General features: G+C 37.5%; 1 protein-coding gene across 2 annotated transcripts; it reads left to right on the top strand.

Annotated features, from left to right (window-relative positions):
- Positions 1 to 30,282: 30,282 nt before the first annotated feature.
- PTPN3 (protein tyrosine phosphatase non-receptor type 3) lies at positions 30,283 to 120,595 on the top strand. 2 transcript variants are annotated; one of them, XM_053959324.1, is made up of 26 exons: positions 30,283 to 30,420; positions 41,737 to 41,844; positions 41,999 to 42,041; positions 43,104 to 43,182; positions 44,554 to 44,598; positions 45,494 to 45,546; positions 54,368 to 54,488; positions 58,310 to 58,397; positions 63,099 to 63,187; positions 68,442 to 68,505; positions 73,619 to 73,791; positions 78,597 to 78,731; positions 80,237 to 80,413; positions 89,652 to 89,675; positions 91,419 to 91,617; positions 92,610 to 92,687; positions 93,676 to 93,732; positions 98,299 to 98,455; positions 100,140 to 100,306; positions 102,795 to 102,885; positions 103,132 to 103,193; positions 104,039 to 104,185; positions 106,290 to 106,418; positions 112,347 to 112,492; positions 113,108 to 113,243; positions 117,108 to 120,595. In XM_053959324.1, the coding sequence occupies exons 1-26, from the start codon at positions 30,283 to 30,285 to the stop codon at positions 117,183 to 117,185; spliced, it is 2,784 nt and encodes a 927-aa protein (XP_053815299.1). In that variant the 3' UTR covers positions 117,186 to 120,595. The 2 variants fall into 2 exon arrangements, with proteins under 2 accessions (XP_053815299.1, XP_053815291.1); XM_053959316.1 differs by having other exon boundaries at positions 41,984 to 42,041.
- The last annotated feature ends 23,584 nt before the right edge of the window (positions 120,596 to 144,179 follow it).

The raw sequence follows: 144,179 nt of genomic DNA, 5'->3' as shown, positions 1-144,179 counted from the left end.
ACGAGATTGCTCGGCCATTGAGGTACTCTGCTTCAGTTAATTAGCGCTGCAGAAAGGCTCAGCTAATTAGCATGGGCGTAGAGTTGCCCTGACACAGTTACTCCGCTCGCAGGACCTGAGCTGAGCTGAGGTACCTGAGCTGATCCCTCGGCACGGCGGGGAGCGGGGACGCGAGGGAAGCAGGAGGCGCCACACGCATCCCCACGCCTTGGCCAGCTCGCCACGCCTCGCCGGCGGTCAGACCTGCCCTCCTCCCGCGGCCGGAGGCGATCGGGCGGGCTGTGCCACCAACTGCGGGCTGCGGTGACACTTCGCACCTCCTGTGCCGGCGCCGTTCTTCCCCAGGCGATGGCACGAGGGACACGCGGTTCCTCGTCCCCTGGCAGGGTCCGCCAGCCGGCGGTGTGGCAAGCTCGTGGCAGCCTCTGGAGCCAGCCACTAGAGCTCCTCGTGCCGCGCTGCCAGCGGGCACAGCCCGGGAGGAGCCGTGGGCAGGGAGGGACCCGGGCGGCACCGCGGCCACCACGGCCGTGCGGGAGCAGGTGGCGGCGGGGCAGTCCTCGCCAGGGCTGCTGCGGGGCGGGAAGGGCGGCGAGGGAACAGCTCCAGCGCCGACATCCGCGGTGACCCCGCTCCCGTTCCCCCTGCGGAAACGGCGGAGAGCGCCGAAGGGCTTCGAGCGGAGCCGAGGCGGAGAGCAGCGGCGGGGCGGGCGGGGACCTGGGCCGGGCCCGTCCGCTCGCTCCCTCCGCTAGGGGGCGGGCGCGGGCGGCGGGCGCTGCTCAGCGCCCCGCCCCGCCCCGCCCCGCCCTGCCCGCCCAGCCCAGGCGCAGGAGCCGGAGCCGGCGGCGGGAGCGGGATCGGCTCCGCGGTCCCGCGCTCCGCACCTGCTCTCCTCGCTCCGCACGGTGGCGGCGGCCGCGACGGCCGTGACGGCCTTCTGCGCCCCCTGGGGCAGCGGGGCGGCGGCGGCGGCGGCGCGGGGCGGCGCGGCAGGTACCGGGCGAGGCGGCGGGAGCGGCGCGGGGCGCGGGGAAAGTTGGCGCCGCCGGGGCGCCTCCGGGAGGCGGGGGCGGCGGTGCCGCCGGGGCCGCCCCCGCGTCTCCCTCCTCCTCCTCCTCGTCCTGCACCTCGGCGGGGCGGCGGAGTGCCCGGACGGGCGGCTGGCCCCGCGCCGGTGCTTGGCTGTCCGCTGGCCCCGCGGGAGAGCGGGGGCGAGCGCTGCTCCCGGCGGCTGGCGCAGGGGAAAGCGAGCGGGAAGGTGCGCGGCCGTGCCGGGCTGGGTGTCAGCCCGTCGCCCGCCGAGCCGTGCCGTGCCCTCGGGGGGCGGCGCTGCTCCGCTCCGCGTTGTCCCTCCGTTTTCTGTTCCACTCCGCGCCTTGTGTGTTTAGCACCGGCCACCGAGGGAGGGCACGGGGAAGGTCCCGTCCCGTTCCCGGGCTTCCCTGCGGTCGCCTTTGCTGCCTGTTAATATAGGGAGAGTTTGGCTTCTTCTCTATTCCCGTTTTTTTTTTTTTTCCCCAAATCGTTGGCAGAGCACCCGACTTCGGAGTATTCTCGAGCCCCGAGTGCCTCGGGCGTGTTTAGGAGAGAGAGGAGCGCTGCGGGCGCAGAGCAGCCCTGCCCGTGCCCCCGCCCGGATCGGTCTGCCGCGGGATCAGAATCCCAAAGCCTGGAGATACAGTACTGCAGACTAGTTAGCGGCAGCTGCCCCACCACAAAGGCTGCCGGTGCTCCACAGCGATTACTTTTCAGCGTTTTGGGTGCTGACTTGCCTTGTGGAGATACAAAAATACCCAGTATATCTAAGATATATATATATAATATATCCATAGATGTCAAGTGTGACAACTATTTGCCTCATTGCCTCATTTGCCTGTTTGCCTCAGATGCAACAGCAGTAAAATAGGATACTTCTTTTAATACAGAATTCTCATTCATGTTGCAGCACTTCTTGTTTCCTCTCTTGAATGAACTTATCCGAAGTAAATAGTCAGTCTCTCCTTCTGTTGCTCCTTGCTTTCCTCTCTTTCAAAGATACAGTTGGGATTTTTTGGTCTTCCCTGCTAGGATGGTCACTTCCCTTGTGGCACTCTTCAGCCTATCACAAATTGCTACTGCTCTAATACCTATGTAATAGAAAGCAGAACAAGTTAGTTCTTTAATGCTATTAAATATTAGTACTGCTACTCTGTTAGTCACAAACTGTCTTTATAGTGGAAATACATCTATTACTGAAGTATTAATTTTGCACAGCATTGCATTGAAGGATTATTTATAAAAAGCGAATGTAGATGTGTAGAATATTTACTTAGCTTTGGAGGGCAGTTGCACTTTCCCTTTTTTAAAAACAAAATTTTTCTGAAACTAGTTGTACAAGAAGCAAGTTATCCCTATTACCTGAGTGGGTTTGGTCATAAGGGAAACAGTCAACAAACAGAACTGTAGGGAAGAAGAGTCTCCTCAGTTACCATATCTAGAAAGGCTTGCTTGCCAGTGCAATACAAATGCTAAATTTTTATGATGGTGATGTTCTCTGGCATTGTCCTGTGGCAAAAATATCTTAATAGGTTGGTGACAAATACCTAATACATTTTTGTTTTCTAGTTCATAAGAAAAAAATGTAATACTCCACATAGTTCTAAGTACACTTAACAGAACAGCTCATTTGAAGGACCAACTTGTGATGATAAGATTAACTTTGTTTCATTAAACACTCTAGTATTGCTGGCAGTGGATTCCTGGAAGAACTCTTAACACTTGTCATCTCTCTCTCTGACTTAATAAGCACTTCTAATGTTTCCATATCAACTTTTTGCATATTCTAAGATGGGGACAGTTCATTATTTTAGGACATAAATTTGGGTAATATCACAGTGACATGTTGTACTTTACAATACTTAACTCTTTACCTTCATGTTTCCAAAATACTTTCAATACAAAGTAAGATGCTGATAAATAAATATAATTGATATGCTATTAAATTGCAAAGCTCTATAACTGCATCTCAATTCATCATTGGTGTAATATACTTAAAGCAGTAGACAGAAGCAATAGAAAAGTAGTAATAAAAAAGCTAGTGGTAGTATCATTATGTTCTTGAAGATGAAGATTATCTTGATTGTCTTCTATGTTCATGACTTACCATGTGATAAATCATGTTTTCATCCAGTCCAGGAGTCTAAAATATCAGCTGATTTCTAAAGATCTTGGGTGGACTGTTTTTTTAGTAGTCAGTATTACAGCAGAGACAGTTGTGCACGGTTTTCTAAGCTGTGACCTACTTTTTACACTGATGGGTAAATGATAGCTTTACATAGGCAATGAAAGAGTAACCTTACATAGGTATAACACCAAAAGTCTTATGCACAGAAGTCATTAATGTTAAATTCTCCAAGGTGGACTAAATACCAGTACAGTGAGCAGTTCTTCTGTTTTGTCATTTCATTCAAAAATAATATTTGCCATGCTGGCATCTATGCATAGGGGTATTTGTTCATTAAAACTCAACCAGTTAAAAGTAAAGTGTAGTTAAGTGGTGATGAGGACCACGGTTACCAATCTCTTTGTTCTAAATGTGGTAAATGTTAGTTGTTAGTTTTATAGAAGGCTTGTGGTGTGGGTTTGGTTTTAGTTGTTGGGTTTTGTTTGTTTGCTTGTTTTTTGACTGAGAAACACATTCCCTAAACTTCATAGCTGTGAACTTGAGAATTGATTTTTGTCAGAGGCAAGACTCTGTGCTCATCTATTGAAAAGTTTGTACGGAAAATGAGAGAGCAACATTTTTCAGTTGTTTTCCCAAAGTCACAGCTTTGAGTATATTAAGCAAAAAATACTTATTTTGCTTCCTCCTTGTATTTGTTGGTGTTTGTAGCATTGGTTTCTCTTCTGGCTACCTATGTGTAGCAGTACAGTGTACATTTTGTTCTATGGTGTTGAGTGCATGATGTTAGTCAGCAAGGGAGATTTGGCACAACACTGAGAAGCCATACCTCTGGCATTTTAGCCCTGATGGAGGCATCCCATACCTTGGGCTGGAGCATGGGATAGTTCACTTGAATATGAATCAATCAAGTAAGTCTGAACTGGAGTTGTCTCTTAAGAGAGAGACAGAGTTTAGGCAACTTAATCCAGGCAAGGGAAGTGCCAGAATCAACTAGAAATGCTCTGCCTGCAGTTTTGTCTTGGAGTTGAGAGGCTTTTCATGATCTGTAGTGTTTTCCTGTTCTTGAAGCCCAGAAGTCAGAAGGTGTATATGGACTTTCCTCATGACAAGTGGGAATTTATGGGAGGTAAGTTAGTCTGTCAAGGTGTTTACCAAGGAGAAAGAGCAGGCACACAAGCAGTTGGAATGGAGTAACAGATGTGCTGCAAGTTTCATCCTGACATACCTTGAGATAATTGATTCTAATCTCCCCATACCCTGAGATACCATTGCCTTCAATCAGCATGTACTGAACCTCACTGAGTAGTTCTAATTTCTATTATTAGCATTGTAATATGAAACTTAGTCACGTGCCCGCTATGGGACTTTGTGTTCCTTCTCTTTCTTCTTTTCATATCCTGGCATTCATGAAATGCTACAAAATCAGATACTATAGAAAACACTGTCTAATAGATTGCTTTATAAAACTTTTTTTTGGTCCTAATTTTTCTTCCTATTGTCAAACTGCTTTCACAATCTTGAAGAGCCTTCTCCCTGCAGAAAACACTGTTACTTTGTATGTAATTTGGTTGCTTGAGTTGTGCTGAAATCTGGTCCATGCTGAACTCTGGTCATGCTTGTCTGCTAGATTTTGGTTTAGATTTCCAAACATTACACATGAGTAATGGTAACAAAGGTTTCCCATCTTCTGGGTCAGAAGGAATCAAGAGAGACTTGAAAACCTTGTAGGTTCTTGGAGCACTGCTGTACTGTTGTTCACCTGGTGAGTCTCACGTGCTCTTGGCTTACAAGTTAGAGATGTCCAAGCGAAATATGGACTCTGGGCATACATTTGGAATCAGATTATCCATCTGGTACTCCTCAGGAAGATGCAAGGTAATTTTTAATCAGTTTCCAGAAAAAACTTGAAAAAGATACAAGCAGAACTGTATCTACCTCTTCACTGGTCTTGGAGTTCCTCTGGCTTTGTCTGTCACACTTCTGTGTTTTGAGAGCCTACTTGTCTCACATTGTCTTACTATCCCTTCTCAGCATGTGTCTCCATCCAATAACAATACTTCTCCTTTTAAGAGATGTAGTTCTTCTGTCCAAGAACTATCACCACTGATTTAACAGGAGAGCATATCACTGTATAAGGGATGTGGTGGACCTCTGTAGGCTCTAGGTCCCTAAGTCTGTACCAGCACATTATCCTAATGGCCTCTGAAATGAAAGTCATTAGGAGTGGTCTTGTCTGATGTATCTCTCTGACTAAGTTCTCTCTGTTAAACGTCTGCAAATGTCTCTTCAATATGAAGATTACAGAACATTAGACAAGTAATGCAGTTTTACAAAAAAAACCCCAGAAATCCTAGAAGCAGTGAAGCTTGTGCATGCTATGAACATATGTTAATCTGTTATATTTGCTGTAATTTCATCAGTTTCCTCTCTTGGCAAGTTTAGGTTTGATACAAGCACAGCAACATATGTTAGGGGGAGAGAGAGTGTCCTAAGCTTTGAATTATGACTAAAAACACTGCTGAGAAAACTGTGTTTTTCAGAATTTGGAGTTGAGAGGAACTCTTCAAGATAAGTGATCACAATTCTTTTTTTGGCAGGAGGAATATTAGGCTTTCTGAAAGGTGTTGCTTTGCCAAAAATGAAGTGGGTTCTTTTCCCTGCATCACAAAGTCGAAATACAGCCAAGCTTGCTTGTATTGACCAGTTCAGTGAGTATGTTTCAAGAGGCAAGGTAGTAACCCTTGTCACAGCTTCCTTTCTATCATCTTTGTCAACAGCCAGCTTTTATCTTACTAATTCAAGCTAGTGGCTAGTGCACTCTGAAATTGGTTAGGTAATTGTTCTCAATCAATACTGTGTTACTAGGGTAGTAACTTACCAGCCACAGGTTCAGTCACTAGTTCTGTTTTTGGAACTCCCTCACTAATATTAAGTGATGTTGCTCATAGAAATTCATAAAAAGGGAAGCAAAAGCCAGTCCTCAATTTAAACCTGTACATGTGTGCTATCTTAGTGAGAGGTAAAGTTTTACAAGGAGTTCAAGAGTTTTTTAATAATTCCAGGTGAAAATAAAATCAGTGTGTTTTGAAGTTCTCTGCAAGAAGAAGAAAAGTGGTTGTAAAGAAAGTGATTCCAACTCTTTGTTCTTCTATTGCAATGTAATATAAAACTAATTGTGTACTCTTTCTTTCAGTTCACATAACCTTTCAAACAAGCTAAAATATTTAATTTCAGATGTTAAGGTGGACAATACAAAATATGCTTCACTTCTCTGTTTTCTGAAGAAGTGATGGTAAAGTCTGTGTGAAATCATAAAATGCTTCAGCCTTCATAGCTGGCAAATACAGTTGTAGTGTTTTGGTGGTAGCTCTAATTTTGGTGATTCTGACAGGTGCCAGTAGTACTAAACCAAGGCTTGTGCCTCAACAATATGGTTTATAGGTTAAATTAAACATGCATGTGCACAAAGTAAAGCTACCTTTTAAGATTTTTTATAGCAAGATGCAAAAAGCCCCTTTTCAAGTAATTTATTATTTATTCTGAACCAGATTTTTTTCTTTTCTTAGCCTGAGCAAGACTTTAAAAAATAGTTCTAGAGAAGGAGCAGCTGTGAGCAGCTGAAATCAATGGTGAAGTATTTCACTGCTAAGTCAAATGCTGTTTTATTTGCACTTTGAAGTATGAAAGTAGTTATGATCTGACGTCTTGTTCATTGATTTCCTGCTATCCTCTCCCTCCACCCCCAGAGAGATTTTAATTTGGTGCGTGCAGTGTTATGGAAAGCCAGTGGTTCATAACACCAAGCTGTGTGATGAGTAACCATGGCTATTTCCCTAGCAAGTTATGTGATACAGTTACGCTCTCTGGAATGACGCATTTTTATGAATCAAAGCTGGGAGCCGGAGCTGTGACTTGTATACATGTGGGATTTCATACGGTACTCTTGTTCTTGTGTTGTTTGCCTACTTTTCTGTGACTGTGGATCCTCTTGTTCAACATGAGGCGTTCCCCAGGGATTGGCCCAAGTATGCTGAGGTCTGATCTCTGCAGTTTCACTCAGTTTTGGTGTTTTTTTCTTTTAAACTTAAGGGTTTTATGCCATGTATGTTCAGTAGTATTCTGTTTCTACATCTATGTCAGTCTAAATGCTTTTCATACTTTTTTGATTTGGGTTTTTTTTTTTTTTTTGCATATTCTTACAGAGATGGGGAAGGACTATGCTTCTGGAACTACAGTGGTGTAGATAGAGGCACAGCTTTTGATTGAGGCAAATGTGAATGTGTACCTGAAGTTAAGAACTTAGAAGTATTTTTTTTTGCCATGGTTTCAATGCTAATGGTTTGGAAGAAGGTATCTTCTTGACTGTGTTACCGATATTCTAACTAGCACATTAAGAGCCTGTAGTTAAAGCAGATTGTACTTTGGTCAAGTTGAAGATCAGCTAGCACATGTTAAAGTACAGCTTGCCTTATCTTTACATTGTTCTTTCAGAATATGTGAGTCCATATCTACTGTAGGAAAGAAAGGCATTTTTGAACAACCTAGTGAGCACAAGTTGTCCTTATTGGGTTTCAGAGGTTGTTGTAGGATTTTGCACATGCTTCTAGCCATATATATATATATATATATATATATATATATATATAATATGTATATCTGTATATCCGTAAAGATTTGTTAAAGCACTTTGGAAACTTGTTTAAAAACACTTGTCTAACATCCTGGCCTACTGAGTGCATTAAGTTCATAGTTATGATATAGTTCAAACTTTTATGATGTGCCTGGCTTCTTATTTTTGGATTCAGTGTGTCAGTGGATTGTGTTAATTATCAAAAGACTTTAAGAGGATAAAATTATTGAATTCTGATTGTTTCCTCTTTCACATAGAGTTGCCTGGACTACTGCTGTTTGAGTAAGGTTTCCACCCTTTCCTGTGCCTAACTCAATTTTAAGTCTTGATTCTCTCCATTTGTGAATCCGTGCAGTTGTTGATTAGAACAGTCCTTCTATTAATAATAGTGTAAACCTGGTTGCCATTTTAGTGTCTGTTCTGCCCATTGCCATTTCCATCTGTGACATTCTCAGATGCCTAAAAAAGATGTCACAATTTTCACTTGATGGAAACTCATTGGTGCACTTGACTTTGGGTAGTGTGGTAAGCACTACAACAGGGTAGAGCATAAGGCACTCTAAAAATTGTCTTTTGCATTATTCTATTAATTAGTTTGAAATGAGATCATGCCTTCTGAGAATATTTTTACAGAAAGACCTTACTGTTTTAATGTTCATAAATGTTTTAATGATCAACCTTACTGTTTTAATGATCAACCTATCTTCACAGCATGATTTTGTAAGTGTAGTTTATTTTGTGTGGTACCTGAAAATGTTGCTAAGAATTTAGCCATGCATGACTACTTAGTTAAAAAACTTAAGTTTTCCATGTATTTAATAAAACAATTTAAAAAATGCAACAGTAGAACAAGACAGCATAGTCTGCTTGGAGAAGTATGCAGCATTTGATGGCTGTTTCATAGAATGTTGCAAACCAGTGATAAAAATCCAATACTTGTTTATAACCTAGAATTGTGGAGAACAGCTTGGGGTGGAATCAATGCTTTTTGGTTTACTCCAAAAGTATAGTCAATTTGAGATATCCCTGGGAAAATTCAGATGAGCAAATATTAGGCAACTCCTAATTTGTGAAAATACTTGTGGTACTGTGCTTTGTGTATATAAAATTAACAGCTTTTAGTAAAACTGCACATAGGTGTAGGGTTTTATATTTGCAGCCATGATGGAGGTTTTTCCTTCTTCTTGCTTTCAGATTTGTTCGACTTTAGCAACACAGTTTTTCTTTAAAGTAGTTGCCAGAAAGTTTAATAAATGGAGGAAATTTCTGTGGGACCACACTATTCAGGGAGCACTGTTGCAACAAGCACTACTGATATGACAAGAAACCAAAAATCCCTGACATATCTTAGAACTCCCCAGGATACTCTTGTAGTAAAGCAGCTGTCCTAATTGTAACTTTCTGTTCATTAAATTCAATGCTTTTTAAATTTATTCTCCAGCTTTGGTTGGTGTGCTTCCTATTAATATTGTAAATGCACATCTGGAGAAAAGGTACCTATCTTAAGGAAGCTGGTGATTTGGCACTTGGCAGCTGATAAGGTTCCAGGATTAAGGGAAGCACAGTGGCTCTTGATAACTAGGAAATGATTCAATGTTTGATAGTGGGAAAAGCTGTGGGTTGTGTGTTTTGTGGTTTTCGGGGTTTTTTGCCTTATATCTTTTTTGAACAGATAGCCCTTTATTATTTTTCAGATAAATATTTAATCTTTCAATTCATTCATGTGATACGTGGTGCCTTTGACCAGAGGTACCAAATAACTGATGTATCATGTTAAGTGTCCTGTTACTGTTCAGTGACAGAACCTGGACTGGCCAACAGCATTCTGCTTCTTGCCAGTGCTCGGCGTATATCAGGTAGCATCTCCCTGGAATGAATCAGGAATATTGTACTTTTGTTGGAGCAGGTTGCATTGGGTTGCAGCCTCACAGTTATTTCTCCTTGTCACTATGAACAGAAGAACACAATTACACAGTTGTTTAAAACCAGCGGTAAACTGGTAAACCTGTTTATTTCATGTTAATATATATTGGCTTTAGGTCCTGAGATAGCAGGACATTTGATTTTACTGTGAGTATCATTCATCTAACTATACTTAGTTTCTAAACAAATTTATGTGACTTTCAAGCCATCAAAGATCTCGTGGTAATCAAACAACGATGCAGTGGAATATGAAGTTGGGCATATTCAGAATTAGGAAAATTTTCTTCACCAAGTGAAGCTGCAAGCTTTGGAACAGCCTGTCCAGGGAAGTGGTGGAGTCACCGTCCCTGGGGATATTTAAAATGCATGTAGGCACTTAGGGCCATGGATTAGTGGTGTCAGTGCTAGGTTAATGGCTGGACTTGATGATCCTAGAGATCTTTTCCAGCCTAAATGATTCTGGTAAAGGTAATGGATCACTAGAATAGCTTCTTCTTATTTGTGTTGACTTCTTGATTCTGAAAACACAATATAAATAGTTTCTTCAAACAACCCTCCATCTTCTTGAAGCAAAAGGATTGCAGAGGAGTTGTGATTGTTTTATACAGGAAACCAGTCTTTCTCATGACATGTTCCCCAGTTTCTTTAGCTTATAAAAGAGGGCTCTAAACCTTTATTAAAAGAAGTTTTGAAGGATAATATGCTCTGAAAATACCATTTTCAGAGATTAATTAGTGTGGTTTTAAAAGCAACCCTCTAGAATCTGTTGTATTGGGGTCTAAAGTTAGCTCTGTTACTTGTTAACCAGTGCCTGCTACATTGGACTGACTTGGAGTAGTGTCGTGTTGTGTACTATGGTCATCCTTGTTTGGTTTTGCTTTTTTTTTTTTTTTTTTAAGGATTACCCAGGAAGTAAATCTTTCCCAGTATAAAACAACTGGCTTAAAAGTTCTCTTTTGGGTGTCAAAGTAATTAGCCAAAGACAATTACAAGCTGTGTTAACTGGTTATGAAGGAAAGAAATCTTCATGTTGCTTAGTCTCACAAGTGTCCAGCGCTGTATCTTTATTATCACCTCATTTACCAAAAGCAAAAGTAGATTTTTTTTTGGGCCATGTTTGTCCCTCTGCCTTCTGTCCCCTCGACATTTATGAACACATTAATCATTAATGTAACCACCAAACATGGTCTATCTCCTCCATTGCTTATCATCATACAATCATCGAATGGTTTGGGTTGGAAGGGACCTTAAAGATCATCAAGTTCCAACGTCTGTGTTGTGCGCAAGGACACCTTCCACTAGAATGGGTTGCTCAAATCCCCATCCAACCTGGCCTTGAACACTTTGATGGATGAGGCATCCACTGCCTCACCACCCCCACAGGAAAGAATTTTGTCCTAATACCTGATCTGAACCTACTTTCTCCTAGTTTGAAGGCATTCCCCCTTTTACTGTCACTATGCTCGTGTAAAAGATTTCCCCTCCTTTTGTAGTCCCCCTTTAGAGACAAGAAGGATTGGTGTATTTAATTAAGTAAAATTACTTCTAAGGTCAAGATACTATTCTTATCCTTATAACTTTTTTTACAAAAGTAGATAGGAGGCCTAATGTTGTAGAAGCTCTGAAGGAAGTGTTGCTGTAGGAGTCACCTCAGTTGTGTAGATGGTCACAGCACTGCAGGACTCCTGTGTCTATCAGTGGTCCTCAGCTGCCACGTGCCAGCACCCAGAGCTGTGAAATGGCCTCTCTTGCTTAGAGACGGCTCACAGCGTTCCTTGAAGCATGCTTGCTTTTCTTTTCTGGCAGTGTGGAGAAAAACTGGCTTTACAACCATCTGCATGTTATAAGGCAAAGTTGAACTTTTAACATAGGTAATAAAAAAGCCTGTTTTACTGGATTGATTAGAGGCAACTTCAAGGCAATCAGCAAATGTGCCTCTTGCCAGCAGATAAGGTTAGACAGCATGAGGAGCCTGGCTTTGTTAATGAACTTTTCCATTCATCGAGATCCCTTTTGGCAGTTGATGTGTAACAAGTAAACGAGGTGCAAGTTTGTGTTTCTTCATTGTGCTTAACTCTGATGTGCTGTCAGGTGACCTGAAGCAGCATTGGGTCAAATAAACACTCCACTCCTGAGTTTTGCCGTTTAAAAAGCATGCTGGTTATCCATCTCTGCACCTGTAATGTTCGATCCTCTTGGTTTCAACACATTTTAGATGTATAATGTCTTACAGACCTCAAGCTGTGAACTATATGGAGAGGTTGCTGCCTGCCCTAGGGCTGGGGCTGCTGTGAGAGGCTCTGCCGATGTCTGTATTGCTCTGCCCGCAGGGCAGAGGGGAGCAGCTGTTTGTGTTCAGTCACTACCTGCACTGGTGCTCTCTCCATCCTCTGTCTGATGGCTGGGCAAGACTGGCAGTATGGAGGAATGTGTGGGACTCACAGAGGCCTGGGATCTGCGAGAAGAGGGGAAGGGCTCAGGCTTGGAGAGTTGGCAGCTTGGAACCCTATTAGAGTAGTAGTAGTGCATGCTCAGAGCATCTGGGAATGCCTGTGTGACTCTCTTAGGATAGTGGATGGTGCCAGAGGTACTCACTAAAAGGGATCACTGATATATTACCAAATTATTTAATAATAAATACAGGACTTGACCAGTTACATCTCTTATAAATCTGTAGTTACTTGAAATAAATATTCCGCACACATCATATTCTATTACTCTGCTTTCATTTGTGAGGCGCTTATGTTTACTGTTTTTTTAATTTTTTGGTGATTTTTTTTAAAATGTCTAAAGATGTCTGTATATAAGGGGGAAAACAGTATTTGCTTAGAGAACTATTTAACTCTGGGAATAGCTTATGCAGAGAAGTATTGAAGTCTTCCTTACTGGAAGTATTCAAGGTTTGACCTGATGGGACCTTGGAAAATCTATTTTAAAGCCCTACTTTCAAGAACAGTTAGATCAGATGATCTCCAGAGGTCCCTTTCAACCTAGATTTTTCTATGAGTCTGTGATCTAGGTCATATATAGCCATGTTTTTCTAAAATATTTGTGGTAGCATAATGAAAATTACATTAATCTTGTTAAAATAAAGGATATTTTTTTCTGTTGAAAATAAATGTGTGAAATTAGTCCACCAGTGCAATACCATTGCCAGTATACAATGATAAACTTACTAAAAGAATTTGCATTGTTGTTCTATATTAGAAAAATAGCTATAATGTTGGTACTCAGTTATTTTTACTTAAATGAGAGCAGAAAGAGCTCTTAGTGAGGTTGCATCCTGTAAGGAGTTTGCTTGACACACACCATGCTGCTTGAGTAGTGTTTAACAACCTAGTTTCAAACCTAATCAGAAAGCATTTGACTGTTAGTAGCAAATACTTCCCCTCCCCCTTTATTATTGGTTATATATGTAAATGATGAATACCTGAATGAAGATTTTATGGCTGATGGCATGTTCTCTATGTATGTATATGAAAATAACATATATGTTGATGTGTTTGTTGCAGAACAAATTGAGCATGTTAAGACAAGCTTATAAATGGTGGAGCTATATTTGTTTCAAAACACTTTGAAGTAGACAAATCCTGTTTGTAATTGGTTTCTGGGCATTTTTGTTGGCGGATTTTTTTTTATTTTTTTTTTTTTAATTTGTTTGTCTGTTTTCCAAATTGGCCAGTTGTAGTGGTTGGCCTTCCTGGTGTGTTTTTTGTTTTGTCCCAGTAATTCATTGTAGAAATTGTTACAAAGTCAATGTAATCTATTGGCATTCCCTGTATGACATTTCAAATTAGCCTTTCAAATTTTGCCAAGGTAATTCTGATGTCTAGTGGTTCAGGAAATAATCCTGAGCTCTGTGGTGATGTCTGTGCATATACTATGTAAAATTTCTACAGTGCTGCAGAAGAGGAAAAAATTTAGACCTGGCTTTCAGAGAGGAATTTAAGGATCTCTTACTGGAGATAACAAAATCCTGTAAGCTACTTCATGGGAAAGTATACTTAAATATTCAAAACCTTTTATGTTAACTTGTGACTGATTTGCATGTAAGATTAGGTGCAGGGACTACTTGGTTTAGTTATGACTTTGCTTGAGTACATTTAGCAAGTTTTATATATGCTTAACTTTGCAATAGAAGAGGACTACATATATATATAGATATACTTTACAAGTCTGTTTTAAAATGACTCATCAGGTTATTTTTAAAATTTTTTGGTTTCTTTTCATTAACCTAGTAAAAGTATTTCAAGCAGGGATAAAAACGGTTACAAGGTCAGCATTTCTCTAAATGAAAACTTTGTATTCTTTTTACCTGGTGTTGCTAATGATTTATTATTTTCTTTGTTGCTTGTTTAAATTATTTGCTGTCTTTATTTTCTTTGCATTTAGATCAGCCCTACTTTTTTTGTTTTCCTGGCACCTAACCACTTTAGGACCTGCTGTTGAAGTGGGCAGAACGGTGTTTGCATTGTGCTTGCCTTGGAGAAGAGATGTTTGATGTAGAAATTTCTTATTCTTCCACGACTCCTTAGCATAATTGCAGCCATCACAGACCGTGTTCGAATAGCACTGCTCCAGGCACTGGTGTGCTGTCACCCTTCTCTGGATAGCTACATTTATAATTAACTATTGTTTGCACAATTAAAAATATTATCATTTATGTGACAGCTCCCCTTGACAGGGCAGGGAAGGGGGGGAGAAAATCTTCGAACGGATTAGTCCTAGAACAGAGGAACTGGTGGTTTTGAACGCCTGCTGTCAGCATGAGCCCGCTCTCCCGGGGCAGGCAGCGCACAGACTTTCCCTGGAGTTTGTTCCGGGCGAGAGGGCAGCGTTAGCTCAGCTCGCAGGTGCTCTGGAAACACTCCCACCTCCGGGCGGGCTTTGGGAGCCTCCTGCCCGGCCCTGTTAATGAGTAGCTCGGACCTCCGTGTTCCCAGCGTCGGGCGGCTTGACGGTGTCGCCGCGGCAGAGTGGGCAGGGTGTGCTGGGCTGGGGACTGCGGCCACGCTTCTGGGGGCGGCAGTGGGCCCAGCACAGCCAGGCTTCTCTTCCAGGCTCAGTTTTCAAGCCTCTTTTGGAGGTTTGCGTGGCTGAAAACCGGAGGAAAGTAGCCATCTAAATCTGCATTTTTGAATTTTTCTAATCCTTTCTTTGCTGCATTTGTAATGGGAGATGTGTTACTGAATTTTGTAGGTTTGATAACACTTTGTAGTAGCCGAACTTCTAAATTTGCTCTCCAAGTGTTTGATTAATTGATCAAAACAGTTTTGGGTTTTTTTTCTGAAGCAAATAACAGTATGATTCCTCTGATTCCACCTACACAAGTAAGAATGCACATTTCTTTCTTACAAGCTTAGTACACTACAGTACTGGTCTAATTTTGTACATCTTTGACAATGTTGCCAGTTTTCTTCTTCATAGTTTAATATTGGTCATCGAGCAAAAGGATCTTGGAGATAGGAAGGTGATAGTTTGCTAAACTGTTGCATACTGAAAGCTTGAGGTAGAAGAAAGTAATTAGCACAGTCTGTGATGATGATTGTAACAATACCACCGGAAAGAGTTGTCATCCTTGTTCTTCCGAGGTTTTAATTTCCCTCTTCTCCTGGAGATATTAATAAAGTGGAGCTGGAGAGTTGGTCTCGAAGCAGTAAAAGTAAATGACAGCAAAATATTTTATACTGTGGCAGGTCAATCCTCTATCTGTGAAAAAAGATGTTAAGACCTCTATTTAAGTGTAGTAGTACATGTCTGGCACAGAAGTTAAGGTGTGTATGTGGTCACTGTTAGCTGTCTGTACATGAATAATTTGAGTCATGTTGGAGAAAAAGGTGACAAATTCAGTAGTAAGAATACCAGATAGTTGAATGAGATGCATCTGACTCCTCACCCAGCTGTGCAGGTGACATTTCTTGAGACTGGCTGGGACTAAGAAGTGCTTTTAAGGAAGCACTTCAGACTCAGCATGAAATCACACTATCTAACATTTATGAAGGGAAACCCACAAAAGATACTGAAACTTCAATGGACTTTTACAAAACCAAGCAACCATGACCTCCCAAAGAAACCCCAAAAAAAAAAAAAAAAAAAAAGCCTCAAACACCATATTTTATTTCACAATAATCAATGGTCTAACTTCTCTCCTGTTGTTTTTTCTTTTTTTTTTTTAATGATGGTAGTAGGAATTTGTACAACTCCTAAATACATGTTTTTCTTTGTTGCCTGGCACTGATCTAGTTCTTCAGGAGCAAACTTCATTCATTTTTTTAAAGATGCCAGGTAATTCCTCTTCACTATCTTATCTAATTTCTTTTTCTTCCAGCCTCTGCATGGTTGTCATACCCATGTTACCATTTGCTTTGTTCCATCCCATTATGCTTTTATTCATCCAGTACTTGTTTTTATGTCTGATCTTCTGCTTATTCTACTTGAAACCCCCTATATTCTTCAGAGCCTGCACTAGTTCCTGATTAAATTAGTCTTATCACTCCTGATTTATTTTTATGTTTGAACATCATCTGATATAATGCTTTTGAAATTTATGGAAAGGGGAGCTCTTTTTTCATGAATGTGGCATTCCCTTCTTGATTTTTCCTCAAGATTTTGAAGTGCTTCCCAACCAGAGCTCTGCTATGAAGATCTCTTAGACCTCCCTTCCGAACATGCTGCTACGATTCACTTTGGCTGCTTTGTGTTTGCTGGTTCAGGGTAGGCAGCCAGCTTGTCATTGCATTCAGTCCCCAGCAAAATTGTCCTACCAATTATTCTTTCTAGTCTTGCAAATTGCCTTTACTTTGAAAGAATTTCTGTTCTTGTTGTATTGCTTCAAGAGGGGGACTCTATGCTGCTGCATGAATTTAATCTGGTTGAAGGTTACATACCTTGCAAGTTTTGGCTAGATCTAGCAGTTAATTTGCAGTGCATGCTGAAGCTGAATCCCCACCCTATTTTTAAAAGCAAGGGACAAACTTGCTTGCGTGAAAAACTAGGTTTTATTAATAGTAGGAAAGTGTATGTGGTGTAGGTCAGAATTTGTACTTTGATTCCAAAGATCACGTAGCAGTTGAGAGCATTCAGTATGTGTAAATATTGATGTCACATTCAGAAAGCTCTTGTGGGCAAGCAGACCACTTACTTGGTCATGACAAGGTACATTTTGCACTAGGAAAGCAATTAAGATTAAATAAACTAAGCTGAGTATTTTTATTTAGGTGTAATTTAGGGTAGGCAATCTGGAATAGGGGTCATTACCTTTGTTACTGATTACAGCATAAGCTTAAATATTAGAGATCTATGTGAAGGTTTAGCTAATAGCTTTCAAAATCAAGTTGCTAATCTGTTTTATTCAGTTGCTAACGTAAAATAAGCTTGATGATATTGAAGAACCCATTTCAAATTAATTTATCCTTTAAAGCTTTCATGATGATCAGCTATTTCCAGGAAAAAAGGCTGGTTTGTCATTGATTTGCTGTAATGCTTACTTCTGGTCAATTGACTAGTCTTAAGCAAAACTAGAAATACAGTACTGTGTTTTCAAGTAGTCCTAGTTTTGGTGCCTTTCCTATAAAATGCACTTCTGGTGTATTGCTGGCTCATGAAAGAAACACAAAGCCAAAAAACCACTAGTAGTTGTGGACTTCTGTCCTGTTTCTCATTCCAGCTGTTCTCTGATCATGGCTCTAACTTGGTGAGATGCTGCAGTCAACCCCCTCTCCCAGCCCTTCTGCATTAGGTTTTGAGGAATTTGCCTGTGGGAAGGCATTGCCCATTACCTCTGCCTTGCAAAAGTGCTGAGCAGTGAGGAAACTGGGAGAGATACCGGATCTCAGGACTGTAAGCAGAGCTCTCCCTTTTTTGCTCCTGTTTCAGTATAAACCAGCAGTGCTGGCCTGGTGCCTGCATTCCTCTGTAATCGGTTGCCACAGCATGCTAAGATTGCTTTGTGGGAAGTAGATAAATATTCTACCTGCCAGCCAGGAATACAAAAACTGAAATAGAAAGGCTTGGGGAATATCAGATCTGCTTGGCAAAATTTGGTGTGTTTGTTTGAAAATGCTTGGCATTGTCTTGTGCACTGAATGATCTGAAACTTAAAAACCAAACTAGCCTCTGAATTATAAACTGTGAAAAATAGCAGCAGTTGATACATTCTCAAAAATGAGATGGTTTCGTTCTCTAAATTATGTGATCTTGGCTGTGCAGGGAGTTTTAACAACCTTGTAAACACAAGGTTGAAGAGACTTGCATTACTTCAGATGGCAACAGGAGGCTTTTTTATAAATGCCCATTTGCTGGACCGCTGTGTTAAAAATGAACAAAACGGACCTAAGTGGGCTGAATTACTTCTGCCAGTGCTATATGTCAGTAGGAGAATTGGTGAAGAAACAACAAAACACCAAAAAACCTAAAACAACCCCCCCCTCCCTGTTTCCCAACAAAACTAGAGCAGTACTTCACCCAAGAGCAAGGTGTTCTTTACCAGGCTCCTTTACAAGATCTCACTCTAATCCATTCAATTTTACTCTCGCAAACTCCAGTTTGGTTTGCATGGCTCATGCTCACTCTACTTTGGTGGCCTCATGGCAGAAGGTTTAGCAGGTATTTGTCTAAAAGCTGCCCCAATAAACTCACCCCAGCCTGTGATGGTGGAGGAATGCTCTGCCTTCCCTGGTCTAGGGAGGTATCTGTGCTGCCAGGGACATGTCTGTCCAGCCTGAGCTTGGCACCAAAGCTGCATTGCTTTTTGGCTCTTTAGGGGGCTTAATTAATTAAAATGTTGAAAGGAAGAAAATGACCAAGAGATAGCTGCCACTGGGTTTGCGGTGGAGGGAAGATGCAGGAGCATCTGTTTTAGGTGAATGCTTTTTGGAGCCATCTCCTTCCGGTGTGGTGCACCATGGTCACAGGGTGTGTGTTAATCCTGTAGGGTGGTGAAAAAATTGCCTAAGAGGGATGTAAAGATGTAAATGTTTAGATTTTGCTGGTTTGAAACATACACTGTTTAAATACTGATGGAAAACCAGAAAGCACAAATTGTTTGCAAGCCAGGACGTGCTCTGTAGTATGTTTACTCTATTTTTTTCTTCACTGTGTGGAGGAATTACTTTCTTCTTTTAAAGTGAGGATGTCCAAGCACGTGCAGGAATTGGAAAAATGTTTATCCAGTTTGGATAGCAGTGTTGCTTTTTTTTTTTGTTTGCCTATCCTCTTTGTGCAGCAGGAGGAGGACTTGTGTAAAAGCTACAGAGCTGCAGTCAGTGCTACTGCAGGTTCTGGAGAGCAGTTTGATCTTATTGATAACAAATTCTTGTGATACTAGATGTTTTGAAGTCTGTGGAACAACTTGAGAAAGGAAGAAAGAGGTGTGCTTTGGTAAGCTTAAAATACAAATACTTCTGTTAGTCATAAATGGGGGAGGAAGATGAGATGAAGAGAGGAAAGAACGGCAGTAAGCTGTTCATCTCTGGCAATTGTTTACAAAATGCAGGTGTTCCTAGAGTGGCTTTCCACAGTGTGTGTTTGCTTTTTCTTCTTGACTTACAAATCAAATATAATGGGCTGTGTTGGGAGAGGCCTTAAAAATCACCTAGTTCCAGACCCCCTACCATGAGCAGGAATACTTTCCACTAGACCAGGTTGCTCAAAGCTCTATGCTGCCTGGTCTTGAACACTTCCAGGGGTAGACCATCCACACCTTCTGTGGGCAACCCATTCTAGTGCCTTACCATCCTCATAGTGAAGATTTTCTGCCTAATATCTAAGCTGAATTTCTCCTCTTTTAGTCTGAGTCATTACCCCTTTTCCTATCACTACATGCACATGTAAAAAGTTGTAAATTTTCTGGAGGCGTTCTTCTCCCTTAGTCACCTCACAGGGGAAGTAAACATCTTACATGAACATCTTCAGTTTTGTTAATCTGAATACGTAAAAACAGGACATTATGATCAAAGTATCAGGAGGTGTTTTAATTTTATCATGTTGTTTAGATTTTGATTCTAAGATGCAAGACTTCTGCAGCACATTTTCAAATTCTTTCCTGAAGATCATGAGGTAGAACTTTGTGTAATTCCTTCAACTAGTTTTGTGAGACCTGAGGATCTCCTGAGCTTGTAATTTTGAAAAGTTCTGGAGTATAAATTGCATTATAGAATTATAGTCTCTAAAATAAATGCTTTTCTCTGTCCATACAGCCTAAAGTTCCCTTCATAACATAACTTTCAATTTCCAGATTGCTATTGTGTCTTTCCTTTTTCTTTTAAAGGAAGAATTGCTCTCATTTGATTATTTTACCATTTTATCTTTTTCAGTAGCATTCTGTGGTTAACTGCAGATTGCCTGTGCTGTGTTCCAAATCCTTCTGGGGACATTTTGAAGCCATAGGTTTTATAACAGAATTCTTCTGTTATGCTTAACGGAATAGATTTCAAAAGCTTGTGTCAGAATGTGTATTATAAAATATATGAAACAGGAATGTATAGAAAACAGTTCTATGAAGTTTTAAGCTTTAAGTTCTAAAAGAAATATCTGGGTTCAGAAAGATAATTCATAGTAATTCTGAAGAGTTTTTTGTTCATTAACACAGTTTACAAGATACGTTTTCGTCTGAGATCTGAAATGTTTTCTTGCAAAAAGTATGGACTGGGTTTTTTTGTTGCTAGTGATGAGACTTCTTCTTCCCAAGCTTGAATGGTACACAGTCCTCTGTTGTGCTGAGAAACAGATTGAGTATTGCCCATAGTGGAAAACACCAGGTAATAGTGGCAGGTCTTGGTCCGCTGCTCAACTGTGCCCACTCATGAAGGAAACTTCAGTCATCTGTAATTTCAGGCTATTTCTCAACAATCCAGCACTGAATTTTGTGGGGCATTTCTGTCTTATTTAAAAGCTGAGTTAGATTTCCATGGCATTAGTTTTCATTAATACTCTTACAGCCATGATTAAGATGTTTTCTTTCCTTCTTTCTCCCTTGGCAAAAAATGGCAGTCACCACAGCCAGCAGCATCTTTCTGAGCTGACAGATTTAAGGGCCATTCAGTCCTTCTGTAGAAGAATAAGTTCTTAAGTGTATCCACAGTCCAGTTACCTATACCCCTGCTTTTTCAAAGTTTTCAAAAGTATGCTTTGGCAATTACTTCTGTCCTGATCCATGTTCAATTGGAGGAGGAGGAGGAAAGCGACCAGTTCACAAAATGTCAGTAGACATCAGAAATAGAATGTGAACATTTAGATTCATGGTCTTGTGTTGAGTCTATACTTTGTTCTGTGTACAGTCTGCTGTTTTCCTGCTCCTTAAAAAACAGCTAAAATTTCTTTTGTTTTTGTGAGGTACAATGACATCAGTCCTGTTGAAAAGACCAAAATCTTTGATAACTGTAGCTTTGATGTGCAAATGTACTGTGTTAAATTGGAGGCAAAAATTATAAAAGGTCTCTTTTATTTGTCTGGTTAATATGTACAGGAAAAAATTACTCTAGACATGTATTTGAGATATGAGGAGAAGATTGTTTTAGAAAGCTGGTGTTTGGGGTTTTTTTAACATGCCTGTACTCAAAAGAGGCATTATGTACAATTCGTGATATTCATTTCTTTTTGGTGGGCTGTCATGCTGCATTGGCAAATGAAATGTTTCAGTGTAGATCAGTAGTCTTTTAGGTCGTAGGTGGAGGACAACAGTTCAAAGTTGCTATCAGAAAAGAGCATGTCTCACATAGGGAACATTATATGGGGACTTGATGCTTTTCTAACACTCTCAGCAACATTCTCAAAAGTGAAAATTATATGTATTTGTTTGTTACCCTACAGGAGGTAGAGATTTATATCAACCTGCAAGCATAGTGGATAGTATGAGATTTGTATGAATAATCCCAGTTTTACTTCAGGGTATTTTTAAAACCAGTGGAAGTAGAACAGATAGTTTCTAGACTGCAGTGTCATACTATGGATAGAGTATAAAAGTAGAATTTCCCTCTAAAAGCATGTCTTTGAAATATGTTTGAATCCTTAAAGCTTTGGTTATTTTTCGACATCTCTTCCTGAATCTGTCATGCAGATGATTATAATTCTGCTTAAATGTAACGGCTTTACTTGGCAGGAGAATAGACATAATGGTTCTTGTTTCATGTTATGTGTCATACAAAAGTTTCATGACACACAGTTCATTGCTAATAGAATATGAGGTATTTTTTGTATTTCAGCTTTGGTATGGTGATTAATTTGATAACCAAGATTTCAGAATATTTTAGTTGCTTGTCTTTATAAATTTCAGTGGTGAATGCTTATTTACTTGGTTTTGAAATTTTGAAGGCATAAATTATTTATTCTATATAAACTCATATTTTTGGGAAATGTTGATAGCTGGGCACTGCAGTGCTCAGCTGTCATTTTGACTCAGTGTTCACTTCTACTCTTCAGTGTTGTTAGTGTAATGCACTACCAAGCTGGGGAAGGTGAGCTTTGGCTTTCATTCTGCAGTTTTTATTTTGAATTCATGCAACATTGTTAGTTACCTCCCAAAGGTATTATTTGGAAAATAAAGTAGTAGTAGCCCTTGCATTTTTTGGTGAGATGATTTTCTTTTGTTCTATAGTCTGCTTAAAGCTGAGGCAGGCAATAGAGGAAGCCATAGAGTTCCTGAATGCTTTGATTGGCAGGGTGCAGGAAGTGAAGCAGCGTGCTGTTTACTGCTCTCAACACACTGGCTGAAGATGTTATTGTATAAATGGTTTTTAAAAATAAACATCATAAAAATCTCTGATACGAGCACTAAAAACTGCAAAAATGTGAAAGCATTATAAGTATGTCTTGTTCTCACCTGTATTTCACAGTATTTTAGCAATGTAGGGAGCAGGTCTCTTGATTTTTCTTCCCACTAGTTTTTCTGCTCTCAGTCATTCTGCATGCAGTAGGTACTATATCTTTACTTGTGCTAATCCTGTGTCTCAGGTCTAGCAATAATGCTTCATTCACTTTGAAATGACACATTGGATCCTACAATGCTTTAGCTGCATGGTTTTATTGTATGTATATAAAAGAACATTTGTGAAGTTGGCGTGACCAGATTTATACCCTTGAAGTTTGAGGAGTTACTCATAAAATCTTGTTTGATCCTTTGCAAATGTGACCAAAATGTTTACCTCAGAAGTTGAAATAAAGGATGTTAAAAACAGAAGATCTGAACAACACTGAAATTGATGGTCAGTATTGTTTTTCCACCAATAAGCTATTCTAGAATTTAGTTACCTTTAGGTTATCTGGTTTCAAGATTAAGTTTTCAGATAAGCAGTCTTTGCTGCTGAACATGTTGCTGAAAGGCTGGGATAATCCTTCTAACCCCCAGTCCCCCATGTAAAGGCTATTACTATGTAAAGAGTATGGTTATTTTGGTCGAATAATCTCTATTACCCTGTGATGGCAGACTGTTCTCTTCTTCAGTCTTAACAGCAAGAACTGTTGGGATGCCTGAAGCTGTGCATGTTTTACAACTCTTTGGGTAAAAATCTTTTTGGTAAATCTTTGCAGGTAAAGCACACCTTTTTCAAAAGGGGAGGGGAAAGAGGAAGAAGGGTCTCAGAAAAGTTGAAATTAAATATTTGTCTCTAAAACTTGTATTGTAATGAATGTATATGTATATGCAGAACAAATGTTCGATGTGAATATTCCTTTTTTTTTTGAGGATAATTTGATCACTTAGTGTTTTTACTCTGCCACTGTAAATGGTCCCCAACAGAAATAATGTCCCCAGTGCAGCTGCATGAGTGTACGTAGGTTCCAGGCAGCAGAACTGAAATAAGCATGGGTGGCTTATTGTGGTGCATGGCTTTTCTGCACCAGATACTGCAGCTGCTCACACTGCTGGCATTGTCTTCAGTATGATATTGGTTTAGTGGGATCTCAATGACATATCAGTCAGGGTACAGTATAATGCTAGAACTAAAAGGCATATTTCCTCTCCCATCCATTTCTTTGGGCCTGTCTTTGACATTTATGTGTGGTCTTGCTGAATCCAGAGTTTAAAATAGCTGGATTTCCCATGAAAACACTTTGCAATATGAATTTATGAGGGTTGTGTTATAATGAAAAGCTAAATGAATTGCAGGGAAGGCTTACAAATCATTTAATTACTCAATTTTATGCACTAATTAAGCATCAAATGTCTTGTAGTGGTGTAGGGATTTAAAAAAATTTATTCACCTCCATATATTGGATTCTCTTCTAAGAGGCAATGACTGCTGTAGATAGGTAGGTACCTGATTCCTAGACATAGGAACAAATCTAGTTTATTTATTTACTGGATTTAAAAGTGAAATAAAAAGCTATATTCCAATTCTGTGCTGGTTAGAAGAGGAAAGAGTATTCACAATTACTTGTGGTCTGGTTTTTGTTTTTAGAATGAGCCTTTCTTCCTTGTACCTACCTTCACTGAAACTAAAATGCTTTGAAGTACGTTCTAAATAAACAAATAGGGGTGTCATACTGTATGTGGTCTACCCTGAAGGCTTATTTGTGGGTGAACTCCAGCATTAAGGGCTAGTAAATGAAGAAGTAGTATAATTATATTTTATTGTGGAAGGATGTTTTCCCTTTGCTCTGTTCTGTACTGGTTCTGGTAAATTATGGGCTGGCAATATGTGTTATGCCCGTTTGAGGTATAACTTCAAAATGCCTATGTTTTTTTGCTTATATGGACTAATTTTCTGTGAAGAATCTCTGCCTATAGGTTTGGGTTTTTTTATTTCTGGAAAACCTAAGATGATAATTAGAAGGATTTAAGCCTTATAAGTCCAATTTTTGATAACAGTCTTAGAATACTTTGCTAGACGTATTGGTTACTTACATGGCAGATAAGTAATTTTGCTGTACTTGAAAATATCATTGGTGCCATAGCCACTGGAAATAAATCTAAGCCAAATCTTTAATTTTATTAATGTGGATTTTAACCTTGGCTAGAAGAGTCTATTATATTGCTACCTTTCTTAAAGAGCAGTGGTTTGAAAACTTGCAGATACTGCTTTGGAAGTTGTGTGTGTATCTACACACATGCAGCAGCTTTCAACATGGATATTAACCTTTATTCCTGTTCTAAGGAAGGGCATGCTGCAACAAGTCTTTTTTTCTTTGTATCTCAGTTTGGAGGTATTTTTATACCATAAGCTGTAAGGCTTAATCATCTAAGGCTTTTATGCTTGTTCTATATTTATGATTTAATTGCTTTGGATAGGATTTTTTTTGGCTTTTATTTTTCCAAGTGATGTGAAGTTTCATCATGTTTCTTCTGGCTTCCACATTTACTTTCTATATAACTTACATGAATATGTCAGGAAAACTTTGTGAGGAAATAATTACAAATAAGGATAAAATGGTGACCTGCACACACTGTTCAAAATGAAGTTTATCTTTTACTTTGCTTGTTGCTTTAGCCTGGTAATTTGTATCGTGGTCAATACCTCTTGGGATTTTCCCAAGCGAGATAGAAGTGCTGAATTTTTATTAATAGGGAGGCATCTAGTTTCTTATTGGGAATGTAGAAAAGATGAAGCATTTCCTCTGCAGAAGGTGGAAGCAGAACCTGATTTTCATGCGTAGTGAGTTAAGCCTAATTCTTCTATTTGGAAAATCTGGCTGTATAATTTAGTTGTTCTTAAGATGCACTGATGATAGATAGGGCTTTGAGGTGTGTAAGTAATTCTTAACTACATGGGCAGATGCATGCTGAAGAGCATTTGTATCAGTTTTTTAGGGACATACATTTTTGGTTATCTGTTCCTTTAATTAAATGTACGAAAGTGGGAAAGGAAAGAGTTATAACAAAGTAAAGGTGCCTTTGTGATAATGTAACTGTTATTGAAAGGACACACAAGACTTGGCCGTGTTGTTAGTACTACTGTTTTTCACTTCCTTGTCAGGGGTGGTCACTCAGACAATGAAAGTGGGTTGGAAGCACTATCCTTTTGTAAATGATATTCCCACAGATTCTGTAATATATATGATATTTGAGAGGCCAGCATTTTCAGTCAAGACTGTAATAAACTGAGAAAACTTAGTGCAGTAGTCTCCTCCTAGAAAAAACATGAGTGCACCCATTTACAGGAGTAAATTATCCCTATTGACCTGAAGAAGTGGAGGTAATAAATAATTATTAAAAAAAAAAACCCTTAAACAATCACAAGCCCAACAAAACTATTAACAGTTATACACAGTGTGATTATATGTAGAAGGCCCTTGAGTGTGTACTCAGCAAATCTGCCCTTGATTTAATTATTTGGTAAAAAAGAAGTTAACAGCAGTTATATTGATAATGGAATCTTAAGTTTCTTAAACAGCAATTTCCGAGCAGTTAGAAAGAAATAAAATGCTGGTATGGAAAAAAAGTATTTTTAAAAGTCAATCTTCAATACAAAAGATTAGGTAAACATGTTATTTTTGTTCTGCTTGGCTGCAGCATTACTGTAGAAGGCATGCATAACCAAACTTGTCCAGAAATGTGTTTAATGTACTTGGAAAACATTAACTTCTTCCCACAGCTGTACTTGTATTTGTTTCTCCTGTAAGCCTACTGCATGATTTCATTGTGGGATAGGATTTCACATGTTTGTTTTATACTTTATAACTGTGAAAATAACTGTGTTTTCGCTGTGTTTTGTTCGTTTGTTTAATTAAAATATACCTCTCATGTTCCTGGATTTTTTTAGGGAAGACATGCTTATTTTAGGGAAAGGGAAACAAATATTGAAGTATTGACTTGTTGATTATATTAAATTGTCTTACAGTTTTTTTAGAATTTTGTTTCATTTCTGAATCAGCCTCCTTCCTGAGGCTACAAACAGGAACTGACATTTGCATTTAATGTGGTTCTGGTTGCTCAGGGCTGGAGGGTGATTGCTAGGGCTTAAGAGCCCTTGTCTTAGAAGTGTGAGGTTTGTGGTTGTGCTGGGGATCTCAGTGGCCCATCTCCCTTCCCCAAAAGCAGTTGCCATTGCAGGTTCCTTCATATGCTTCTACATGTTGCACTGGGGTCCATAAGCCATTCCAGTATTTAAAATACAGCTTTAATCAGCTCACTTATGGATGAAAAGTCATGGAGCAGGTGCCAACAACTGAACTGCTCACCTGTCTCCTGTTCTCCTTCCCTTTCCCTTTAGGCTAGGGATTCACTGAGTTGTTTCCTTGCAGACTTGCTGAGCGTGCAGCACGCTGAGGTGGGACGTGCAGAGTGGTGTGGGCAGGTTCCTGCGGTGTGACACCTGTAACACAGCTCCCTGAGGAGCTCACTTGGCACAGTGGTGCTCAAGGCCATGGAGGTGGGAAGTAGAAGCGTGGCTTTCTCTGCAGGGGTCTCCAGCTGGTGGCAGTTTTCTAGGGCTTGATTAGTCCCCTTGAGCTCCCGTTGACTGATAGCTGTGGCACCCAAACACTCAGCCATTTGTCCCTGTCTTGGCACAGTTCCTGTGGTCAGCTGGCTTTGTCGAGGACAGCCTCAGCTGGGGCTCTTTGCTTGCCGTAAGCACAAACCATGAACTCTGTGTTCCTGGTGTGATTTTACATAAAATGGTAAAAAGAAAGGAATTGCAGGTTTTCGTTTGTGAACCCAATGCAAACTGGTCACGGTAGCAGGTTTGAATTTCTCATGATGAATTTCCAACTTACTGCTTCACTTGGGGCATTGGGCGTGTACCCAGCATCCAGCAGATCACCAGAAGGTGTTAAACCAGAGGTAACTAAAAAACTAGCACAAGACTACAAATTTCAAACTAAGCACCTCTCATTTTATCATGAACTGCAGTATGTAAGTATGTGTTACTGTTAGTTCTTGGATAGCTGAGGTTATCCAGGCTGGGCTTCCTACAGAGGAACCATGGTATGAAATGGACCTGTAATTACTTGTGCTACTATGCACAGTCACTTAAATAAAAATCATCAGTTTGGTTTATTCAGGTTAATTTTTTTGCAGTTACAAGAGTTTTCTTTTTATTGCTGGTGTTTTTTTCTTGTTTTTTTTTCTAGATAGCAAGCATATGTATATATATATAAATGTTATTGATGCTATTTTATTGGCTTCTGCATTTGAAGCTTGAACAGGTGAATAGCAAGAACTGGCTATACTGTAACACTTGAAAAAATAATTCTGTGCTGGAGAGGGATTAGAGTTAGGTATCAAAACGTCTGAAGGGTCTTCAAGTGTAGCTTAACCTGAAGCATGTTCTGCACTAGGGCTTCAGGGGCTGAGCATAATTTGCTCCCTCTCTCTGGGTAGATCAGGAGCAGGGTGCTGGAGACTCCTATGGATTGTTGTGCTCTGCTGAAGCCTGACAAAGTTTGAATATAATTAGGACATAGAGAAAAGGAATGGTAGAAATGTAGGATAGGTTGGGCATTATAAGCAAAAGGGTCAAATAGCCTTTTTTCCCATGAATGGAGAAGTCTGTGTGCTGGGGACCATTAGGTGTCACAATGCAGACCAAGCCCTTAAGGCCAGGCTGATGAAGCTTGAATCTGGCTACCAAAACATTCTTCTCTCTTACCTAGTGGTTGGCCCACAGTGAAGGATAACCTTCCGCTTACCCATCAGTGGACTAGTGGGTAGAGAGCTATTTTTGCAAATGAGAAGGGTTTTTTTTTGCCAGATGAGGTGGAGAGTGGAGAAAAGACTTTGTAGTATAATTCATGTAGTCACTTGACTTTTTGGTGAAAGGTGAACACAGTGCTGAATAAATAGTTTAAAACTTAGCTGCTAGAAAATTAGAGAATATGAGATTGAAGGCTTCCTCTGTAATCATAGTTTGTCATCAACTTTCTGTATACTCTTGATAATTGGATAACTGTATGTTTTATTTAACAGCAACCATTCCTGAATTAGCCCATTTTCTGGATATTAAAAAAAAAAAAAACAAAACAAAACCAAAACTGTGATTAAATGCAGACTGTATATCAAGAAAAATTTCAAAGCAATAGGAGTGTTTGGTGGTTTATATGTAAATATTGTTCATAATTCTCTTTTTATCCCCTCATTTAAAAACAAAAGAAAAATAAAAGAGCCAGAGAAAAGAAACCCCAACCTGCACCTTTTCTGAGGAAAAAAAAAAATGCATGCTGGCTAAAAAATGAGTCTTGATAGCTTACAGTTTTGATTTTAGAAAATATACAACAGTGAAGTATCAATTGGCTAACAAAAAAACCCATGAGAGTGTTGTTGGAAGTATTGAATGCTAATGTGTGTCTGACTTCTGAGCTGTCTGTGAGAAGGCAATTGTTTTAGCTGCTTCTGAGTATAGATTACACGGAGTTGAGTGGAGAAGGATCACTGCGCTGCTTTGTTGTCTTTGCAACCCCAAAAAGACCTCTTTATACAATTTCACATTTCATGGCTCTTCATTCTTTTCATGTTTCCCTTTCAAAGAGATATGTAGTAGATGCAAAGCTTTGGTATTTTAAGTGATTTTTTTTTTTTTTCTAAATTGTTCCATTTCCGTAGCTGCGTAAAAGAAAAGCCAGACTGTGTTTTAAGGCAGATACACAAAAAAGGGAGATGAAAAATAGTGCTCATATAGGTCCTGTCTAGCTTGGCCAGCAGTCTACCTAACACTCTTATTATGCAAGGCCCTTTGTAGCTGTCCCCTTATAAGTGAGGAATGGTTTGGTAATTGGTATGGTAATTAACCTGAAAAGCTATCCTTTGCTTCGCTGGCCAACTGGCTTTAAATGCTGTGATGTTAATTGGTAAACTGATCCAATGAAGAGAGGCTTGAAATGTTTACAGGCTTGTCTGAATTTAATTTGCCTCTTATTTCAATGAATGGCCTTTTCTGTTTGATGGGATGTTCTTTTATTGGTTTTAGTTTGTAAATACTGGTTTTTAGAGTTTTGGTTTTCATGAAGAGTTTTTTTAAAAAAAGAAAGCCTAAGCAACAAAATAAGTTTTTTTCTTGTGGCATGTTCTTCTTTGATTTAAATTTCTGGCTTCATGAATTTATGTATGCTAGACTGTAAAATACTGACATGTTTTAATGTTAGTTCTGCTTGCCTTACATATGGTGTTTGCATATATATTCCTGAAAAAAAAGGTTACTTGATAGAACCAGATTTGCATTAACTCAAGACTTTTGTCAGTTGAGAGTAAACAGAATTATTGTAGTGGAACTTGTATTGTAAATGCAGAAATATGGAAATGTAAAAGGGGGTAAGGGGTTTCCTAGTTACAGATGATAAAAACTTGTCTTGACATTGCCTTCTTACTTTATAGTAAGTGTCTGGGGTTTTTTACTGATTTAAACTAAGGCAGTGACTCATGCCTAAACCAGGTATAACATTGCAGGGATTACCTGTAATTCTCTTGATAATGTTCACATTTACAATATGGGAACCCCTCTATATTTATGCATTTGTGTTCTGGTTTACAACAGGCCAATTTTACAACTTATTCTTTTCTATAAGAAGCATTTGTTAACTTGGGATGTAATGAGGTCTTCATAATGTTGTAAGTTACTCTGAAAAACAAACATAGAGAATTATAAGAACTGTCATTAAACATAATTTTTGTTTTGTAGGTTATTCAGCAATAGTTATGAACTCCCGTTTACGAGCCTTAGGTGGGAGGATAAATAACATACGAGCATCAGAACTACCAAAAGAGAAAACCCGATCAGAAATAATCTGTAACGTCCACTTTTTGGATGGCTCAGTACAAAGCTTCAAAGTCAACGTAAGTTTGGAAAACTACTTTCTTTTTAAATACATAGAAATTTGTTTGAAAGCTGCAGATGAAATATGGGACCCTGAGGCATGGTATCTCCAAAAGGTGTTGAAGATGTGGCTTTGTCATAGCAAATTGCAGAATTACTGCTTATGAAGTGGATTTTAAAAGTGCTGTTTTAATTTACTTTCAAGCCAACCAACTTCAATGTCATAAAATCATGGCATGCAGATTGTATCTGGAATTCTATATGATATGGGAACCACGAAGAAACAGATCTGGTGATCATTATCAACTATGAATAAGTAATTAATATTTAAAAGGAACTCCTTAATTGGGACGTGTTTCTCCTTCAAAGGACTAGTGAAAAGGAGTACTTCTAAAAGAAGGAGGCCTTACAAATTCCTGTAGTGATGTCAGTACATATTTTCAGAAATGCAAAGATGATGTAAACAGTGAAGACGTTGTGGCTCAGTAGGACTGTTCTGTTCAGTCTTTTGTACTTCAATACAGACTCTTTATTTGGGTGTGGGGAGGGAAGGGGGATTAATGGAGGTTTGTACTCTGTATTTTTAGTGTATTTTATTCTGCAAGGTTTATAACCCTTAGTACTGATTTAAAATATCAGTTCATTTTTAAATGAAAACAAGGGAAACTTCTCAATCAGCTTTCAGTAGAATTATTTGACGATGCAGAAAAACTGTGGATAAATTTAAGTAGAATTGTGTGTAAGATTTGTGTGTATATCTTTATATTATACTTATTTTATCCAATTTACCTTGTTTGAGAAGAAGCATTTTGCTGAGGAAGCTGTATTGTTTAGATATCTTAGACTAGACTATGCTTTCTAATAGGACATTCAAAACTGCATCCAAAAGTTGTATTTTCCCATGTCTTATTACAGTTCTCTGCAGATTGATTTTGTTTTTTAACTTTGTCTGTTGGATATTAATTGAAATATAAATTATCTGATTGGTTAAAAAGGTTATTTTCACCATAGTATATCCAGAATTAGTATAATTTTAGTATGCATTTTGCATGCTATGTGTTCTTATATGTGTGTAATATTGGGGAGTGGAGTAGAAGGATAATAAGTAAGAGAAGGGCCAACATTTAGTATACAGTTTCTATTGTTTGTCTCCAGCATGCCCTAGGCATTGTCTTGTCTGTCAGTGAGCTGACATAATTGCCACCTGCCCTACACAAGGATCTGTGTAAAATGAGGAATTCAAAATGGTTTTAAATCTGTGCATAGTAGTATATTTGTTCTTTGTAAACAGATGTTTGCACAGCTTTAGGTGTAGAGCTTGGCCTGAAGTCCAGCACTATACATGAAACTTGCTCCCCATTTCCTCCTTTGGGCAGTGAGTGCAAAATGGGAGCCTTTGAGAAGGAACTGTGTAGACCTTAAAGCAGCCTTCTGGTACCTAAAGAAAGCTGGAGAGGAACTTTGTACAAGGGCTTGTTGTGATACAACAAGGGGAGACTAGCTTCCAACTGAGAGAGGGTAAATGTAGATAAGATATTAGGAAGAAATTCTTTGCTGTTTGGATGGTGAAGCACTGGAATGGGTTGCCCAGAGAAGTTGCAGCTGTCCCATCCTTGAAAATGTTCAAGACCAGACTGGATGGGACTTTGAACAACTTGGAGTAGTGGAAGGCATCCCTGGCTATGGTAGGGGAGTTGGAACCAGGTGATATTTAAGGTTCCTTCCAACCAAAACTATTTTATGATGTTTTGAAATTCTAAACCCAACTGATTTCTCTCCCTACCTTCAGCATATGCTTGGGGTACCACTGCTGGTTACCTCCTTCATCCAGGAATTGTAAGGGCCTCCTTTACTGCAGCTGTGATACTGAGCCACATAGGAGTGATGGAGGACTCATTACTGCTCTACATGAAACAGGCAGGGAGTGCAGCTACCCTGCTGTGTTATGGACTAAGAAAAGGGTTTCGCAGATTTATGTTCTTTGAGTACTGAGCTGGTAATGAGGGAGGCTGCACTTTTCTTTGAGGATTGCCCTTCTTGATTATCTAACCTTGATATCAGCCTAAGAATAGGCTTTGCCACACTCTGGTAGTGTCATAAGGTCCATTTTTCAAAAGAATTTGAAACCAGCTGCAGAAAGTTTGTATCCAAGTTCTGGTTACATTAGCAGAAAAATTCAGCCTGACTCTGTGTTTGTGTGTTTATTTTAATTGCCAGCATAATTCATTTTTATCTCTGTGAGCAAAGAATAACTTGGGTCTGTGGTCAGTCTGGAAATCAGCTGGTCATGAACTGAAGGGCATGTACTTGTTGGAAAGCAGTAAGTTTTGCTCTGAACAGATTTTCCCCACTAGTGAAGACTTTCTGTGTTGCTTTAGAGAAACTGTTTCTCGTATCAAGATGTTTTTCTCCACATTTAATTCATTTCTGGATGACATGTTAATTAACAGTTACATATTTTAAAGAAATTTAATATGCATATCACATGGCATAATTACCCAGAAGACAAATTAGCAGAAATGTATTAAATGATGTAGTAATACATTATTAAAATTAAGGTACTTTCTGAAGTGACTAGACATAGATACAAGATACATGGATAAAAAGACCTGCTATGTCTTTTTGGATATTTTAGATAAGTTTTCTAAGTTGTTTTTTACTTTCTCTGCTTTTAGAGTTATTACTGAAATATGCTGAATTTTTCTCCTCTGTCAGAGTTTGGAGAACTAGACCTGAACAGGATCACCTCTTCTAAAGCATAGAGTTCAGTGTTTTCTCTTTAAAAGAACTTCAATATTATCAGTGGAAAATTAAGGTTGGGAATTCTTAAGGGTTGTTTGTGGTCTAGTGGTACCTGGTTCTGATCTGTGAAGGCTCAAAGTTTGGATTGATGTTACACTTTGAACTAATATTAGGCTAATATTTACATATACATAAGTATGTTTTATATTCATGGACGTAATTATATTTTTCTTCAACAAATAGTAGAAAGTAAAAGTGGAAAAGCAGAATACTTGAAGCTTGGCCTTTGTCCATTTAATAGTGTAAGTGGAATTGGAGAGTTCTCCCATTCTAATGACAGTGGGATGGAAACAACTGAGCATTCCTTTGTCATGTAGCAGCTCTCTGAACACAGAATTCTTACTGCAAAAGGATTTCTTTCTGTCAAAGGCATAAGGGGATTATATAGGAAAATAACATGAAAGAAAAGAAATCTCATGAGTAAGAAGAAACTTAAGATAGATTTACTGTAAGCTTAAACAAATGGATATTCCTATGTTGTCGTTTCTGTTATCTTGTTGACAATGTACATATGCTCAAGACTACAGAATATGAGGTGGATTTAAATGTAATAGAAAGAAAATTGATTAAATAGTCTAAACTTACAACACTGAGAACAACTTAGATATTTTGTAATTTTGAACTAGTACTAACTTCTTTAAAATTATGGTAGAACATTCATGGTATCTCAAAATACTGAATCTTTCAGAGAATGGAACAGGGGGAATAGAGATTAAACTTTCTTTTCATTCTGTGGGAGCAAGATCTTTATAGAGCCCACAGAACTGATTTTATCAAATTTTGTACCAAATGGTATGGCACTTTTGCAGTTATACCTATACATTTCTTTCTTCTTTATCATTCTGATGAATGATACTTCAGATGTTACTTTGTTTTCCCAGTGATTCTGTCTGTAGGAGGGTGAATAAAAACCAAGTATTGTAAAACTGGATAAAGGAAAAAGGAAAGTAGATTTGCATATGGATTTAACCAGAGGAACTTTCTATCTATTGAGAAACCTGAAGATAGCTGCATAATTTCCTTTCTTAAAAGTTGTTCTTATTAATCATTTATCCCAAACAAGATTGGTATTCTGCCCAGCTGTAAACAAAGACTTAATTGCAAGAGAGCAGTGCTGTTTTTCTCCTGGACTTTTCTCCTGGACTTGTTACTTTGTCAGAGTAGTGATGTGGTTGGCTATTTTGTTCAATGTTTTTATTTAAAGTGTTATACTACAGTTTCAGTGAATCTGAAATTTCGATTCATGGTATCACAAAGAGTTCATCAGTATAACCTGTGGTATGTGCTGATTTTAGGTCATCATTATCAAGAAAATTCACATGGGAGAACAGACAGACACATTCCACTACGTTGCTTACAGTCCACAGAGTATGTTAACTATGCAAGGCTGACATGGCCTTTCTTGTTCCACTGTTACGTGTTTCAGTACTTGGATGGAACATGTCCAAAGTCCAGGCATAGAATAGACGGTGCATGGAAGCTGAGAGTTGGAAATGTTCTTTAAAACTACATTTGAGGCAAAGTATTCATTCAGCATTTAGTGCTGAATGTTGCACTTGACTTTAATTATATTTAATTATATTATATTTAATTCTTGAAGCCTCCCAGTAGACTTTGGGTGTTTCACTTTTATGGTAAGGGTAACTCACCTCTGTCCCTAATGTCACATCTGTCGTGTTCTAAGACTGTAATGCATAGGCTTTTCACCTGGAGAAAATGTCAGCTGTCATTCTGATATATAGAGAATTTGTTCATATACTGTGTACGAGTGTGTTTAATAGGTGTTCATTATATTATGCATATTACATTGTGCAATAATGCAAATATGTCTGTAACTTTTGATATAAACATGGAGGTATTTTCTGGTTTTGCTCTACTTTGACTCATTTACCAGGAATGATCACTTGGGAAGCATCTCTCAAGTAAACTGACTTTTGAGAGGGTATAAAACTAACAGCGTCAGATCACTTCTGAATTGCATTGTCTGAGTTAATATTTTTGTCTTATTACATGGGATTTTTGCTTTTAGACTAGTTGTCTTTTAGTAATAGTGTTTCCTTCTAGAAATAAAATGATGAGGCTGTAAAAATTCCAAAGGTTGCATGAATTGAAGCTCGAATTGTAAGGAATGTTTTTCCTTTCCTACCACCTCAGTTAAGTTTCTTCTTCAAGTATTTGAGAAGGAATATGATGGGTAAAATGAACACCCACAATTACTCTTGGTATATTTAAAATAATGGACAGAGGTACAAGTATTAGAGGTTCTTTTTGATTGTGGGTGTGAGTTTTATGATTTTAAATCAATCATAGAAAAATGCAATGAGGCAGAATTTTTTCTATGTCTGTCACCAAGTTTTCCTACTGGGTATTGTTTGATAATATAAGATGGTTTAATGCTATTCTGTGTCCCTGCATGTTGAAAGAACTGTTGTATGAAGTTTCAGGCTGGCAACAAATATTTAGTTTTGTATTGAGTCAGGTCAGTAAAGCAGTAGACTGGAAAGCAGTAAGACAGTATGAAATTTGATGAAGTCTCTGAGGACAGTGAGAAAGTGATCTGCCCTACAGCAAGCTTGTTAGTCTTAGCCCTTTGTGGGGCAAGACTTCATAATAAATGCTGAAGGAAAGAATTAGTGGAGGGGAAATTTTTCCAAAGTTAGAATGGAATGACTAACCTCATATACATGTTTGTTTTAAATAATTTCTGTGAGGCAGAGGAAATGCAGTGGGTTAAAACTCTGTCCTTGGATAAATATTTTGTATGACCTTTATATAGGAAAATATTGTGCTAAAGTGTATGGAATCTAGAAATGTTATGGGGTGGGCCAGGAGCTGGCTGAGGAGGTGGTTGTAGATCTTGGTGAAAAGGAGATACTAAATAATGTGAGGACATTTAAGCGAGTTCTTGACTGTCAGATTTCCTTAATGTGTTGCTCTTGAAACTTTTTCAAAAAATCAAAAATACTAAGTTTGAGGCCTTATTAACAACAAAAAGATACAGGAATATGAGGTAGCAGGTTATCTTGAACAAGGAGTAATTGCAGTGAGGGAAATCAGTAGTGTAAACTAATAGCTTTTATGAGATGAGGTAATGTTTTCTTAAGCTCAATTTTCAGTTGCAAACAATAGAGAACAGTGGCAGTTTGCAGACTGAGCTGCTCACGTATTACTGTTCTGAAAAAGGTGATTCTTGCGCACCAGTCAAGAATCTTCAGCCAGTGTCAAGGAAGTATTAACAGTGTTAGTCTTGGCATTGAGGCAACCCTCCAGGGAATGTCACATGTGGATCCTGGCCACTTGGAGACAAAAGAGGGAAGTTCCAGTCAGGCAGGCATAGAAAGTAAAACCAGGCTGCTCTGCAGAAGACTGGACCTTAGGAAAGAGCCTGTTCTGTTTATTCTACATTAACAAAATGTTCCACGGTTGAATAAGAGCATCAGGTCAGTAAATAAATTCCAGGAAGCGAAAAGGACAGAGATAGCAGAAGAGCAAATTAGCTGTGTGTTAAATTACTGTGGAAATTAAAAGGAAGTGGTAGCACTGTGTTCAGGCTCACACATCTTTTAGGACCAAAGGACATAGGTTGTCTGGCTGCGAATGAGTGTTACAGGCTAAATTAGGAAAGGATGACCTCAAACAGCTGGGCAGTGGGCATTGTGTCTGAAGTGAGCCTGAATTTGCAAAAGCTTAGGTGGTTCTTAACTGGGAGGTTATCACTATCGGAGAGTGGGGGCGAAGCTTCTGCAGAGGACAGGGAGATATGCTTTACATGGCACTGTCCTCTGAAATTGTCACTTTGTGCCACTTACCACAGAAGTTAACAACCTGAAGAATTTTACATGCAGATTTACCTCTTTAGTCCAAGGTTCTAACAATTTCACCTTAAGTTTATGCAGCTCTTAGGGCAGTGAGTCTGGATCACTCCAGGTTCTAGGCAGTATTTGACATTAAAAAGTAATGAAGGGATTTTTTCTCTTCACAGTTGCTTAACTTACTAGAAATTAAATTTTACTAATTTAAATTCCCTAAATATTGTAGGAACTTGTTGTGGCATGGGTAGAATGTAACAGGTGTTAATTATGAGTGCTTCAAATATTAACTTTTGGCCTATCCAACATAAATTGTAATTGATTTGAAGACAGATTTAAATGGAGGTGAATAGTGTGTGGTTATGAGGTGGTTGATGCAAAGCTTTTAACAGTTCAGAATAAGGATTGTTAGAAATATCATGAAGGTGAAATAAATGGAAAGTTCTTTTCAGGTGGAAACACACAAACTTCTTGGAAATGTTTCTTTTCAGTAAAAGCTTTGAAATTCTTAAGAGCTTGTGTCATTACAGCAATGTAGGCTAGTGATGAAAACACATCATTTTAAAATTACACTGTAGAAAAACAGGAGCTTAATTAGGAATGCCTTAAATGCTTGCCCTAATGGTTGATAGGGCTAAGGAGAACTTGATTCTAATGCCCAGTATAGCTGAGCTGTGTTCATGTTGTTTTTGCTCTCCTATGGCACAGGGGAGTGAAAATAGGATGTGTTGTAATATTACACATTGTAATATTTGAATATGCTGTGGCTATGAATTGTATTGGAATAGATGTCAAAATTCAGAAGTGCTGATTTGACATGCTTAGCCTGCCTCATGTTACACCTGGGTCTCAAAACTGTTGATTTACAAAATAAGTTGAAGATTGTGCAGCATGAGTTGCGTGGTCATTTTTAGGTGTATAGACCGAAAAATAATTCAAACATTTCTTAAGGCAATGCCAAAATTAAGGCAGTAAACATTTCCTTGAAAAACAACAAACTTATAACTAGGAATTTTATCAAGAAGACTTGAACAACTTAAAATAACATTTTTTATTTTGCTTAGATTTCTTGACTGGGTGCTTGATCTGGTCAATGGGAAAAAAAACCGTGCATTTAGTACCAGAGGGCAAGAACTGGAACCACATAAAAGTAATGCTGGAAATTATTTTTTCCTAGGAAATGTGGAGAGGCAGAAGAGAACTAAACAGATGTGTAGGTGGATGAGACTAGTGCTGGCTGAACAGCTGGCGTTACTGTTGGGAGACCCTTGGGAGCATTGCAGAGAGAACTCTGCTGAGCAAGAATGTCATCGTGGGGAGCTTGCTTGTCTTTACAGGGAAACAATGAGAAGGCTTAGTAATTCATATATGCTGGGGGAGAGGCAGGAATGCAATTGTGAGGGGATGAGGAGAGAGAAGGTAAAGGCATCTGAATTGGGATGAAAGACTGGAAGCATGGAAATCCAGAAAGGAAATCTGAGGTAATGTTATTGTGAAGAAAGGAGACCAAAAGGAATAAGAAGTGTTGAAATTCAAACTAAAAATAAGCAGAAGAATCTGCCCTTTGTGGTCTTGTTCCTGCCTCATTTATAATGAAACCTGGTATTCCTGAACACCTTCTTTCATCAAAGTATCTATCCCATCCCTTCTAATTACTGCTTTTGGTCATAATATAACTTCAGGAGCTCATTTAGGTGCTGTCAAAAGTGCACACCATAGGTGTGCAATTAGCCTTCTGAGTTGTGCAGGTGTTGTGATGACACTTAAAAAAGTGTTTTAACTTTCTGCTTATAAAAACCCAACCCTGGGGAAATGAATATGGTCAATGCTAAAGATGAGTTCACTGATCCACAGGAAATGCCCATTATCTCAGAGGACTCAATCTGCTGTTTCCATAGGGCCCTCTTGTGTACACATGGATAATTTCTGATGGACAAATCTCAGTCTGCATGGTGGAGGCAATGCCACTGATGGTGCCGGACAGAGCCGCCTGACAGGTGCATGGTGCCATGGCTTTGTGTGACAAGGAATGCGTGGTTGCACGGCCCTTACCTGTCACTGAGAGTTCAGTTTCTAAGCTGGATTTTAGGCCTATGCTATTTCAGAAGAAAGTGGGATTTGATCAATGCTGTGGTTTGACTATGCCAGCAGCCTGTCTGAAAGGTGGGGAGTGGGAATGTGCAGCTAGGGTAGAAGGAGGGCACAAAGCTGCAGCTCTTAGTGGCTGCATGGCCTTTACAGGCCTGTGTGGACTTATATTTTTTGTGAGATCTCAACTGTTTGCTCTGAAAGTTAAATAAAATGGGAGAGTGCTGGAGAGGAAAAGGTAGTCTCAACAGTTGGGTGTTGCCTACATTGTTTTCTCCACATGTGACTCCAGAAAAATGGGCACAGCTTTTCACAGGAGGCCAACAGCCTGATATGAGAACACTGATCATTCAAGTTACAAATGAACTGCTAGGAGTTCTGCTCTAGCAGCAGTAGTAGAAAATGTTGGATAATATTCCATCCTCCAAAATAAGATGGGGCAAGTGGGTGTCCTTTGCTTGAAATTTTGTTTTTCTTTTCCCATCTTTTTAAATAGGAAGAATGCTCCTGTGAGATAAGGAAAGACTATGGAATATGATGCAGTTTAAAGCACTCAATCACAAGAGTGTTGTACCCTATTAAAAAAAAAAAAAAAAAAAATCTGTCTTCTGAACAGGACTTCCTGGGCTGCTCTATTAGAAAAAAAGGTTTAAGCAAAGAATTGAATTGGCTTATTAGTGAACACTCTTACATACTGAGCAAGACTGGGGCCAGCCACAGTAATGTGGCTTATACATTGAGTCCTTTGTTTCAAGAGATTATTTCAAAAAAATCAAGAAGTTTTCTTAAGAAATCAGAACATAATAAAACCAGAGCTGAATTTTTAAGAAATTTGTTCAAGAGTAAAGTGCTTGTCTTTTGCAGTTCAAATAACTTTCTTCTGGGTTTCTGTTTTTTGGTTTGGAGTTTTTTTGGGTTGGGGTTTTTAATGTGTGCAGAATATTTCTGCTTTTAAGAGAGACATTTGGAAAAATCTTAAAGTAATTAGGAAACTGTTTTCTTTGATTTTTTTTTTCAATTAAAAAAAAAGCAAACTGGCCTGATTTTTGCTCGGTCCAGCAATTCTGCATATAAAATTCTAGAGCTAAGATGCCGTGCAACTCTGCCATCACAGGCAAAGCATACTGAACTTGAGGATAATTATTGAATTTACTACAAACAAAATCAGAGCAGGATAAGAAGTAAAATAAATCTTAAAAACACCTTCCCACCAGTCATTCCTCCTTCTCAGGCTCTACTTCTCCCTGCAGTGGCACAAGAAGACAGGGAATGGGGATTTTGGTCAGTTTGCCACAGGTTGTTTCTCCTGCTACACAGGGGAAACATAGGTTCTTCTCCACAGGTTGTTTCTCATGCTGCTCACCCCTGCTCCACTGTGGGGTCCCTCCCACGGGAGACAGTTCTCCACAAATTTCTTCAATGGGCTTCCTACGATTTTTCACAAATTGCTGCAATATGGATCACTCTTCCCTGAGGTGCAGCCCTTCAGGGTCACAGGTTCTACCAGCAAACCTGCTCCAGTGTGGGTTTCTCTCTTCATGGGTCTCCAGGTCCCTGCCAGGAGCCTGTTCCACCACTGGCTTCTCATTGATTCACAAGCTCCTTTCAAGCATCCCTGCTCTGGCATGGGATCCTCCACAGGCTGCAGGTGGATTTCTGCCTCTCTTGTGGGACTCCATGGGCTGCAGGGACAGAGCTGCTTCGCCATGGTCTGCAGGGGAATCTCTGCTCTGGTGCCTCTCTGGTACCAAAATCTAGCCACACAAATCCAATACAGCAAGCTCTCTATTACTTATTAGCATATTTAGGATTGCAGTCTTGTTGAGTTTTTTGGGTGGGTTTTTTTTTGGTTTGGTTTTTTTTTTTTTCTTTCTGTGTTTGGTGGTCTTTTTTAATGGAATTGGTTCATGGTGTTCTTTGGCAGAACTTGGTTAATCTGTTTTCCACAATGCCATGCCATGGAGATTCATTTTTGGTTTGGGGGAAATTATACTGGTCTTAGACTTCTGACCTCTGCTGCCTGTTTGATACTGTGTTGTACCAGTTGTTCTGTGATTCCTGTCACTGGGGACATCTAGGCAGAAAAAGGGGTGGCTAAATGGCAGCTGAGCATGTGGACCCTAAGGGGCAGGTGAGAGTGCAGGCTGAAGTATCTCATGGCTGGATCACAGGATCCCCTTCCTTTTTTTCCCCATCCTAGTGTATCTCACTTTGCCTTTTATTAGCTGATGTGGAAGCACAGCGTGCTGCTTTGTGGTGACAGCAGGGGCCAGAGCAGCCCCATGTGTCTGCAAGCCATCCCTGCAGACTGCCACTCTGGGGAAGGGCATGGTTCCCACTGTGGGCAAGGGAGGGGTGGCCTGATTACAATTAATTTGCTGCACTCACATCAAGGGCTGGAATACATATCTGTTCATATTAGGAAATTTCATGTGCCTGAAGTATTTTGGGAAGAAACCCAAACCTTTATCAGAATAAAGTTTTTATTGATGAAAAACTTTGAATTGATGAATTAGCAGCTATTTTATTCATGAATTGTATTAGGAAAAAAACCAAAACCAAATTAGTTTCAATTAATTTTACACTTAAAATGTGTAAGTGTTGCAGATTTCACTTATAAACTTTTCTTGTTTTCAGAAACAAGACACTGGACAGATTTTGTTGGATATGACCTATAACCAGCTGGGTGTGACAGAGAAGGAATATTTTGGTTTACAGCAAAATGAGACTTCAGTAGATTCACCTGTAAGTATAATAAATAATAAATGTGTGTGCATGTATATGTGTGTATAAATATATGCACATGTATGTATACACACATATTCATGCACACACATGCACATAAACAGTATTTATTTGTAAATATGTTTAATCCATCTAATAGTTTTTCATTTCACAGCGGTGGCTTGAACCAAGCAAACCTATTAGAAAACAGTTAAAAGGTAAGACTTATTTTTACTATTTTGATTGTAACTTTGCAGTTCTGTTTTTCTATGTTCTTATGGCTAGAACAAATGCATATTGTCCAGATGGTAGATTTTTCTTCAAGAGCAAGTCTTGTGTCTGCCAGTCTTTTCAGCAGATCCTTCTACTTCTCCTTACTCTTACCTGAGTGGAAATAAGACCTGGTAGGTCATTAACTTTGATGCTATAATAGCAGCTAAACCTGGTTTCTGAGCAGGGTTAGACATGCTTAGGTGGCCATGAAAGCAGTAGTCATATTGTGGTGCCAGTGAATTCCTCCTGAGAGGGAAGCAAAGGAAGAGGGGTTTTCATTGAGGGAGGAATAGCCAGCTTTGTGTGGTAGGTTCTGACAATTTCTTGTTTCACATACAATAAGAAACCCCAAATTTATGCATTTTTATTTAAAAACAGCTAACCAAAAAAAAACCAATGCCACACACTTCCAGGTGCATCTGTTGTTCTAATAAGTCTTATTTTATACAGCTTTGGGTAACACAGAATGCCTACCAGTAAGGACAGGCCAGGCAGCATAACCCTGGCTGGAGAGCAGCTTAGGAATGGCACTGTCCCAGTTTGTGCTGTGACACTTGAGTTATGTTTTCCAGCACTCTCATTTCTACCTTGTGCTACAGATCATACACTTTTATTTCAATTCATATACAAAAGTAACATGTTAGACTGCTGTAATTTCATGTATTTATATGTTAGGTAGAACTGAGTATGATCCCAACTGAGACACCTTAACTATATTTAGTGCTTTTTTCTTTTCTAATACTTAGGAAGCAAAGGAAGCTCAGTAATGCCTTTTATGCAAAGTAGTAGTTTAAATGAAAGTGTTACTACATTTGAGAGTATTTTCTTCTCAAAGTTGGTGTTGGGGCATCAGGAGAGACTTCTCAGAGTGTCTTTTAGTTTCATGAAAAAAATACATGAGGTTTCTATGTGGTTATTAATGTAATTTTTCTGGAAATGTAGAAATGAAAATATTATTTTCTTTCAGTTTTAAACTAAATATTGATTTGCTTTCTAAAATATTGCAGGAGGTTTTCCCTGCACGCTTCATTTTCGTGTAAGGTTTTTTATACCTGATCCTAACACACTTCAGCAAGAGCAAACCAGGTAACTTCTGTTTGATGTTTGCCTTCATGAACTAAGAATCTGTCTTGCCCATGTCTGCAGCTTGGCAAACTGTGCTTTATTACATAGATAACTTTCTATAACTCTTGGTATTGATTGCATTTGGAGTGGAGAGCTTAATGCAATGCTCATGATGAGTAGTTTCTGATATACACAGCTTACAGCCCTGAGATACAGCTGGAGTATAAGTTAGTAGAGCAGTGTAGGTTTTAAAAGTACGTTTACTTGCATCTTGAATTTTTTTTTTTTTTTGAGTCTGCTTGCCTTAGGTCTATCTATCTAAGAAGTTTTGTATCAACACTGAGTCAGTTTTGAACATGTGTAGTAGACTTAGTGCTGAGGGTGTGGGAGGGTGGGGTTTATTTTTTTTTGGGAAGAATAGATAACAGTTCTTGTTTTCTAGTTTGCCCATTACTTGTAACATGCAAACATGTATTATGCTTCAGTTTACAGTAGACTTGGGAAGTTTTATTTTTAAACCTGTATCTGAGTTTTTGGGGTGGTGGGGTGCATGAATTGTAAGCAATTTTCAATTAATTTGTCACAAGATTTTAATTGAATACTTGTTTTGTTCAGTGCCTGTAATTTGGAGTTTAGAATTTGAAGGCACACATTAATCTGGCCATTAATCTGGCATTTTTGTGGCACTTTCATTGCTTATTAATTTCAGTGACTTGGGAATATAAATAGTACAACATGTGAAATTATATTTCTTGTAGAAAATGTAGCTTTCCACCTGTTTTGGTATTTGTTAATCATGCAGTTTTAAGCTGTTATGCAGTTTAAAACTGAAATTATTCTAAGATCTGCTCTTTAAAGTTCTTCACATAGCCACTCTTCAGTATCACTATAAGCTAACATTGTCAAACACACTAACAAGAGGAAGACTGAACTGCTCTTGGAGAATTGTTTAAGAGCTCTTTGTCAGCATATGCTGCTAGACAAATGTCTCATCCTCCACTGACTAGCTCCAAGATAGACTCTCACAGTCAACCTTGACTGACATTTGGGGTGTTTTGCCTTTTTAATTTTTTTTTTTAATTTGGATTCAAAATGATTATTCCAGGGAGAAAAAGAGCCCAGTTCAGTGGTGATTTGGTTTTTGTAGTGTTAATTGTGACATTAATACTGTGGCCCTGGAGTTGCAGTAGAGACTGCCAAAGATCCTTAAAAATGTTAAGAGAGTAAGTGGGTGTATGATTGCATGTTTGTAAATGCCACTAATATTTGTTCATCTGTTTGTATAGCTTGCTGGGAAATCTAATGAAGTAAAACTAATATATGTAGCTGTTTAAATCATACCATTTAAAAATAAATGCACTTTTTTTTTTTTTCTAAAAAAATACTTTCTAGGCATTTATTCTTTCTGCAGTTGAAGATTGATATTGCAGAAGGAAGGTAATAAGAAGAATCTTCACTTTCTCTATAATTCTTTTAAAAATAAAATTAAAAAGCCTTTGACCTGAGGGTATTGCTGCTGTAAAATTATCCCAGTTTTCCCATAAATATGCTTTGTGAAACATTGCTTTAAAGGAAAATCATATTGCTAGGAAATGTTACAAACTTTCTAATAGCTCACCTATTGAGAACAGTTTAGAAGTCTGTTGTGAATGAGCTATAGGAGAAGCTGTATGTGAACAGGTTCAACATCAACCACAGGGATATTTATGCAAGGCTTGGTGTGCCAGGCATGGAACCTGGGGACCCTCTACCTAGTGCAGTAATCAGGAGTAGCAACGGGCAGTTCATGCTATTGTTTCTCATCATTTCAGGGCTATATTACTGATATGGTGGCCTTATACCCAATGGCTTATTTGGCTGTGTACATTAAAAAAAAAAGTCTAAAGGAAAACATGGTCCAAGTATTTGCTGCCAAATGTCAGTTGCCTACAGGGGTTGGCTTTTTCTTTTATAAAGTCAGTTTTGGTCATAAGCTCAGATCTGTCTTTGTGCTTGGCATTTGGGTAATTTTAGTGTTTGTTTTAAATACACCAGAATGCAGCTATTAAAGTAATGTCCAGAGCCCCATAAAGATATTTTTTCCTTTTTCTTTCCTGACTAAGCATCCAGCAAGAGTTTGATCAGGTCCTTTTCCGATTAGTTCCTTCCTTTCACTTAAGGGACTGTTTAATATCTGGTTGTAGTGTGCTTTAACAATCAAACTTAGTAAGAAAAAATCAGATACTCTTTTGAAGATAAATTAGTCTTCACATACTGAACTAACTGTGAGACAGTTTCAATAAGACATATATACAGCCTATGTTTAAATAAAATTATTTCCTCTCCTTTCCAGGTTGTCATGCCCCATTAGTTCTGCTGTTGTATTGGCATCATATGCAGTACAATGTAAGTAATAACCAACCATTATTTAGTTAATAAACTTATTTGACCAACAACTATCTTGGCTGTTTGGCACTGAAAACTCAGGAAAGATTTCTTTCCTGATCTATTTGTGCAGAGTATTCAGTATGCAGGTGAAGGTTATTAAAGCAGTCTACAGAGACAGTCTAAATAGAAAAAGAAGGTCTCTTAAAAAAAAAAAAGTTGATACAAGAATAATGTTGCTATTTATGTGTGCTTCTGACTGCTGACAAAAAAGTCAGGTTTGCATTGTCAGTGGAAACAAAACTGTGAAACTTACTGTGTATTACAAGAGCTACGAGAACACATTCCAAGGGAATAAGTGGTCGTCTAGAGAACAGATAAGAGGAAGGTAAACTCATGATTAAGAAACTACAGTGTTCTTATGCAATGTGTGTTTTATGGAATTTGGTTTGTTAGTTATGTAAAACTGGCTCTTTGCAACACATTTAAGGTGACTTTGCCTATAAGAACTTACATCCTTCTCATCTGCCTTCAGCTGACAAAAAAAAATTCAAATGATGATACTAGAAAAACATCTTTTGTAAGAAAACTGAATTGGAGTCTGACAATGCCTCACAAGCATCCTCAACAGATAGTGAAAAACAGCTGGAGGAAGATCTTTCTCATTAAACAAATAAAGAAAACAAAACAGGTTGGGGGTTTAGTGGAGTTTGCATATTTGTTAAAATAGTCAGGGGAAAATAAGTGAGAATAGTTGTGTAATTATTTGGCTGAATCTCATTTCTTTTATGGAAAGGCTAACAAGACCCACAGAAACAATTTTGTAATTTTTGTTTGAAACAAGAATCAAGTTAAAATAATTAAAGTGTGGTTTTCAAAGAGGAATGTGATAAACTCTTAGTATCTTTTGAAACCCTAAGAGTCTATGAAACATTTGCTTTTATGTTTAAGCATATCATGTGTTGCATCCTTTTATAAAATGAAACTCTAATCAGATTCAAGCTTCAGTAAGAAGAGCTGAAATTTTCCAAATTTCTCACAGTCCCAGTTTTGATGCCAAATGAAATGCATCCTGCTCTGGTGTTTCCAAGGCCCAGTAAGGGCACTTGAAGGCTCAAACTCTCTGCACCGTTAGGATTACTAAATGAATTGGTGATCCAGTTATGCTAAAGCTCAAAACTGAAGAACGCAAAGATTTTATCAAAAGGGAAATTAATCATGCTGTATCTAGTGTACCCCAAAACCCAAAGTTGTTCCTGCTTCCCCTTCAGTTTTACAACTGTTCCCTTTTTAGTACTTAGGCTAGGATACCTACAAATGCAGTTACCTGTACTAAAGAAGAATGATAGAAGGACGGTGAAGATTGTCAAAGGGTACTAGTGTATTTTAATCATTGTCTTTCATGATGGATTCTGGATTCTCCATCTCCATATTTTTCTGTTTTTTTCTAACTTCTGATAGTGCTGCTTTTACCAGGTGGTGGGGATTTTTTTTTTGTTTCTGTTTTTTTTGTAATTAAAAAAGCCATAGCACAAAAAGCCCCAATCCCAAAAGTAACTATTTTTTGCTATCTGATTTGCTTTCTGTTGCTGTTTGTGTAATACTGATATTTATTCTCTGCACTGATAAGGAATGAAGTGTTTAATAGAAAGACATATTTCCTTAAGTTTTTTTTTTTTTTTTGCTTTTACCTGAAAATGATGGCATGGGAAAGGCATTTTTGAAATCAAGGGTTTCAATCCCCTTAGTGAGTCATGTTTGCTGTGATTCCTGTCAATTGAAATTGTTTTAAATAGTTTTCTATCAATGTTTTAATTTCTAATCATGCTTATTAAGGAAAGCTGAAGTTCTTGGTATGAGGTAGCTGCTTATGAGAAATCCATTGTCTGAGGTTGCCATGAATCAGTTCTACCTGAGCTATTTACTGCCACTTCTTGGTGGCTTTCAGGCTGCTCTCTCCTTCTGTAGCTTCCCTTGTACGCAGAAGGGAAAATCCTTGTTGTCTGACAACCTTGTGGGTTGTTGATTTAAAAGGTGTAGCAGTTGTTGCTGATGGGAGAGCTGAAGCAGTTCTCTTTCACAGTGTATGAAGTCTGGTGTTTGATATTTCTGCTCTTCTTAACTAAAGTTTTTCCATGTGCTGGCTGTATGGTTGGCCTTCAGAGAGGCTTTGTCTGAGTTTTCCAAGGGGACAGTTTTTGGTGATATCTGCTGGGATGCTGCTTCTCTGTAGTGCCCTGTGCTCAGGTATTTGGTTCTGAAATAAAGCTCTGACGTGTCCCTCTGCCCTGCTGCAGCACACCCTGCGTTGCCTGGTGGGGCTAAGTTACAGGGGAACGTAACTGGGTGTGAGTACTGTGTCTGAAGAACATGTGACTGAACCTGATTACGAACATAGTTCAGACACTTCAAGAATAAGTTGTTAGTGTATTTTCAGGAATGTGATTTGTGACAAAAGTCTGTGGAGTTTGAAATATTTTTTTCTTTAAGAACTTGTTAAGATGCATTTCAAATAATTTCATCATTGTGAAGTTGGAAGGATACACTCATACTTAAAAATCTTGATAAATCGTGTGTTTTTACTAGTGTAAAATGGGAATGTTGTACCATCTCTAAAACCAAATAAGGAAACCTATACAGTACGACTACTCCTTTTTTTAAATTTTAAATGGTGATTTAGCACCACTCGTTTTCTATCACTTCATATAGGAAATTGCCTTTTCCAGGCCATCGTTTGAATGCCCAGCTACTGGTATGTAAGAAATCCCATGGGTTTCATGAGAATATGCTCTTGTGTTAATAAATCCATTGCTGACTTGGAACTTGAATATGAAGCACAGGAATAAAACCAGCAAAGATGTTATGAATGCTTCTAAGCTTGTTTTTTCCTGAGCATCAGTTGCTCTTGTCTCCTATGGTACTGCTCCTCTCAGCCCTGCTTTAAGACCCAGGAATCATCTCTAGCACACTGCTATCTGTCTTTGGGACTTTCAGAAAGGAGTTGACTGGTTGCTAGGGCTTCCAATGGACTTTAACCTCTTCTAAGGAAAGGAAGGCTGGTGATGATGAAGAGTCAAGGAAAGTTGAACTTAGTGTGAAAGTCTCTCAGGAACTGGGAATAAGAGTGATAGAATTTTGGGAATGCCAGAAGATTGATATCCCAGAGATAGAGGTGGGCTGTAAGACTTAGAGAACAGCAACAGCAGTTCCACAGTGAGGCCTGACTCTTCTAACTTGCCTTCATTTTGCCTCACTTTATAAAAATTAGGTTGACCCCTCAGACTTCCTAGTTTATGGAAACCTCTCTCTTTTCATGGTTAGCATTTGGGGATTTTTCTGTGTGTGCTCTCCACCCATGGTTTCTTGAAGTGAAATAGCGCTCATAAGGACATCTCATATAAACTGACAGATTAGCTTATGGATCAGCCAAGTTTCTGCTTGCTTCTTTCCAGAGCATCTTTAACCCTTGTGCCTTAAAATCAAAATCTGACTGGATTAGTAGAGAGAACTTTGAGCTGAATTTCCAGGGTTTGAAATTACTTACTGGGTGTGTTGGGCAGTCTGAGGACTGTGTGCATGTCATATCTGTTCTCCTGAAGCCTGCAGCAGTGCTGTTCAGCCAGAGGTACCTTTTATCATATCTTACAATACCTGTCGTCAGCAGTGCCAGTGTTATCTGTGTGATAGTGATGAACCTCCCAATACAAGAATCAGCTTGGAGAGATTAATTGAAAAACATTCCTATTTCCTTCCATATGGTTCACTGAATTCTAGATTGTTGCACCTGAGCTTGCTAGCATCTCTGTACAACAGATCATCTAAGAGTGTCCTGATTGTTTATATACAGCAACTTTCCAGCTCTTTTGGGCTGGTTTTCCTTAATTATATTTTACAGTTGTGTTAGGCAATACAGAAGACACTTCAGGAGATCATTGCTTCAAGTATTGTTTATGTGATGGTCTTCCATTAAGCCACAAATAATTTTTTGAACGGTAACACTTCAAAACAAGATACAGTCTTCAGAGTGGAGAACTCCAGATTGGGATACTGGCCAGTGCTGTAGCTGAAGGAGCTGACTTTCTGCAGTGCCTCTTAGATTTGATACTACAATTCTTCTGTATTTTTAAGCTGAATGAATTTATTAAATATTTTTATGTAACATAACTAAAAAAGGGGAAAGTAGAGTTTCCCAAGGTCAAGGTCCATGTAATTACACTCATGTTAACAGCCTCGATTTGCACCAGGGAAGGTTTAGGTTCTCTATTAGGAAAAATTTCTTCACCAAAAGGTTTGTCAGGCTTTGGAAGAGGCTGTCCAGGTAAGGGTGGAGTCATCATCCCAGGAGGTATTTAAAAAATGTGTAGATGTGACACAGAGGGATATGGTTTAGTGTGGGCTGGTCAGTGCTGGGTTAAGGGTTGGACTCAATGATCTTAGAGGTCTAGTCCAACCTAAATGACTTTGTGATTCTCAAATGAGTAGTGGTGAATGCTGAGAAACAACATATATGGCAGAGGATCAGATGCATTAGTTTGGTAAAGCCTCACAATGTTTTGGGAGTATTGGTAGCTATTCCTTGAAGGCTTTTATACCAATACCTCCTCAAAATGAATACTCTTTGTACTTTGGATTATACTTTGCTTTTCTCAATAGTTTTTTGATTGTGTCTGTATGGTTTCTGAAGTACATGTTGTATTTGAGATGTAGAAATGGCAACTCAGTATAATTTATAGTTTCTGATTTGTTTCTTCCTTCTCCTTGTGGCTATTGTTTTGTGTTGTTGTTTAACTGTGTCTGGGTTTTGAGCTGCTGATTTTTACTTTTTAGTTCTTTTAATAAAAGGCATCACAATGACTGGCTCATTTTTCATTCTGGAGTGGTAAATAACTTGGAGACTACCATTGTGCATGCATAGTTTTCTTTATTTTTCCTCTACAAATGTTTCTTTGTTTTTATTAATGCCTAATTTCTCATTCTGTCTTACCACAAAATGGCCAGCTGTTGTAAGTGGTCATAAGCAGCTATTTACAGTCATGCCTAGGCTGAACATTTTGTAAGGGCTCTTGAGTATAAAGCATTATTTCCTTTTACAAAACAAATTAGTTTTAATTCACATGATAGCTAGTTCTACTTGTCCTGTAGGGACATCACAATTACATAGGGACTCAGTGGGTTAGTGTTCATGCTCGCATCCTTATCTGGATACAGGTTCCACTTGTTGAAACACCTTTCCTTCTCTCAGCATTCACTTCTGAGGGTTTTTTGGTCCTTTTAGGAGTTTCTCTCTGAAAACCATTTTCAACATGGTGTCATTTTGCTTATTCCAATGTACCTTTTTAGTCTGTCTTTAAGTGTCTACATTTTTATGTTGGTTCTTTGAAACTGAATTGTGCTGTAGCGGATTGTTTTCTGATTCCAGAAACATATTAATACTTGAATAATTTTTAGTTACTGGTGAGAAACATTTTATGCTAGGAAGTTCATCTTTCTTCTGTTCTCTTTTTGTGCCAAGAAGCAATCACTTAAAATTTCTAAAGTGATTAAACTGTATGGATTAAGTATCTTTTCTTTTTGTGCCTCAGTGTTCATATGATGATAAATTAATCATTAGCCTTTAATACTACATTTCACCCTCATCTCAAGAATGCGAGTCATTATTGCTGTCCTGATTTGGAAGCCAGTCAAATGATCCTAACTATGTTTTAATCCTGTACTGCAGTTTTATATGTGAGAATTTTTACAATGTATATGCAATACACTTTCTGTGGTTTGTTTATTCTGTTACCCTGTGAACCTTATCTTTATATGTAGTTATCCTTTTTTTAAAATAGACAACTCAATTCACTTTTGTGCTTTATTCATTTGACCTAAAATATTAAAATTGCTATAAAGTTACAAATTCAATATGAACCTGCTTGATTCTTTTCTGATACACTTCTCAGGACTATAGAAAGTTGATTTAAAGACTAGCTTTTGTAGGCATTCCTTTGGGTAAGTTTGCCCATATGTTCTATAACTAATTTCTCATCATGGTTAGCCAATGAGCCATTCATACATTTATCTTCTTGTATCTGAAGTTACTGGAAATGCCCATGTGCAGAAATAGGTTTGGGTGCTATTACTTTTTATGCAATTCTTTTTCTTATTATTTACAAATAAAGTCTGTAGAATGGAGAACAATGTCATCTGCAGCTTGAAGGATGTCTGAACAAAATACTTTTGAAAAACGTATGAAGAATATATGGCTTGTTTAGGCTTCAATAAGGCATAGACAGATCCTATACTCTGTAAACATATATGATCTCAAGACTTGTGTTTCAAGCACTTATAAGCTCTTATTTTGTTGAAAGTTTGTAGAACTAGTGTTTCATGTCAACGTGGCTACTTGGCTATTAGACTTCTTTTACTTAGAAATTAAAAAAATACCTTGTTTTTACTGAATATGGCCTTCTAAATTAATGGTCCATTACATTCCTTTCTCTAAAGCTTTTTCATATTAGATATAGAACTCTAAAATACAATATTCTGATATTCAAATATCAGGGGTTTGTTTGTTTTTTGACTCGTCATAGTGTTTCATTATTTTGACCAATTTCTCTCACTTAGCTCTATACTGTTTGCCCGTTACAACAAATTAAAGAGCACCAGTGGTCTAGAATGGAGAAAGGTTAAAATATTATTATTTTTATACTGTAACTTTATCTTCATCGAGTTAGTATCTGCTGACTCACTATCAGAGCGGAAAATATGTCAGGAGAAACTCAGATGAGAAATAGGTCTTTAATATTTCCTGCCCTTCTTCCCTTTTCTGGAGAAATCCAGTAAAGAGATAGAAGCACCATGGATTATTATTCTTGCTGACGTCTTGATATGTCCTCACTTTTTTTCCTACTTGGATAATTAAATCTTACACAAGATCATTAGTCTCGCAAGATGTTTCTCTTCTACTGTAACAGCTGGCTAGGGAGTTGGAGAAGCTAAATTTCTCCCCTTGTTGGCATGGCCTCAGGTAGCTAGTAGCAAGAGGGGAAAAAACCCAGTGTAGCCTATTTAGGAGATTAGAAAGAAGACTACCTCATAATGCGTGAAGGAATAACAGTTGTCCCTTTTAGGGAAGGTAAAATTACAGTAAAAATATCTTTTCCTATTGCAAAGAGAATTTAAATAGAAAACAATGTTATCTTATTCCTAGCAATCTGGTCTTTTCCCATTGGCATTCAAACTGGCTGCAGCAAACCTTAAAGATGTAGATTGTTTCATAGAAAAAATGGGTTGTGTTAATAATTAGTAAAGGACAGGATCCTCAATCAACAACTGTAATTGTGAAATTGTGGGTTTTATTTTACACTTTATTAGCATACTACTTATTTCTAAAAGTTTCAAATTTTCACTTTTATTGCTGTTGCCTTAGACTTAGCATTGTCAGGCTTAGACTTTTGTCAATATATGGATATTCCTAAAAATCACTTCAGTTTCTTATGATACTTCTGCATCATCTGTCTTGGTTGATTAGGTGTTTTTTTGTTTTGGTTTGTTTTTATTAGTTTTTTTTTTTTTTTTTTTTTTTTTTTTTGTTCTTCTTCTTCAGATAAATTTTACAGTAATGTTCAAATATATGTTTTGGTTTTCATGGAATATATTTAGTTCTTCACCTGCCATTTGCTAATTAATTTAAAGTTTAGGCTACCTTTAAAAAGAAAGAAGTATGCAAGGCTTCCTGTATTTAAAGTAAATTAGTTTCTCTTTATTGTTGCCTTTTTTATTTAAATATTTCTCTTGATGCCGACAATTAGGTGTGCCAACTATATTAGCTTTTGACTGCATTTCCCTGGGAATTGTATTTTATCATTGTAGTTCCATTTTCTGGACCATATAAATCATACAGTTTGAATATATATATATATGTGGCAAATATTAGTTATCCCTTGCATTACAGATCATACATAATTACTAGGTATAAGTTATTTCTGATGTGCCTCTCATACCCCTCAACTTGAATCACTTAAATATATCTTTTTTTTTTTTTAATTTTCTGAAAAATAGTGTTGATATTGATAGTATATCCTAAAAGTGTGCTCTTGAACTTTGATTTAGTTGAGGAGGTTTTGATGCTGAATTGTTTGCAGCCTATCAGTTACTTCCTTTTGTGTTAATTTGCAAATCATACTAATAACTTCTGGGAAACCTCAAGGCTTTATAATCACTATTCCATACTCCTTATGAAAAAGAAGGTTAGCACAGGTTATAGTTATTTACGTTTTGTAGCAGCTTTGTAATGTTATGTGTCAATCAGCAATTATTTCACATTTTCTGTTAAGTAATTCACAGCTGAATTTCTAGGACAGTGTCATAGTTGGTAGTGGAGTGATTTCCACCTGAATTTGTGAAGAGTGAATGATTTTAAGTGACAGATCTTGTTGAAGACTTCTAATATGTTCTACACAAGTAAATGTGTCAAATTGATTTCATTTGCCATCTCTTAAAAGCAATTGGGTGTTCTCTGATGTTACAGTGCTGCACGTCTGTGTCAGCACAGCACGTGACATCTGTCTGGTGCTGTTACAGGTTGTGATGCAAAAGTGAGGCTACATAAGTAACTAAATAAAGTACTGAGTCATTCCGTGCCTGAGATTATAGTTATGGCAAGTGCATTTTTAAAAAAATCTTACCTCGCTGAGGTCATACAGTTCCCAACGTTCAACACTTCTTGTCTGTTGGTAAATAATTGGTAATTTCTGCGTTTTCCCATATGTGTACGTGTTTTAATGAGAAGGAATTTCTTCTAAACAAAAATCCAATTAACTATGAAAACTGTATATATGTGTTTCTTGTTTCTTAACAGCACAACTTGGAGACTATAATGCTTCAGTGCATTGTTCAGGATATCTTTCAAATTACAACTTTATACCGGAGCAGAACAAAGATTTTCTTACCAAAGTAGAAACGCTACATGAGCAACACAGGTAATGTCAACTTTTAGTTCTCTCTTACCTCTTGAGCTTTTAAAGAAAAGAAAAGATGTCAAAAGGAAGACTCAAGTTCTTAGTAGTTTCATTACAACAGCTAGTTGTATTTCATATAGCTTCTGTTAAATGAAATACTTGGGTTTATCATAGAGATGCTAGATTAATTATATTCTGAGTAAGCTTCTGTTAAATGAAATACTTGGGTTTATCATAGAGATGCTAGATTAATTATATTCTGAGTATGATGCTAATGTGTTGAAACATTTAAATAAATGTCTAGTTATAACCTCCAAGTGATTAGTTAGCCTTAAATATTATTAAAGACAACAATCTAGAACACTGTACTAGATGTTTGAGGGGTTTGCTGCATGGAGGACATTTGATCATTTTTCAAATTCTAGAGATTTTTTTTTTGTCTATATATGTGGAAAAAATCTCCAAGAAATGCCATAACCATAAAACACTTCAATTAACTTGGTGCTTTCACTCCCCTCTCCTGAGTGTAATACAAAGGCTGCAACAGATTATTCCAGTCAATGCGCTGCTAATTATTTTTTTTGACCCTGCTGATTTATCTCTTGTAAGACTGCAGCTTTGGAATTAGTGGTGTTGATCAGATACTTGCAAGCTGAATGCAAATATACCAGTCTAAGAAATTGTCTGTGAGCAAATGAAATAAAAATCTCTGTAGACTTGTTTTCTCTGTCTGTATCTTAACTGCAGCAGAACGAATTCCCTGCTCTCTTAGTTTCTTTGATTTATTCCTTGAAATATTTCCATTTTCATATCTTCCTAATGTCCCTCAGCTGTTTTTTCTCATCTTTCAATACTCTTACTTTTTCCTCTGGTTTCTTTACTGCTAGTGGGTGTAGTGAGTAATTTTAAACTTCACGTGTGCTCCCTAGCTATCCAGAGCAGGCATTGTCATTTATGGGGCAAAAGAAGATAACCACTGAACTCTTCACTCCAGCGGTCCTTTCTGTTGGAGATACTAATCTGGACTGCTTTCTGAACAGTTCGTATTCAGGCACACAACAACTGATGCTTCTACTCCTTCCAAATTAATTGGCAGTTTCCAGTAGTCTCAGTAGTTTTTTGAGGGAGACTTTTAGACAGGAATGAATAAACCTGCTTGTCTTTAGGAAGCAGTCACCTTGGAGACCACTGAGGGAAGTTTCTGAAGAGTCTTGGAGTGGCTGGTCATGTATTTAGTGCTGTGATAGCAAGAGATATAAAACTGGTTATGTTCTGCAGAGGAAAGATCAGAAGTTAGCATTGGTCCAGACTAAGGTGTGGTGGTGTCTGTTGGAAAGACTCCTTTCTTCTCTGTATCCTTTCAGTGATATCAAAGCTTTCACTGAGTGTCTTTGGTGGGTGAAGCCTTCATGGTTGAGAAGTTTAACTTCTGTATTGGAATTAACAGACATGTTGGTAATTGAATGTCTGAATAAAAATACTGAGTAAATTGAACTGGAAAAAAATTTTCTTTATTGTTTTAACATGTCTTTTGAAACTTAGCTCTTAAGGCCAATCTACTATAGAGTGCAAGGAGAGGCAGACAAATTGTTTATCCTGGCAGTATTTCTTGCATACTCCTTTGGCATTCGTATGTCTCGGACATGAATTTGACTAGATCGGTGCCAAGAACATACTTGACAAGAATGGTTCTGGTGTTCACCAGAGCTGCTGGGAAGGAAAGATGGAAAGGAAGAATTTACTTTTTTACCCTTTGAGAGAACATTGTTGCTTTGGAATGAGATTTCTGCTCATCTGGAATAAAAAATATTACTGTAAACCATATCGGTTATCTGTAAATTATTATAGCTTTGAAATTGGTATTCTTATATTAGAGGGTTTCAAAGCCAACCCTATAAACATCTATGCTTTTTTCATTCTTTACTGTCTATCTTTTGGGAAACTTTCACAATGGAAAAGAAAAAGGTGTGAATTGCTGAAATACAGACTTGAAAAGTAATGTTATGTCTTGTGTTACGTGTTGTAACTCAGTGAAAAGTTTTTGTTACCTAGGTCTTACGTTGCTTTTCAAAATCTGAGGAGTATTCCCTGAACAACCCCATGCCACATGGTTCAGTGGACAGTATGTAGCTTTTAAGAAAGCAGCTATTGTCGTGTTGAACAATAGCTTCAGAAATTTTCCTTCTGTGTTCAACCTAAATCCATAGGGGGATTTTTCTGTATGTAGTTGGTTCTAATGTGGTTTTCCTGCTGTGTTTTGCTTAGTAACATAAGCAGCCTGAGATCTTAGGATGCAGATATTGTCCAAATTGGTAAGGTTTTCACAGTGCTCGCTAGATCCAGCTATCAGTTTGAGGAGAAGGATGCATTTGAAACTAAATAGGATGCTTATATTCCAGATGAAGTTCGCTAGTCCTTGGGTATCAACAACTATAAAAATTGGAACATCAAGACCGATTTCCTCTTGCCTGTTTATCTCACTGAATAATTACCATCTGCTTAGGGACCTGAAGGTTTCGTTTCACCTCTAATTGAGTAGGAGGGTGTAACAACAACGAGTAAAATATCTAAGTCTGTGCTGAGATACTTGTTGGCCCTTCAAGACCCAAGGCATGACTGGTCTGGTGTAGATGGAGTATACAAATTGAGAACTAAAATTTGCAGGCATATCTTGTTAGTGTGCAGCAGACCTTCTGTACAAAGTACTTGATCAAATTATTTTAAATGACAATAATGTACTCTTGCAAACATATTCAGCATCCTTTCATATAACAAAATGGCCATTTCACATTGATTTGCTTCTCTAATTTTCTGACACAGTGAAAGATATAGGGTCTACTAAAGTTTTTCAGAGTCAAGGTGACAATAGTCAGGGTACAGGTAGATCTGAGAAACCAGTTTAGCTCAGGATTGTGATAAACAGCAGTTTTCTTCATCTTTGCTCTCTTTTTTCCTGATATTATGCCATCCTCAAGCCACACTGGCCACTGCTTTCCAGTTCAAGGTAGCTTTCAGTTTTTTGCAGCATGATGTAATATTTCCTAGAGTGGCTGTTTCAGGGCATTGCATTTTGATTGTTTTGCATTTAAAAAGAGGGATATTAATTGGAAGTAATAGATGCTGGAGTTCTTAACTCAATGTTACATCAGCTTTTTGCAGGTTGTACCTAAATTGCATTTGATTAATGTAATTTTATGTATGTTGTTTTGGAATCTTACCTAGCAAAGAGTTGTTTTTACCTGTACTTATAGACGCTTTCTTGAAGCGTCTATAAGTACAGGAGGTCAAATGACAAGGAGGCTAAATGCTTTTATGATTTCAATGTCTTACCTGCAGGAGAAAAAAATATTTTAGGACTTACAGATTTTAGGTAACTTGGATGGCTTTTCCTTGGTGAGTTTCATAACTTTAACTTTTAATCTGTTCTCTCGCCTTTATTTTATTAGTGCGTTCATGCTTCTTATCTTTCTTCTACATGACTTCTTTCTGAGAAACTATGAAATATATAATATTTACAGATGCAGCTTCTTACTAAAAAGTCAGATTTTACAGGAGAATTGTTTCCTTGTCCCTTTGAACATAACAGATAGCAAAGATTTTTATAAAAAGAGCTGGTCCAGAGTGGCTAAGGTAATGAAATCGTGTATAATTCACTCCATTTTTTGGGAGTACTTTAGCAGGGCCTTCACCAGTAAAGAAACTGTGGCACTACTTAATGTGGGTTTTTTTCTGAGACACTGGACTTCAGCATTCTTCTGGTTTTATGCATTTGGAATAAATATAATATCTTCTACTTTTGACCTGTCTGTGGCTCATATTTATTATTTTTTCCCTTCTTCTAGTGGCCTCAAGCAATCTGAAGCAGAGTCCTGCTATATAAATATAGCAAGAACACTTGAATTCTATGGAGTGGAATTGCACAGTGGTAGAGTATGTTTACATTGTAATTTTTCCCTTGGAAAGTAAATTTATATGCTTTTTTTTACATTAATTAATAGCAGAAAAAAAAGTAATATTTAAGTACTGACTTTATCATGTATTATTTTTAAGTAGAGCTGGGTAATTTTTCAGTAACTTGTGTGATCTAGGTGCTGGAATTTCAACCAAATAAGCTAGTGCTCCTCAAAAGGGTAGCAAAATATTTTTTAGGATAAACTATTTAATTACTGCAGTATATTTTTACATTAGATTTCTAATTTTACAAAGGTTTCTGAATGTCTTAGCATGACAGAAAATGAAATGCTCTGTTTAGTGCTGTTAGTCAGCAGGTGTTTTAAGAGTTTAATTTCTATAAATTTCTAGCACTAATTTAAGTGTTAAGATTATAGAGGTTTTTTTGTTTGTTTGTTTAAATTCCTATATTCTCTGATTCTAGGCTAAATCTAAGAAGTATTTAACAACTTGAAAGATGACCACTAAAAGTGTATTTGAAATCTTTTACATACAGGGTGTTCATTGATAAAGAAACATGTCTTAGTATTTCACTGTCTACTGCAATTTAATTTTTTGGCTACACTATTGATCTGAAGTGAATCTCCAAAATGCTTTTTTATTTGCATCCTAATGTGCAAGTTGCCTCTTGTGCTTCTATGCAATAGTAAATTGTTTTAAGGCTTGTCGTGCAAAAGGGAAGTGTACTACAGATAATTGATTTCCTAGGTGAAGATGACTTCTAGTTTTCTTAACTTCTTTGACTTTTGTTAATAATCCTGATACTAAGAGTTATAATGAAAAATTCATTAATTTTTTTAATGATGAGGAATGAATAGAGTGAGTAATTTGCTTCCTTCAGCATATTTTCTTGTTTTTCTTTATGCTGCCACAAATAAGTGAGTGTTGCATTGGATTTCTAGAAATTCCTAAAGTACTTCTGTATGAAGCCACTGTAATTACATTCATATTCATGAATACAGCACTCAAAAGGTAGACACTTTTTTTAATAATGGAGAAAAGTAGAAAGGAAAGGAAATGATCTTATTAAATCTGACTTTGTATAGTCTGTTCATTGGGTCATCTGTCACCTTTCTACTTTATTGAAGAAGCTCTTAGTGTTACACTCGAGATCACTATATGCACTTAACTTGATTGGATATTTGCCTTTAACTTCTATTATAGCCTAGTATTTTGATAAGCCAACTTGAGTGCTAAGACTTCCACTATGTGGCCAGTCTCTTAATAGTAACAGGATGTTGTTTCTGCAAGCTCTTCTAATTTCCATTATCCTTCCTGAGCTGCAGGTTGCTGAACTGCATGCAGGATGTCAGTAGTGGTCTTACCAGTGCCAAGTAGTGATAATAGACTGGATTCAGACATTTCAGCTAAATGAAATTTCACTGCAGACCATTTTGCTACTGTTTCAATTCAAAATAATAGTTTTATCAAAATTCCGGGTTTTTTTTAAGAATTAAATATTTGAAGTGATCTGGTTTCTCTAACAGTTGAACTAGACATCTAGACATTTAGAAGCTGCTAGGATGGAAATAGAACCCAAACCAGAAAATATCATGCCACCTTCCAAATTGAGTTTTGATATAATTTGAATGTTGAGCTTCATTCTTCCTATCCCTTCCTTATCTCAGAGTAGGTAATGGAAAAAGAAAAGTACAGAGAAGGATAACAATCATAATTGTTTTAAGGAAAAGCCTTCTGTGAACAGAAGGTGAACAGCATGGAGAATGTGAATAGCCAACAAGATCTTCAGTCTACCTAAAAAGAAACAGGTTTCAGTAAAGGCACTTTTTCCACAAGGCTGCAGTTGAACTGTGAGCGTTACTTCTGATTTAATGGATGCCCACGGTGAAATAGCTATCAGGAGCAGTCAGGCAGTCACTGGAGTCCATTAAGCATAAAAGAAGCTTCTAAACCAGGAAATCCTCTAGCTGTAAATGACCTGAAGCTGAGAGGAAGAGTTGTTAGTCAGGGTGTAGCTGGTTGTCTCTGAAGTTTTGTCCTTCCAAAACATCAGTTGCAAGTCCTTGTTTGGATTGAATGCCATGAGGCAAACCTCTCAAACAACATGAGGTTGATCTTGCTCCTGTAGGCCTGTAAGAAGTTTACAGTGAAGGTTTGTAAGCTGCTTCTTCACAGAGGCTACTGTGATCTGCCCATGTTTTGGCAGGGAGGTTTACAGTGCCTCCTGATATTCTTCCTCCCTCTCAGTACTGCTTTTAAATCATACTGCTTCCAGTTCTGTCACATCCCAGTGCCTTGACCTGATTTAGCAGGGGCTGATTAAACTGTGTCTCTGTGAAAGGCTTTAGCTCTGTGGATTCTGATGATCTTGTTCCTCTTAGATTGTGTGTGGCAGAAGAACCAGGGAACACCTGACTTTTATACTAATGGCCCAAAGAAGCTGGTGCTCCTGTACTGGTGGTTGAGAGTGGGATACTTTTGGATAATGTTTCTTAAAGAGCAGATGTACATATAGCTTCCTTATTTTTTTTTGTTTTGTGATAGAAAGTTAAATATTTAACATGTGAGCTTTCTTTTTAGCAATTTACTAAACATGCAACTTCAATCTGAGCTCAGTTTTCATCTGCAAACACTTCTGCTTTTTTTCTGATGAAAAAACTGAACTGCTAAAATATTAAAATATGCAATAGTGTTAGGAGACTCAAGAGAGTGAATTCAATATCTTAAAACTATATTGATATGTCTTGAATTTCTATTCTCCTTTTCACTCTGGACCACAATCCCATCTGCTCAATAATTAATTTGCTGTTAACTCATCTTTCATTTTTACTCAGAGAGTCGAAGATAGGAAATTTGTTGAATCAATATTATTTCCATATCTACAAAAATCAAAATGGTAATTGTAAATTAAATCAAATGTGAATCAGTATTTAACTAGCTAGATGCCTGGCATTATAATTTTTTCTCTTTACAACCTTTTTATTATCTTCATGTTACCTGTTTTTTTTATAAATATATGCATGTTATTTCTTTTTTATGATATTTAACAGCATGATGTTTTGAAAGATAAATAAATGTACAGCAATATAATATTTCATATAAGAGACCCTCTCTTTATGCTCTTCCAGCATCTTGATTTTTGTGTTTCTTAGGCTCAATACAAGAGAACTCATAATAACAAATAACATGGGAGATTAGTGGTTTGGGCTGGTGCAGAGGAGGGTAAGGAATGAACTTTGTTCTGACAAAGCTTCTGGAGAAAATAGAGTAGTTTAGTCTAATTAATCCCTATCAAGTGTTTTAGATAATCCTTTATTTCTACTTAATCATGTCGATTTTAAGGTTTTACTTTTAAAATTGTTTTTTCTTCATAGTATTGATTTATAAAAGCAGGAACCTGGAGTAAGCTCAAAGTGCTAATAATGCAATTTTCTACCCTGCTTTAGGTTGGCCATATCATGGCAGAAACAGCTAAACTGTAGGCAGTTAATCTCCTGAATAACTCAGTGTTCTTCTCAAGTATTAAAATACAGGGATGTCAGTTCTGGATTCCTGTATTATGCTTTGCAAATTAGGTTGGACTTCCCTTATTCATGGGCCTGTATCACACTTCTGTTCAACTGTTTTTAAAAGATTTATTGTAGACTTTCCACAGTACTGCCAGAGCACATGCTCTGTACCTTACTAATATAAAGAAATTGGGATTGGACATGGAGGAAAGCCATATATTAATTGAGCCCAGAGTACCATCTAGAGGAGCAACTGCGCTACTGAAGGCTTTGAAGAGAATCTGTTACTATTGGCTGACCTTCAAAAACAGTCTGAAACTGCTTTTGAGTCAAACCTGATATTTTAAACAATGGATTCTACTTACATGAGGATTTATGTATGCATTTAGCTCTGTTTAGAAATCTATATAATAACACATTAGTGTGTATTAATCATAAGAAATGGGAAGCCAAGGTTTGTAACTTCTTTAACGTCAGTCTGGGTTTAGGCTCAAAATGACCATCCAGCATTCTCCTCTCTGCCTTTTTGTTGTTTAGTTTTTTTTTTAAACTGAAATGTTTGCTTCTATGGAAGAATGTATTTTCTCTTGAGTATCTCAGTACCTAGAAAGGATTGTAAAATTATGATTTTTTTTCCCCCAGTTGCATGTGTTAATCTAATGCACACTTTTTGGTTTAGCTAATAATGGATTTCATTTAATGTATGAAATATTCATATGCACATGTATTTTTCCAACATATTCTCATATGCAAAATTGTGGTCACCTCCTGTGCAGTCTTTCTTGGTAAGACCTTTTAGGAAAAAGTAAGGAATTATTTCCTCTCTTTTTTTAAACAGCATATAATCAGGCAATTTTTGTTCAGTTCCCAAAATTCTGTGACATTTGCCTGACTAATCTTGGGAAGTATTTCAACTTCTTTCCTGAAATTAATAAGGCTAGACTTGCAAATTTACTCTTGATACAGACCTAAGGAACGTCCAGGGTAGTAGGATGAACATTACAGCTTTTATGAATGAATAATATTTAGAATGTGTAATAGATAACATCAAAGGAAAGAGATGCACAAAAATCAAAACTCAAAAATGTCATTGATTTTGTTCCTTAAGTGTAGCAATTTAGATACAGAAAGCTTGAAAATAAATTGATTAGTAGATAAATGTGAATGACATAAACCACATCTGTGTTCTTACAGTATTTTTCTTTTTTAGGATCTCCATAACCTAGATCTCATGATTGGGATTGCATCTGGTGGAATTGCTGTATATAGAAAACTCATATGTACAAGCTTCTATCCCTGGTAAATTCCTGTATTGTAAAGAAATATGTCCATTTTTTTCAATCTTACTTCCATTTACTTTCACATTTATTCCAAAGAAGCCTACACTACATATATATATTTGTTCTTTATGGAATATTGTGGTATTTCCTTGTACTTAGATCAAAATGAAAACTTGCCTAGCCTTTTTTATACCTTTAAGACTTTTAAAGTCCTTGCACTGTGTGAAGTCTTGATCAAGTTAATTTACATACCAGTATGAGTACATTATTAGGAGGACCCTGTGGTCTTAGAGATTTTCTGCTGTTATGCTCAATAATATGTCTCTTTAAAAACAAAAAAAATCAATCAGTATTGCTATTAAAGTTCAGCCCCTAACTCTACTCTGAATTAAGTTCAGTCTGGACTTTTTAACATGGCATTCAGCAAGAAGATACTCACTTCTTGGAGTATAAATGTAAAATTAGGTTTTTGGAGTTTCAGATTTACAGGAAGGAGAATAATATAATTTAGAAATTTTAAAATCTCATCAAATGGGTATATAATATTAACAAGCAGGTGAGAGACCTTCACATTCTTCTGTGATATATAAAACATTAGAATGCATGATTGTGCTGTAGAAAATAACCTCTGCAAAGAAATAATGTGCATAAGAACTGTAATGTGGATGACATGAGAAGTTACATAAGCTATAACTTCTTTTAAGTGCTTTTGGACTTTATTAGTTATACCATACTAAAAATTATAACCTGAATAAGAAATTATATGGAGGTTGGGCATTTCCTTAAGGGTTTTTGTATTGGATCAGAAAGAAATTTTTTCCAGTCTTTCCTTTTTAAATGAAGTATGATTTTTTTTTTATGCTTGATGAAACTATAGATTTGTCGTTATACCTGAGTTCTTTGTTGAATTTGTAACAATTTTTCTGGATAACTTTTTCAGTAAGATAGTACAGTATTCTTAATCATGACAGAAAAATGCATTCCAATGGGTTGTACTTGCTTTTTGGCCCTTAATTATACAAAAAAAAAAAAAGCTCCCTAGCTGTATTCTTTAAATACTAGTGTCATTCCATCCTTTCATTTATGAACCCAAAGAAACAGCTATTTCCTGTAAAAAAATAAAATCAGTTTCAATTTAAATTCTAGGGAAAAATATACTACATGGTCTCTGGATTTTTTTTTTCTTTGCTGTGAGTTGCATTTCAACTCTCTGGGATATACTGCAATCATCCTGGATAAATGCATGTCAGTAATAATGCTCTCATGCAGCAGCACAGTCAAAACTTGTATTTTTCCATTTCTAATGCACATTGAAGCATAAAAGACTTCTCTTTCATCAGTGTGCCTTGAGTGCTGCTCTTTCATACATCAGCCTCTCAGCTTCTTTGAACCGCTGCAAGTTTTAAAAACTGCCAGCTGGAGGCACATTTTATGTCTTCTGCCAGTCTTGTTCTGCCAACTTAGTTGACCTAAGTAGCATATGAATTGATAATAGTTGTTCCTGAAAATCACAGAGTAATGGCATTTTAAAATCTGTGACTATATGATTTTTTTTCAAGGAAGGGAAAGATAGTTTATAGCACACGAGGCTGGAGGAATCTACAACTTCCTGTGCTAGTCCTGAAGAACACAGAGGAATAAAACATAGATGCTAAAACATTTTTCACAAAAGCCTAGTCTTATTTACAGGAAAAAAATGAGGGAAATAAAACCCACAGGTATTTCAGTTCAAATAATTCCCACTCTAAAATACGAGGTTTAGGCAGTAATATTTTCAGCTGACAGCTCATGCAGTTGTTCCAAGCTTTCCTACTTGCACACTTTCTCTCTCCCTCTCTCTCTCTAAAAATTTCTTTTCATCTTGAAAGTAAAAGCTCCCTACACAGGGGCTGTCTTTTTGATATTTTATTTCTGTCATCTTGCATGAGTTTATCATAATTCTTTGTGCAGGAATGGTGTCCATTTCCTGATCCCACTAAAGCAAGCAAACAGTGAAAACCACCAGAGCGGAGTTGCTTGGGATGTATTTGTAGTATGGATTCTCACTTTTATTTTAGATCTCAAAGCAGCATATATTTCTGTAATGCCTGAAGTGGTATTTATTTAGCCTCTTTTTGGAACACCATTTGTATCAAGTGGTTTTTCCTATGGACTGTTGCAAACTTCTCCATTAATGAGTTGGAACTCAAGGTGGCAGCAAACACCACCAAAGCACTCTTTCCAAAATTTTAAGTAAAATACTCTGCAGTGGATGACAACAATACAACTGTGCCATATGGTAGTAGTCAAAGGGGACCAAAAGTTTTCAGGAACAGAGGCAGTGAGAGAGTTCTGCCTTGGCAAGAAGACTCTTTTCAATCAAAGCAACCTACGTAAAGAGCTGACTGATCAGTCAGCGACAATGCAAGTCAAGATAGGTTTAAAAAATAGCTTTGGATTTAATGCAGCATTTTGTGCACTCTGCAGAGTTATTCTCAAGGGTGCTTAAGTGTTCTGTGGTAATTTCCAAATGATTTTACAAGTAAAATGTTAATGGCAAAAACATACAAATGCTCTCTATATCAGCAGCAGCTAAAGTTAGGTATTAAATGCTATTTTGTGTCTGCAGTTTTACTGCTTTGAAAACTTCAGAGAAACTGAAACTGGCATAATACACTGCTAGTTAAACCTTGGAAAACAAGTATCTTGCATAGCAAATTGGACAGAATCTTTTTTCAGTGGCAAAGTATAGGATTTACAGGTAAAGGAACTTTTTCTTTGCTTCAAGTCACAAGTACCAGCTTGTTAGTACTAGGTTCTAGAACAGGACTGCCAGTTTAATCACAAATTAGCAATTCTGTGGCCCACAGAGTGACAAATCTATTGATGCTTGTGAATGACAGGAAGATGGGACCCAAAAGATCCATTATTCTTAAAATGCTACAGCTAGTGAGTGCTTTTTAAGTAAACCATGAAGTTTAATGAATTGTGAACGTTGCACAGTCACGGAACAGATTATTGGTGAGAGACAAGGGCCACTGAACTACCAGTTATAATAACAGTAACTGCATTCTATTAATATAGTTTTTGGGTATGGCATCTTCAAGAACTTGTTAAGTCTAAGTGCTTTGACACCTTAATATGTTAGATTTTTTTCTATATTTTTCTAGATGTGAACATTCCGTCAATTTGTGGGTATAATGTTGCAAATGATTTGTAGTTATTGTTAAATAAAAATGTCAGAGTAGCAAGTGTTCTTCATGCCTGAGCTAAATAGGTTTAGATGTACTTTAAGAAGGCTGAATGGAATTGAGAAGGGTATTCTATTTAGGAGAGTGTCCAAATAAAGAGATTTAATGCCCTGATTTGGCTCAAAGTGATTATATGGTCATGCACTGAATCATGGGGGTTGTTTTGGTTTTGATGGGGTTTTGGTAGTTTTCTGTTTGTTTTGGGGTTCCTTTAAAAAAAAAAAACAACAGGGTAATGGAAGAGCAATTGAGGGAGTTTTGGTACTTTAGGATGCTGGCTCCCTTTTTGTTGTTGGTTGCAAGGCTTTTAACTTAGTCTGCAAGGTTAGTTTTCTGTGTCCCACATTTCAGCTGGCTTCGTGTTGGAGTAAGACCAGACTATGACGGCAACTCTGGAATAACTCCAAAAACTTGTTTGTTGAAGTTTAGTCTAAGTCAAGAAATGTGGTAAGAAAGAACCAGAAGCACAAAACTTGAGTGGCACTAGTTCAGGTAGAGTAGCACTAGAATCAAGGAAGAATTAATATACAATGAACTGCAGCTCAGGAAATACAACTGAGAATTTATATTACTTGTCATGTAGCTCTGAATCAAGACCTTTTAGATAAGCAACGCAGATCAGTGATGTTTGAGGTAGCAAGTCAAATGGCACAAGTATTTTAAGAGTTGGCCTAACAGGAGAGGTGGATATGATTTCAACTTTCCATTAATTTTCATGCCAATTTGTCTTGTTAAAGAATAGTGTTGAAATATCTGTATCTTTGTGGTTCTGTAATGGATGGAGAAAAGCATTTTCTGAAAACGGCACACACTGTTTTCCACCTCTTGTGCAGGAAGAGGGATAGGTAATTCCATTCATATTCTTGTTAGTAACTGGCAGATATATTCTCCTGTGTCCATGAAGGATGTTGCTCTATAACTCAAGTGCCTCTCCCATGAACAGTGGGGAATGAGTTTTTATGCCATCCCGCTTGATGAGTGATGCAAAAACTGTGCCACACTGAGAGGACTTTCAACAAAGTTCATAGCTGATATCTAACATCCTGTGAAGCATCAGTTCATGAAAATATTATCAGATTTTTAGCAGTAAACTTACAAATCCCTTTCATGGTTTTTTTTTCGGGCAAATATGACTTGATCAGACCCTAAATAGGTTTCCTTAAGGCCTCTGTAAGATTCCAGCTGACCATAGATGAGAGATTTCTTTGTCCAGAAATGCAGGTTTTCAGTTACTGAAGTAGAACTAGTGCAGAGAAAATTTAGGTATTTTTGACAAATCTTGTTTTGCTGTGGGAAGGTGTGCAGGTAGGTAGAAGTTTGTTTAATTTAGCAAAACTGATAACCATATAATTAAAATGAAAATTTCTTGAGCATCGATTCCAGTTGTAGTCTTTACCCTAGAGAATATGTATTAACACTGTGTATATTTAAAAAGAGGTGTTCAATTCTAAAATTACCACATAAATTACATAGCAATGTATAGTAAAATGTCTCTCTGTCCAGAGAATGTGAATGTCACATCTATGTTAATGAAGTGAAAAATATATTAACACTCATTCTTACAGTTTTCATCCTTTTAAAATTATGATTTTATCTAGAGATTTTATTTAGTCATTAACAGAAGTACATGATATCTTTCACATTATGAAACCAATTCTGCAATGCCTCTGCAAAGTTTCAGTTGTTGTAAGACCAATCTTGTCATGTCATTAGGGTCTTAAATTTTGTTCCTTTAGTCACAGTTGTCATATGACTCTAAAGTTATACAAAAGTTGACACATTTAACATTTGTGCAGCTTAGCGTAGAAGATGTCATCAAGTTTTTTGCTGCAAGAATAGATTTGGTGGGAGAGAACTGCTGTGAACTATTTAAAGATTAAACGAGGACATCTATTTGCCACTCAACACGGGAGATGGCTGCATATTATTCATTGAATATTTTACAGCTATAATCTTTCAGGCTCACTGTACACAGTATTATTTTTCATTGTTTTATTGCTCTAAACATTGCTTGGTATTTCATGGCCTGTTTCTTTCTTTTAGGGTGAACATATTAAAAATTTCCTTTAAAAGGAAAAAGTTTTTTATACAACAACGGCAAAAACATGTAAGTAGTCCTCTAATTTTGTTTAACTCCAGTGACGATATTCGATATTTTATATTGAATGTAACCTACAAACAAAGGTTACATTCATTTTATATTGAATATAACATTTATTTTACAAACAAAGGATCAAAAAGCTTTGTTGGGGTAATGTGCCTTTGAAACTCTGTTTTGTTAACTTGGTCTTGCTATTCTGGTCTGCTTATTCGCTCTCTTTTTCCCGTTTATTGTTTCTTTTCCAACACTGAATCCCTCCACTTTGAGTCTGTTGGATTCTATCTTTCCCATGGAGGTTTCTTCTCCCTTGGAGACTTTGGGTAAATGCAGATCTCCATCCTTGCTCCAATATCTATTAACATAGCATATTTCTCCTTTCTCATAAGCATCTGCTGCTCCTTCCCTTTTTGCTCTCCTTGCTGTGTAGAGTTCCTCAATGCAGTGAATTTACTAAACAACTGCTTGTCCCATCTAGGGGGAGTTTGTGAGGTCCCTTCAGCTTATGGGGCTCAGAGCTCAGGAAGAAAGCAAGGTTCCTGGAGGAAAGGAGAGCTTTGCAGATGAAGAACATGAGGTTGAAAAGGGGAATAGCCCACCTCCTGCTGTGTGTAACATGGAGGGCTTTAGGAATTGGTAAATTATGTGAAGATAGTTGATAAAACAAATATAAAATTTTTCAACTGTTAAGAGATGGCTTCTGTTGTTTGCTTTGTGCTCTTTGCAGAGCAATTGAAATATTAGTCTATTTAATGGGAGAGGAAATCTTGATAACTGATTATTATTGTACTGCCACAATATGAAAAAAATAAGCTATCTTTTTACAAAGAGCATAGATTATTTAATATGACAGAAAAAAAAATCTTCTCAGAAACTGGTGATCAGCAGATATATAAATATTTTAATTCAGTTGAGGACAAAACTTAGTAAAAGGTAAGTGTTAACTTGTGCCTAAAGTTAATGAAGGCTCTTTCTGGTAGTACACAAGCTCTTAAATTTTTAGGAACTGCGTTACAAGACCACTTCTTGATCCACGTAGATTAGAAGATCTGAAGATCTGCTGAACACAGATTTCTAAGGAGGATTTTTTTTTTTTTTACCCAAAAGGAAAATGTTTTCTTCTTTTTTCTTTTCTTTGTGTCTTTCTTTTTTCCCAGTTTGGTGGGCTCTTTGAAATTTGAGGAGTGTGCAAGTATATACATGTTATTTTTCAGGATTCACGTTTTAAAAAAGTTAGTATCCAGAGATAGTGTTACTGCACTAATGCTTGCACACACACATAGCATGCACAGGGTCTGTCCTTACACACTGTAGGGGGATCTTAAGGTTTTTTTCCCTAGCTGTAAGTTTCTAAATATGTTGTTTATATGCAGGCATGTCACAGTCTGTTCGTACATATTTCACTGCATGAAGAAATGAATAGTTGGTAGACCATTATACTCACTTATGAGTGTAAACACTTGCAAGGAGTAACTTCTCTCCTGAGTCTGAGGATTAAAAATTTACTGATAAATAGTAATTTTAAAATCTAAATATTTTCAAATATACAGATAAGTACAGGCTTTCAGACAGCAGTTTTCAAGTGTGTCTGTGAGAATAAATGAGTTCTGAGTAACAGAACTCTCTGAAAATGATTAGTAAAACAGGGCTTGGAACTTGATGATTTTAAATCCCTTCCAACCCAAACCATTCTATGATTCTCTGAAAATGAATGTACTCACAGAGGTTTTGTAATATGGAAGAATAAAATGTCAATATAGAACTATCTGTGGAGTTAATGTAAAATATGTGTGTTCATTACATAAAGACTTGACTGCTGTCAAAAGTAGAATTTTTGTCTCTGGAGGCCTGTGTCACTTTTGAAGAGAGCAGCAATCTTAATTTGTTCAATTAAACATTTGATAAATGATGACAGTTCAAGGCTCTTGATTCTTTTAGCTTACCTTCTTTTAAGTGATCATAGTTCTTTGTTTCATAACCTACAGAGATGACAGTAATGCACACAGTGTCACGCTTAAAGAGCTACAGAACGGTAAAAAAAAGTAAGGCCAGCTGCATGACCTTTTTACTCCTTCTCAGTTCATATGAAAAAGCACACAGCAGGTGTGCCACTAAATCTGTGGATACATCCATCCTTGTCAGCCCTTTGCGTGAAATTTAGGGCATCAAGTGTGCAGTGCTCCAGTGGTATTGCTTGGAAAAGCTTGTTGGTGCAGTGCAGTGAGAGAGAGGGGAGTGGAGTCCTAGGGGTTTCACCACAATAGTGGGATGCTTGAGGCGTGGGTGAGGGCAGATGACTGCATTGGTGTCAGTCTTCAAAATGATCAGTTTTTTGCTTGCAAAGACAGAAGCCAATAGGTAAATGAATCTGAAAGTAAGGAAGACAGAAGAGTGTGGGGAAAACAGAGCAGATACTGTATATTCATAGGCAAGGTTTGACTAAAGATAAAGAGAGTGCTATAGAACCTCTTTTATATTTTATATGTTATACGTAGATTCTTTACAAAAATCTACAGAAAGTTCTCAAAGGCAATGAATTTGCAGTCTCCTGGGATGTTCCATGTTTCATTGATTTGTTCTCCCTATTTAATTTACTCCATTTTTCTTTCCTTATGTGCCTTTTCTGAAAAATCAACTTACCTTCTACTCACCTTCTCTTTTACCCTCCCACTGCTCTGGTCTGTTGATCAGCTACTTGATTTAGGAGTATGCAGTATTTCTTTTTCTACTGAAGAGCCAAATAAGGACTGGGGAGCAAGACTGAGGAATCAGTGAATGTTTGATAATAGCTCATGACATATAGGCTTAATGAAGGGTGTAGGATTTAAGGTAGGAATAGGAACTATGCTGTTTACAGGCTACATTCAGAAATGAAATTTTATTTTCAATGTGCTTATCTAATGCTTAAAAACAACTTAATTTGCTGCATACTAAAATACATCTTCACTTTCTATGCTGTCGATATTTTTGGATTTTCTGTTAATGGAGTAGGCATACGACTGATGCAGAAATTCTTTCATATGCTGAACTAGCAAAACACTTTAGTTATGTGGAATTGTTCCCTTTACCTTAATGGCCTCAAATTTCTCTAATCCTTATTTCTTGATAATCATTAAAATGCCATTCTTTTAGAACTTGAGTTGAGAAGTATGATGGTCATTAGATCCATGGATCCCACTAGATCTCTCCTCACCTTTAAAAAAGTACACAGATTTAACAGCATAACTTGCAAGGTGGCCTGTTAGTAAGGCAGATTGTTATTAACAAAAGGTTATGTTAGTCTAAAAATTGAATAAATTTTTATGAAACTTCTGAAAATATTTTTCCTAGCTTAAATCCATATTAAAACTTTCAGCCCACTTAAAGGCTGCTAAGAAGGTTCTGTGACAACAGAAAAGCACACTTGTAACAAGCAAAATTAATTGCTGCTATCAAACCTAAATTTAAAAACAGATTATTAGATGAACTTAGTTCCTTATCTTTATACTATAGCTTTTCAGTATAATTGAGATGTTTGGATCAAGTATTTTTTGTGGCAATTGAAAAGCCAGTGCTTCAGGCCAACAAAAATATCTTAAACTTGCTTTTGTCTGATGGAGTAGTAAAACCCTTCAAGTGGTATTCAACCAACAGGGAGTATGTCAGCAATAGCATTTGTCATTAAACCTTTGTGATGTATGCTTTATGTATTTCAAGAAATTCTGAGTTAAGATTTGCTATGCTTTCCTGCTTTATTTTACGTGACTACTTAGAAGCAATTGTGGTGAACTGACAAATTGGTTCCAGTATGCAAGAGACTCAGATAACAAACTCACATCTTGAAAAGAAAATACTTTTAAAATACTTTAATAGATATAGGGAAAACATTCCTTAAAGACTGTAATCAGTTAAATGTTTTTCAGTGCTTATGTAAAATCAAGAGGAAATATTTTTTTCTCTTGAGAGTCTCACTGTTTGTCTTAAAAGCATGTCTGAAGCCACAGATTCTCTGGACTAGACATGAAGTGATTTGCAAAATGCAGGATTGGTCTCAGATACGTGTCATTTGTAAAATGCTGCCTAGAACTAAAAAGAACACAGGAAAACCAGATTGACTATACCAGCCAAAATGATTTGTAATTACTTCCCAACAGGATTGCTGTGAACAAGCAAAAGGTTGCCTGTGTAATTATATGTTGGGATGTCCAAATCAGTCATAATTTAGAGGAGCTAGGAAAGATGAGTGGTGAAAACTTGTTTTCCACTGAAGTGCTGATCTATGCTGGCAATTGACTCAGGTCTCATGCTACCTTTATTTCTACTCTGTGCTTCACTCTCCACTTTCTTTGCATCAATAACTAGATTAACTAATCAGAGCTTTCTCTTGTACAAAACTCTAGGGGTAAACATTGGGGTGGCAGAATTGTGTTGGCACTCATGTTTCACTGGCACTTTGGCACTGAAGTTACTTGTAAGAGTTTGCACACAAGTTTTATATTCTGCTGCCTTCTGAACCACCTCATTGTGGTCTCATATTATCATCCAAGCAGGAGTGGATTTCAACAGCAGTAGCTGTAGCTCCAGTCCCATCACAACTATTTTCTTTCCCCCAAGAAAGATAATTGTTAACATCTTCAGTTTCTTCTGAAAGACTATCAAGAAATATACTTTTTGCATACTATGGCACTTGAAAGAATACTATTGAATTGAAGCCTTACATGAAGAGTTTGAATTCAAAGAATGAGAGGTTTTTTTCTTTTGAAATTGCACCCTTAATGAAATGTTTTAAAGAACGTTGTTTGTCTTAAGAGGTCAAAATCTGACTGGAAACCTGAGAATATATTTATTGGTATAACTTGGTACTCATATATACAAAATCTTTGCCACTCTAGACTTAAATATTTCATTAACATTTCACGAACTTGTAAAGTGCACATTTTGCAGTTTGGAATTTCAAATAGTCACAGAGGTATTTTGGCCATCTCCAGCTCAAAATCTATTATATGTTGATTTTTTGTTTGTTTGTTTGCCACAATGTATTTTTCATGTTTAAGCTTAAAATAATTCTATTGGTTTTTTATGACCTTGTTTACTGTTTCATCTACTTGTATATGTTGAAACATGGTGTTCCCTACTGTTACAGAATGAATCCAGAGAGCATATTGTTGCCTTCAACATGTTAAATTACAGAGCATGCAAAAATCTTTGGAAATCTTGTGTAGAGCATCACACATTTTTTCAGGCAAAGAAGTCACTACCTCATGAAAAAAAGATATTATCACATTATTGGACTCTGGGTTCTAGAAATCCAGCAAAGTAAGTATTGTGTGAAAGCACATTTTGCTCTATGATGGGAATGGGAGGATTTGTGTTAGTAGTAGCTCAAGTTGGAGTGGCAGAGTTCAGTCCTGTCCATACCTTTGTTCCAGTCTATATATGAACCATTTGACAAGTTATATGATTGTGGTTTTACTTTCTGCAATGTGATCTCCTTACAGTACAACTTCTCTTATAATTGCCTCAAAAGGTGTTTGGATATAAGTTTTGCTGCTATTTTTTCAACTTGTTGCTTCAGTCTGAAGTATTAAAACATTGGAAAGGGAAAATGTCATGTAGCTAATGATCTGGTAAGAGAATTTGCAGAACAGATTTGTTTTGAAATGTTTAGCCATTAGTGTCATGTGCACATTCTGTTTAATATGTTAGGGCAGTTTCTGGAGTGCATCACACCTACCACTTATTACGGACATAAAGATGAAAAACTTTTTCCCATTCAGGTATTCCAAGATACCCCTGTTGTGGCACTTCTAATGCTTTGTCTCATTGGATTATTCTAGTTACAGAGCTGGTAGTTTCCTAGTGTTGTCTAAGATCTAGTTACCAAGAAGTAATTCTTTAGAGCTTGTGATTTTCCTGCATGAAGCTGGGATTATTCCTCCCCATGTGCAGTAAGTGGGCTCTATTGTCATTAAAGTTAAGCTGCCAGTTTATTGCCCAGTCACATGACATAATGTTCTTCTCCATTTCTTTGCAGTTGGCCTTTATTTTTGGCCATCCTATGTGATTTTTGAAGTGGGAGGTTTTACTCTGCTCTTTTACTTTAGGGGCTTTTACATTTTTTGTTAAGTATCACTTACAGTGATTTCTTCCATTATGTTGATTTGTTCTGTTGTTACATTTATCAGCAATGCAGCTACAAAGGTGTCACGTCCTGTGTCTTCGTTGTCTCATCCATCCCATCCCAATCCACCTGCCTCACCCCCCAAAAACGTTCTGTAATGAAATATACAAAAAATGTTTCGTATTAATAGTGAAAGAAAAATAAAGTCTTGTGTCATTATCCTCTCTGGATATGAGATTCTGAGGAGGTTCTTTAACCCTTTGATCATCTGTAGACTCTCTAGAAACCTGCTTGTTCTCATGACTTTTGGAGAAATATTATATTGTTTTGTTTTTATTCATGGGTAGTGTGTTTTTGTGAGTTTTTTGTAGTATGCTCTCTAAAGAGTATAACTGTACATGTAATTTGTCAGACTGATTTTCTGTCTTCTGTTTGGGTAAGCTTTAACTTCTGAATGATATCAACATGCTTCCAATGGCTTCTCAGACTTTGGTGGCTTTCTGGCTTTTCACACTCTGATTCTGCAGAAATTATTACCAAGTGCACTGGTATTGCTTGTAAATGAAGCAATTAACTCCTAAGGGCTGTCCAATGCAGGAATTCTGATAAAATGTTATGCTTTCTGCTGGAGTATAATTCCATGTTTTCACCTAGTACTAGATCATATCTGGATGATCTGGTTTCTAGAACATAGGAAAAAAAGTAGTTGCACAAACAGTATTCTAATTTTCTAACATTTTAAAAATCCCTATTTTTAGAATTAATTCATTTATGAACTGATATGACCTTGTTTTTCCTGTAGTTGAGGTGTTGAGGTGACTCAAAGTTTGTTGGATTGTCAGGTCCTGGAGTCCTTTATTTCTTTCAAATTTGCAAAGAGATTGAAAAGCCTGATCCTCCTATAGGACAGATATATACACACAAGCATTGCACAGCCTTTTTAATGTTAAGAAAGAAAACAGTATGAGTTCCAAAGGGCCGGTTTAGTATAATTTCATTTTTTACCATTTTTACATTTTATTTTTGACTAATCTGCTGTCACAATTTCTTAATAGCCTGTAGCATAGAGGACAGTTCTCATTGTTGATCTGAATTACTAAGAAATAATTATTTTCAAGGGATTTCAATACTCTGAGAAACTGTCTCTGCTAAATTGCTTACTTAGACTTCTAAGGAATCTGCAGGGGGAGAATAGGTTATGGAGATACCTTCCATCAGCTTAGGATAACCTCTTTGGCCTTATTTATACCAGCAGTATAAATATAATTTTATTATGTTTTATTATATTTGTATACCAGCTGTAAGCATGAATTTTAGGATCTACATGAGGAGGAAGTAACTCAGCAACCATTGCTATGAAAGACTGCTTAACTGCATAAGAAGCAACAGTAATTTTGAAAAGCTTCGAGTAGTTCCTATGAACTCAGCAAAATATTTTCTCAAAAGAGTTAAGAAAAATTGTGAAAAAGTCTCTTCTGAGGTCATATTTTACATATTGAAAATTTTTACTTTCCAACTTGTTTATGATTGCGGAATGTTGTAAGATTTTCCATGTTCCTTTTCAAGGATGGCTCTGAACTCACATGGAAGTTACACAACCAAAAAAGAGATTCTGCATTCTCCCTTAGGAAAGGGAACATATTTTTATGTTGTGTAAATCACACAAACACAGACAAACCAAACCACAAACCCAAATGTGCACACAAAAGCTCCACTGACCACAACGTGCAGTCCTGGAGATTTTAAGATTGACTCACATTCAAGAATTCTTTTCATGCAGCTTCCATCAGCTTTGAAAGGTGCCACATTCAGGTTTTACCATCTTAAGTATCACAGATTTTCCTATGGAATTTGTGGCTTTCTTGTTCTGTGTTCTTCTACACTTTTTTGAGGCAGATACTCCAGCATTTATTACATCAGTTCAGATAGTTGCAGTACTTGAGTACAATTTCTTATTTGCACATACCTGTGTCCTTCTTGATCCTCTTAGCTTAGAGGATCCATTTAAATTAGGCTTCTGAGTTGCATAAACCACCTGTGAGCCTTGTTCAAGGAGCAGGCTGAATTACATCTCCCAGATTCTGAGAAGTAAATTCTGGACTGAATGCTGAATAATCTCTCCTAGACACATTCTCATTCCTTGTTGAAAAGCTAAAAAATGTATCTGTATTTTTCTCCAAGGATAGCCTCAGTAATAGATAGGAGAAAGGAAGCATCATTTCCAGATAGTACAGCCCATTCCAGAAACACTTTGGCTGCCTCCCAGAATGTTTGCTGAGAAATATGCTGATATATGACATTTGAATGGCAGCTATTTGAATTCAGATTTTTTTTATCTTCTGTGCCTTAATTGAAATACCTAGAGACATACCCTATAGGTGATTTTGTGGTCAGGATTAGGGGTTTAAGATTAGAGTTAGGGTTTAGGATTCTGGCTTCCATCACATGAGTTATGTTGCACTTCAAGTTGTCTGTGTTGGAAAATGCCTCAACAGCCACTTGTAAAAATAAAAAGCTTATTAATGTGGAGTTCTTCACAATGCATTTTTCATAATGCATCATCTTTTTCCAGTGTTTCCCTCTGCTCCAACTATGTAAGGGTTCTTTGAAAGATGTCTGTTTCTGAAGAAGATGAGTAGCTGGTACCTTGTCATTATATTCAGAAGTGTTTGAAAAATAAAATCAGTAGTATAGCCAAAAGCTTCTCCTAAGTTGATGGACTTTGTTTATTAGTAAGCATGGAAAGATAAATGGGTAGCTGATTGTAATATGTAGATGCTTCATACTAAGTTTTTGATGTTTTCTATACTTGGAGAAGTTTTTAAAGTACATTTAGAAGATGAAGGAATTGATTTCCATTAAAATCATGGGCAGGATATATGAAATACTTCAGTATATATTTGAAAAAAAAATTATGGGTTGCTTTTTCTTTTACTTATATTAGCAAAAAGTAGTACAATGCAAAGCATGCTTAAGGTTTGATTTTAGCATAATACTCAGAGTTTTAGTAAGATTTTTATTTCTTTTTTTTTTATTTTATTTTTAATACTATGTAAAATTGAGACTTTTCAGCTCTGTAGTAAGATCCTTACATAGCCTGCTAGCCCAGCTGTCCATTATGTACAGTTCAGGGCTTCATGAGCCAAAGGTGTTTTTTCTGTAACTAATAAATTGTTTCTTCCATGAGAAATCCTAGGTCTGTAAAATTAAGGGTGAGCAGCTTATCTCTCAGCTTGACTTGTGGAATGCTGTATAAAATGATGCATAAGAGTTAATTTATCTCAGTTTCAGTCCACTTAAAGATTTTCTTTATGCTGTGTATTTTCACTATTAAGATACTTTTACTGCTTTCCTAGCTGTGGTTCTTATCCTGTTGCAGCCTTTTTCTTCTCAGATTCTTGTCAAAAGAAGTAGTCCAGACCTGGAGATTCTATTTTCATGTCAGATTTTTTTTTTAGTGGTTTATCTCTATAAGGACTACATCACTCAAAGGTGGCTTCCCTCCACAATATAATGTTGTCTGGTTTAGCTCTTAATTGATGAGGCAGCAGGTAGATGGGTAAAGTTGTCCTGTGCTCAGTGAAGCTCTTGCCTAATTTTGTTACCCCTTTGTGAATATTAACAGGGAAGCTTCAGAACATACTACCTGTGTCTGAACTGTGTTCTGTCAGGCACTCAGTTCAGTGCCAGTAGGACATACTGAATTTCCTGTTTTCCCCTCTGTCTTAAACACAATTGGGTAAAAATAATTCTCAGAAAAAGTTATTTTTACCCAGGCTTGTGGTGAGCAATGTAGCAGGGATTAACTAGCAGGGAATCACTTTTATTGTCACTAATGAGGGACAGCAAATGTCTCTGTGAGAATGTAAATGCATAAGTAAGGAGGGGTAAGCACAGGGGGACACTTTAAATTATGAAGTTGACTTTCATAAGCATATTTTATTTCATTTAAGTTTTCTATGCAAAATAATTCACATATAGCTGTTTTATATCTTTTCAGGTCTGTAAACAACCAGTACTGCAGAAAAGTGATAGGTGGGATGGTTTGGAACCCATCTATGAGACGATCCTTATCAGTTGAGCACCTAGAGACCAAAAGCCTTCCTTCTCGATCGCCTCCTGTTACCCCCAATTGGTAAATCCATTTTCAGCCTTTTCCATGCCTTCTAGCCTCCTACCATTTCTAATTGTATGTACTCTAGGAGAATAATTATGTACTGTGTACATATATATTTAAGCATTTTTATTCTGAATATATATATGACAACAGAAGGGTGGGTGTCACCTCAACTTTAGCAAGGCTTTCATGCTGTCTGCCAAAATATTTTACCCAAGTTAAGACATTATGTTTCTGGATGGGTGGACAACAGGGTGGTTTAAAAAAAAATGTTAAAATGATTGGATGACTGGACTAAGAGGGGAGTCGTTAATGGGTCACACTCTACCTGGACAACAATAAAAAGTAGATGAATGCCGGGGTCTCTCTTGAGACCTGTCCTGCTTAACCTCTTTATGACCTGGCAATGGTATGCTTGATCATAAAGTTTGCAGATGGCACCAAACTGGGGGATGAGTCAGTAAGCCTGAGGACAGGGCTGCTCTCCAAAGTGATCTCGATAATCTGGAGAAATAGGCCAATAAGAAATGTGTGAAATTCAACAAAGACAAGCAGAGTGTCCTGGGAAATAAGAACCCAGTGTAACAGTATTGTCTGCAGTGCAACTTTCTGGAAAACAACCTAGTAATCTTTATAGGCAGAAGTGGTACATGAACCATCTGGTATGCCCTGACAGCAAACAAGTCCAACCTGGCAGAATTGACAGAGTTGTAGATAGTAGTTCAGTGGAAGTGGTAGGCCCTTTTGGCCCAGCATTCTCTAGATTTTATTAGAATGCTGCAGTCCTTTTTGTCTGCAAATATAAAACAGACACAAACTCAGCAAAGCAAAGCTCAGGAAAAGACCACTGGCTCCAAGGCAGTCAGGAGGCTGGAGCACCTACCCTGTGAGGAGAGGCTGACATAGTGGCACATGTTCAACCTGGAGAAGCAGGGGTTGCCCAGATGCCTAATAACAGCCCAGAATTACTTAGGAGTAGGACAGCTACAGGATTAGGCTGGGTTTTTCACTATTGCATAGTGGGAGAATGAGGCAACAAGTATATGTTGAAACAAAAGAGGTTTTGTCATGATACAGTGGAAAAACTGCTTCACCTCATGGACAGTCATTGCCTGGGGAAGTTTTGTGGTCTCCATCTCCATCCTTCAGATTTTTTGAGATATGAGTGAATAAAGCCTTAAGCAGCCTACTCTGGCCTTAGTTGACCCTGCTTTGAGCAGAAGATTGGACTAGGTGACCCCCATGACTCCTTTCCAACCAGAATTATCCTATGATTAAAACGTAATAATGTAAGTTGTATTTTACAGAGGGAGAAACACAGATCAGTTCAGCATACTGAACCTAGCAGTATATGATTGCCTAGTATACCATACAGAATGCTTAAAAATTGATCATTTGAAGTGAGACTTATAGGCCTGGTATGAAAATTCAGATCATAACTGCAATAGGATAGAAATTTTTCTTTTATAAAATTTCATGAAATATTCTAATCTTCCTGCTTGTTTGTATTCTGTATTTTTAAGGCGGAGTCCTAGACTACGGCACGAAATCCGCAAACCACGACACTCATCTGTAGATAACCTTACGAACGAGATTAGTTATATTACTGAAACAGAGGATGTTTTTTACACATATAAGGGCTCTCCAACATCAAAGGACAGTGATTCAGAGTTCTCTCAGAACCGTAGTCCACAGAGGAGGTAAGGACGTCAGGAAACAATCCATTGCCTATTTTGATTTTTTTTAAAAGCACCAAACAAAAAACCCAAAGAGCTGTAGTGTGAAACAGATGCAATCAGTTGTAATGGTACAATGAGTTCAAACAGTTCTGTTTGCATGAGCTTTATTTTGACCAATTGCTATCCTGCAAATGCCATGACGCAAAATGACAAGTCAAAAGCATACCAACCCTTCATCCCTGATCAATACACAGTACTTGAGCTGTTAGTAAAATTAGAAGTACTAAGGCATGTCTGTTCAAATCTGTTATATCCTGTTTCCGAGTAGGTTTTGCAACCCTTTTCTACCTGCCAGAAACTCTTTTGTGGGGAGAAAGACGTAGTGAACTCTTTTGAGAGTTCACTCAGGTTCCACATCATCAGCTCAGCCTTGTCAGTTGAAAGAGGTATTGCATTTGAGTGTACACAAGAACATCATAATGCTGGTGGTCATCCATCTTTTTCTTCTTCAGAGGAACTGTCGATGGCTTGTCTAAAGGCAGTGTCTGCTTTTTGGCTGTATTCCTTGAGGACCTACTTTTTTCTCCTTTCCAGTGCCTTAACAACTGCTAGGTTTGGTACCAGGAGTTGAAGCACCTGTCTTTGTGCGCTCTGATTATTTGCTCATTCATGTATTAACATTATATGTATGGCTACGCTGATTTCTTAATGAATAACTTCAGATTGTCACAATATCAGCTTCAGAAATAATGTATGAAGTCATTAATTGTTCAGTCTCAAAAAGAAAACAGCTGCTTTAAAACTTGGAACTGGGGAGAATGCTACGTATTAAAATGCATGTAGCATTTGGTAGAATTGCAAAAGAAACATGGTTTTTAGTAATGCCTAGTGACTTTAAGGCAAGGTGTATTTTGAGAAGCAATGTCTTAATGGAAGCTGATAGGACTCACCTGCCTCTGTGACAGTGTGCAGGTACTAAATATAGCTGTAAATTCTGATTGAAACTATTTCCTTTAAATTCTGTAAAATTATTACTACATTTCAGCAGAGAGTTTTCAATTAAAGAAAGGAATAATTGGCATGTATGCTTGTTTGGATTTTGTCACTCTTTTGAATATATTAAGTATTTTGAGTTTGTCACTTCATTTTTCTATATTTCTGACTGGAAGACAGCTGAACCTTAATAGTATTTATTAGTAGTAATGGCAGTAGTAGCCATGATAATACATAAAAGTTAGGCCTTTAGATGTTGTGAATAGTCATAAATAGGAAACCATGTCTTTGCTGTGTTTTAAAGTTTGCAGATGACACTTTTAGAAGTATTTTCTGAGTAAAAATAGTGAGAGGCAAACATAAGAAGAGAAGATGAGGGTAGAAGCTGTAAACAGAAAATTATGTTGCCATGCGCTGTGTTTTGTGACTGGCAAATTGTGTCTTGTCAGCTAGTACATTGTAGGACTTCTTTTATTTTCCTTTTTCTTTTCTTCCCCTATAGTTTTTTCTTTCCTTCCTGTTTCAGTTATCTTATACCTACTGAGAATGGAGTGGAAATGCCTGCCTTCATGCCTTTTCTCAGACAATGAAAAAAAGGATGTTCTAAATTTGAAAATAGCACATTCATTTATTTTCTGAGCCCTAGTGACTGTGCTGAATCTGAGTAAGATCACTCACTGTGGAGATTTTTACTGTTACTACCACACATAAATCATTGCTTTTTTTCTTAAATCACATCCCAAATGCATTATCAGTTTTTTGGGTATGTTTATAATATTTGATACTCTGCAGGTAAGTGAAAAAATGCCTGCATAAATCTGAGTAATTAAATGTTTTGGAAGAAGAATGGAATAAATGATCCTTTGTTGTCTTGACTGTTAGATTTTTGTGAAGTAAAATAGTCATTAATAATTTCCTTTTTAACAATTGAGGTAAAATAGTCGCCATTAAAAAAACCCCACTTTTTCTCTACACTGAAGTTTGTTAGTCTACATTCCAGTTTTTTTCCTTTTGCAGTCTTAGAGTAGTTATTACTTACTTCACTTATTTTGTTGAAAGATGCAAAATGAAATTAAGTATGTTTGTGTAGTAAAATCTTTCTTTCCATGAATGCTGTATTAATGGATGAAATCCTACCCTATCAGCTAAATCGGTTTTGTAAGAAAAAAAGTTTACCTTGCATATCCTCAGTATTAAATATGGATGTTTCCCCTGGGCTTTTTGAACAGGTTTAACAAACAGCTGGTTATTTTTAAAGGCAGAGTGATGGACTTGTCCAGGGAATTCTTTTTTACTGCAATTTTTGCTTTGTCTAGCTTGGTATAGTGCTTGAAGATTACCACTGTTGCAGTCTGTCTTGATAAAGGTACCACTACAGTTTCCAAATTTGGAATAAGGAGAGACTCACAGATGTAGAGGAACAAGTCATCCTTGCTGATTTGCCTTCTCTGACACCACTCTGATCTGTATGCTACTGTGTCACTTAAGGGGAAAAGGTACAGGAAAAATAAAATAGTCCTACTGAAGTATGTGGCATTGTTTCAATATCAGGTTGGGAAATTCCAAAACATCCTTGATTTATGCAGTAACCTTCAAATCAAACTTGGTTTTAACTGGGGCAGTAGATGAGTTGTTTTGGAATCATGTACTTTGACATGCTTGCTCTTTTATCAGGTATTGGGTTTTCTCCTGAGAGGCTGCACTGGCCATCCCCAGTGCAAGGTCTGGTTCTTGGCATTGGTAGCTTTAAAAAAAAAAAATTAAAATGTAACTTAATATGTGTAGGATTCTTCATACATGAGCTCTTTGAAGAAACCAAAATAAAAACTTAAAATAAAGTAGCATGCCCTTTACCCTCAAGTAAATAAGTGAAAATTTAAACTGCTATAACAATTTTGCTGGTGTCTTTATGTTAAGGTATTTGGTGTAAATTAAAAATGTAATTTTCAATGTTTCAATAATACACTTTTTAAACACTTGGTGAACCTGAAATACCAAGGTCTGTCATGAAAACTTAAAGCCAATGTAAACAAATACTATTTAAGGATCTTTGGACTTTATTTTTTCTTGTTTTCGTTTTTCCTTTCCTTTTTCTCAAGCATCTTTGGGTACAAGAGGTGTGATACAGATGTTCAGCCTTCATTAGGCAATGAGAAATGAAAACAAACAAATGACAAGAAATGAAAACTGAAAAGCACTGTGTTGTTTAATGCTCAGCCTCCAAGAACCCAGCTATGGGAAGCTGCATGGTTTTCTACCATTCAGTATGAAAAAGGAATATACTCCATTCTTCTTTGCTCATGGACTTAAGGTTTTCATCTGGCTTTGTGGGAAGACCTGTGTTGTGGCCAGCACCTGCACCTGTCCCTTAACTGAATGTTAGTAAGCTCAGGTTTCTTTAAGAAAAGAAGGTGTTACATGCAAAGGATTACTGAAACAAACAGTAATTTATTTTGGCAGTTCAGGATAATCTTAGTCATGTTACGTGTACAGGAGTTGTTTCCCCTTTCCTTTATATGAGGAGAAGAGCTTATTTTTGATCTTGTAAATTCAGGTTTAATGGCTTGTGCTTTTAGAAATATTTTTAATTTTTTTATATCATAGATGAAATAGTTTGGAGTGTTAATATAGTTGTTGTTTGCCCTCTTAATGCCTTTCTTCCTGTTTTTTGAATGCACTTTTCTGAATAGGAAGGATACTTGTCAGGAAGAATATATAAATTTGCATTGGTTTAACCCCAGCCAGCAACCAAGCACCACACAGCCACTCACTCATTCCCTCACCAATGGAATCAGGGAGAGAGAATCAGAATTGTAAGAGCTAGAAAGTGCATAGGCTGAGATAAAGACAGTTAAAGAGGGAAAGCAAAAGCCATGCACAGAAGCAAAAGAAAACCAGGAATAAATTCTCTGCTTCCCATGGGCAGGCAGGTGTTCAGCCATCTCTGGGAGATCAGGGCCCCCTGATATAACAGTAACTTGGGAAGACAAACTCCATCGCTCCAAATTCTCCTTCTTCCTACTTCTTTCCCCCACTTTATATACTGAGCATGATGTCATATGGTCTGGAATATCCCTTTGGTCAGTTGGGGTCACCTGTCCTGGCTGTGTCTCCTCCCAACCTCCCAAGCACCCAAAACTTCCTCACCAGCATGAAAAGCAGCAAAGGCCTTAGCTCTGTGGAAGCTCTGCTCAGCAATAACAAAAATATCTCTGTATTATCAGCCCTGCACAAATCCAAACCACAATTCAACACAAATCCAAAACAGGGCCCTATACTGGACACTGTGGAGAAAATTACATCAGCCAAAACCAGCACAGTCGTTTTGTGGAATTATATAAGGTGCTAAAGAGAAAAAATAACTGGCTTATTGGCTTGGAAAAGTAACCTGATTAGCTGTGTGAAGGAGGGTCTTGTTATCTGATTTATATTCAGTTTCTCCTGTTCACCTTGTAATTAAATAAGCCAAACATGTCTGTTTGATTTGGAACAGCAGATCGTGTAGGAGCAAGTGTTTTGGTACTTTTTAGAGTAGGTTTGCTGGCCTAACAGAAAAGATTAGTGAAATTTTCTGTCTAACCAGAAAGAAGATTATTGTAAAACATATTTCTAAGTGATAAGGTATAGTAACAGTCAGCAAGAAAAGCTCCCTGGCAGGTAAGATGATACAGATCGTATATTTAGAGCCATACATTGATTGATGAGATAAACCTGGCAAGTTATTCACAGGTGCAAGCATATGATGCATGAGAACCAGAAGGCTGGGGGAGTCAAGGAGGGGTTGGTTGCATTATTGCCTTGCTCTGCCAAAAGAAGATTATCAAGAATATAGAGCCAACTCTTATTGGAGATGCAGAGCAAAAACGTGAGGCCAACACAAGTTGCAGCTAGGGAGATACTCAAAAGATAATGTGGGGGGCAGGGGAGGGAATCACATTTGATTATTTAAGCCTTTTTATGCATCAGCAAAAAGGTGGAGTTATTTTCATCCTTGGAAAATCTCAAAACACAACATGGCAAGGACCTGAATACCCTCATCTAGCTTTGATGTCTATTCTTTGAAAAAGAGTTTATGTGACCTCTCAGGATCCCTTCCAACATAAATTATTTTGAGTCTGTAATTCTTCTTGTTATAAATGCAATATATCTCTTCATAAACTTTTGTCTGAAATGCTTACAAAGCTATAAGCATCTTTCAATTTACATTGTAAAACTATCTTTTGCTAGTGATACAGATGGAATAATGTGTGCAGCCCCAGAGTTGGAGAGGAAGGAAATGAAATGATGAACTAATATACAAAACGGAAATTCACTTGCACTGTGCTATGAATTTCTGGAAGTGCACATACGTTCCTAGTGTGAGTGTGATGCATCATCTGGTGAAGGTATTGCACTGAAAATAGATTTCCTAAACGGATGCTGCATTTGTTCAATTCTTTTAGCTTAGCATTTGGTAGACAATAACTGTGGCTGCATAGTGAGCTTTGGTGAATGTACTATGGGAACACATTATTAGTTAAACTAAAATATGATTTTTCATGAGAGGAAAATTTTTAAAGCTTTACTGTTGATAAAAGTACCCTTCAGATTTATCCAGCTGAGACCCTGTAGCTACTTTTTGGGTAGAAAATTGCAAATATGTGAACCCCCCCATATTGTAAACTGCTATTTATCCTTAGTACTTAATCATACACAAATATGATAATTTCTTTGTTTCTACAAAATCTGTTGCATTTCACAAAATTCTATTGTCCTTGTTTGTGTACTTCAGCCTTTCTCAAGGAAGATATCCTAATACTAGACAGTGGAGCTGGGAATGTTTCAATTACTTTCAAATTAGAATTATAATGCTACTACTAATAGACTTTAAGTTTTTTGTGCTTTTCCACCCAAATATACATGAAAACAGTGCATGTATATATTTTGCTTAGATGCAAACTTTGCTTTTTCAATATATCCTTATTCAAATGTACTACACTTTCCTTGCCAGTTCAAAATGCAAGAATTTTGCATCTAAATGGAAAGTCTCAAAGTTGAATTGCAAATCTTTGATAAGGCAAACCTTGCAGCAATCCAAGCAGTTGCTGTGTATCAAAACACATGAAACTTTCTTGGCAAGCCAGTAAACTGGGTACAGTCAATAGAGACAATGCAGAGTAACAAAGTATCCCTTTTAAGGTGATGGTAGCAGCTTACAAATGTGAATGACTGGAATTTATAGGAAATCACTGAAAAGCTTGTGTATGCCATGAAGTCCTCAAGTTTTCTGTACTGGTTCTCTTAATTATACAGTACAAAAAACTTATGACACCTTACACAGTCATTCTCTTCATAGAAATGCTGAATGTTCTGTGTATAAATTCATTTAAAAGGCAGCAGAAAGATGTTGTTGCAAGTACCTTCCACTTATTTTCCTTATGAATAAAAAACCCAGTTGTAATGGTGAGTCCTCAGAAAAGAGGTGATAGTGGAAATGCTGGCATACTCACTTTCCCCAGCCCTGCAGGTGTTACAATGAAAGAAGCTTTAAGAACTTCAAGAACAGCACAAGGGCAAAACCTACAGATGTTTCCTTCAGTTGTTTGTAAAGGGGGAGTTTTGCTACAGTGCTATTGTTTCAGTTGACCCTTTTCTCTCGGGGTTTTATTCTGCTGTAGTTTATGATCCTAGGTTCTCAAAATAGCAGAATTCCCTGGTAGGTCACACCAAAATGAGGAGGTGGGGTCTTTCCTTAAAACCTTTCCATTCTGTCCTTTTGACAGAAGAGGAGAGTTAGACTTTTCAGGGCAAAGACCTATATTTAAAGGTAATTGTCAATAGATCAATCCATACTGAATGCAAGATTGAAATGGCATGATTATAGTTATATTGTGAGGTGAGAAAGAGAAATTACATGAAGTTTTGAAGTGTTTGCTTGTTTGCTGCACCAATGGAAAGCTTAATCTCCTTGCAAGGAAGGACTCTCTTCCTTGATGAAAAAGTTGAATGGCTGGTCTGGTGAGTGTTGTCTTTCATTGACTTAAAATACAGTCCTTGTATATTGTGAAATGAGGAAGATGGCTTAGTGTAACACTGTGTAGCTGAAAAAAAATCACCTAGTTATTCATGTTTAAGGTATTTTATCATATTGCTGAGTAATTAAATGTTAGAAAAACTATTTAACTGCATTGGAGTGCAAAATTCTGCAGCTCTAGCATGCTGACCTACTGAGGACTTTAAAAGACGCAGCTGTGCTGCCTCTCATTTATTCTTTCAGGCACTGAATTTGGTCACTTTTCTCGGTCAAATATTTGGCCACCTTTCTTCCCAATTTAAAAGGTTACAGAATTTTCAGTTAATCTTTTAGAGCTAATGTGTTTGAATTAAAGTGCAATAATTTAACAAATAAGTCTTCATCAAATAGTACTAAGAATTTATTTCCCACATTCAAGTCTCCAAAGGTAGAGATAATGAAAAATTTACTGTAAGTTTATAGAAGGTCTGTGAATGAAAGCCAAAGCTCATTTTTTTTTTTTTACTTTCTCAAACTGCCTCTTTCTCTTGGAAAGATAGAGTGGAGGTAATATATTAAAACCAGGTCATTGTATTGATTTTCATCACAATTCTATGTCTGTAAATTTTTGATGAAGACTGTTGAAAGGGTTAACTCAGGGCAATTTTGATTCTGCACAGAATTTAGTAATAGAGCTGCAGGTCTCCTGTGGCAAAATGTAAAAAAAAGATGTACAGTTTCATTGTTCTTTGCCTTACAAGGAAATCCATCACCTTAATGAAAATAAATTCAGTGTTTCTTTATTTTTAGTGTGACTTCCTAAGGAAATAAGGCTTATGTCATTGTACAGTCCCTCTGCCTGATTCCACTTGAGAATATTTGGACAATGCAATCAAATGTAATGTAGGAGATGAGTTTTTGAACATGCAAAGTTGCTCAAGACTAGTGAAAGTCAGTGACTAAGCAGAGAAAAAATCCCAAAACATTGTCCTCTCACTGAGGAGTTAAAGTACAAGTTCAGTATTTGTCCCATTTAGATGGGGGCTGGTCAGGCAGCAGGAGAGTTTACATTCCCATAGGATCTGCTTACCCTTGGAGGGTAAAAATATAAGGGGAAGAAGCTTCATGTTTTAAAAGTATTAAAAGTACACAGAACTCAAACCTCCAAAATTCCTCAGAGATCAAGCTTTATCATCTCTGTCGCTCAAAGAAGAATTTCTTCATATTGTCAAATTACATACAAGGAACCTTAACTAGATTGATACTGGTGCTATTTTTACTGTCATTTTAGTGAAATGTAGTATGTAATTCTTAGTATTAAGGATGATTTAGAGAGCATGAATTGAAAATTTAACTGTATACTGTGAATGGCCTCCTATAACTTTGCAATTCAGCAAGTCTGCTTTCAAACTGAACTACTTCACATATTTTTTCCAGCATGGATATATACCACTCCAGGATTTTTGGTCACTCCTTAAATGAATTTGTAAAATTATTCCATCTGTCTTAAACTTTGTTTTGTAAGCACGTTTTTTGGTAACTTTTACTTTAAAATTTGTCTTAGTAGCACTGCTACTGTTTTAATTTCTGTCATGTCATTTAGCTGCTTGTTCATGGGATTTTTGTTGAAGTTAATTGAATGCATTGGAAAATGCTCTGTACAGCAAATTTTGATTTCTTTTCCATTCTAGATTGTCCTCATTGCTATAACCACTTCTATCTTCATTATATTTTGTCTCAAAGTTTTCTGTCAACACCTTCTCTGCTCTTACTTCATGAAAATAAGCACTGGAAATGTCAAGCTTCTGAAGCCACCCGTGCTCGTTTCTGGCTACCTAAACATAAAGATCTTGCCATATTTTGACTTTTACAAAATACTATCGGTGAATCTGTAGTTATAATCCACACCTAAAACTTTCTGAAATGATGTAGTGTGTCTGGCTAAATAATTGCCTGTGTAAACTCCTGCATAGTTTGAGTTGCAGTAGCAGATAGGTGCTGCCTGTATTGGGCTTGTATCAAAAGCAGAAGTGAGTGGTCAGAGCTGCCCTGGGATTTTTGCAGTGTGTCTCATAAACACCAATCAGTTATCTGATTCAGACTTTCACCATAGGGTTAAGTATTCTTTAATTTATTATGACCACACCTTTTGGCTTTTATGCAGGCTTTTTTTTTTTTTTTTTTTTTTTAATTGGAGTTTAGTTCTTGTTTTCTTGAAGATTTAACTTACGTTCATTTAACATTGGTTTTGTATTTCTGTTTTTTTTTTACCAGGTCATCTGAACAAGAATCACCAAAGTGAGTTTTCTTTATGCTTTCTCCTATGTCTTTAAGATAATAATGACATATGTAATTTCAACTGACTTTTCAAAGTAGTGGTTTTGTATGATTAAAAGATACAAATAAATGTATGAATCAATGAAGACTGTAAAGATTTGTGGGGAAAAAAATAAGTTTTGGTGTCAGGATTTGGAGAGTTTTAAGTTGTAATAGATCTCTCATCACTATTAACAAAAAAAGTTGGTTAAAAACTGTTACAAAAGTTTAATGATGCAAAAATCCACTGGTAATTTTATGTGGTGACTCTTTACATAGTGCATTTATATAGTGTTCCTCCTTGCTTAACATTGACTTCATCAGAATCATGAAAAGTCTTGGAAACTACTAGATAAAACTTGAATTTTGACAGTGTAATTATAGTTCACTGCTTCAAAGCATTCTGAAACTTTGAATGCATTCAGAAAGTACCACTTCCTGTAGTAACTGAAAATACTGCAAATGTTGCATGAAGCACCTCATTGCCATTGCCAAGTACACATAGTCTAACTGAAGGTCAGAGGTATTATGGTAAGAATACATTTCCTTGATGGCATCTTCCAGGACATTTGCGTTTGTTGTGATCAGATTATCACAGGCTGAAAAACAAGTGGCTGCAACATTGAAGTTTGCTGCAATACAAGTCCTGTATGTGAAAAGTTACACTCCTTGGACTGTAGAATTACTTCTTCATTGACAGCTCAAAATGGCTGCTGGAAATGGTTCAAAAAAGCTCATATATATCTACCCAAAGCAGAAATATTCAAATTTGTTTGAATTTAAAAATTTTAATGCCAAGGTTTACTTGGCAAGACATGTACTTCTGCCACTTTAGCACTGTCAAAATGTGATGTTGCTATACCTTGAACTTTCCCCAAGGCAGATATTTTCACATTAGGTAGTATTTAAAAGGATGGAGCAGTTAGTCTGTATGATATCCATGAGTTTGGTCCAATTAAAGAAGGGGGTTGGTTGTATGAGAAGTCTGTATGTCATCCTTTTCATAAGAGGAATGTAGCTAAATGAATGTTTGGGAACTCCTGGAGAACCATCAGGAAACTTGGGCAGTTCCCAGATTTGAGGATTTTAGTTACTGACTTTTGTTATCATTTAATGTTAAAGTTCTTGAATGCTAGATCTGTACCCTAAGGTAGTTCTGAGTCCTTTCGTGTGGCTATAACTGCCTCAATAACACAATACTTCAACTGCAATTAAACCTTTCATTGTCACTTCATTTCCTGTTTCTCTGACAATTTACCCTGGCTTTTCTTCAAACTGCCTTCTCCCACAGGGATAAGGTTGAGATGGCACTTGTAAGAGGAAGGAATCTTTAAAAAAAAAAAAAGTGCTTTTCAGGAATGAGAGTGGAATCACAGCAAAAGATTTTTCATGGATAGAATTGGCAGCTGAAGTGCCTTTCCCTTGTGGTTCAGCCCTCTCCATTTGTTACTGTGAATTCTTGTACCACTGCAACAGTGCCTTTCACTGCTAGCATCCAAACATTTTGCTTAAAATGGTTTTGCTATTCCAGAATTTTTGTCCGTTTTTCTGGATGTCCACTGATCAAATTATAGGCTTAGATCACACTCCAGTCCTGTTACCCTGCACTTCCACTAAAAAGTGGTACTAAATCTTTTTAACTCTTAGAACTTGCTCTTTTTAAATCTTTTAATTTAAAAATCTAGATAACAGTACCTTTACAATATTTATCCTTTCAAAATAAAGGAATATATTGGGAAACAGTCCGACCCGGAGCTCTCTGACCCATCTCTCACCTAAAGCCTTGGCTCGGTCTCCCAATGGAGTTGGCAACATTTCTGGCTCTTACCCATTGGAAGGGGTGGATAAGCAGTTCCTAGAAACCTATGACAACGTTACAAAAAGCAGCTCGACGGAAGACTCCAGTCAGTACTACTGCGATAAGGTATGTGCACTTGGGTGCTCGTAAAGTCAGAACTAGCAGTGAATGTGACTTGGAGCTGCGGTTTGAGAATGCGTAAAGTGCTGGCTGTCTTTCAGGATGGGCATGTTTTATGTAGTAATGAGAGTAGATCTCGTGTTGCTACTCACATTTATCCAAGGTTCTGTGATAGACAAACTTACCAGGTGCATTGGTTTCCAAAGTGTCCAGCATTCTAGAAGCTTCAGGGAAAGTTCCTAGTGGAATAAAAATCCTTACATGATTAAGTCTTGTTTCTTCCAAGGGAAAAAAAAGATCAGCTAACTCAAGTTGCTGTCTGAAAAGCAGACACAGCTCTGCTTTATCCCAGGCTGAACATCATCCTTTTGGGTTCTGACCTGGCTGGAGATCAGCTGCTCCTTGCTAACGTTATGATTGTGGATCATTCTTCCCCAGCCTGTTCCAGAGGGGTTCTGGCTAAAAGTGGGCACTTACAATTAATTAAAACAACTAACTAAAATTAGTTCTATCATTTCCACCATGTCCATTAGCTGCTGACACTTTTTAATTCTTCTGCCTTCTGTTGCGTAATTCTTCTGTGGATCTGTTGCATAAAAATACGCCTATTTAAAGGAGAAAAGTCAAGGGAAAAATGGTCACTTGATAGTTCCTGGAGTAGAATAATTTCTATTCATATGTTGCACCTAAGCTTTTAATGACAACAGGTTGGAACTTTAATAGGATTTATCAGTTGGGAAGGAAAGCTAAGATAAGAGTAACAATGTTAGGACAGAGCAACCAGAAGAAGTTTGCTGAGATGTATGTTGTTATTTTTACTATTTAAAAGGTCACTACCAGAGGTATATTCTACAGCCATATCCTCTTTCTATTTCAAATGTGGATTTAAATAGAGTATTTTTGTTCAGCACTTCTAAATTTGGTTGCTTTTTTTTCTAATTTGCTGATATTTTCTTCTAGAAATCAGAACATTTTCTTTCTCTTTCTATATATTGCAGAATGACCTAATAGAGGGAGATTTACTTTTGGTGCGTATCATACCAGATGAAGAAGGGAAGTTTGGATTTAATCTAAAGGTAAAGCAGCTGTCTTTGAATTATTTTTAAATGCTTTATGGATAAGGTGTTTTTACTTCAAGGTTTTTAGAATTTTTTTAATATAAAGATTTGGAGAAAGCAGTCTATTTTACAGGAATGCCCTCTGGACTGAGAGTTTCTAGAAGTGGCAGCCTAATCCTTAAGTGCTAAAGCAACACTTACAGAAACAAGCATGTAATAGTTCTCTGGTTTTCAGTTGCATATATTATGGGCATGGCACATATCCAAGGCACAGTGCCTATTTGGCTGCTGAAATATGAACTCAAAAGCCTAATTTAAAGCATCGACTTTTGGAAAATTGGACCTCTGTATTATAAAACAATTTAAATAGTTTGTGCTGTTCCATTTAATTATACCCATTAAAAATCATATTGAAAATTTCAAAATTAATTTGTGAAGAAAATTTAAATTAGTATTGATAATTGACTATTGTAAATGTTTTACGTTCCCTCACTGAAATGCCATTTAAGCAGAATATTATAAATTTGCCATAATAATAAAATTAGAGTAGAGTTTGGTCATTTCACCTTGGCTATTTATTGGTGATGTAAAGAGAATAAAGGAGAACAGTTGTCTGGAACTTTGATCTTACCAGATTCCTTGCACATTTGTCACAAAATCTAAGAAAACTGTCTGCCTTGGAAGTTCAAGTGTTAAATTAGGCTTACTTCAAGGACAGAGTTACAAAAAAATGTTCCATTTTATCTGTTTATGCCAATTAAAATGTATGGCTTGAAAGAGATGCCCAATCTAGTTTACTGGAAATTGGTACATTTAAAGACACCACAACCCACCCCATGATTCCTCATTTACTGATGAAAATTCAGTCCTACCAAGCCTGTCCATGATGACACAACATAAAAAATTATATAAAAAGAAAATAAGCAATTACTTCTTTTAAATTCTGCTTGTGCTTAATGGTAGATTTATGGTTGCTATTTACTTGATGTTCCTCTCATTCCTCTAGGGTGGAGTAGATCAGAAAATGCCACTGCTGGTATCAAGAATAACTCCAGGATCACCTGTAAGTAAATTCTTGAGGCTTTTAACCCCTTCCATTGCTACTCCATTGCTACTCCTTCCACCTCTCAAAATTCTGTACACATAGAAATTTGGACGCCTGTAACCAGTATGAGATAGCAGCAGAACTGTTCTTGTTAGGGATTGGTTTAACCAGTGATTTCTTCAACCAGAGGTTAAAAGATCTGGAAGAGTTTGTCAAACCAGATATAAGTAGAAAGTATATCTGTGTTCTCCTGTCATCTCAAAAAGTGCATCCTGAACTGGAAAATGCTTGATGAGGGGCAAGAACTGGGGAAAAGGAACATCATTTACTGAAGAAGGGCCCTTGTAACCCTAGAAAAAAATAGGTGGTTTCACGGAGATGTAGTAGGGATCTGCAAGATTAGGAGCACTGTGATAAAGGAATTCCAGCAGAAATATGGACTACTAAATTAAGTTTGTGAAGGTCAGGTTCTTCATGTTTGGTGAAGTAGTTCTTTGCGCAGAAGATAGTAGGCCTACCTGTGAAACTCCTTGACAAAGGATGTGTGGTTAAAATAATTTTTTGTGTGGTCAGGACAGGAGAAATACGTGGGGAAAAAAGCTATTGTTATTGACTAAGCTAGCCACAGTAGGCTGAGGAAATCCTTAGGGCTAAAATTATTTATAGGATGGGAAAGTACATGGCAGGAGAGAGGGAGCATAAAAAGGGAGCATATGTTTGCTCTGCTCTTATTTTGCCATAGACTTTTTGCTTATGGAGATGTTTATAGACTAGGTGAAATGTTTATAATAATCAGCAGAGTCATTGAGTTCGTCTGTTGACTTGTGATTATAATAATAGGAACATAAAATGTTTTTAAACTTTTTTTTAAAAAATAATTATTACATAAATTTGTGAGGACAAATGTTATATCAAATTTTTTCACTTGCCTTTTTCCAAACTATATTTCCTGACACTCATAAAATAATTTCAGTGCAGACTTGTTAGGAAATATTACTAACTTAATCCTAAAAATACAATGCACTCTGAATCTTCTGACTCTTCTGAAATTTGATAAGCAATCACAGGACTGGTATCTAAATGTCATGATGCTAATCCAGCTGAAACAGATTGCTTGAGAAGTTATTTTTTTGTCACATGTATGATTTTTGGCCTGACTTACACAGTTCATAGAACTCCTTTATGAACTATAATAATTATTTGAAAAAATGTTTGGTAGGAAATTATAATTATAACTTACATCCAGGAATTGAAAATAAAACAGTTCCTAAGACATTTCATGGTCAACCTAGCAAATATTCTAACGGTGATTTGAGATTCTGAAATTATATAGGGCAAACAGGCTCATTCTGCAATCAGAGAATGAAAGATGTTTCTCCAGAGGCAGTAATTTCCTTTGGTAGATTTGGCTGGTCTTCTGGAAAGCACTGATCTGTATTTTTTCTCTTGGATTGAAAAAGGACTGGACTTCCAACTTTAAACACTTGATTGAAGTGTCTCCCTTTGGTCTCATAGGCAAGGACAAGAGTGACCAATTATCTCTCTAGCCTAGTAAACCACCAAGTTTAGTTGGTGGTTTAGTTGCCAGGATCACAATAAAAAATGGAAACAGTTATCCAATATGTAATACTCAGCAGCAGTGCTAGGGAAATCATGTCATGTTATAGCAAGAGGAAAATAATAAACTTATTTCTAGAGAATAGCAGTATTAACATTGATTATATTGTTTTCCATAAAGAAAATTTTACCTGTTCTTTACTGTTTAATGAAATAGCTTATAGCTGATATAAGTTCAAATTTAAGTCAAAATTAAGTCATTTTGGTATTATTTTAGCTCAGTTATGCCTTACCTTCATTTCTGCTATTTTAACTTCCACTAGATTCACTCATTACCCTGTGAACTGTCTTTAGGGATGCTATTTGGTAATATTATTTGCTAAGATTGTTTCTCAGGTTTGTAGGTCACCTTTTTCTCACTTTCCTACAAAAAAATGTGTATTTTTTGTAGAGGAGGGGAAGCAAATCTACTCCCCAAAATAAGGCAGCATTTTCCTTTACACATCCTAAAGTTCTTTTAAAAAAATCCTTTAATAAAGCAGCGATGTAGTATGCAGGGAAAATTGAAGGACAGAGTACCCACATTTTTTGTGAAAGCATATTTTAGTGAAGGAACAGCCATTTATTTCATCTGTTTGGTCTGAGGTTTTTTTGTTTGTTTGGTTGTTTTTTTTTTTTTTGGTTTTTTTTTGTTTTTTTTTGTTTGTTTTTGTTTTTTTTTTTTTTTTTTTGTTTTTTTTTTTTTTTTTTTTGTTTTTGTTTTTTTTTTTTAAGTTCCATACAGATTTTTTTCACAAACAGTATTAAGGCTCTCAGGTGGTAAAGAGGTCATTATGGTTTTATTTAATAGAGATTTTGATGGGAAAAAGCCATGCATGCTCCTTGGAGCACTAGCAGGTGATTAGCATAAAATGACACATTGGGTGTATCAATAGGACAGAGAGCCTTTGACATAATAAATTGCCTGGAAAAGCTCAGACTCTGAAAAATCTATAAATTATGCTTGCATAGGAGGAATTAATTCTCCTTTGAGATATATTTTATATAGTCAGATGATTCAAATAAGAAAGCTGATGCATTAGCATATCACATGATTAACAAAGTTTGTTTGAGCAAAGATATTAGTCTCCATCTGTAGTAAAGACAGACAAGAAATCTTAATTATAGGCAAATAGAGGAGTTCAGAAACCATTCCTTGACTCTCCTAGACTGACCTGATATGGTCTTTGTCTCACCTATCTTTTCAAATATTTATATTTCAGAGACAATAACTTAACAATATTTTAAAACGATTAAATTATTCAGTTATTCATAGTTACATTCTTTAGTCTTGCCTTTGTAAATTGTGCAAAATATGGCAAGGAGGGTCTTAGGGACCTGTGAATACCTAGTTAAATCAGTGTTGAAGAACATCATGGCTGTTCCTAATTCTCATTCTTTTTCTGTTTACGTTTTCATTGTCAATCTTTGTCAATTGTCAATCATTGTCAGTTTTCACTATCCTTCACTATTTTCTTTCCTTATTTCTATGGAAAAGTTGGGGGCAACTATTCCTTCTTCAAATTTTTAATCAGCTTTTCTGCATGGGATTTTTTTCCTCTTGCATTAATCTTTCTTCTCTTGCTTCTTTCTCTTCTTCTTTATCTGTTTTTTGACAGTATGACAGGTCTTAAGTTTTCTTTTCTTTAACTTTGTTTGCTGGTACAAATTACTCCCAATTTATTTTCTTCATATTCTTGCCTATATTTCTTTTTTATTCTTCATTTTTCATCTTGTTGATTTTTTTTCATTATAATTTCTTCTTTCCATCTCTTATTTACTAGTTGGTAATATCAGTATATTATAAGCCATCAGTGCAGGGCATAATCAGGATTGAATCTAATTTTAATATCTTGTTCACAGGGGATTGGTAATGGTTGTTTGGTAGGGCTAGCGATATTGGATGAATAAAGCTCAGGGAACCTGTGCTGGCTATTAAGAAAATACAGGGAACATCTATGAAAAAATAAAAACAGTAAAGGTCTATGTCTCATTCATACAATAAATGAAATGAAGTGTTTATATAAGTATATACTTGTGTAGCTGGAGACTTCCTGGACAAAATAAAGATTAGGATAATAATGATGATAAAATTGTTACATTACTTGTCACTCAAAGATTGTAGAATCCTGCATATTCATATTAGAGAAACAAAAAGTTGGAAGGGACCTGGAGGTCCTTTTGTCCAATGCCCTTTGCCCAAGAATCACCTAGAATCAGACATTGCAAGATCCCCTTGAGCCTTTTCTTCTTCAGGCTAAATACTCCCAGCTCTCTGAGTCTTCCTTCATGCAAGAGCTGCTCTAGTCCCTTAGACATCTTGTTGTCCCTTTGATCATCTTTGATGATCAATATGATGATGATCGTCATCATATTCTGGCCAGAGTTTTAATTGCTTTGTGCTGGACATAGGGCAAAGCATACAAAGAACCGTGCAGAAAAAAAGACAAATAAACCCTGGAGTCCAGCAGTTAATCTAAATCTAAAGACTCTACAAAATAACAGAGATATTAAATGTGTGTGGATTTCTTTGAAATTTAAAAAGTGCATGCCTGGGGAATGTCATGTTACTTAAATCATGTTCATGAAAATCATGTTTGGACTTCTTAGTATTCACTGCATAAAGTGAACTGGATTATCTCATGTACCCAAAACGCTTAATCCAGAAATTCAGACAGTGTTGACACTTGGGAGTCTGAAATACAGATCTTTAAGAGCAATTTGATGATGGCTGTTTGATTAATGTGAATTCCTTTTAAAGCTATCAATATGTTGTTTGAACTGTTCCTTATCATCATGGAGAGGCTTTGAAGCATGAGAGCTTTAGAGCTGAAACCTTTGATAGAACCTGTGATACAGAATATGAAACTTTGCCAGGAGAACTGTGAAGACTTTGCTTACATTTGCTTATGTACTTAATATCCTGATATGTTCCTGCTCGCACAGCTGTTGTGATGACATTAATGTGTTTCTTTGGTCTTGAAACAGGCTGATAAATGCATTCCAAAGCTGAATGAAGGTGATCAGATAGTATTAATTAATGGCCGAGATATCTCAGAGCACACGCATGACCAGGTGGTCATGTTCATAAAAGCCAGCAGAGAATCTCACACAAGAGAGCTTGCACTTTTGGTCAGGAGGAAAGGTAACTGGGCTAATTTTATTCACTTCTAATGTTTTTGAGACTGTTGCTCTTATGCTTGGTGATGTACCCTCTTTTGTTTGCATAAACATGTTCTCAGTGCATTTGGAATAGATCTGTGCCAAGAGTAGGTCTCACTAAATTTGAATTAGCAGTACACGTAGTTTAAATTATATAGGTTCTTACCACTGCAACAAAGAATCTAGCAAGTTAGAATTTCTTATTTTTTGGTCTGAAAATCTGTGAGAATAAATAGTCCCTTGAAAAAGTTTTTTTTGGTCATGTGGGGTGTTGGGTTTTATTGTAAATAAAGCATAATTCTAAAACCCCCCCAATTGCAGATTCGCAAAAACTCATGTGCTGTTCCCCTGCACAATTATGTGATGAAACAAGTCAAATAAACTGCTCCTCACCTAATTCTTAGAGTAGACATATTGTGACAATACTGAGATAAACTTCTGCTGGTTGCTTGCAGAACTGCTGCCTGCAAAGAGGAGACAATCTTTGAAATATGCAGGGTCTTAAGCCTGTATGTTTAAAAATGTAAAACTCATCCAGCTTGGCATTGCTTGCTCCATATTTAAACAGCTGTAGATCCCAAGAGCTTTCAGATGATGTCAAACTCATAAGTGGTTATTTGCTTTCCTTAAAAGCTATGGTAAGACATTAGCACACACAATTACACAGTTTCTGATTGCATGAAGACATAAAAATCTGAAGGGATTAGGCATTACTAGGAAACAGGAGGCAATAAAACCGTCTAAGTGATATGTACTTCTGTGACATTGGCTTTATTGAAAACGTCTTGTGTTTCTAAGAAGATAGAGGGGCTCTTTATTTTATTTTCCACTGGCTTTATGCAGTATTTAGTTTTCCCTTAATTTTTAGTCCCCTTCCAACTTGCAGATAAGAGAAATTTGCTTTTATGTAAAGATGACCTGTGGCCCCGTACCAGTCATTTTTTATAGGCATGAGCATAACCAGCTCCCCATCCTCTGAAGTTTGGCAGGTATGAACTGTTCCCATCACTTCAGAGGATAACCACAGCTGGACATGTCTGGTGATACAATACATTTCATAGGGACAGAACTGCTATACAGATTACTCCACATTAATGTTTGTCATATTCTTCAATAGCAAGGAATGTTGTAGAAAATGGACTAAGAATTCTTTTTAACTTTAGTTAGTTCCTTTGGTGTTAGCATAAGAAACTACAAAAGCTAATTGTGTCTTCTCTAATGGCAAAGGAGTGTGATGAAGGGATTTTTGCCTTTGTTTTGCTGTTGGAGGTCCAAACTGATACAAGTTTCTTGTAGAGATATTCCACTAATTATGATCTACACTTTTTTAGATAAAACTCCCTTGTTTTTTACCATGGTGGATGTTGTGTTTCATTAGCCTATTTAACAGTTCATTAGGTAAGACAAGGTTGCAAAAACCTCCTTGTGCTAGGAATTCAAATTCTTTGCCTTCATAAATGGGCATTTGGAGTTTCAATTTCAGATAGGTCTTAGGGACAGTGTACTCTCTATAGTTTCTACAGTAATATAGTACAGAAAGAAATATGATTAAATGTGTTGCTATTTGCTTTTCTGAGGTTTTGCCAACCCTGTTATTTCAAGCTGGAAATGTTAAAAACACATTAATGCTTTATGTAATGGATTATAACTTCATACACATCTTTCAGTAGTTAAACAGTTTGTGGAGCCCATATCAGAAGATGAAGCTGATTCCCACACTCTGCCAGAATCTATTCTTCCTGTCTGTTCTGAATATGGTGGTGATACACTGGAGGAGTCTATGGAGCAGCTAAGAAGAGGATTAGAAAGTGGGACAGTCCTTATTCAGTTTGAGGTAGGTAATACTCAACTCCAGAATGCTGTTAGTGTAGAACAATAGCTGTAATCAGTGAGTAATGGAGGGGTTGTAATTATTTGCAAATCTCATTGTTTCTGTTCAATCTTATCTCAGGAGAGCAGCAAGCTGACTTGCCCATCAGTTTCACACTTCACTACTTAGAATAGGGAAGATCGAGTTTTAAGTCTTACACAAAATACCATCTGCTGTGAAAAATGTATTTAAATTAATATGTTTCTGGCTCAAGTACCCAAAGTTCACTAAATCAGTATTTTTTTACAGTTGTTTGATTGAGTAGAGTCGTGGGATTTTGACAGAGGTCAGTCTTGTACTTGTTTCCTTTTCTATGTTCTTCAATGTGTTAGCAAGGAAGATCATAGAAAACTAGCTAATAAAATGTTTCATATTTTACTAAATTAGTTCCTTCAGTGTTAGTATAAGAAATTTCAAAGGATAATTCATCTGCTTCTCTAATGGCAATGAGTGCAGTATGTGTGTTTGTGGTTGCTCTACTGTTATAGATTCAAACATTTGTAGTAGCTCTGACCAAACCTTAGTTTATTTTGGTTTTTAAAATTGGCATTGAGTTCTGGAGTAACCATATTTTTTTCCTTTACTGATATTTTTTTCCTTTACTGTTATTTTTTTTTAAAGCTGGAAAATGTAATGGTAATGGCTGAAGAGTTGTGGTATTGTTTATTGCATAACCACTCTTTTTGTGAGGTTTCCTTTCTTTCTATGATTTCTGAGAATTAAAATTCCCCTGATTTAAAGGAATTATAGACAATAGTTCATAACTGCTTTCCAAAATCCACAGTACTGAATGCAATGCAGCAGTTGGCTATTGAAGCAGTAGCTCAAAAATGTAAACTCACCTTTCAATACCTTCTTAATTGTCAAATTTGTGCACAAGTTTCCTGTAGTGATCTTCATAGGATATTTGATCCTATATTTTATCATTTTTATGGCATTGTTTATAAAAGGATTTTACAGAAAAATTGCAAAAGCTTTTTGGAATCTAATAAGCTAGGGGTGCAGCTTAGTGATCCTTTTGCTTCAAGTTTGTTGTTTAGTGATCTTCAGAAGCAGAGGCAATGGCAGTGTCTCCTCATCAGCTTTGGTGACTCAAACTCTTTATTCTCTTTAGTAAAATAGTAAAAAATTAGCCAGTAGACTGTGAATAATCAAGTTTTTCAGAATATCTTCATTTAGTCAGAATTTAAGAAGTCTGTCAATAGCAAATGACTGTTTGCCAGGCAACAGTGAAGCTCAAGAATGGTTATTTGACTTTAAATTATTCTTCCTCGTCTTCCTAAAAAAGGCAGAAATTGCAACCTGGCTGTAGTAAAGTGGAACTTGACTTACAGCAGATAGAAGCTTTTCCATTACATATATTATCAAGTCCTCTTCTCACATGGCTTGTTTACGTTGTGTAAGTTGAAAAGTGTAGTGATCTGTGAATACAGAGTTTTACGGTCCAACAAATCTCAGTAGAATAAATATTTTTGTGTGTTGCTTTTTTTCTCTCGACCAGAAGTAGGGGATTTTAGCCTCCTATTTGTTTCATTCCATTTAATATATGGAACAATATTCAAAATCTTCATCAAACATGTCAGTTCATATATAATGAACTCTTTGGTAAGTGTTCAGTGAAGGATGTAAAACTCGGGCACAGCCAGATTAATAACTCAGCTGTAAGGTGCTTTCATGTATATTTTATACACAAAAGCTATAGTTGTATAATTACAGTTTTTGTGGGTTTGGTTGTGTTGTTTTGCTTGTTTCCCCTCTGTACCTTTTTTTTATCTTGTTTGATATACATAGAAGCAAAAATCATTAGGGTTTGAAAAGACCTCCAAGATCATAGAGCCCAACCATTAACCTTACACTAACTTCAAAATTTTGGTTATACACACAATATACATACCCCATTTCATATGTCCATTTACTCCAGATCAAGTCTGCAACAGAGGGGTTGGCCCAAAAGCAAAGTCACATGTTAAGAGATTGTGATACATTGAAGTTGTGTTTTTTTAGGTACTTGCAGAATTGAAATGGATACATAAACTTCTCTGATTTTTTTTGTACTATAGTTGATTCCAGAGAATAAATCTGCAGGTATTTTTTTGTTCTGATGCCATTCACTGCTCCCTTGTTCCACCCTCAACCAATGGTTGTCCTTCTGGTCTGCAGTTTTAAAAACAAAAGGCAAACTTGCAGAGCAATGGTTTATATCGATGATGCTCACATGCTATTTTTGCTTTATTCCTATAAATTCTTCTAGCTATCCTGATGGGCTAGCAATAACAGAAATTCTGGTCATATTAAATACAAAAACCTCTCAAGTGAATTTTGCAGAAGGAAGGAAAAACATAAAGAAAATATGGAATTTTTTTTCAGTCTATGTATTTTTGTGTGAATGTAGTGTGTGTAATCACATAATCACATCCCTCAAAATCCTATAATTTTTCATTCTACTTTGCAGCAACTTTATAGAAAGAAACCAGGATTGGCTGTTACATGTGCAAAGGTACCTCAGAATATGGACAAGAATAGATACAAAGATGTTCTACCTTGTGAGTCTAAAGTACAGTTTCTGCCTATTTTGCTTTTTAAAACTGCTGTATTGGACTTGCTGATTAAAGATTTCATTATATAATTGAAGTCATGTAATTGGTCATTTTATTTTCTAAAAGGTAATTTATTCTGTTTGTATTCTGCTGTTTGTGTTTCTGCAAGTCCTCAGGTTTTTTTTAACTTAATAGAGGGGAAGTATGTCTCTTAATTGCTAATTTTATTCCCTCTTTCTTTTGTGTGTGCAGATGATGCCACAAGGATAATATTGCAAGGAGATGAAGATTACATTAATGCAAATTATGTGAATGTAAGTCATACAGAGACCTGCACTTACTCACTTTCTATATTACTAAAGCAGAAAAAAATTGGCTTTTTTAGGGATATTTTGTTTTAATTTGGGGGATTTGTAAATGTGAAAGATGTAAAATTTCATAACCTAAAAAATAGTGTCTGTTGTGAAACAAGTGACCATCCTAATACACAGTGGGTGCTACCATGTAGTGATATACTGTGATATGTGCAGAGTCTGTAACCTGTAAAAATTGTTTTATTTTTCCATATGCTTCCGCAGCTGAGGTTGTCTCCATAAAACTAAGCCTTTTTTCCCTCTAGAACCACTTAAGACCTAACAGCTATGCTATGGAGATCCAGAAGATAAACTAGGGCCTTGATTTCTCTAATCAATCAATTGTAGGCTGGGAGTCAGGGAAAAAATGGGGAAAATGTGTATATATTTCTGCCAGATACATAAGCTAAGTGCCTAAATCAGAGCCAATTATTAACTTCCTGTGTTTAGTATCAGACTATAAGCAGCTTTTGCTATACCTTTGGTGTATGCACCCTGACATCATTACTTACTAAATATTAAAGAAAATTTAGAAAGCTTTGCAATTTCAAGCTTTCAAGTACATTTTCACTCTTAATCTCCTTCTCATAGTTCAGCATGAAGGACTATAGAATCTGTGCTTTGCATCTGTTCTAAATTAATGATTTAAAAGTTTTTCACATAACAAATTGTAATCTTGATTGTCTTATTATTTAGCTTTTTGCCTTTATCTTCCCTCAAAACTTCCTTGAATGAAATGCAAAAGTTAAAAAAGTACTTGATTGGTGAGAGTGAACTTAACACAGGATTTTTCTTTCCCTCTGTAGATGGAAATTCCTTCTGCTGGCATTGTGAACCGGTACATTGCTACTCAGGGGCCTCTTCCACACACATGTGCACACTTCTGGCAAGTAGTCTGGGATCACAAATTATCGCTGATCATCATGCTAACAACACTCACCGAACGAGGACGGGTAAGTGCCCAGGTCCCTTGTATGCTGAAAAATGTACTGTACCTTTGAAATTTTTCCATTGTTATGGTTAAAAAACCCTAAAAGAGGCCAACTTACTCTGTTGAATTATTCTTCTGAGGGCCAGGCTTTTTGAATTACTTAGAGCAGATAGTCCTCAATTTGCTTTTTGTTATGCTGCTTTGCAAACAAACCAGCTGTGTGATAAACAGAAATCACTATCTTCACTCTGTTGTGCTGATCAGACAGGTGCTATGTGCTGTTGTTTTTCTTCCTGACTATTGGCCTCCATGTGGCAGTTTCTCTCCAAAAAATTCAGCAAATGTCTAGAAGGATTGAGTGGGTTGTGCAAACCTTGTAGTCTAGCTGTAAAAAGGAGTCTGCCGTTGTGATATTTACTAGTGGTCAGACTTTAGCTTGTTTATTTTCATTTACATCTCAGGTTCCTTCCTAGAATTGCTCTGATAATTATTTTAATTATATTTAGATAAATTATGTCTCTCCTTGAATTTTGGAATAGCACAGTAAAAATCTGGTGTATTTTGATTTAATTTGTCCTTTGTAGTTTTAAAGACCAAGTTTTTAGATTAAATGGGAAGGTATTGGTTTTAAAGTTTTAGAAGCTGAAAACTCAGCAGTCGGATTTTTTAAGAGGTGGAGAAGGTGGTGACTCCTGTATGCCTTCACTGTAGCCTTTTTCTGTATTTAGTTTATGATCTGTCCTACATTATCAAATTTATCTGGCATCTCAGTCAAAACCCAGTGTTTTTAGAAAGCAAGGGAGCGAGTATTTTAGGGCTTAAACAGCATAAAGAATGAGATATAAGGAAGTACACATAAGCAACAATCAGGTTCTAAACATGGTCACATTATGTAGCTGCTCATGGAAGCAGACATTATTGAACATCACCTGACATGGAAATGCTCCCTTCATCTTTTGATTTGTATTGTTGTATTCATTTCTTTGTATTGAGGAGGAACACAGATTAGTAATAGCCTGGAGTTCATACAGTTAGTTGGAAACTTCAAGGCAATTGTTGATAGCTTCTAATCATCCTTCTGGTACCTTTGTACACCAGACACATTTATGAGTTTTGTTTGCTTTCAGAAATTATTTAGATTTGCCCAGTTTGTGGGTGAACTTTCAGGCATAGAAAAAGATGTAGATTCTTGTCAAGAATATCCCCACTGACAAATGCCTAACGTTTTCCTAGTTCCTGGAGGTTTTACATTCCAGACTATCTCTTTCCAATGATCTTAAGATTTGTATGATTTTTTTTCTCCATAGTAATGTTCATTTTTTTCAGAAATGAATACATTATTTTGGCTTAAATTTGAAGGAGAAAGTAGTTAAGATAAATTACCACAATGAAACTTTCAGGCATAATGGTTATAATTTGACTTTCAAGCCTCTGAAAATTGAGCTCTATTAAAGGTAAAATTGAGAAATTTAACTTTCCAAAAATTCCATCTCATGCTACTCTATATCAATTTAAAAGTTACAGACAAAAACAACTTTGTGCAGGTTGCAGTGTCACATCAAAGTTTTAATAATTTCTACAAGTGGAGATTCCACATTCTCATAGGGCTTCTTGTTTCTATGTTTTTCCTTTTTTGTGGAATTTTTTTGCCAGCATCTAGTCAGAATTTCCCTTGTTGCTTCTTTCCAGTTGCCTCTTGTCCTTATATTGTTCACTTTCAGGAAAAGTGTGTTCAGCCTTTGCTGTAACCTGCTATTAGAGGGCTAAAGTTAGTTTCAAATTTAACCCCTGCACTTCTTTTTTTTAAGACAGCAAAAATCCATCTTTATTCTCCCACATTATGCCTTGAGAAGTCATTCTTGCAATTTCAGATAAGCAGCAGACAAAGCATCATGCATCCAATTTACCTGAATATTTATTATATATCACTAAAACAGAAGTTTATGAAAAACTTAGCCTAATTTGTCCTGTTACTTTTCAATTTGGATGGAAAAAAATCTAACCAGCAGACTAAAACAGATTTTGTACTACTCCTTGAATTCCCTGAACCCCAACACAAGAAAGAAGGCTAGAAACAGAAGGGCTTGTATACAAGAGTCTTGACACGTGCCTAATTTTCTTTACAGACCAAATGTCATCAGTATTGGCCTGATCCACCAGATGTAATGGAATATGGCTGCTTCCGTGTCAGGTGCCACTCTGAAGACTGCACAATTGCTTATGTTGTCAGAGAAATGGTCATTACAAACATTGAGGTAAATGCTCCTTGCCTTTAATTATCCCCAAACAAGCTGAATGGATGCATTTATAGATGAGTAGATAAAGACTGTGTTTGGCAAATGTATATGTGTATATCTCTGGGTTTGGATATGGTGTGTGTCTATGTACACACAGACACACACATTTTTTAAAATAGAATATGTGTAAATTATATGGATCAACATGGTATGATTATTTCTTTAGAGCTTCTTCAAAGACACACTTTCTGAAGTTCTATAATACATTATGCTGTACAGGTACTGCAATAAGCATCATAAGGATGTTTAGTGCTTTTCTTTAAGCAGTTTTGCAATCACTGACTCTTCATAAGTACTTTGATTTATAAAGAGAGTTTTTTTCCTAAGTAACTCTGCTCTTCCAAGGATGAAATATGGGTCACTTGGTTAATAGCACATGCAGCTAGAACAGCTAATAAAGAAGTGAAGCATAATAAAATTGTTTTGAGAGAAGATGCAGAATCTCACCAGTTACTTTTCATTAGTCTTTAGTCAGATTTTAAAAATAAATGTGTTCAATTTATGAAAAATACTTATATTCTATAACTCCTAATATTTTCACACTAATATCTAGGGAGTTAGAAAGCAAAGAGAAGGCAAAACACAGCATATTATCTTGTGTCGTGAAATCCGTGTTCAGGTCACATCTGGACTTTCCACAACCTGAATTGTAGGGGTTGAAGTTTGATTTTTGTTTCTAAGTTGACCTGCATTTCTTACACTTTTCCCTTCTTCCCTTCCTTCCTCTTTTCCAGAATTCCATGGCCATAGGTATTTTCTAAAAAGATTAAGGATTTATGCTATCATAAGATGTGTAAGAAATCACTGTATACTGACCAAAGGCTCATTTTTAGTCAGTCTTTTAGACTTCTGTATAGTTAAGTAGCTTTTCCTGTTACCAGAATTGCTAGTAGTAATAGTAAGTAGTAAGCAAGGAAGAGGCAAGATCTGTTTTAAAATATAATATTTAATCAATGTTCTTACAGCAAGATGACCAAACCTTTAGTCTCATACAGTTGTAACTTGACATTCTCTCACTTGACAGTGCATCCAAATTTGCTTTAATGTGATTAAGTTTTCCTTTGTAGTCATAAACATGTGAGATGTCAGATGTCAGTACTTAAGGGCTTTTCAGTTAAGACAGTTTACAGTACTTCTGCTCTAGATATGAGAAACCGCCCAGTCAGGGAGCAGCATGATAATTGTTTCTGTATTTTGGCCAATTACTCTGTATTGATAAACCTGAATGTCAGCACAGAGGAAATTAACCTCATGAAAGTAGTATTGCAACTCTATGTACCCAAAGTTTTAGTCCTTTTCACTCAAATTATTTATTTGTAACCTTTCTAAATCTGATGAAATGAAGAAAGGTTTAATTTTCTGCCTTTTCTTTTCAAGACCAAGATTGAAAGCTATACTGTAGCACTAAGTTTGGGGATTTTGGGGGTTGGATGAAGATTTTTATTTTTTAAAAAAACGTTCAGAACACTTTGGGGACCAGAACAAACAGACCAAAGGAAAGAAATCATGTAGTGAGAGTTCAGAGCTCATCACACTGCACTATTTTGTAAATTGAGATACGTCTTCCTTTATGATCTTTGACAAAATAGCGTAAGAAGCCTGAAACAAATTTTTGTTTCCCTTAAGACAAATGCCTCAATGTATGATTAGGCATTAAATCTTACTGGTTTTGAAACATAAAGAGCCAAATAACAAAAGTGAGAAATGTTATGGCAATTATGTACAGGAGCATAATAATGTATGAACAGTTGTCCAAGAAATGACAAATGCCACTTGCCAGAGTATCTACTCTTTAGAAACAGGGCTTTAACCCTGGGCATTCAGACTCAGCTTTCAAGGTATGTTTGTGAAGCTCACTGGCAAAGAGCACACCTTTTCCTGCTTAGAAGACTAAAAGACCATTTCAGGGTTAATGTAGTTCTACATTGTGATTTTTTTTTTTTGGTCTCATTATTGAAGATTATGTTATAACTTCTGCAAAAAGGGACATTAACTGAGACATTGAAATGCAAAATCAATTGTTTGGTTTCAACATAAGTAAGAATTAAGGTTGACATTTCAAGTTTAAATTTCCTACTTTCTATATGGCTATTATGATTCTAAGTTCTGTGTGTTGATTTTCTGAAGAGCACACAAATCTTTTATTAATCAGGGAGAGTCTGTCATTTAAGGAGAATGAAACGAGGAAGTTTGCCTTTTGATGTGATTATAATAAGCAAGACTGCAAACTGTAGAAGGATGAAGATTGGATACTTTTGTGGCTGAAGGTCTTGACAGTACAGCTGTATTGCAAGTGTGAGAGCAGCCATTTGAAGCACTACCTGTGACAGCCCTATTCTTTGTCAGGAGTTTCAGCCCCAATGACAGACTCACTGGAAAAGATCATGTGCTTCTGAGCAAAATCTAGGATATTAGCTCAACCACAATATAGGTATCTTGAATTTGCCCAGGAGGGGTAGGGACAAGTACATAGTTTTGTTGGAGATTTTTTTGCCGAACAGCTTTGCTGTAATGACAGCGAAGAAGCACAATAACAAAGAGCTGGTGATGTCTTGCACCTCTGTAGAGGTGTAAGACTAACATGATGCCTTATACCTCTGTAGCTCCTTACTAAGTGAATGTGAATCAATGGCATGAAGAAGCTAAATGTTGGCCAAAGGGCTGACAATAAACTGGGCAAATTACATAATCCTGAAGTGTCATTGGAGTCTGTTTGGGCTAATTTTTTTGAATCCATAATTTTTAAACAGATTTGGAGAAATACCAAATACATTAATTCCATTAAAATCAGTCCACATGAATGCAAAAAAAAAAAAAAAAAAACCATTACGCCTTGGAATAGCAAGGTGTACAAGGTCAAGTTAAGAAAAAATAGCAACCAAGCCATAAGCAGCTGTTGCTGTCTCTCTAAGGCTCATAAAACAGGACTAATAAAGCCAGATTTTTATGAAGAAAAATTATGCATTTATTAGTCATTAGGATGACTGTCATTGAAAACCTCAGTGCTAAAAGAAAAAATTGTGGAAAAGATTTAAACTGAGTTGCAGAGAATAGTGGTTTAATGAATAACTTGAATATGAGAAGTTAGCTCTTATTTTCCATTATCAGGTTTGTATAAAGAGCAAGATCTGAGAGGAACAGTGTTTAAAAATAAGTATTGCTAACAGAACATATACTGTAGGGCTACTTATGGAACCAGTAACTACAATTCTAGCAGTTTTTTTTTCATGTAGAAGTTCTAGATTTTAGCAACTATAATGGTCTTTTAATGTAAGTTATTTCCATGTGGGGTGTTTGGCTGACATTTTCTGTATTTAAAAACTGACTTTCACTAGATTTGAAGAGAATATGTTTTTTAAAAAGCCAAAAACCTTGCTAAAAATAGCTTTAAAAATGTGGACTTTCTCAGAGTATTGCTTTGACATTTTCTACATGAGAGGAAAACTTAGACATGGAAAAACTAATTCTAACATAAACAAATATATTTACTGTTTACATCAGCTTTAAATTGCTAGTAAAACATAAAGTGTTTTAAAATACTTGTGTATTTTGGAAAGCACGTGGCAGAATAGTTAAATTTCAGCATTTTGAATCATCTCATAAGAGCTCAAAAGAATCAAAACTGATCATGTTGAAGCACAAATAGTTGGAAGGTTACACTGAGGCTTGAGGCATACCTGGAATAATTAACAAACCTGTATTGGTCTCTAAGGATGATTAGGGCACAAAACAGAAATTGAAGATACTTACACCAAAAGCAGCAGCTTTGAGGACTAAGTGCATGTTCTTTGTGTATTCTCACTCTGAGTAAGTCTTATGTAACGTACTTTTTGTACCTAATGTCTCTAAACTATTTAACTAAATGCAGCTCACTCTATTTGAGCCTGAAGTACTGATAAATAAAAATTACATCAGCTCTTTCCTTTGTTCTAAGCTTTTAAAATTACTTTTTGCTTCTACAGATCACTGTCAGTGTTTCTCAGGTGTGCCACTGGCACTTATCCATGTTGTATAGCTTTAAGTTCTTGGAGCACATGGAAAGCAACTGGATACTCAGTCTTTGATAATTTTCAAATTAATCAAGTCTTTGTTTCACCAGGATGCTGTAATTCAAACATCTCTGATTTAAGAGAATCAGCTCAAATTGTTATGTGTAATTGCTGCTTTATCTCATTTCCCTTTTGATGAGGTTCTGATTAAGCAAGTGCAAATTTTCAAAGGACTTTTTAATGACATTTTCTAGATATATTTTTGTATTTTTTTTTTAATCTGTGTCTGTGTTCAGAAAAATGTGAATGGTAATCATTTGACCAAGGTCAACTTTTCCTGCTCAGTAGAATAGGGTAGCAGAAGGCCATGCATGCTTTTTCATGCAGAGATCCTGGTCATTGTGCATCTTCTGATGACATGGATGGTAGATCCTGATGTAATTGGTATTACAGTGAGCTTGGTCACTAATGTTAGATTACATTGTCCATGTGGGCCTTATGCTGTACCTTTTAATTGTTGATTGCTCAGGCTTTGCTTTGAAGAAGCACAGTATGATCTGTGTCATTTTTCTTTTTGTCCCTGTGGGCAATTGTAAATTTCTGCAATTGCTTTGACTGGAATAAATGTATTCATTAATACTCTACTTAGTACATAGGTAGTGCTTATTCCATCTTTTATGTCCTCCTAGCCTGTTCCCTGGGAGTGGAACATCCTCAAGTGGGAGAGGAAAACAAGTAGCTGAAGACATTTAAAACAGGTCCTATATTTCAGCAGTTGTGAGCATAAGAGGAAAGGGGAAAAACCTTTTAAAGTCACAAAGGCATCACAAAAGCACTCCTGTGTGGACCACTAGGGAAAGGCCAGCTTTTATAGATTAATCCAGTCATAAAGGAGAGTTTTATTTCAGAAGGGTGCCAAATATTAAGTCTGATAATGGACATACATTAAATGCAGGTAACAGCTTAACTATTGCAAAACATGTGGAAGGAATAAAGGAACATGAAGACTTGTCTCAGTTTGTAAAGATTGACATCCTCGCTGCATGATGCTTCAGAGCTCACGAGCATCTTAGGTCTCTTCCTTCCCATCCTATCCATTACTTACATCTGTAACATATCAGTTCAGCTCAATCTGAATGCAGAGATGATTGAGTGATTTCATAATCAAAATTTGCAAAAAGCTAAACTGAAAGGACTTCTCTAAAACCACAGGGTTTTTACATAAAATTCAAAAAAAGAGCTCTTTGTACAAAAGAATCTTTTAGGTAATTATATTGCTTCCATACAGAAAAGTAGTCTCCTGTGGATCATACAGGTGTCATTCATATATGTACAATAAGCATGTATGTATGAATGATATATATGTATATATACTGTTTTCTAACAGGAACCAGATTTAGCAAGGGTTGCAGGCAACTTTATTATACCTGAATCTGTAAGTGTGCCCAGACATATTTACAATAGATTGTATAGCCCTAAATGCCTGTTATACTGGTATTGTTCTCAGTAGTTCTGCTGTTCTCAGTTGTTTCTTCCAACCAGTTCTAAACTATTGTGTAGTACTGTTATGCTTATGTCTTATAGCATTTTACCTCAAGTGAATCAATGATGTAAAAGGTCAACAGTCAATAAATCAAAAAAATTAAAATGTTCACATCACAGAAGTTAAACTTGATACCTCATTTATTTAGAAAATGTTGTGCCTTATTAATTCTTTCCAGGAATTATGTGTCCATACTTCACACTGAATTTTAAAATCACAAACATTTTCTACACCATCTACCTCTTATTGCATCTGCAGAAAACACTTGGTGTGAAAAATATTACTAGTATCTAGTAAGCATTAATACAGGAGTCATATAACTGGCCATTTTTTTAAAACTTTACTGTATTTTAGACAGAACAGCAGCACACCGTCACCCATCTCCAGTATGTAGCTTGGCCTGATCATGGCGTTCCTGATGACTCCATGGACTTCTTGGAGTTTGTGACCTGTATGAGACCAAAGAGAGTAAAGAACGAGCCAGTTCTTGTTCACTGCAGGTACTTAAGTTTTAAACCTCTGATTATAGATCCTTGAATGAGATGAAAATGTTAAACTGTGCAATACGAGCATGTACTGCTGATGATGGAAACACTGATGTTATAGCTAAAGGAAGAGTTTACTTTGTCTCCATTTCTTCTGCAACCTTTTGGTGAAATGGCTTAGTCACATAATTATCACAGATCTGATAATCTGCAATTTAGTTTGTTTTCTGATTTTTATCCTCTACCACTGTTGTAATCTCATTTGAATGGTACTGCTAAAATTATTTTCCTGCTGTTCAAGTGTGTGTTGTCATAAAAACAGTCAATTAGATTTTACCTTTTTTAAAACAAAAATATCAAACATGTACAGTTTGAGCAGTTTAATTGTTTAAAAATGGATCTACTTTAGGTGAGGTTTTAGTTTTATTTATATTTTAAAATATTTTCTTTTTAGTGATTATCAGAAAATATTATTGAAGTTGCTGTTAAAAATAAACTTTGCACTCTCTTTGAATTTTACTAGGGTCTTCCTGTAATTTCCAAGGCTGTCCTACTATTAAGACTGTGATATGAATTTGGTGTATTGCAAAAACCTAGTTTTATAGACTATTTTCCTGTTGTGTTTCACAGTGCAGGAATCGGTCGCACTGGTGTGTTGGTCACTATGGAAACAGCCATGTGCTTAATTGAAAGGAACCAACCTGTTTATCCACTGGATATTGTACGGAAAATGCGAGACCAGAGAGCTATGATGGTGCAAACATCAGTAAGTGATGGAGAGGAAGCATCATTTTCTGTATATATACTGCACTTTTCAAGTTATAAAACAGGCCCAAAATTTTTATAAAGGATCTAGTAGTATGAGTCTTCAGTTGCTATTATATATCAAACTTCATAATTTTAGCATAATGCAGCGTGGTGGCAAAGGCTGCTTTGCTAATGAGGTATATATTTTTCTATTTTTAAAATATTTCTTATCTTGCCATGAAAAAATAATTGATTTTGGTACATTGTAAGTAGTTAGAATGCCCAAAGTCAGACTTGTACTGATCATCTGTTCCCGGTCCTTTGTCTAAATTCTCTGCAAGGAGCTGGAGTAAATTTTTGCTTTTTATTCTAGTACAGAACACCATAGGAAGTTATTAAGTTGAAGGTAAAATCAAAGTGTTTGTGGCCTGGTTTGAAAAGAAGGAAGTGGCTTTTCAAAAGGCCACTTTAGAGTAGAAATTCTATAAGAACATATAGATGTTTTTAAAATTTTGCAACTACCCAGTTGGAAAAAAACTAAGGGCAAGTTGTGTTGCACCAGTAACAGAAACATGAAAGTAGATGGCAATTTTAAGATGAAAATGAGACAACGTGAGTTTGCCATTTTTTGTCAGCTTTGGAAATGAACATATTGACATTAGAGACTGATGAGGGATGAGAGATTGTTCTTTCTTTAGGAGAGGCTGGATGACAAGAATTCCGAGTGTGGGTTATCTTGGAGAGCTAAATGCCCTATGAGAAATGAAAGTAAGGGGGTTTAGACACAGAAAGCCAACAATTAAATCGGGCATTTCTGTCTCGTCCTACAAATAAAATGCCTGAAATGCATTGAAATCAAATCCATTTGATCGCAAAAAAAGTTAACTTAAAAAGACAAATTCTATTCATTAACAGTCAATGACTGCAGGAATTAGCATTATGACTAGATGTGGGGGAAATCTTGGATCATCAAAGGGCATAAAAGTGTCAGGATCTGCAGCTGCCTGTGTACCATTAGAGTGCTCAGTGAACAGAGCTTGTCCATGCATGCTGCTGGGACTCGTGTTCATTGCAGCAGGAGTGCCCCCTCCGGAAGAGGGTCGGGACTGTGTGGTTGAAAGGCAGTGGTTTGAAGGGTGCCCTGCCTGTTCCTTGCTGAAGTGGAAGCTGAGCTGGTGACAAAGGTGGTCACAAGATGAAGAATACTAGTTTCCAGTTTAAGGAAGCTGAGTGTTAACTTCTGGAGTTGCACCTGTCTGTACCCCTCAGTTTCTAAAATCACCCAAACAAGTTCAAGCTTCAACATTCTAGAAGTGGTCCTCTCCTTGAGAATCAGATGTAAAAACCTGAAGTAAACGTCAGCTTGCCAGAAGACTGAATCCCTTTTGTTACAATAGAAATCAGCCAGAATTGTCCTTTCAATCCACGCTTTGACATAACTGAAGAATACAGGAAATAGTAATAAATACAGTTACAGTCAGACTCCTGGTGTGGAAAACGAATATCTACAATAGGATTCTTTACCTTGCTTGCTGGGTTACACAGTTTGCTGTCAGCACAATCAGGAGAGGGATGATCTGTAGCAGCAATACTGTGAAACTAAATTCGTTTGTTATTTCTGAGGGCAGGTACTGTTGTGAACAGCCACTGAGCAAAATTGGCATACTGTGCTGTAAATGAGACACAGAAGCAAGCATTCAACTGTGAGAAAACAGAGTACCAGAGAGCTGCATGTTAATATTTCGATCTATCCTGTGTGCTCTATCGCAGTCCCATGCCTGCATTCCAGCTAGCCTCACTCCTCATATTTGAGATCCCGCTTAGGGTGTCTGGGAGAAGCTGTTAGAGATTATTCAGTTGTAAAATAAAGGGATTGTTCAGTTTTAATAGCTTTGCCTAAAGTGTTTTGAGCTGCCTTGTGAGGATTGTGTGTGTGCTCCAATTCTAAGGTGATATGATTTGCCAGATACGTGTCGTGACAGGGCATATTCAAAAAGAATGGATGATCAGAGCTATTTTCTGGTTAGTTTAGTGTCTGTTGTTAACCATGTGGAAGCTGTAGCCTCTCAAAAAACAGTAATGTTGTTACTACGAGCAGCAAAAAAGCTTTAAGCAAAATGATGAAACTATAACAAAGTTGGTGTAACTGGCCTTTCATTAAAAAGAAGAAAGATTAACAAGATTAACCAATAAAGAGAAATTAGGTATCTAAGCAATGCGGAATACAGTGCTTAGGATGTACATAATAGAAGTAGCTACCAGCTGAGTGAGCAGTAAGAATACATGCAACAGATAAGAGCAAAGAAAACAAGTAGTCAGAGATTGAGTCAGAGGAAGTAATGGTGAAGTGCTCATTCTTTTATTTGTTCAGTCACTTGATCACACAAGTTAACAGAAGTATTGAACAGAGAGCTAAATACCACACCTGGTTTATTCAGGCAGTAGAAATATAGAAATGACAGTAACAGTGAAGAGACAAGTCAAGGTAATTAAGAAATAAGAACAAAGTGATATTGAAGGTGGGAGTAATTGACTGAAAGGTTGAAAGAAAAGCCAGGAAAATCAAGATGCAGAAAACTAATTTCCACCTTCCTTTTTTCCTTTACGTTTTTCTGTACTTAAAAGAAAATGTATTGTGTTATGTTATGGACAAGAGTAACATTCCTAATTGCTGGTATATAAAGGCAACCTAAGGTGCTTCCCAGTCACAATGTTATCTGTTAGCCCTGCCCTTCGGGAGATGGTGGGAGAATGTTTCCAGACACTTCAGAAGAGTTGATGGGAGCTGACAATACAAGGGCAGCTGGGAGAATACTTCAAAGATGGAAAAAAGGGATATGAAAAATGTGAAGCTTTGCTTCTCTGAATATATGATGTGGAACTTTGGAGAAAAGGGTTCATTTTGGGGTTTTGACAATAGTACTTTCACAGAAGAAGTGAGGATGCTTTGATCTTCGCAAGTTCTTTTAATTTTCAATCATCTTGTGTTCTCAGGATTGTGTTAGTCAAATATTTATTCAGGCTACCTGGATTTTTAGTTCTGCACTAATCCTATTGATAATGTCTCCTTGTATCACTTTTTAGGAAGAGGCTTACAGGCTAACTGTTTTTAACAAATAGTTACATTACAAGGACATGGAAGAGCTAGTCTTTGTAGTAGTGTAATGCAGAAAAGAAACTCTAATTTGTGAAGACTTTAAGATTTAATTGAGATCAAAATGTTGGGTGAAGAGAAGAATTAATGTGGCTGCTGATCTTCAAAAATATTAATTTGAAAGGGTTTGATCCCCTTCTGTTACAAAAGGAGATATGTGGTCAGATCAAAAATTGAAAATAAAGTGACTCCTGCAGTACTGTAGGTGGTTTGGAAAAAAAAAACATAAGGGTTTCAGTTAGGTAGTTGCACCTATAGATCCTATATGTCAATTTTAAATGTGCCCAGTAATATGTAACTGCAGGATTGGCAAGCTCAGAATACTCATAATAATCAGATAACTACCACCCCCCCCCAAAACAGATGAGATGTATAAAGAAGGTAAATATCAAGTTAAATTTAGTCAAAAGTCATGCATAGTTTTTACAAATAATTCATTTTCCCTGAAAATTAAGCACATATTATTTTAGTTTGGGGAACTATATTTTCCTTGGTGTGTGATTTTTTTTTTTTAGTGCTTGTCCTTCAAGGAAGAGTAAATGTCAGCTTTGTTTACTGTGAACACAGATAGAAGAGTAGGATTTTCTCCTCCCATCCTTGTTGCTTCTCTCCTGTCATTGCTCAAGAAAGCAGGAAGCTGTGGAACTGTTAGTCCTGTTCAATAATACTGTCTAATCAGCAGTTTAACTGAACATCCATAAATGTTTTTGTGTTTTCTTTCCTCCACAGAGTCAATACAAATTTGTTTGTGAAGCTATTCTTCGTGTTTACAAAGAAGGATTAGTTCGACCACTGGATTCCAGTTAGTACAGCAGTGAAGGATGATTTTTTTTTTTTTTTTTTGCCTAAAAAACCTGCTCTTTAAGCAAAGCAAGGGCTTGTTTTTGAAAGCAACTAAAACGGACTAGAAGCCCATGAAAAGACAGATGAGCACATTTGAACTGTGGCACTTTAAATTTCTCAAGAAGATTGCTAAATCATGTACAGTATAACAAAGTCACATAGATAAAAATATGACAGCAATTGTGTGTAATATGCTTTATTCACATAGAAAATCATAAACAATCATGGAAACCTTAACACATCTTTTACTGCCTTAAAACACCCTTTACTTTGGAAGTTACAAAGTTCCTTGTGTTTCCTTTGAAATAGCAAAAGGAAAACTACTATTGAAATTATTCATCTTAAGAAGGTATATTTGTTTCATATGAAAGTTCATTGAAGGTGAATATTTATAACTTTCTTATTGGGATACTAAATATCCATGGAACTCTAACCTTGACTAAAAGGCTGACAAAGAGCTTTAAAGGCTAATGCATAACTACTGTACACTGAGCTGGAGAAATTTAGTATTCAGTTACCATAAATCTATTAGTGAGTATGCCAGCTGTTATAATATGCTGCTTAGAAATCACATCTACTGTATGTGATGTGAAAATAATGCTGCATTTAGGCATTTATGCAGATGGTACAGTCTACATCTTCTGTTGATGAATTTTATTTGCAACTTGCCCTTTTGACAGTGACCTACTTTTTACAGTTTTAGTTATTACACCCCTTTTCTTCTGTTTCTGCTCTCCATCTCCTTTATACTTTTCACTGCTGTTTCTGTATGTGGACTGTAAACATTTTAACTTAAAATTAGGTTTAATTCTTTGTCACGTTTGTTTCCATGTGTATTTATGAGTTCTCAGATGTAAATGTGGATTAATGTTGCACACAAGTACTAGATTTTGACTTACTGTATATGCAAAGTAGTCTAATCCAATACTGGAAGAAAAATTACTACTGAACCCATCAAATATGTTGCTGCTATTTCAAGGTGTGAAGCTTACAAGGGCACAGGTGTTGCTAGTGTTCAGATGGTGATAAAATGTTGACTTGCTGCCCTCCAGCAAAGCGCTCTTATCCAGCGAAACACGACTCCCTTTTGCAAGAGTTCTCCAGATTTACTGTGTTTCGTGCTTATACAGAAATGCAGTTAAATTCACCTGAAGATTTACATAGAAAGAGAGAATGAATTTGTACATTGATGAATAATTCACCCTAAGGTACACTGGTCTCTGTTTCATTTCAGATGGGAGAATTGGACTTTCTGAACAGTATAACCACATTTGTATAATGTTAAATTATTTTGTGTGTGCTTTTTGATTACCCTGAGATAGTTATTAATTTTTTAATAGTGTTTAAAAAATATTCTAAGGGACTGTTTAAAACTCTGTTATTTAAAAAATTAGTCCTAAATAGGGAAAAATTTTTATGAGGCATATTAGCCAGATGTTTATATGTATAAAAGAGAAAACTAGATAATTTTTTTTCAGAGAGATATATATGCACACACATATTCAGATGTATTTTAGAATTATGGTTTGTATTATGGATATTATCATTTATAACTGGAGTTTCATTATAGAAACTATCACAGCTGTACAATATGCATCTCTCATGTTACTGGAAGACTATGTTTTTTCCCCCCAGGAGGTAACTAGGAAGTGCATGTCGGATGAGCTAAATTGCTGACTTGTCTTTTGCAATCTTGGTCCTCTCTCCAAGATTACATTTTTAGCTATAGCTGAAGAAGATATCTGGTTACTATTTATTGATCAAAAGAGTTTTAATTGAGATGTGCAGAATAGTTGGCAACATGGAAACCTTCTTGGTTTTGTTAGGTTGAACAGTGAATAAGTTTGTACTCATCTTTACATAGTGCATTCCAAATTTCACTTTGACTGGAGTTTTCTGTAATCTTTTGGATCATTGTCATATTGCTTGATTGGGCATAGATAAAAAAACAAAAGACTGGTTCACTCTTATCTTGCTAAATTGTATCAGGTAGTTCAATCAGTCTGTGAATCCAAATGTAAAATTATAATGGACATCCACATATTACTTGGGAAGCTTTGTTACGTGTGTGCCTGTCTGTTAAAACATAACTTTTTTTTTTTTTTTTTAAGTTTTCCTGTGCCCAGGTCTCAGAGTCATCCTTTGCAGTTGGCATGACTTGCATTTAATAGTTTGTCAAGAAGTGAAAAAAGGCAAGAAAATAAATTGTAAGAAAATACTTAGAGCATCTTTGTGACATCCGTGTCTTTCATGGAAGAACTCACAGTTTCTTTGTGTTCAAGGTTATTCCTATATTCCAATTGCTATTTATGTTTCTTTATGTTTAATATGTACTTACCAAAGCACTGTAAATGTATTTCTCATATAACTTCAGCCTCAATATACATGGTATAGGCTTGATTTGGGTTAATACGTGTGCATTTAAAGGGTGACTGTCATATTGTGACAACAAATGCTGCTCTTGTTTTGGTAAACTTGGATAGGTTTGGTAATGCCATTGGGGACTACCATCTTGGATTTTAATAACTTGTTTGAAATTGCTGGCCACAGAGAGAATACTCAAAGCTATATAAATAGTAATCTCTATAGGTTTTTTGTTTGTTTTTTTTTTTTTTTTAATACCTTAGAGGAAATATTAACTAGACAAGTATCTTGTATATTGTGTCCATCTTTATTTCAGTCTTGCTGAGTTTTGCACAGGTACCTGTGGAGTGCATAGGGGAGAATTGAAGGGGTTTTGTCTTCTCTCTGTAGTGTGTGATGACTTTGCACTGAATGAAGCATGCCTTAGATCTGATCTTGCAGTGAAAGCATAATTATGAAAACATCTTACCACGGGCTTTTGTTTTCACAAAAATTAAAAAATCACGAAGATATAGATTTAATTGATAGGTTTGGGGGGATTTTGGTGGGAGTTAAAACTCATGAGCAAAACGTTTTGAATTGTCAAGCAGTTGGCAAGTGGTAGAAAATGCTGTGAAGAAAAGATTCTGTATAACCTTCATAAACATTTTACCCTTGATTTCTCCTGTGCTGGTATGGTCGTGAAAATAAGTATTCAAAATGTCTGATGTGGTGGTGGATGAAGAGGGAGCAATAAAACCCTTGACGTTTTCATCACTGTGAAATACACTAATATTTATTTCTGCAGAATTAAACAAATTTAAACTTAGTGGTTTTATATTTGATGTGGAAGTAACTGCCTATTCAGCATGTCTTCAGAAATCTCACAGGGGAACACTTCTGAGACAGAAGTGAAAGGGATGGTCTTGCTATTTGTTAAAAATAAGAAAAACAGTGCCCTAAACCATGAATGCCTTTTGTATAACCAGATGTATGAAATACAAGTCATTAAAATACAACCAAACCTTGAATAGTGGTGGTGTTTTGCAAAAAAAAAAAAAAAAAAAAAAGAAAAAAAAAATGTAATCTAGGGGTTTGCTTTTAATTATCCTGTGTTTTATGTGTTGATACTAAATTATATCCAGTCAAAGTGTACCCACAAATTCAGCAATAAGTCTTCATACACACTCAGTTTTTTAACTGATGTTTTTCCCCTCATATTTCCTACTATGCAGTACTTGGTTAAATATATATGTATTTTAAAAGAACTCTAATTCTGAACTGTGTAATGAACTTTGCATTGGCTTTATTACAAGTCTAGTATGATACTTTTTTACAAAAAAGCTCTTCCCTGTAGACAGTATTCTTTTGTCAGACTAAATGCATAAATGTTAAAAATAGATGCACATGGTTCTTATTCAGTCAATTATAATTTAAACATAGTTATTTCACTGATTATGACTTTATTTTTCTATCCTGAAAGGAAGCATTTAAGTACAAGTTTATTTGATTTTTTCAGCCTTTCAAGAAAATATGGGCTGGGAAATGTTTGTATTTTGATTAGTAACCTGCAACCAGTCTACTCGGTTAAAAGCCTTTCTTACTTGAAGCTATCTAGAAGGTAAAGTTTTCATTAAATATTTTGTTCAAAGGTCAGGTGAATGATTAATTCATTATATAAAACAATGTTTTGATTATATGGGTTTCTTGCATTTAAGTTCTGACACTGATAGTGCTCAGCCATCTCAAATGTCTGTTTTAACTGTAGTATACATTAACAGTTTAAATATCCCAGTCTAATGCAATATTATTTAGTCTTAGTGTACTTTAACACTATCTAAGCTTCAAACAGTAGCATCTACAGTCACTGAAGCCTGTCATTCTAAAGAAAACATTTCTCTGAATCAAAAGAAGTAGTACCACATAGTATGAATGGATTTAACCATTTTTCAGCTCAGACTAACTCTGTGACAGTAGCATTCTTACCACTCATATAAATAGCAAATGTTGAGGATAATATTATAGGGAAAAAAGAAGATGTATGGACTGTAGGAGACCAGGAAATATTGTTATCTTTTTTTTTTTTTTTAAGACAAATTCATCTCAAGAGGGGACATTTGCTTGCAAACTACTTGGATAAGAGTAGTTTTAATTTGTGCTTTATTTTGGGTTTAGCTGCAGGTTAACCTTTAATTAAAAGTTGTATGTAAAATATTAAAGTGTTTATTTTAATAGACATTAGTGAAACACTTCAGTTTACTATTAACTGTTTAACTTCTGTTTACTTGACTTACATGATTTTGTTTCTTGAAATGTCATTGTTTTGCCTTATAAAATCACTTTGAGGTTTCCTACAATTGTTAAACTGTCTCAGACATGCAAAGTGATGATACTGTTGCTTAAGAAAGGATTTTTTTTTTCACTTGCTAAAGGGGCAGTGTGGTGTTCAGACCAGTCTCAAACTGATCTCTCTTCTAACCAGTGCTGCTAGCAGTGGTAGAGATCATAAAGATATATGGAAAAGCATGTAAGAAATCTTCTCCTCGTGGCAAATAAGACCTGGGTTTAACTTAAATATAAAAAGAAAAGAAATCAAACATTGTGAACATGAAAATGCTTTTAACAGATAAAGTAGGGGTGGAAAATATATAATTTTTTTACTCTTTTTCCTTTAAAACACTTCTGTGTTTAAAACACTTCTGTGTTTTAAACACATCATTTCTCTTGGAACAATTTCTTTAGTAAAGACCTATACTGTTGGCCATGGGATTTAATTCTTGTCAAACCCACCGAGAAAATAATTTTAAGTGGAACATTTTCCTCATCTACTGGTTTGTGCTCTTAAGTCAGATTAAAAAAAAAAAAAACTTTTAAATATTTTCCTCTTAAAAACTATATTGTCTGTTTTCATTTGATGTCTTTTTCTGATACATGGATGAAACCTGCATTTGGCTGGGTAACTGTTGAGGTTGCCCTGCATGCTTAAGAGGAGTAAGATGCTTTGATAGGGCTATTAAACCCCTTACCTAACATCAGTTACCAACTTAAGCCAGAGTAGCATCATATTTCTATCAGCCTTTTGCAGAATAAACATTTTGTAAATAGTTCTTGGAGTTTGCACTCCCAAGCATCAGGAAGTAGTCTTTCACCAAGCTAGAATTTAAGCTTTAAAATAAAACAAAAAGCTAAAATCTAAATCTTCAAGTAAGAAATGACTATTTACCAAATTCTGTACAAAACATACCTTTTAAAGGGGAAAAAAAATAGCTTTTCCTACAAGATGCAAAGGTTAGCTGCTAGAAGTACCTTCTTAGTTGTGGGTGCAGCTTACCTAGTCATAAAGCAAATTGGCTCTCAGCTAGTGTGCAGTATGGCCACTGAAGCACAGAAATTGCATCATCAGGCCAAATGCCTCATTATTTGTCAACTTTCTTGCACATGGTTGGTTGCAATCCTGATTCAGGAAGTAAGGAAAAAGGGCTGCCTTCCTTTGGGAAAGGGACTGAAATATCCTGCACAGTAAATCCACAGCCTATATTGATCTCAGTGCAGTTGTACTTGTATTATCTAACCTGAGCAGTCTCGTTGAAAGTGAGATCAGGTGTACCTGTATGGGGTTGCAAGGATCTCAAAGTACTCCATTCCAAAACACCAGAAAGCTCAGCCCAGCAGTGTTCATTGCAGCAGGCTTCATTTGCTTCAGTTAAGCAGCAGGTGAGTGTGGCAGCATTTGGATTAGTCCTGATCAGTGCCCTTCTAATTCAGAGCTTTGCATACATGATTGAAAACTTAGGGTTTAGCAGGAGCTGAATTAGTGTCTGTAGAAATTAAGTGGGGAATTAGTATATATGCTCAAATGTAAATTTATTTCTAATCCAGGTTTTGCAAAATAAAAGATGAGTATCAGTGCTTACATTCCAGGAACCTGTGCAGTGAGCGCTAAACATAGTTTATTTAGGTTTTCACACTTCATTGTGTAACCTTAATAGAGAAATATAAGGTACATCATGGGGACAGCCCTATAAATGCTTTAAAAATCTGCCTGCCATTCATTCTCACAAATGATGCACTGGTTAAAACTGACCTTCATTACAACTGATATGGCAACATGTTTATAGCACTGGAATAAATTACACAACAGTTGGGAAAGCCAAAGTTGTTTGGGTTTTTTTGCAAGTTTTGAAGAAAATTTCACTATTCTAGTCACTAAGCTTGTATTTTCATATAAGTTCAGTTAGCATTTTTGTCAGAGAGTTTTGTCAGCAAAATCTTGGAAGGTAATATCCATTTAGGGACTCTGGCTGGAGGTTTTTAATTTTTTTTTTCTTTTCATGTAGCACTCTATAGTTTCTTCTAAGATCTTAGGTGCCAGTGCATTAAAGGAATAAAATAATGTTTTTGATGTATTTGGAAGGTAAGGAAAGAGATTATTTTGTAACCTACGCTGTACTTTTCTTTTAAATAATTTGAAATGTAAATTGATGTTGATATTACAAAGTTTAATTTATTGTTTAAAATTGTAGACACCTCTTGAATGTATAATTTTTCTTTTTTATTTTTATAGGAATAAAAAGTTGGTTAATGTTTTCAGTAGAGCTTTCTTGGGGTTTGGAACTGTTTTGAACAAAAATATAGCCACCATTTTATGCATATTGGTTATATGGCTAATGGTGAAATAATGGTGAAATAAAGCATTTTTGGGCTATATGGTTTTACTGTGGCTTATTCAAAAAGCAAATAAGAATTACATTCAAAAGTTACTGGTCTTTTTGATAGGAAGGGAATCATCTAAGAAATCACACATGGATCCAGCTTGAATTTTATGTGAGCAATCAAACATGTATGGGAAGTGTCTGGTCTATATACCACAGTAAAAAAAAAAGTCACAAACTCTTAGGAATATTTCACTTGCAACAAGTTTTATGAAAGAGGATTGTCTTGATTAATTAGGTGAATAAACCTTTACAGTCATGTCATGCAAGGCCACATAACCATTTGAGTGCAGATTTTCTTTTTTGCTCAAGTGCAGATTTTCTTTTTTGCTCCTATGTATGAAAACTGCAGCCTGTCCTTCCTTTTGGGATTTCACATGTTCTCAGGGTAGTCACCAGGCATGTCTGAGTAATCTTCTACACCGTCTGTTGCCCCATGGTGGTTATCACGTTTTCACAACAAATCAGAGACCTGTGATGCTGTTCTTGAGTTATTTCTGTTTACATGCATATTAAAATGCAAGTTCATAAGTTTCAAAATAGAGAACACATTGAATGAAACACTAACAGATGGATAGAGCATTGACCTGAAAATATGTTTGGGATTTCATTAAGAACTGGGATGGTTGTTGGCCAGCACTTTTTGCTGTTTACAAGGTGTGGCCTACTGATTAGTCTTTTCAAGCTTGAGGCTAATAACCCTTCATGATGAAGTTGTGAATTCAATAAAATGTCAGTGAAAGGAAGCACAAGGTCAAAACCACCTGTCTGGACAGCTCAGACATGGGGTATGTGTGCACACTGGAATCTCTTATAGGTACATAGAGGGCTATTCAAGATGAAGGCTTTGCTGGAAATCCAAATGAAGCAGTGCTGGTATCTTCACAGCTTGATAGCAAGATAGGGTGCAAGAAGGACCTTTTGGAGGAGATAAGGTAGAAGTAAACTTCAAGCTTGTAGCTGTATCATAGCTGATTGCTAGAGGGGAGAAGAGGGCTTTAACTTGCTGAGTGTTACATGTGATTTTTGGACATGAAGGTGTTCCATTCCTCCATACAAGCTTTAAAATTTTTATGGTACTGGCTACCCCACAGAGGAGTGAGGTGCTCCACTGGGAAGCCAAGAGTATGAAGAAGTGCCTTTATGTAACTCAGACTGCTAACAAGCAGTCACAGGCAAGAGAACCTCCCTTTTAACAGTCTTGCTTGAATTTGTAACAATTGGGAATATAAATGTCAAATGGCATTCCCCAGTATATATGTTATTTTCATGTCTAGCTTTTTCATGCCTTAGTTCAGTGATATGAACATTTTCAAGCAGTGACTCAATTTAGCTTATCTTCCTTGTGTACTCAAAGTAAAATATTTTAACTAATATAATAAAAGTATCAGTACCTGGTTTCATGTCCATTTGGGATTAAGTTCTTTTTTTTTTTTTTTTTTGTCAGTCCTAGTATAATGTAATTAATCAGGGTTTCATGTACTAAAAAATAAATATGCAAAGGTGGCATGTGCAAAAGCCAGTCTGCTAAGAAAACTTGTTTCTTCATTTTGAGTGGCAACATTCAAAGTTCACAATTTGTTTAAATGAACCCTTGTGAGAGTAACTGAAAGTCATTTGGGGAGACTGGGATCATTGCTGCTGGTCTCTGGGTTCAGAGCCAGTTCAAATTCCCAGGTCCATCTTCAGGAATAAGGGGCACCAATATTCTACTGGAGTGTGATAAAAGGCCATACTCCTCTGTGTACATGTACCCTTGTGTGGCCTGACACTGCTACTGGGGAACTCAAATAACTGCAACACTATTTTTTAAGCAAAGGTGTTCTGATTTACTTCTATTTCATTGAGTTTAGCATCCACCCACAAAAGATGCAACATCATTTATAACAGGAGCCTTCTAGTTCATCTGTGCATCAGGTGCAGTTTAAAAAAATTAGTTAATTGGCACTGATAGGAAAAGCTTTCCTCAGCACTAGCTGTCTCTCAAGCCCAAGGGTTAATTGCTCAAGGACAGCCGGGTTGCACTGGCACAAATGATGGTGTGAACTGGGGTGTCAGATGGTAATAAGAGGATGGAAAGGTGTGTGAAAATCCTCACTGTATACTTTGATGTAGCTCAATAGGAATGCTTATTGCTAATGGGTTTGTTCCTGCTTAAGTGTAATTTTGGCCTTCAGAGCTTTCTATGTCAGTCCAAATGCCCTGTTCTTTTAGACCTGATAAATTCTCATTTAAAGACTGAATGTTACTTCTTGCTAAGCATGAGAGTCCTCCGCTCTGATCTGGGTAACTCTGCTCACGCGTGGTCATACAAACGTCATGGAAATGTAGTGTAGCTCTTTAGCTTTGCATTCAATTTTACAGATTTCAAGTTAGCATAAGCTTGCTGCTTTCAAATGGGGCCAATTTGCTTATGTACAATACTTAGCCTAAAAGGATGCAGTGACTCCATCGTTCAGGTAACGTGCCAAAATCTGAAATACATTTTGCTTACAAAGTTACTTGTTGCTGCCTCCTGATTGCTTATGAGTGTTAATTTTTTTTCTTTTTTTTTTTTTTAAGAGTCAGGGCTTTGTTATTTTCATCTGTGCTGCTGGGTTGATTTTTCATTTGTTAAGTGATGTTTTTTGTGTTTTGTTTTGGGATTTTGGTTTGTTTTGGGCTTTTGGGTTTTTTTGTTTGGTTGGTTGGTTTGTTTTAGAAACACTATTACAAGAAAACCTCGCCATATTGTACTGCTGAGGACACTTGCATTTTGAATAGAGGATGTTGTTTTGTCCTCCATAAGAACAGCTCTCATTACTGTGATATTGCACCTCTGCTACCTCAGTAACTCTGCCTGCTCTATCAAATGAGATGTCAGCGCATGAGCAAATGTCTCAAGCTGTCTCAGTCACCCAGCTGTGAAACTGCCACCTCTGTAGGAACTCTTTCTTGTACAGTGGATATTTCCCCTACTTGGGTAAGAAAAGCAGGAAGTGAGGAGAACTTCCAGCTGAAGGTAAGTTAGGACCGAACATAGTCTAGATGCTCTGCAGGAAACCTACGGAACCCAAGTGTTACTAGACCTGCTAAAGACTGGAGGATAACCATTTACAAGGAGCTTCCTATGCTTCTTCATCCTCCCCATTCCCCTTGGATTTTTACTAAGGGAAACAGGCTCTCCATCTTCAGTCCCTGTGGCAAGAAGTGCCACAGCCAGTCTGAGCTCCCTTTCAAAGTCATCTGTTCTCTCATGGCCTGATGCAGGTCATGCTGGCTTTTTCCTGTTTGGCCTCTGTTATTCAATTTCACCCTCTATGGCAGCAACTGCTCAGAACTGGCCTGGCTTAAAACTCCTCAGCTGTGTAACTAAGAAGCTCCATCTTGGCAAGTGGTCTTATAGGAGTCTTAAAGATTTGTTTAAATGGCATTACTTTCAAATATTGTCTTTATCAAGGCAAGATAGGAAGGGGTATATATAGAGAGAGATAGATGTGTATGTGAGCACATATATAGAAAGAGAAAACAGAACATTTAAGTGAATAACAAAAGTAGCTCCAAAAATGGGCAGAGAACACATATATTCAGTTTTACATCTCAGCTATAGACAGCATTAAAAAAGGTCAGTCTAAAATGAAGCTGACCATACAGGTAATATAAATAATATGTATGAATAAGGAGTGGGTTTTTTTCTAGATTGCTACAGTAGTTTTTGTACTGAAGTAAAAACTTGATTCAAACTATTGAAAAAAAATCTGTATATAACCCGGTTTTATTATTTATATGCATAGGATTTTGCTTTTGTAGATTCCTGTAATACATGCATAATTTACTACTTCAAGTGACACTGAATCTTGCTTGCTTTATTGCCATCTGCATAAACTGTTTGCTCTTCTGTCATTACAAGGTTATGTAGATTGAGGATTATTTTAAGGGTAATGACTCAGGAAAGTGATTTCCTGGTATTTCAGGGAGTTTAGATGGCAGAGAATAGAGAAAATAAAATACTTTATGTAGCAATGATTACATTCAGTGTTTGATCAAGCACTGGTTTACATATCATGCCTTTTGCCTTAATTAAGCCAATTATTATTCAAGTTTGTAATCTGATGCAGTTAGGGCGCTTGATGGTGAGGAAGTAACTATCAAAGGCAATCCCACTTCCAATGAGCTTTCAGGTTAGTTCAGAGGAGAAACAGAGCAGTTTATACATGCACAGTCAACCAAGTGATGGTATGGAAACAGAGGTGTGACACAAGAGTTAAATATAGGAGAAAATAATTTCTTTAATAACTGCTCAATTACAGAAATGAGGCAGATATAACTTCAGCAGATATTTAAAGAGCAGAAGTTTAGCTGTGTGAACTGATGGAATTACCAAAGCATCCAAGTGCAAAGGGAATGATACTGCATGGAACCTGGATTATCCGAGTATAGCAAGCAAGAGAACATAAAGTCATAGAAACTGGAAGCACAGCACTGGCAACATGCCTTGAGAGGAAGCCCACAGTGCAGAGCCCTTTCTGCAAAGGGCTCTGTTCTCACTGTGTTCCTGTTGCTTCACAGAAATTATTCCTGCATGGAATTGGGCTAAATGTTTAAAATTCTTACTGAAAAAGGTTTTGGTAGATTTCATGCATTCCATGCTGGGGACAGTGGAAGGATGTAGCAAGAGCTGAAGTTCAGCAGAAGAGGATACATTTTTCTATAGCTCCCCACCGACGAGGTACTGTGTCTTATTGCCAAGCAAAATTTGTTTTGCTGTCGTGTGAGATGCAGTAATTTGTATTTCCCCCAAGGTCAGGTGCAGAATCTCATGGCCACAGAACAAAACTATTGGATGAGGGAAGAGATTTGAGGGCCAAGTTGTAGTCTGTCCATGCCAGGGCTGATGCCAGAATTGCCAGGCTGACAACCAGAATGATTTACCCATATTCTATGGGATGCCCTACCTGTGGAAAATACTCTGTGGAGCACAGTACTGGAAGATTTTCACACTAAAAACGATTGGATTGCTGGTGGTAAGGAAGCAATAGGTTTGGATGGCTGCGTCAGTACTAGGCAGTTTACAGATGGTGAAACATTTGTTTATCCCAGGATGAATTTTTCTCACCCTACTCAAGTGTGGCCAACTCGCTACCCTCTCAAAAAGAAAGATTTGTTGCAGAGCTGCACTCTGCTCCCCCTCTAGCAGTGGTTGTCCCTTCCTTATCCTAGTTTGCTCTCCTCCACCACTCACAACACATGTGCCTCCCCTGCACATGCAGCCTGCACTGCTAAATTCTGGTCATGCTGAGTGGGTAGAAGTGGGTGAGTTGCTGTTGTGCTGGAACAGATGGTGTCTGCAATGCAGCCACTAGTTATGTTCATGTGTTGTAGGAGATTGCTAAAGGAAAAGGGGAAAATTTAGAGGTTTTGTTGAAAAGCTTGGTTACTTTTCCCTTAATTATTTGGATTGGAACAATTGGAAAGTTGAGGTTAGTTTGTTGGGTTTTTCAGTGGCCAGTGGTTTTCAGTTGTTTGGTTTATTTAAATGATGTGTATTGAGCCAAGGTAATGCAAGGAGGAGAGGAATCCAACCAGTGATTTTTTGTGTCTTGGTAGCTTTCAGGTACCCAGATTTCTGAACCACAGTCCACAACTTCCTGGTGTTCCTATCTTCTTCTGTTATGTCCCCATCACTTATTGCAAACAGGACCCCTACTCAGGTCAGCTGTCCCTCATACCCCTGCCCAGCCTGATGCCATGGCCTGGAAGCTGCCCATGTTGCCTCACAAGGAAAAGCCTGCAGCCACCCACTAGGTTTCCCCTGTGGATCCCTGAAATCTCTCAGTCTCATGCCTCTCGCCAGAACTTCCCTAGGCCTATATGTCCATCCTCAGGCAGCTGCAGCACTGAGAATCTCTTTACCACCCCCTGCCCCAGGGGCTGACATGATGTGCCCCTGCCCCCAGAGACCACCCCCCTCCACGTGGGGTAATAATTCACATATATTGTATGGTTTTCACAGCTTAATTTTTCTTGCTGAGTGGTGTAAGGTAATTATCAGCCAGTTTCACATCTTAGATCTCTGCCCGCACCTCCCCACACTTGGCTGTGTGTGGATGGAGGCTGACAACTCTGCCTTTATGAAACCTTTCCTTGCTCAACCCCATGACTAATGCATGTAATTATTTTTAAAACTGCTCTGGATGCCACTGCAGTATGCTTTCATGTGCACACAGAAATGTGTATTTACATTCATCTGGCGTTTGTGAACCCCAGGTTTCCTTGTAAGCCTTATTCCTACTGTGCTGTTAAAGAAATACTTTGTAGCACCTGTGTCATGGTGGGGAGCTAACGTGAGTGATCTGGACAGCCAGACACACAAAGCAGTGACTGTAATATATACAAATAAAGAGAAACATTTAAAGAGATCTAATTTCATGGCACATTATTAAGCTCCTGTATTGCCAAAGTCCCCCGAGGTTCCTCTGTTTCACTCACCGGCCAATTTTTTCTCCTTTCCAAACCTAGCTGGATGTGGGGAAAAAAAGCCCAGCTCAAACCCAAAACGATGGAGAGGGGATCACAAAACAATCCCCAAATCATGCCCACAAGCCTTTCTCAGATTTTATATTCTGGTATGGCAGTGTGTTAAAAACTAAATTGATTCAATGAGGGTTTTATTAATGAGTTGGAGATGTTGGTTCCTTGTAACATGTTTGCTTACTGCAAGTTCACATATAATTAGATCATTGTTCCAGTGCCTTTCTAGGAGTTGCAATCGAAACCACTTGACCACTTGCTCTGTTATCACTGGACATTGAAGTAATTTTTTAAGGACCATTTTGCTTTTCTGTTTCCCATTACCAAGTGCCATTTTTTCTCCAAGTGCTCAACAAAAATTTCTGGTCATTCTGACATGTTCTTCCATAGGCTGATGAGCAATCTGGGTACATTTCCTCAGGTCTAATCAGTTAAAAAAGCTTTCAGGCATTTTATACCTTACCAGAGTACCCGATGGCTTGTTCTCTTCTGGTATCATCTTGGCTCTTTTACCCTTTTCCTGGGTGTTATTCTTCTGCCCATCCACTCCTAACTGTGTTCTTTTCAGTGCAAAGTAGAATGCATTGCTCCCTTCCCACTTCTCTATTTTCTTGCTAATGTATTCATTTACATACTTTCCTGGTGATGTTGCTGTTTTCTGGGCTTGTTCTGTGTCTTTGGCCTTTGATTTTACCCTCATAAATTCATGCTCTTCTGTCATGCTTCTCCTGAATAGCTTTCCCTATGTCCTATTTTTCTATTCTTCTCAAGTCTCGGGCTGTTTCGTAGCTCCTAGCAGAGCCAAGTTGCTCTCCTGCTATGCTTCCTCCACACTGGCAGAGCGTGTGTGTGTGTGTGTGCTTTTAATACTGTCTCTTCAGAGAGCTACTACCTATCCTCTGAACCTCCCTCTTCCCTTTAACTTCGCAGAAAATCATTCCCATCATATCCCAAGAAGCTTTTAAATCCCTTGCCTGTTTCATTGCTTTGTGTTCAGAAGGGAGAAGGTTACCAAAGTCTTCAGCTAATTACTTCTTTTTTTTTTAAGAAAACAAATTAAAACTCTCTACCTAATGCTGCTTGTTAGATGACCTGTAGCAGACCTCTTGTGTGTCCCAGGCTGCTTCTTTTATTTTCCTTAATAAGTAGAAATTTCTAGGTTTATCCTTTGTCCCGTCAGACTAAAAACAATATATATATATTTAAAAATTATTAATTGACATACCAAACGCATTATTTTACTCTTGTTTGCCCTTTCTAAACAGCTATAAATTTATTCCATAATAGTCCAGCCACAGATGTCACCTATTAAGCTTTTGGAATTCCAATTGCTTTGAAATCAATTGCTTTAACTCCTTTACTATTGGTCTGCTTCCTTTTTAAAGGGAAGCTTTCCTCAGGGTGTTTTTATTTTTAAAATAAATTAAATTAGTAAGTAGTAGTAGTAAGTTAGTAAATTTTGCTAAAATGTAGTCATTTTTGTTGAAAAGTAATTCTAGGAAAGCTGCTGGCTTTTTTTTGCACTCTCAGTGTGCACATGCTATGGAGCACAGAGGGAGCCTGATACCAAGGGATGGGAGAAGTCTCTGAGTGTGACAGTGAGGCAGGGAAAGCATTCTTGTGTCAGCAAGAGAATTTTGGGAAAGAAGAGACAGGGCTTCCTCCCTGAATAACCCTAACCTCTGTTCATATTTAACAAAAGAAGTCCAAACCTGCAAACAAACAAACAAACAAACAAACAAAACCAGCCCGCACCAAGAGCTCTGAGGTGGTTCATTCATGCAGGCCGATGAAGAAGCACACAGGAAACGGCTTGACATGTCCTGCTCACCACCTGAGCCTTCCAGCTGTCCTGGGCCCTAATGCTGCTCCAGCTTTAGCTCAGTGCAGGCTCCTCAGGAGCCTCCCTTGCTCCTCAGAGCACGTCTGCTGCTTGCTGATGATAGAGGAGGAAGCCCAGCAGTGACTGATGCAAGTGCTGGCAGTGCAGCCGGCACAGAAGCCTGAGGGAGCTGCTCTGTCTGGCCACAGCATTTGTCTTCTAGCTGTGCCTGCTCCGAAGGCTGCCCATCAGAGCTGAGAAGCAAATCTGCATTTTTGTTATTTAACCTCCTCTGTTTAGCACCAGCTAAGCATAAAGTCCCAAAAGGTTTCAGAAGAAGGTTATTGTGAATTAATGGGACTGTTTTCTTTTGCTTTGCACCCTACAGCATTGATTAACTCAAGCAAAATATGTCATCGTGACATTTTATTCTCTTCCTTGAAAATGGATCAAGGCAATTAGGAGGCTGGAGAAGCAGGCTACCTCAGCTGCATCCTGCCTCACCAGGGACTCCTACGAAATCTCTTGGCACTTTAGGACTGCTTGGATTTTATATGTGGTTTGTAGCTGGGTTTTTTTTTGCACATCAGTTTACTTTCACAATGAATCCAAGAACAATACAGATGGATTTCTGTAGTCACCATCACTTTCAAGGGGGCAATGTGGTAAGGCCTGCAGTGGTTGTTTAATGTCCCAATACATCTTTTCCCTCAGCTGGTGATGAAGCCATGAGCTGAGGAGCAACTCTGTGCACTAAAACCCACTTGCTGTCCAATCCACCTGGCCTGTCTGCTATTGATTCCTGATGGATAAAACAGGAAGACTACTTTGCTTGCTGTGCAAGGTGGTATTCTGAAAGCTGACCCAAATGATTTCCATCGACATTTCTGTTGGGTAAGTTGGGCTTTCACAATTATTGTGGAGAGTGCTAGCTATTCACAGGAGTAAAGAACTTTTCACTATGAGAAAGAGTACTTCCAATAAAACCAATGATTTTTAGTCAATCCAGATACCATAATGCTTCCTGAATTATATTTTAGCTTTTACCAGGCAGGCTCTCTTTCCTGACATTGCCCACGGGGAGCAGCAGTCTTCCTCCTACCTTATACCTAGTGAGGAATACTTTGTGTAAGCCTGAGTGGGAGCCCTAGTGTGCAAGAGAGACTAGTCTAAAAAATGACAAGGTACAGCTTTCATCAGGCCCTCAGTGGCACTTACAGCTAAAACCACTCCAGTATTTTTTTTTCCAACCCTGCTTTCATCTCATTTTCCATGAAAACTATTAACAGTGCAACTTTTTTCATCAAACATTTTCCCTCAGGCTAAAAATTCATTTGCTGCCCTCTTGAAATTTTTGGTTTTTTGGACCTCAGGGGAGAAATGTAATATCTGAGCCTGGGATACTGCAGTAGCACATGTACAATATTCTGACAAGAAATTGGAAAGTGAATCTATTGTATTTGCATCTCACAGCAGCTGACATTAATGAGCAAAGTTAAAATGAATCCAAGTGATATCATAGATTAATGATCAATACTTAAGCAGGTTGTTTACTTAGTAATCAGAAAGGCTAATGATGATTAATTCTGTCTGGAAATATGCTGGCCTGCAATAAGTAACATTTTTATCTCCTTGCATAAATGAATTATGTCTTAAAGCAGTGAAGGGCTTAAAACATAAACAATATCTTTCCTTCTAGCTGTGTGTATGCTTCTGGAAGCCTTAGAGACAGTCTGTGTTTTTTTGTTTTTTTTAAACAGCAATAAATGCTTTGAAAGCTAAGCCTGTTGGAACACTTGTGTGAACAGCAATTGGAAAGAGGAATGCTGTGAATAGAGCTGATCCAGAGCAGCAGTTTCAGCCTGGCATTGCCATTACCTGAATTGACTGCTGAGCAGTGCAGGTCCTTTTCCCTGCATTTATACAAGTGCTGAGTTGTTCCCCAGAGCCTGTGAGTGGGAATTGAGAGCCTCTGTGTTCCCTCTCCTTCCCCCTTTCCTTTCCCTGGTTTCTAGATGTCCACAGTGCCTTGAGAGAGCAGGGATGCATGTGTATCCTGAGGCAGCAAATGGGGGGTTCACAAAATCACTTAGGGCTACTTATTTTCCAGCCTCTGTGCACTTTGTGCCTGAAACTAAAATAACACTGAAGAAAACATCTGGAACTTGTCAGAGCAGGGAGATGAGCAGCTCCCACAGCAGTGTGGCACCCATAAAATGGATGCTCAGACAGCCCAGGCTACAATACATCCTTAGATTAGCATTTTCCCATCCAGTGGAGTGGGATGACATTTTCCCAGCTAGAGCTGGTGCCCAGGTGGATTCAGCAGCTCTTACAAAGGGACTTGCCAGGATTTAATCCAGCCAATCCTCTGGTTAGAGAGGAACAAAGAAAGGAGAGGCAAGACAGTCTGGGCCAGTGCACCAAGCAGAGCTGCAGCAAGGCCAGGCTCATCCCCTCTGTGAAGGGCAGGAGTGGCTCCAAGAGGGTGCCCATGAAATGCTGCCAGCAGGTAAAGCCAGCTGTGCTTTGAGCCTGCTGTCTGCGGTGTTTCACTCCTGGGAAGCTCCTCAGCAGCAGTCAGTGGTGGGATGGGCAAGGGGAGGCAGGGCATGAGTGGCACCACTGGCACCCGGTGAAGGTCAGAATCCTGCTGGGAAATGGTCACAGATTTAAAAGCCTGTAAGTGTGGAGAACACAGGTTTGCTACTCACGAGGATCGTTTCCTAGAGCGGAGGCTGCTTGAAAGGAGGGAAGAGCTGGCACTGCAGGCAATGTTGGGGATGTTGCTATGGCCACCAGTAAAGTGTCGGGGGGGGGGGGGCATGCAGGAGTGCAGAGCGGTGGCGATATGGCAGCTGCAAAGCAAACCTCTATGAATCATCTTGGGGATAGTCCCTGCTGATCAGCAGCACAGAGCAGCCCAGCCCCCAGCTGAAACCTCTGATGAAGTTCTACTGTTGTCTTGCTGCATGTGAGCACTGCACCCATGCTGCTGGAGCAAAGTGTAAAGAATGTGTGAGTGTATGTGTGGCCTGTGTCTGGGTTTGCTGCTGCAGTGTTGAAGGGGAATTTATTTAACAAGTGAAGCTATGGAAAATTTTTTGCCCCCTTTGGTCCTCTATAAGGTGCTGCTAACCAAGTTGGTACGGTCTCTGCTACAGTGCACTGGGTTTGCACATAGCTGGAAAAATGTTTTCCGTTCCCATGTATTATTCACTATAAGATTTGAATATTTTATCTAAGGCAGGTTCTTGTTATTCGCTTACATTCATTTTCTCTTTCTTTCCCTTTCCTCCTCCACAGCCCAGACAACAACTAAGGTGAAAATACAAAGTCAGTGTCTAACTTGTCTCCTGCAAGCACGGAGAGTGAGAGATGCTGATGGAAGCTGGCTGTAATTGAAAACAACTGTTGTACGGAGAAGGCAAGGCTGGGTGAGATGTAAAAAACCCTTGTTGCTTGCCTCTGTGCTTAGAAATATGTGGATAATTTATTCTTGGGATGAGAGGTGCCACTGTTGAAGAAAGGGATGCAGGCAGCAGAAATCTCTTCTCTAGGAGGTTTTCCTGCATTAATTATTCTTTAATTTCTATTTCTGCTGCACGTAACATTTTGGCACATAACAGGGGACACACACTCAAGTTTAAGAACAGTGGTTGAAAGATGACACGTCCCTCTAGAGCTTACAGCTATAAACCTGCTGGCTTCTGTAGTGCTTGAGAGAGAACTCTCACCATCCCATGTAGGCTGTGTATGGCTGGACACACCACTTGATCCCATGTAACCATTTCTAAGTGGGAAATGCCTCTTGTTGTGCCAAATTGCCTTGCCATTTCTAATTGCAAAACCTTCCTTGCAACCATGGGTAGGCAAAGGGGATTCTCAGACAGCTCAGTTAGCAGGTTTTACAGATGTTGTGCGGTCTCTGCCACTTAATGTGATGGCTTAGTTTATTCAAGTGCAAGGCTAGAACAAGCAAATAACCCCTGGAAAGCCCTGCAAATGGCCAGCTCTAATCAGCAAGGTGGTCATGGGCTCATCCTAAAGCTCTTCACCTGGAGAGAGGATGTCTTTCCCTGTCCTTAGGAAAGAAAGGGATCCCAGAGGATGCCTAATCTTACATGTGGCATGAGTCTTCCTAACAGCCTCCCAGCAAATTCCAAGAGAAATCCCAGCACTGTGGAAGTCAAATGGCTTCATAAAAGAGGAGGGGGCTCTTTTTGAGTCCTAAGCCAGACCTTTCATGTTTTTCTTAGTCAGGATGTTCAGAACAGAAATATTCTGCTTTGAGAACCTGGGCTTTATTCTCTTACTGGGGCTTATGCTGTTTTGATATACAAAGAGCAATCACCATCATTTCTGCAGTATCCAGGACAGATTTCCCTCCATTGTCATTGGCAGATGTCACTGACTTGATGCTGACTTGATGCTAGTGGAGAAAACCCACCCCTTGCTATTTTATCCTGTGTAAAGACAGTGAGCATTTTAAAATGCAGTTTTACAGGCTATAATGTGCCAGCTGAACAAATATTCTGTTCCCTTCCCTCTCCACTGAGACCTAGCTGGGGATGAAGATTTTCTCTGTTTAGTTTGGTGAATAAATTGGTGTGGACTTCTTTGCTTACTGTTTTTTCTCATCTCCATGACTTTCGTTGTGACAGCTGGTCTTTGGAGCATGCATAATTTAGAATTACAGCAGTTATCAAGTGTTCAGACTGCAAGGTCAGCTCACTACTGAAGAGCCGAACTGATCTTTGAGTTTTCCTTAACTGGTGGAGCACCAACCTCTCTTTTGTAGCAGAGGTGGTTGCTTGCAGGAAATAACTCACCAATAACTCAAAAATAACTTTTGAGAGCTTGCATCATTCTCTTCCACACTGCACATCCTCTGCTCCCATTATTTCTCCCAGGCACCGGGAGAATAATTTCTTCTTTTCTGACCTTTTAAGTCTCCCTTCTCCCAGCAGACACAAAAGAAGTTCAACACAATGTGCTGATACTCTGTGCTCTCCTTAAAATTCTCTATGCTGACTAGCCAAGCAGCTGTACAAGGAATGAAACACACCACCTCGGATCCTCAGTGCTGGGAAACGTGATCATGGGATTTTTTTTGTAGTTACGAACTCTTTCACTCCCAAGCTGCCTTCGTGCTGCAGCTGTACAAGTGGTTTCAAGCTTTCCTGTATAAATACTCTTGGTTTTTCTAATTGGAAAGGATTGTGATGAAAAGCTGAGTGTTGCAATGGCCTTTCACAGAAGCACAAATAACCTTTTAGAGGACAAGTAACACATGATAGGATTGAAAAGCTGATGCGTTGTCCTTGTGCTGCCCCAGGTAAATGTAAGGGCAGCAAATGTGTCAGCCTTTCCACTTGAAAAAAAACCTTGTCCTTTTCCTCCTGGCACTGAGCCGAAGTGCAGCAAACTTCTGGTTTACCTTTCTACTGAAGCAGACCAGATTATCAGCTGCTCAAAACCCATCTTCTTTTATTTATATGCATTTACTAACTTTAGAGCCAAGGTCATCTCAAACTGTGTACAAAGAAACCTCTTCTGAAAGCAATTTCATTTCTTTGAGCCCAGAGTTGTGATTTTGAAAGGTTTCTCTCAAAATACAGGGAATAAACCTCCCAGCAAGTTCCCACAATCATTAAATTATTTCTTTCAAAATGAGAATCCTTTATTTAAAAAAAAAGAAAGAAAAAAACTATTTAAAAGTTCCAATCCCTAGCAGTACAATATTTTTTTGAAGATTAAAAACTTGCTTGTTAGAAATAGACAATCTAACAGGGCCACCTAGTGATATCCCTATAGACAAGGCACAGCAAGGACCATGGCAGATCCCAGCCTAATCAGCAACCTGCTCCCTGCAGATGAGGAGGAACCAAGAAGGACAAGCTGGTGCCTGTATTCCCAGGCACTCTGGGGTCCCCACCAGAAGCTGCCCTCAGAGATCTCTTTACAATGTCTTGGCTCAAACAGAGCACCTGGTCTGGGTGGACTAATGCTGTTTCTAGGGAGAGGAAACCAATCATGGGTGTTATTAAAGTGCCTGCACCAGAACCCACCTCCCAAAACTCAAGATAATGCCTTCTCTGGAAAGGAAGGTTACCACACTGTTCCGAGGCAAAATTGTGACTAAATCCAGGTGCTTTTATACTTTCTTCCCATTTTTTAAGGTTTTCTGGCAAACCACATAACCACGTTATTGCTTTTTGCTGCCTGATTTCTCTGTGCCTATAAGGGGCGTGTGGTCAGCACACTGCAGGCTGCAACTTTGCATGAAAAGCTTGGCACTTAATTATGCTTCAAGGAAAGCCCTTTATTTCTCCTATCAATTCCCTAGCAGCCAGATGCACTTCACCTCCTGACTCATAAAACTGTAAGTGTGATAGGATTCATGCCCGAGGAAGAAGCCTTGAGACAACAAAGTAAAAACATTGAGCAGATTCACTGGTTTCTCATGGAACTCCCACATGGGCTGTTTAGCTCAACACTGTGGTTACCTTTTGCAGGAATACAGGTGGGTAAAATCATCTTGGCTGCTCACCCTCAGCATTTGTGGAAGGGCAGTTACGAGCCCATTCAATGACTTAGATGAGGACAGGCCATGAGGTCTTTGCAGAAGTTGGCAAATTGGCCTAAGAGATCTCCAATATGTATTTTCTGCTAGGAAAAAGCTAGGCCAGGTCAGCTGAGGCAATCTTCTGTTGGCAGCCCACTGTTTCCTGGGACCGTGGGAATGTGTGCATGTTTTCCAAGGAGCAAATTTGGTTTTAGTGATCATCTGATGAAGCCCACGCTTCATGTGCAAGCTGCCTTCATCAAGCACGACCAGGGACTTGCAGTGCCTATACTGACACCTGGCAGGGGCTCTGCCAGGGGTTCCTACTGCTCTGATGGGTCATGGGACTTTCTTTGGCAACAGGAGGAATCCCTGATGACAGTTTATCACATCATTATCAAGGAGGTTGATGAAAATTCATTCAGCTGTCCTTGTGCTGGCTGTTACATTCCTTTTTTTCTATCACTCAGAGCTGAAATAATAGCATAGGTCTGTGTGTCACATTTGCACATAACTTGTACAGATTTGTAAGTGCAAAGATATATGTGCCCTGGGCTTTATTTGAACGTGCTTTTACTGATGGGGAAATTGAAGTTAAACAGTCTTCAGAGTTTCTTGCTCCACAAGAAGGCAGAATATAAAAAAATGAGCAGTTTCACTCTGTGCTCTCTTTGCCTTGTTAGCCTAGTATTTGAAAAGGAGTATTATGTTTGATCAGACATTTTTTTATTACTTAGAACAAAATCTCCACTAGTAAATCTTTAAAGAGAATTTTTAATTTTTATTTTTTTTAAATATGAGTTTTGGTCCTAGAAAGACATGATAATATCACTTCAGTTTCCCAATACCATGGAAAATGCACAGTCACCATCTGTTTTGTAGACATTGGAGCATCAGAGATGATGCTGACTGATTCATCCAGGACTGGTTCAAAAGCAGTGTCAGACAAATGGCCAGGACCCTGACTCTGTGCCCTGCTCTAGGAGCTGGAGCAAGACTCTGGGTTGTGAATAGTATGAGTCCCATCAAGTCCTCTCAAAGAATAACAATTTCCATGACTTCTGGAAAATCATACATCTGGCCAGTTGTTGTGCAGCATCCTTCTCTTTTGTGTCTCTTGCATGTAGGAACTGCTGCATCTGGACTCTGGGATCTCAGAATTACCTGAGAATATCCAGGGTGTTCTGCAAACCTCAGATGCTGCACAGCTAAAAACAAGCAGCAGTCACTACTTCTCCTCTTAAGGGTTTTACTGGAGCACCCAATACCCAACATTCACAAATATTCTAAATACCAATGTAGTAACCCAGATATGTGCTCCCAGATCAGCTTCAAATATTTTTGTATTAGAACAATGTAAGCTGATTACTTTTTCCTCAATTCATTCAGTTTTATTTCTTCCAGTAAGCAGAATTGCAAGAGCTGGATTTGATATTTAGCTGACTAAGTTCCACAAAGCCTGATGAGGCTAATGCAAATGAGGTGCATGGATTGTAATCATCCCTGCAGAATGAAAGATGGAAGTGCGGCAAGTCACAACTACAAGAGGCAGGGAATCACCTCATTGCTGGGGTCCTGTGCATCTCTCAGGTCCATAAAGAGTTCAAGCAGTGGTTAAGACCTATAAATTCCAAAGCAGACAAGGACTTTGAGTGTGTTACAAATTAGCCATGAAATACTTCTCTTTCAGTGGTTTTACTCACGAACATCACAGCTGTTTTTTCAGTGGTCATAGGAGATATCACTCCTGGATTGCTGTTATGTTGCAAGACAAAACCAAACCATTTGTGCAAAAGGATGTTCTGCAATGCTGCAGCTGCCACAGTGAAACTCTTGCTGCACCAGGAGAGACTGCACTGCATTCTGGGCTGTGCAAGCACTAGTGAAGCACTAATTCCTGTGAGACATCTTGGTATTGTATCATAAATGAGCTACTGGACTTGGGCTTGAGCACTTGAATTTAAATCAGTTCACTCAAGCACAGCTTCCTTTCTCTGGGAGCAGGCAGCTGTTCAGTGTCTGCCACACCAGCCTTGCAGTAAGATACCATGCTGTGCCTGCTGGTGGAAGGGCTGACGGACGTGTCCTGCACTGCTGCAGGTGTGCTTGGTAACCCCAAAAAAGCAGCACAGGCAGTAGCCAGCAATGCCTGGAACCTGGGCAGAGAGCCTCCTGGACAGGGCACCTGGCTGGGTGTGAGGGGAAGGCAGGTGGGCAGGAATGGAGAACTGTGACTCCTCTTGGCTGAAGTGGAGTTTCCCCAGAGCTCATGCCCATTCATTCACCTTGGGTCTGTTCTTTCACCAGCAGCCAGAAAGGTCAAGCCTTGAATATGGATACACACAAAGGCTTTCCTACACTAACCCCTATTGTCACAGCAAAGACTGGGAATTTTGCCTGCCACAGCCTGAAACTATTTGAGAGACACAGATGCTATGAAAGGTCTCTTTGCTAATGGAAGGTGGTTTGTGGTTTTATGTTGCTTTCTGAAAGAGTCTTGATTTGACACCCTAGGAGTTACAAGAGTGTCATGCTGATGTCTTTCTGTTGCTGTGACACCTTGAAATAGGCTAACAAAGTCACACTAATTCTGCCTCATAGTCAAATTGTCAGACTTTCTTGCAAAGCTGTACATGCCATTTTATAAAAGTCTGAATAACTTCATTAGGCCAAGAGGTTTTTCTGTGGCGATTATGCCAGGGAAATTGCAGGCTCTTCTTTGCATTTATGGCACAGTAGAGTTATGGTGCTGGAAAGGATGGCTATAGGCCACCAGTATGCTAAATTACTCTGAACAGGCCACACCAGCAAAACCAGTATCATTTCATTCACAGTCCATCTGACCTGCTGCCCTGGATACATCAGCTGGCTTTGTCACCTGGCTATTGCAGAGTTGCATCTTCTTTTCTTACATTTCCTGTGACACACCAGAGTTGTATTGCACAGAGGTCACCTGGGGGAGCAGCCACAGATGAGGAACAGGGGAGAAGCAGGAGGTCAGCAGCACTTATTGCTACAGGAGCTTCTGCCCCAGCCCTAGCAGGACTGAGTGATTAGTTTGCCCCAAGTAAATTGGGACATGATTTTTCACAGGGCAACTCTAACCTGGAATACATGGCTGGGTTTGTAAGCAGAGAGATGCAAAGAAAATGAACCCTTTGAAGCAACTTGTCCAACCCATTCTGAATGCATGTGTGTATGTGAGGGTTTTTCCTTTCTCTTCTCATCAGATTGGTATATGTGAAAATGGGAAAAAACCTCCAACCCTAAACACAGTTAGCCTTAATATTCAAGAGCTAAAAATCTGCCCCCACTCAAACCTGTGAGATGTTTTCAGCTTACTGAGACCTCCCTGGCCCAGGGTATCAGAGTGTAAAATGTGTGGCCAGTGAGAGTACACAGCACAGATCAATGTTGCTGATACTTCTCCCGGCTGCTTGCAGGTGACCCTGGTGCCTCACATCCTCATCTTTGTGCCTGTGCAGATGAACATGGCAATGCTAATCGAATCCAGGATTTCAAGCAGCTTGTGAAAAGGGGCAGAGCTGTTTTTCCAGAGGAAGGAAACAATGGAAAATGAGCAATAATTCAGTGGTTTGACCTTGCACTGACTGTGAGTGGCCCTGACTCTCAGTGTTCAGAAGTGAAACATGAAAAGCTTTCCTTTCACAGGTCTCAGAGTAATTGCAAAGAAAAGAAACATCCTGCGAGCCTTAAGCAGGTGGGAAGGTGTTCAGGCCCTGGCTGCCATCCCCCTGCTGCCACATTCAGCAGGCAGCCCCATCTGGAATCCAGTCAGAGGGAAAGGGCCTGAAAGGGCTTGAAAATGTGTTTGTTTGGCAAAGAGACCCAGCTCCAACAGTCTGTTGGACTGCAAGCACTGTTCACCTGCAGGAATCACACCCCTTTTGCTCCCTCCTCTCACTACAAGGTCATGTCCAGGACATACCTCAACCAAACTTTTGATTTCTCAGGTAAAAAATAACAGGTTTTAATTTGTAGCTTTACCCTTTCCCTTTTGGACTTTACCTGAAATGCTCTCACATGCTGCTTCTACAACACAGATATGCAAAAGATAAGACAGGATAGGAAGGAAAAATTAACAGGAATCTGGTTGAAATCACCTTTGCGGAAGCAAAGAACAAGATCGACAGTATTGCACAGAGCAGTAAAAGATATTAGATGGTTGAATTTGATGGAAAAGTGTTTTCATTCAGCCATTCAACAGAGTGAGTCCAATGTCAATAAAAACAGTAATTCAGAAAATAATTTCCCTCACTATGTTTGGAAGCTGATGTGCACACTCATATAAATGTGTGTGTGTGTTGACTCTATGTGTATGCCTCATACACCAGTACTTGATTTTATTACTGCCTTTCAGCTGCATATTAGCTCTTTGCTTCATTTTCTAATTAATCAGCATCTGTAAACGTCATGAACATGTTATTCATCTTTTTTTAATCACCCACATAGATGTTAAATGGAACCCATCCTGAAGAGGGTTCCTCCCTGAAAGACTTTGCCATGTCCCTGATGACCTAAGGACTTTGACTTTACGAGGCAGATGGTTGAACCTTCCCTCTGGCCATTGCCTTTGTGGGTGACAGATGACAAAGTAAATCTCCTTCTAAAAGCACCTTTCCCACATCTCTTCCCTCAGCATCCTGGGCCCTCTGAACCTTCCTGAGTCTGACAGAGCTTAGCATTAGAAACTTTTGAGGCAGCACTGATGCTTTACATTTCTCTGAAGACAGAGCATTTTCGTGCTTTGCTGGGTGGGGGTGTAAAGTTTGCTGCAATTAGTCATATAATTTGATTTCTTCAAAAATCTTATGTTGTGTGCTGACAACTACCACACCAAAGCAAGGCTATTCTTTTATATGGTCAGCACATAAAGCCACATGTCCTGGAGTAGCCTATTTAAAAAGGTAATTTATATCAGCCCACCTTCTTGTGGAACTCACACACTTGTCCTGTGATACCTTCAAATTGTGTCTTAGCTA

Source organism: Vidua chalybeata, chromosome 1, assembly GCF_026979565.1.
Source record: "Vidua chalybeata isolate OUT-0048 chromosome 1, bVidCha1 merged haplotype, whole genome shotgun sequence".
Lineage (NCBI taxonomy): Eukaryota > Metazoa > Chordata > Aves > Passeriformes > Viduidae > Vidua > Vidua chalybeata.
This window is presented reverse-complemented; position numbering and strand designations above follow the sequence as displayed.

Bases quoted from the DNA above. Each gene is read 5' to 3' on its own strand.
- PTPN3 (XM_053959316.1), top strand. From the start codon at position 30,283: ATGAACTCCCGTTTACGAGCCTTAGGTGGGAGGATAAATAACATACGA. The intron at 43,183-44,553 runs GTAACTTCTGTT...AATACTTTCTAG, and splicing joins CTTCAGCAAGAGCAAACCAG to GCATTTATTCTTTCTGCAGT. The intron at 45,547-54,367 runs GTAAGTAATAAC...GTTTCTTAACAG, and splicing joins GGCATCATATGCAGTACAAT to CACAACTTGGAGACTATAAT.